Genomic DNA, 134768 nt, shown 5'->3' with positions numbered 1-134768 from the left:
ACCGCTTTGTAAATAGCACCTCGGTACTTCGTATATAGTAGATCACTATGTAGGATGTATGGAGACATGGGTATATAAAGATATAAAGGTACAGTTTATAAGTAGATAAACAGCTTCTCCAGATTCAGAGCTCCAGACTCCAGAGATATCAAGCTCTTTAACAAAAAATAATAAAAAAAGGGGGCCTTGTCATCCCCACTTGCCTCGGAGCCAGTACCTGAATCAAGTATTAAGGCACACACCGATGTACTACAAAGTATGAACAAATATGCATCATGTTGGAGAAAAATGGTAAAAAATAGTAATAAATGTACTAAATGTACTGAGGTGCACGTAAGTGTATTCTATATTCTACATGATTTGCTTAATATCATTTCAGCGCATCACGGATGACGCGGACTAGTCGCAGTAATACACCCAGAAGCTTGGCACCGGAAGCAAAATCCCTCCTCCCGCGCAGTCTAGAAACACTCGATCGTCCTTATGACATATATTTTATGCTAACATATTATTCAAGGCTTACTTTTCCCTTTGAGCTATGATCTGAGAGGCGTCCTCAACCGTTATACCTCGCACTCGATGCTCCACTCTTTCCTCACCTAATATGGTATCTTCCGCAATGATCCGATAGATCTCAGCAATCCCTCCATAAACACCGGCCCCGACCCCATTCCAACCGCCCTCCGCATCAAACGCCTCCCCGATCCCGCGCATTTCATCCTCCCACCGGTATGCCTTGGGACTCATAGCAATCACCCCATTTGTCGCGAGTGCCGCAGTGCGTGGGGAATATTCCTCCAACAGCGCTAACAACTCTGGCAACATCTCCTCCTTCTGCGCAGTGGAGAACGACAAAATAGACAGCGCGGTAAGACCTTTTGTCAGCGCAGAGAATGATAATTTGAGCGTGGATGCGGCGCCAATCCGAGTTGAGACAAGCCTTATATTCAGGACGCTGGCTAGTGTCGCAAACCTCGGAGCCAGATCCACCAACCCGGACAGCACTACACTAGGTTTCTTCCAGGTGCCGTCTTGCGTGCTTTGTAACGGCGGCGCCCCAATGATTCCGCCATCGAGGAAGTGGCACCCTCGGCCCTCTTCCGTGGTTGTGGTTGGCTCGTCGAATAGCGCCGCCATCTCCGACACCAGTCGAGCGGGTACCGCGTTCAGCTCGAGGTAGTATAGCTTTGACCTCTTCGGCTTGCTTTCTACATCCTCTATTGCCTCTCGGAGACTGCCGGTCAGTGACTGGGCGTGTGCGTCTGCTATTCGTCGTGCCGTCGCCACTGCGTTCCGCGGAGGTACGATCGAAAGTACGTAGTCCGCTTGGGTTACTAGCGCTTGGTCTGAGGGAAGAATTTCGATGTCTGCGGAATGAATTCGTGCCTGTGTGTGTTCACTGGCGCTCGTTAGTTCTCGGCTGTGCTTTTCGCCTCGGGCGCCCTACCTCCTTCCTTCTGCGACCGTGACAACTCGGTAGTCATGAGACTTTAGGAGTCGGGCCATACCTAGGCCCATGTCTCCGATCGACACGATTCCAATTGTAACGGGTCTCATGATGGGTGAGGTGATTGTCTCCTGAGGTCTTACCTGGAAAGGATGAATAGTAGTCATTTTTAAGTAAATCAGCAAAACACCAAGTACTTGTATCAACTTCTACTGCGGGGGTACATTTGTTCCATTTGTCAGCGAGATCTGACTTCCAACCTGGTTGGTTGTAGGTCTGTATATTTAACATCGTTATCGTCGGGTTATCGCGACTCCCAAATGTGGTATAGAGACCCGTGGACTAGGCCGGGGATTTAAGCTTATCTTCACCTCTTTGTCTGTGTCCCTCTAAAAAGGGGCTTTAAATACTATGTCTATTATTAACCTGAGACAATTATTCATTTCAAGGTTAGTTCTTACTCCGTACATAGAGATCAGACAATATCTTGAGATACCCGTGACTACACACAATATATGCAATCCACTTGCATATATATTTGGAGATTGCCTGTTCTTTCGGCGATACTTGGTACATCCAGGTACCTGTCAACCCGCATACACATGTACCTTTCTAGAATCAGCTGGGGGCGTCACCTGGGCATTCATGGTTGCATCGTTGATTAATCTAGCACCCCACCCGAGACCTGCCTTCCAAGGGTTAGAAATTAGGTAGGTAGTAACATCATTACTACTAACTACATACATAGTAGTTACCTATATTTTCCTAAGGCTCCTAGGCTCCTAGGCAGTCAGGCTCTTATCTGGTATGACTGCCTGAGGGGTAAAATCATACTCCTTTCTCTATCTTGAACAATAGATAAAAGTATAAGAGAATACCTCAGAATACCTTAGAATACCTTAGAATACCGTTTTATATAGAATACTGTATTCTAAAAACTACTGTAGGAAATGAGAAGTTTTGGAAATACGGTAGTTCCACCGCCTTCTCAGACCATGGAACTCCTCCATGGAAACTACTATGTACCACCAAGCCTATTTCGATAAAGTACTAATGATATGGGTCTAGAAGCATCCATCTTGCCCTTCAAACAATCTGAAATTTCCATCTAGCATCGCTTCCCCTTAGTTCACCGACCTTTGATGAACTAGCGCTCCGCAAAAGATGGTGCCTTTTATACCTTCAGCTCGAAAGTCGCTACCGTGACTTAGAGGAGATTCGTAAATCCCTTTGCAACTTGGACGGCGAAGTTCTCACTTATGAGATGGTTGAGAATCTAAGTATCAATTTTCATCACTTGGATATTGATACCGGTGTGATCTCCGATTTAGTGACTCCTTGCTTCCTTCCACGATCATCATTTCCTAGTTGTCGTGATATGAGTGGGGATCTCATGGACTGGATGTTCGACGCGGGACAGGACCGGGCCAGATACGGGGGAAGCTGGAACCCACCTATCCTATCGAGATTCTTTCCAGCGGCCCTACAATTAACACATGATGCTTACGCATGTGGGATGAGTGGCGATTTACACGACCTTATCCTCGATTCGAAGTAAGTTGATCACTATACTATGCCCTACACCGCTCTAGGGCTATCTACTAACAACTAACAACTAATCCATTGCTTACATCAATGCTTATATAGCAATTTCGTGAATAAATAAATGACACCTGGCCAGGTGGACAGGTACGTAGGGGAGGACCATGTCCCCCCTACAATGGTGCCTTCACTCCCTAGTTCCTCCATCTACAACTTACCATGAGGTATTTGTACCACAGCCCACACTTCGGTATCGTTTCTAAGTCGCTATCTTACATCCAGGAGAGAGAAAATGACAATGTCCTCACATTTTCATCAATCCGTGCTGGAATGGCTACAAATATCCGCTCCGCCGTGACAACCTCTTGCTTTCAGTATCCCGTTGGATCTCCGCAGGCTAGCATCAAAGTCTGAAGGAGAAACCTCCTGGGTGAATCATGCCCAGGTTCAAACTTGAGTCGATACCCTGCGAAGCCTTTACCGCTTCTGAACCCCGTCAGGCGACCAAGTGCAAGGGCAAGACATCATTATCCTTGCGCTGTATCGTGCGCAGCGGAATCTAGTAAAGGGTGTCCTGGACAAAGAGCAGCTTGCCCACCAAGATTTCCTCGCCGTCGACGCCACACAAGGCCGAGAAGCCCCTGTTGTGTTTCTTTTGTTGACAAGGCAGAGTGAGAATCCCAAGAGTCTCGGCTTTAATGCTAACACTAACCGGCTAAATCTTGCTAGACTCAAAAGGATTTTGTCATCATTCGCAACCTCCAATTATGGGACAAGGAGATTACGAAGTGGATAACGAACATGCGAAAAGCAAGCTTCCTCGGAAAGCTGATATTCGACGTTGTGACCAAGGGAAGCGTGTTGACCTAGGTCAACAGTAACACTGTCGAGGCAACACTACGAAACCCCCATGAGATCCCCTCAACTTTCCCCTCGGCCTGCTAGGGTTCGCTCTCCGTTGCTTCCATATACCCCAGAGCGACAGCCTGCCTCTACTTCCAGACTGCCGGCACCTTCAACCGCAACAGCAAGGTTCGAACGGCAGGAGGTGCATCCCGCCCCGCCCCCCAGCACCTTTGCCACACCGCAGCCAAATCCAGCGTGGTCAACCACCCGCACCAGCGGATCCCAAGGAGGAGGGAATGCTCCTGTAATGGCGGGATTGCAGGTAAATATACATGCCCAAGATAATCAAGCGGCGATTGCATTACGCGACAGAAGCCAAGCCGAGTTGGAAGCTGCACAGCTTCGGTTGGATAGCTAGCGTCGGGAACGAGAGAGGAGGGATGATCGGGAATGGTCATGGAGTCCGCGTAAGAACGGCTAAGTTGGCCACTTGCAGTTTGTCAGGACTTCCCTTGGCCTCTTTTGTGGCTTCCAGGTTTTTCACGATGAAGTTCTCTAAATAGCTTCATAGCAGTAGGTATATTGTCGTCATTGATTTCTTTTGATCATTTTCTTGCTTCCTCCTTCATATAGACAGACGTAGATCACATCACGTCAATCAGTCTTCAACCTCAAAAAGGCTAACTCCGCTATGCTAACGGTTGCCCCAATCCGGTATGCGACGCCTCGGGCTCCATGACGAAATCGGCTATTTGCGTAGTTTGACCCGGTCCACGGGCAAAGACAGCAAGCAGTAAAGGGTCAAATGGGGCCGAGCAGCCTCCTATTGTACAGCCTGCCGGGCCATCGCCAGCAGAACGGGCCCGAAGATTGCCTTCATCCTATTGGACGGTGTGCCGGTCCTTTACGGGCGATCCGGGCCCTAACTGCAATCCGGGCCGGTGATTGGCTAACTGACAGACGCAATAAGAATGTTCTACAAGTATATAACCATTGAGGTCAGTCCAGCAGCACAACATTAAGAAATCAAGCTCTCAATCTCAATCTATCTTATACCGATCCCAATATGAGCAATAAGAGGTCAAGCGCCTCCGACGAGGACTTCGCTGAGACGAAAGACCTCGAAGCAGCCAAACCCCCAACCCTAACTAGGTCCTCTCTCCCAACCGAGTCCTCTCTCGATGCCGACGCCAATGCCAACATAGACCCGGATATCATCACATGGAATGGACCAGATGATCCAGAGAACCCCAAAAACTGGCCTAAGGGTCTAAAGTGGAAGAACACCTGTGTTATCTCCCTTTTCGTCTTCATCTCGCCAGTCTCGTCATCCATGATTGCCCCCGCCATGCAAGATCTTGGTAAGGCTCTAGGGATGCACTCCAATATTGAGATATACCTGTCCATGGCTATCTTTATCCTCGCCTACTCCATCGGCCCCATCTTCTTTGGACCAAGCTCGGAACTCTACGGCCGTGTGTGTCTGCTTCAAATTAGCAACGTGTGGTACCTAGCCTGGAATTTGGGCTGCGGCTTCGCGAAAACAAAGTCCCAACTCTTTGCCTTCCGCTTTCTTGCGGGAATTGGTGGCAGTGCGCCGCTCGCAATTGGAGGAGGTGCAATTGGGTTAGCAAATGATCGAATCCCCGAGAAATCTTACGTGTACTGACCAGTCTTGCAGCGACATGTGGAGCGCCGAAGAACGTGGCAAAGCCATGGGCATTTACACTCTTGGTCCGCTTCTCGGGCCTGTTGTTGGTCCCATTGCAGGCGGCTTTATTGCCCAGTACTCGACTTGGCGCTGGGTCTTCTGGTCAACCTCTGCCGCTGCCGTCGCGGTCCAGCTTGCAGGATTCATTTGGCTGCGTGAATGTCACCCCGGTACGATCCTACGTAAGCGACGCGATGCTCTTGTCCAGAAGACGGGCAACAGTAATCTGCATACCGACGAGAAGGTAGAGAAGCTTGTCTATAAGCTTTTACATGCCTTCGAGCGGCCGTTGCTTTTGTTTATGACGCAGCCTATTGTCTTCTGCATGGCCATCTACATGGCTTACCTCTTCGGCGTAACATACCTCTTACTTGCGACGTTCCCGAACATCTGGACAGAAGTCTATCACGAGAGTCCCAGCATTAGCGGACTGAACTACCTATCCATTGCCATTGGGTCGTTCGCCGGTCTCTTCTTCAACCTTAAGCTGGTCGACCGAATCTATAGGACCCTCAAAGCGCGGAACAACAACGTTGGCAAGCCCGAGTACCGCATGCCGTCGTTAGCCGTGGGCTCTGTCGTAAGCACCATTGGTCTCTTCTGGTACGGCTGGAGTATCGGGAATACCCACTGGATCATGCCCAACATTGGGGCGCTGATCTTCACAGCAGGAACGATCTCATGTCTGCAGGGTATGCAGACATATATCGTCGACAGCTACGAAACCTACGCGGCTAGTGCCATGGCGGCTTGTGCCATCCTGCGCAGTCTGTGTGGCTTCGGGTTCCCGCTCTTTGCTCCGTATATGTATGCATCTCTCGGCTATGGCTGGGGCACGAGCGTTCTGGCTTTCATTACCATGGCTATTGGATGGTCGGCACCTTTTGCGTTCTATTTCTTTGGGCCTAAGCTCCGTGCCGCTTCTAGATTTGCTGCCGGTTAAGTCAGAGGTGGATTGCGATGTGTGAGGTTTGTGTTGGACGCAGTGGGCTGTCTAGATGTTATTTTGGTTTGAAAGGTTAGAAACCATGAGTAATGTAACCTTTTGCAGGGAAGAGGTCCTGTCCAGTTGTGGACGTAATTAAGGGTATTATGATCAGGGGGGCCGTAGAACAGTTGTGGGTGATGATTTTCAAGTAATACTGAAAGATCTCCGTGCTCGGGTTGAAAAGAATCACAGTTAAAATAGCCGCGTTTGCGGGCAGAACGGCCAAAGGTCAAATCCCTGATTTTTTAGGGTTGATACCTATGCCTGGGGCCCAAGAAAGGGCGCGGATCGCTATATAAATACAACATACAACATAGCTATAAACTCATTGTTATATAAAGTCTACGCAGACTTTGAGCAGATTTCTGGCCCTAAACTCCCCAACCCCCGATGCCGGAGGCTAAATCAAAGCCTAGGCTAGTTTTTCAACATGGCTGATCCCAGAAGACCCAATCTGAAGGGTCAAAGCCGCCATTTAAATTCAGGCCTGTCCCATCAATGTTGCCAAAGACTTCATCAAAATCATATGCGCCGTCCGAAAGCGTTGTGGTCCCCACGCTTTCATCCATGCTCTCCTGTTGCCTGCTCACTTTGGCTTCGTGTTGGGCACACAGCGCGGTTATGAAAACCGGCTCTGGGGATGACTGACTTGGGGGATTTGCAAGCCAGGCCTTAAGAGTGAGCTTACCGATTGTGACATATAGGTTTCTTCTGCCCTTGACAAGTTCTTCGTGATTTGAATAGACATCTGCAACCTTGTTCCAAGAAGTATCAAGTTCCGAGGTTGAGTAGAATCCGACATCTGCCACACTACGTAGAATGCAGAGAAGTGCGTCCCACAGGTAGAAAGCTTTTATTTGCCATCGATACTTCTGCATGCTGGGGTTGCCGTAGATGGCGCTAGTTGTATCGAGAATTCTTGCAGCGAGCGCACAAATATCCCTCCTTTGCGCGTCTGTGATGGTTTGCGTTATCAGGAGCGGCATTCGAGCCCGCAGTCGAACAGCGTCGATCGCAGATCGGGTGATCCCAGTGGTGAGAAAGTGCAAGGGGTTCAAGATATCGCAGTATCGAAGGAATTTAGTCTCGATGAGGTCTTCGACCTCACTAATAAGTCTCTCAATGTCCTCTGCATCCCTAAACTGAATTGTCGCACCAATCTCTTTCAATTTGACGCCAGTTCGGGTATAGAAATTGGACAGTTCCATCCGAGATAAGCAAAAAATCATTTCTGTGGCGCTTCTCTGTTCGAGGGGCGGCTCCGTCATACCAGGGAAAATCTGATCATCGTTTATATTCAAAGGTTGTTTAGTATCCCAGCTATTGGGTGATATAAGGATACCAGTGCCGCAAACCTGGCCTGCATAGCTATCAAGCGGAAGCAGTTGCCAAAACAGTCTCCGTCGCATCTGAACCTCAAATGGTGGCAACCCGAGGGTGTCACCATCACGGTGAAGCCCCATACGCTGTGCAAGGCGAATGGCAATACCTGTCAAAATCCAAAACGTGTCGGAATCAATTTGAGTGCGCATGGCAATGAGGAATAGTGTGTAAGCCTGTAGTACCGGCATTGATGTTGTGTTCAGCCACGATACATTGATAAGTGTCTGGTACACAACGGTCCGATATTTTGAAATCAAATCATTCCTCGATTGATTAAATTCTCGCAAACAGTCAGCGTCCGACATGGAGAATACGGCGAAATGGTATATGGCGAAAAGCAGGCATTCGTCGCTCTTTGAGGCCATGGAGGGTTCTTTTGAAACGGTTTTGACCATTTTTGCGACAGTCGGAATATGAAGAACCTTGCACAAAGGCTCCACGTTTTGCACGTACGCATTCCATAGCTTATTTGCCTCCTCATAGCCGGGGTGTTGTCCGGTGATGCTTTGCGTGCTTCCAAGTATGGCCCCAGAGATGGCGTGCGCTGCAAGAATGCCCAGGAGACCTGGCGGGGTGCTCTCATCAGCTCTGATGTCCTCGTGATGGCTGTCATCCTGGTCGGAATTGGATACTTCACACAGGTCGCCCTGTCCACCATCAAGTAGCACACTGTCAATATAGCGAGACTTGCCATCGGCAGATAGAAGTTTACCCGAGGTGGCAGGTTGCGGGTCCGGCATTGAGGTTAGGTTCCGTGTGCAAACCGCTGATGCCTCCGTCTTCTTCCCGTGTGGGGTCGACGCAGAGGATGCATGGAGAAGATTGTTGTCGTGTAAAATGCGCTCGTACCACGCTAATCGCTCCTGTACATCTTCGAACTGGCTTCGCTCTCTCTTTCTCTTTCGTGGCGGGGGAGTCTGGTAGATGCACTGGAGCTTTGCTTTGCTGCAGCCCGAACATACTGGCACCGTCTTGTCGCATTTTATTTTCTTACGCACGCAAGTTTGGCAATTGAAGCGCATTGTGGCCACCCTGGGGCTAGGACTATTTTGGACAGTGACGGGAGGTGTCCGAACCGGCGCGGGAGCAATTGGAACCAGGTGCGAGGGGGCAATATTGACATCCATGATTTGGTACCGATAACCTTGGCGCTTCACTTTCAAGATGCAAGGTGAATATGTATGAATACACAACGCTGTCTAGGTCTTGTGGTCCATCTCATGGAACTTTTGTCTACCACTCAGAAGAATGAAGAAGGTTGATTGAAGGTTGACTGTTAGCTAACTTAGGACCAGATGTAGTGATGTGATGACTGGCAAGTTAGTGCTTCGGCCTACGGCAGCCCGAATACTCCGGCCCCACATTGGCCAAAGACGTGGAGGGTCCACCCGTGGACCTGGGTAGGTCCCAACCTTGGAACCTTGGAAGTGACTACAACCTTACTATCCCTGGCACTTCTATAGCTAATAATTACCTAGGTATCCTTATAGTTGTAACAGTGAGGAATATCTAATATAAGAGAAATATAAGAGGAATATAAGAGAAGCCCCCCAAAACGACCCCGGAGAGTTATCTATCACTAACTAGCAAACAAATAGTTCTGGGTATATACATCTCTTCCCTTTCGTTCTTACAGAATCGACCCTTCTTCGTACCTACATCGACTACTGCTCTGCCACCACCCCCGAGGTGCTTGATATTACGACAGACACCTCGCATCAGTCAGCTGGGCCACAATTTCGACAATCGCCCTCCATCCAGGTGGTTAGCTCTGGGCATGCTCAGAGCTCAGCAATCAGCATTGATTCTGGATCTACTAGCCTACCGACGATTCTGAGAGCTACAGCGGATATAGAATGAACCATACTCTGCAGAACAACCGACGAACAAGTAATTAGTAGGTTTCCGATAATCCTCCTATAACTTTTACAATCTACGTCCCGGCTGTAGGCTGTCGACGAATTTCCGGCTGCAGACTATTCGGTACTATCTGTCTTTAGGCCATAACCAAATGACTGCGTATACCGATGGATATCTCGGACTTATCCGCAAAATCTTCGACATTCTAGGGGTGAAGGCGGCGCACCAAGATCAGAAACCCCCGAGAATCTCCGACAAAAAGCTGCACATATGGTTGCATGTCATGAATGATGCGAAGTCCCGGCAGTGTCCTCTTGACCAGTAAGTTAGTAATAATATCCCATTGAATGTTCTCATATTGATAAGCAGTTGTAGAAATCTAACAATTTCACAAGACAAGGATGAGATCTATCTACCACTCGCTAGCCATCCCCGAAAAAACCTCGAATACATGCAAGGAAACCTTGATCATTCGTGGAGAGGCGCTACACAGCCGTTTCTCACCATGAGAGAGTGTGGACCGTGGAGCATTAAGAATGAAATCAATCGCTTGTTATACATGGAAAAATCCTCTACGATGTATGCTTTATACCATCTTCGTATACCGTATATCGTAGAGTGATAAGCCTCGTATGCTTCCTCCGTCCTACGTGCTTCGTATTCGTTATCTTTTAATTCCAACACCGAGAAGAAGAAATACCTAAATATATCAAAAGTGACCACCTTCAAAAGAGATCGGAGTGTTATCTTACATTCACGTCCTTAATATCTCTTGAACTACCTGGGTAGATAAATCAGGATTGAAGGATGCCCTACGTCATTGAGGATGGAGGCCGCATGTGCGGCAGTCCACTCTTGTGTCATTTGATATTGATTGTGAGAATCTACCTTTCATGAGATCAACCTTGAAAGGTGAAATTCAGGGTTTGTATGGAGCAAAAGCCGGTGAGCGATGAACAGAAACCCCGCCGGCCCACTGAAGCACCCGGAGAAAAGCACAGAATAACGGAATTCGGGAGTCCCGACATCCGTTGACCATCCGTGGACTTTGATTATTCATCTGATTTTATTTTCACTTTCTCTGCAGATTCTGAACATTCTACTTATAGATAGACATCGAAAATAGAGATCCAAATAAGGAATAAAGATCTCCCGCTAGTCCTCGCCATTTCCGCTGGGGCGACTTTTCTGCAAAGTCTTGGCATGAACATTCATGACTCCCACGCAATCCACAACCGTCGGCCATCAAGGCAATGAACCAGTCATCTTCCCAGAACTCATTGTCCATGGATTCTGCGCTATGGAAAGGACAACAACTGAGGGTGGGTTTTACTTGTCGTCCCGAGTTCCACTATTCCGGGCGACTCCGGTTCGGGAATCTAGCGTTGCTGACGGCCGTATGACATCTTTCTAGGCTTGTGAGATGTGCCATCGGAAAAAGACCAAGTGTGAGGTTGAAAGGTCTAATTCCATTTGCGTGCAATGCATGCGCCGTAATACGCCGTGTGTCTTTCCGGCCCAGCATGAGAAGCGGGATGATCGCCAAAGGTACGGCGATATCGGTGTTCATTGCCATTCTCGATCTCATTTTTTGTCAATCGTGACTAATTCTATCACAGTAATGACGAGTATGTCAGGTCTTTGAAAGACCGCCTCGTAAGGGTTGAGTCGTTGTTGAGGACGGCAGGCATCTTGCAGGAGAGCGATTTGAGCCAAGACGACTTTTCCGACGGAGATGATGACGGACCAGCTAGTCAAGGCTTCTCATCTACTTCTAGTCCAAAATCAAATTTCGGGTCGTCTGTTTGCTCAAAGGGTGGCTTCATTGAGGGTACACCCATATTCCCGGCGGACCAAAGAGATGATTCTCGATATTACGGTGGGTACGACCGATATGATACAAGGCCGCCGAGACTAACTCAACGAACAGGGACATCGTCCTCATTGTCAATTCTATCGCGGACAGGTATAGAATGGATTAAGAGCAAAACAGGTGATGTCAGCTTCTTGCGAATTATATCTCCTGAATCCCTTCATGAAAATCCCTGGAATCAGTGGCGACCAGACGTGTTCCATGATCTGTTTGCCTCGAAAGTTTTTAAGCCTTTACCCTCAAGGTCGGAGGTATTCTCTCTTATGAAAGATTTCTTCCGGACGGTCAACCGTCTGTTTCCTATCTATCATGAGCCATCATTCATGAAAATGGTTGAATGGCAATATACACAGCAAACCTGTGATGACGCTGCGCGTTGGGCCAACATCAACATGGTAATCTGCCTGGCATACGAATACCGATCCTCGAATAGCTCCATGTCGGAAAAGGACAAGGAGAAATCCGAGTTATACTTTAAAAACGCCATGTCGGTCTTCACGGAATTAGCCTTAAAACGCACCGATCTACTGAGTATACAGGCTTTGATTAGCATGGTGCGTCTCCTTCTCCCTTGGTTCTATGGAAGCATTTAACAATTTGCAAAGGCGTTCTTCCTTCGGGGGAATTCCGGAACTCAATCAGCTCTACCACTCATCACTGCGGCTATGCGGTCCAGTCACCGAATGGGGCTTCATCGAGATATTGCAAGACCGGAACTTAGTCCGGCCGAGCAAGAGGAGAGACGGCGCGTTTTTTGGGTTGCATTTGTCATTGATCAAAGGTAAGAAAAGTCCATTTAGATGTCGTTTCAAGTACTAAAGACGATGTTCCAGTACATGCCTAAGAATTGGAAACACCCCATCACAACATCATGATGATTTCGATGTCCCTCTTCCTCAAGAACTGGACGGCGATAAGCATGGTGAAACCGCAAGCAAAATTCCATTCTTCCGCGAGCTCTGTCAGATGTCGCTCATCAAGAGCCACATTTACAGCCGACTATACTCCGTTACGGCATTAGAAAAACCTCCTGCTGAAATTTACAAGACTGTTAAAGAACTACATGAAGAGCTTGAAGAATGGAAACGGGGATCCCCAACGCTCAATGAACCGCAAATGAAACCTACTGAACGCGACTTTCTGTTTGGCTTTGCCGCCATTGGTCTCCATTTCGTCTATCACAATGCTTTGATGATGATTCACCGAATACCTATCTTTCTTAACTACATGGTAACAGCCAGAAAGGAATCAGAGAAGGTTCAGTCAATCAGCAAAGCACATGCCTCAAGATCAGCAGCCATCGCTGCACAGGCTGCCAGAGATACCTTGAAGGTTGTCAATAACATGCCATGGGGAGACATCGCATGGACCTGGTAAGTGAAACAGTCTCCTCATCTATATCAGTCGTATTTCTCACAATCAAACCCCAGGTCATTATTATACTACGTCTTCCTAGCAGCATCAACATTATTCTCACATATTCTGCGGGATACTCGCCATTCGAGAGTGCGAGCAGACCTTCAATCCATCGGCATGGTTTCATCGTTCTTTGCAACTCTCGCCCCAGGTGAGGGGTCAAATAATTACGCCGGTTTCATGGCCCGGATGAGCGCATCCCTCGAACGCATCGCCAAAGCAGTCATTGAGAAAGACGAGAAAAGAGCCCGCGCCCCAGACGAAGAAGACCAAGAATATAAACCACCACCAGCCAAGAGGCACACCTCTCGAACACAACCAGCACCACAACACCAAAGGCAACACCGCCGACCCACAACTCTCCGCACAACAATGACCCCCGCCACAGCACCCGGGTATCCAACATCAAGCACCGCCGAGCTCAACAGGATGGACATCAGTATCCCCGACACCCTAGAAGGCCTTCCGCCAGTCAATTCCTCCGGCTACGTCGTCCCCGTGAGCCCATTGCCAGGCCCAGGGGATAGCCGCCAAATTCCAACCCCATATCTCACCAATCCATACTCACCTTCCACCACATTCCTCCACGAAGCAGGCGACAACCCCTTCCAGCCACCACAAATCCCATCTTGGCAATTATCTCATGACTTTTCCACGACTGCAGCTCAAGCCCAAGCCCAAGCCCCAGGGTCATCAGGCATGACCCCCAACCCCATCAACTCCATCAACTCCCCAGACTCCTTCACCAGCGCCGCCAACTCAATCCCCGATTTCTTCCAGTACCCAATGTCGGGTGACTGGAGCCACGGCAGAAATCTATTCGGCGGACTCTTCCCAACAGAGTACACCTTTCCGCCCCCGATTCCAACGGGCACTCAGTCTGCTGATGCATACCCTTCCGTGCCGATCCTATCGGCTGAGTCGTTTATCCATGGTGCGCCACCTATTGACAGCCAGACGGCTCAGGCTGGTGGGTTCGATCCTCAGAGTCTGGGGTATGGTTATGTGCCGCAGGGTCAGGAGGATCCGAATCAGGCCGCTGATCCGGTCTGGCCTAATGGGTTTTTAGGGTTGTTTTAGGATCAGATTAATCGGGGGCGTCTTTGTTTTTCCGGGTTTGTTGTTCTTGTTAGCGTTGTCGTTAATACTTTCCTAAACGCAACCTCTCTACTCTCTTATTAGTATATGCATTAGCCAAGATTCATGAATGTTGATATAGCCACTATTAGTGTGGTATAATAGAAATAAATTCCAGCTTTGGGGGATCTCGTGTAGACAGATTGTCAGCAAGAGCTTGTTCCACTTGAGTGTCACATGGAGAGAGAATGACCCTGTGAGAAGTGCGATTCTGACTTGTAAAGAAAAGAAATCAAGAATAGAAAACAAATGATTCAATCAATGTATATGACAATAGACTAGGTATAAAAGAAACGCCCAGCCAGATCCCGAAGTCAAAATATCCCATTGTTCCGCCCCATTGAACCCAAGAAGGGTATGAAAAAGATTCACCCTGCGCCTTCCCAAATGCAAACCTAACCCATCTTATAACCGAATCATAACAAAGCAAATATTCGAAAACTAAAACACAGATCCTGTGAGCGTGCGCACTGCCTTGCACCACACACCGTTTCCTAGCTGGACATCACCGTCTTTATCCTGACCAAGGCCTTTGCCGAGAATGCTCTGCAACTCCTTGTCTGGAATACCGGACTTGCTACCTGTTCCGAAACCATAGACCTTCGTCGCCAGAACGTCAATATCAAAGTCCAAGACACCGATGGTGTTCTCTGCATTAGTTTTATCAATGCGGGTACGAACAGTAAAGTCAACATCGATTCTCTTGGCACTGTTGTTCTTCAAAGCAGTGCCTTTACGGCCAGGTGTAGAGCCGGCGACGTTGCCGAGCAGAGTGCAGCGTGTACGTAGAGATAGGGAGCCCTCATCGGGCTTGGATAGGGTGAGACGGGTGACACCACAGAATTCCAGCATGCGTGCTTCGTTCTCCAGCCCAACCGTGCGGTCCCATGCGCTAGAGATGAAGCGCAAGAGCTGCTTAGGTGGGACAGTGGATTGCTGGATGGTAGCCAGGTGGTGCTGTAGCGAGTGAAGGACCAAGGATGCAATGGGAGAAATGGTGGCATTCTTTTGGGGGGTCAGTTCCATCGGGTAGTTCTTTCCCTCGTCTTGGCCGCTGTTTTTGGAGGCAAAAGCTCCAGGATAGAACTCTAATTCGAGCTGGTCCCGGTAAGCCATCTTCAATAAAGGTCCCCCCGATACATCCGAAGAAGTGGAGGCCGAAACGATTGACCACCCGGTTTGTTGCTGAATTCGCTGGACGGAGGCTAGTTTTCCCAGTAGTCAGNGGGGGGGGGGGGGGGGGGGGGGGGGGGGGGGGGGGGGGGGGGGGGGGGGGGGGGGGGAAGCTCACCCTTCAATTCGTTGATATCCCGGGCACTCCAGCCACGGCACTCTTCCTTCACGCGCTCTGCCTCCTGGATTTGAGCCAGGAATTCATCCCGCATTTCGGCTCCAGCCTCGATGAATCTAGTCTTCTCCTGGACTTCCGCCTGCAACCGTTCAAGTTCGCGTTTCTTGGCTGCAATCTCGGAGTCCACCTCAGACAGTTTGCTGCGCGTACTACGCAGCTCATCTTGATCACAGTTCTCCATCTCTTCCACCAACTGCTGTAGGTTGGTTGCCTCTTGCTCGAGAGAGGCGTGCTTCTCCACAAGTAGCGGCACGTTCCTGTTGAGCAACTCTTCTCGTTCAGATAGCAAATCGTCGTCCGCTTTCATTTCCTCCACGTGGCGAATGAGCCCTTCCTTCAGCCCCTCAAGCAACTTCATCCGCCATTCGTACCATGTAGCCTTACTCAGCAGACGGGCATGGGTCTTGACGTTTCGGAATTGATTGTCCATGATCACTCGGATATCTGGCGGAGCGGTGACATACTCCTTGAAAAGAGCTGGATTCTCGGCATATGTTTCTGCCTCAATGGAGCGGATCACTTGCCGTCCTTCGGAAATATAGGATTTCAACTCCCGACACGACTAGAGACAGTGTGAGCAAAAACAAGTGTATCCGTGTATAATAAAACTTACATGCTGGTACAGTTCAAGCATTGGAACTGTACAAAACCCAGCTGCCACACAATCGTCAAATGTGATGGAGCCTGGTTTAGGTATGTTCTCGCCAGAGGGGCGTGTCAGCTTCTTGATAGCACTGCCAGGGGCAGTTGTTTGTCGTCTTTTTGTCGTAGTAAGTTCCATGAAATGAATGTTGGTCATTTTCAAGAAGTCCTGTAACTGAATAGACTCAATTTCCGCAGGGGATTCTTCGGTAGGAGTATTCTCTTCTTCTGGCTGTTGAGGATCAGAAGCAATATGAAGAGCATCAATGCCATGCTTGAGAGGAGTTGTCGAGGTCTGGGAAGCACTCTGTGGTTGCTGGGAAGGCGTGGTGCTGCCCTTTGGAGGCGATGAGCTGGCAGCTCTACGGACGGGTGAAGGCATTGATCGACGGGTATTGCCTTCCCTGAACATCGGTGTTGGCAACTTAACGCCTTTGACGGGGCTGACATTGTGGCCACGCAGTCGCTTGGGCGGCGTCTCCACTTCATCTTCATCCAAGTCCAGCTCGACAGGGCGCTTGCCCAAAACCCCGCGAGCAGCCCCTACATGAAGACTCTTACGGCTGCCAATCCTAGTCTTCTTCGGGCTCATATTTGATATCATATCCTTCAAGCTTGGGGTTACGTCCCGATCTGACTGCGAACCCGTGATCTGGCCATCCTCTCGGAGTTCCTCTTCTTCTCGTTCACGTTCTTCCTCCGCCTGCAGCTGCAAAGGATCCTCGAATCGTACGCCGGATCGAAGCTGTTCTTGCGGAACGAACAGAGGTGTACTATCGCCAAGCGATTGGCGCTTGTCAAGTAAGGCCGCCACGCGAGGAGATCCAAGACCTTCTTTGTCAATACCTAGACCAGAAGAGCGACGGGCCCCGCGTGGTTGCAATTTGAAGAGTGGGGTCGACTCTCCCGTTGCTTTGTTATGCTCGAACAGACTTTGGCGTAGAGACTTGCGCTTATCTGCTGATTGGTGGAGCTCTGGCTGGAAGAGCTTCCTTGGTGAAGCACTTCTAAAAGTAACATTGCTGGAGGGAGGTGTCTTGCTTGGGGTGGTAGGTTTCGCTTGGGGGGTAGACTGTTTGGGCGGAGTCAATGGCTTCGTGTGTGGTGATCGTTGCCGGCTGGCAGACCTTGGCGTGCCCGACGATGGGGTGGAGCTACGCCGGGAAGGCCTAGCCCGCACAGTTGCCAAACTGGGGCTCCCATTTTCGGATGCAACAGCAGCAATTTGATAACGCAGAGGTGATTTAGCAGGGGATTTGGCAGGAGACTGCCGAACATTATCTTGGAAAGGCGAGCTAGCCAGCTGACCAGAGTCAGTTTCGAGCTCCATGACCATTTTCGCGTGCACTTTGTCGTTGGCTTCGATCCCTGACTGTAGGATACCACCAATCGCACCAGTCATCTCCATGTCCATACCATCCTCAGACTCATTTTCTTGATCGGAATTCATCTGATCAGAGTTGGAGGCGTAAGTAGGCTGGTTGCCCAAGATTTTGCCAACGGCCGAAGTGAATTCCATTGTCATGCCTTCATCTTCGTTGTCAATCTCAGAGAACTTTGATGGCGAATCATCCTGCGCGATGCCACCGACAACATTGGTCATCTCCATAGTTTGATCTCCGTAGTTAGATTCTTCTGCCACGGACTGGCGACGAGCCGTGCTCTGGCGACGGCCGGGAGACTTGCCGAGAATGCGTCCTACGGCATTCGTCACGTCCATGCTGAGATCTTCGTCCTCGTCGATATCATCTGATCCTGGTAAACCTTGAATAGTCGCATCCTTGGATGGATCAATGTTCTCCTCGTCATGTCGTGCGCTAATATCTCCCCAGTCAAAGCTTTGTCTTTGGCCTTTTTTGATCCACGGCTGGAAAGCACCGGTTATTTCTTGATCCGCAATTTCCATTGACATCTCTCCGTCCTCATCAAGTTCGGTTCCCGCTTCGTGTGCGGCCTGGCGCAATGCTTCGTTGAGTCTGGCACTAGAGCTTGAGCTAGAAGTTGCGTCTGATTGAACACTCATTCCTGAGCGCGCGGTCATATCATCCATGCTCATCGCAGTACTCTCGGCATCAAACCCATCGTCGGAGTCTGAAGAATCGCCATCGTCCTCTTCTCCGGCCAGGCTTTGGGCGCCGGTGTCGTCGCTTCCTACCGAGCTACCGCTGAACGGACTAGAAGATAAATCCTGGCCATCGTCGCCACCCCCAGATGATGGACGGTCTCTTATCTGGTCTAGATCTTGTGTGCGAACAGGGGAAAATCCGAATTCCGACTCTGCTGGCGAAGATGGAGCATCTTTGGTGGGCGAGATAGGGGCAGGTTGATTCTGGGAGTTTGCGGCAGCAGATGCGCGTCTTGTTGAGTTGGCGGCAGAGGAGGAGGTTGAGTCGTCCGGAATTTCCACCACGTTCCAGGTGTGTAGAGTTGCCTCGGGGGCAAAGGATACTCGGCGATTTGCTGCATAAATGTGTCAGTTTTCACTTCTATGATAAAGTTGGACACACGAACCCATTGACTTCCTCCGCGCCGCTCGTTTCTCTAGGATACTCTGTCGCTCGCGATCTTTGCGCTCCTGCTCGTCGCGCTCCTTGGTAGCAGCCATCTCCTCGCGAATGGCGGAAGTCGCATTAAATGTATCAAACGGGTTCGCCGTATCATCATTGTCATTTTCTCGCGTGGGAGGTCCTGGTGTTGTTGCAAAGTCAATCAAAAGACCTTCTTTTCCTTGGTCCTTTTGGCCCTGTCCGTCCATCGTGCCGTCATGGGTCTGCTGTTTACTGCGAGCTGGTGTACGTCGGCGTGTTTCCTCAAATGACGGGATGGTTCGCACTGGAGAGACAGGGACTGTAGGTTTAAGGATGGATTTTAGTGGGAAAGAAGCCGTAGACTATGAATATTTGAGTCAGAATTGTTCTTCGTATGCGCGCGTGTTCCGTTGGTAGCTACCTGGCGGCGATTGCCGTTAGAAGTCTGGAGGGCATCAAGCCCACCGGGCCCCAAACTCTTGCTCCGAGACTTCTTGTCTCTCACAGCAGGCTTTGTATTATTCGAAAATGGCTGAGCTGCGCCAATCTCAGTTGTCGCATTCTCCTTGTCCAAACCAGACGTCATCCTAGACCGCGGGACATGAGCGATAGACCGGCGAGATCGTGGCGGTCGCAAAGCCGCGGAGTCGGGTCGAGTTGACATTGTCGGCGGTCAAATCGGCGCATTTACAGATCGATTCAAGATTGCATATTCCGTAAATCTGAACGTTAAGATCTCCAGATCAACAAACCTGAGCCTGTAATCTGCTCCTATCGCACCTGCCCAAAGCGCGTTGCCTCCGCAGTCACGTGATGTAAACAAAAGCGCAGAGCCCTAACCCCAATTAGCCTAGTCCCGATTGGGACTAGTTTCGCACACTACGAATTACCAAAGATTCCGACGGGCAACGAATCTTCCTCATCTTCGACAGCCGCCAACCCGACCTTTCTTCGACACCGCTTCCTCGTCGAACAACACCGCAAAAATGGCCACCGAGTTGACCGTCCAGTCGGAGCGCGCTTTCCAGAAGCAGCCTCACATCTTCCTTAACACCAAGGCCAAGGCTTCGTCCAAGAAGACTGCCCAGGGCCGCCGCTGGTACAAGGATGTCGGTCTCGGTTTCCGTACCCCCAAGACCGCCATTGAGGGAACCTACATCGGTATGCACGACCTCCGCTGAGTTTTTATTCGAAATATGGTGCCAGAATCTATGGGTGGGTGGTCTTTTCAAGGAAACAAAGGGCGAATGGAGGATCGCATGGAGCAATTGAGGGGCCTGGAATCTCTGTCGTTTCCCTCTCTCGCCAATATTCGCATTCAATACACGAACTTTCGAACCTCGAAAAGACCACTCATGCCAAAAAAATACCCGCAATCACCAATTTCTTCATGTGTCAAATTACTCATTTTTGAACTTTTACAGACAAGAAGTGCCCCTTCACTTCCCAGGTCTCTATCCGCGGCCGTGTCCTCGTCGGCAAAGTCGGTAAGTTGGATAAAATCTGTCTTTTTACAAGACAAGGGGATTTTCTAACGAAATTATCTACAGTCTCCACCAAGATGCACCGTACCCTCGTCATCCGCCGCGAATACCTGCACTACGTCCCCAAGTACAACCGTTACGAGCGTCGCCACAAGAACCTCTCTGCCCACGTCTCCCCCGCTTTCCGTGTTGAGGAGGGTGACCTTGTTACCGTCGGCCAGTGCCGTCCTCTCAGCAAGACTGTACGTTCATCCATGTCAATTTTCGCCACTGTTGGAAGTCTGCAAAATTACACTCTCTTGCACTACTACAACACTTCGAATTTGGCAGTGCACATTGTTTTTCTCCGAACTTGATAACTGACTCGAAATTTCTATATAGGTTCGCTTCAACGTTCTGAAGGTTCACGCCAAGACCTCGCGCGCTGTCAAGTCTTTCTCCAAGTTCTAGGTTAATAAACCGGGTGTTTTGAAGGCGAAGGAAGCGGTATGGACTGGATATACGGGAAGTTCTTGGATGGGGGTCGGGATAGTTTATGAGTTTCCATGTCCCAGATACCTCGCTGATGAATGTGTATCCACGCAAAAATCAAAATGATTTGTTCGGCCCTCCTGCGATGGAAACTGTACAACAACTCTGGTACAACGCAAGATTGACCATGCATGGCAATCTGGACAGAGCCTCTCAATGCGCATCTCGAGTTATATGCTTGCTCTTCTAAGTCTAACATTGATACAGTAGGATCTCAGTATGTGTTCTCTGTGGTAATGACAAACCACACACTTAAGGAAAGGGCTGTCATTTGGCTATCTGTAGGCCTGGTTTTGATCTCATTTCGGGCATTTATTGGCTATCTTCCTAGTTGGGTTGCATAAAACCTACTTGCCTGGTTGTCTAGTAAGGTGGAATCTTCAATATGCCCATTTCATTTGCTTTATTCATGGATGTACATGATAGGTACCTCCAGGTGTTGTAGATGCTTCTTACAGGCAATACATTACATACGTTCGAGCAGACAGCATCATCAGGAGATTTTCATTCAACTAATATCACAAAGGCATATTGACATATTGACTAGGGCTTCCTCATCTTCACATGGCTGCGCCAAACCAAGATCGCTCAATGTTCTCTTGCACGCCAAGCATGGGTTCTCTCTTCGTGGCATTTCAAATATCCTTATGTTGGTTTTCGTGGTAAGCCCAGTTTCGGACTTTCTCAAAAACGTCCATATCCAGATGACCATTTAGCAGAAGCTTGTGGTTGGTCCTATTTCCCGATTGCAGCGGGATCCTTCTCCCAATCTTTGTAGGCGTATCAGGGTACATATATTCATCATCGTCGGATGGCCAGTCCCGTTGCAATGCCCGCTGAGAACTAGTATCCTCGTTATCCGAGGTAAGGTCGATTACCTCTTGATGATGTACCGGCCCCGAGGAGGGTTCGGGGTGATCGTTCTCAGAGAAAATCCCACTGGACAGCGTCTCATGTGTTGAGAACTTTTCGTCATCTGATGTCTCGCTCATATCGCAGATCGTCATGGATCGAGACTCGTCCACGCCTTCCGGCTCAGATATCCCTCCCGAGTCTTCGTCGGTCTCAGGTGGCTCGTAGTCTACATCGGAAACGTAGTCAGATGAGAACTGCATATTCTGGGAGGTCTTTCCAGGTGTCTTTTGAGGTGTGGGCCATGGAACCTCACATTCAGAATCTGACAATTCCTCAAGCATGTATGGTGGTCCACTTCGAATTCCGCTCTGAAACACAGCAGCCTCTTTCTTATGTCTCCAACCCCATGCCTTGGCAAACTCAGAGGCCAGGTTTTCCCAGTGGATCGCTGGAACTTGGAGAAGAGTTAACAATTTCCCAAGAGTTCGACCAGATTGGAAAGGCGACTTCCTTTTCAAAGCCAGCATATCACGCAGCTTGTCATCGCAGCGTTTGCTGCTGCGGATGACTGGGATTTGCATCAGGCGATTTAAATCGCGGCGGGATTGTGTGATGTGTTCAACACTAGTGATCCCCACGCTGAAAGCAATTGCCTCAGCTGGGACACGGCCCCAGATGAGGTACTCCCCAAAGCCCTGCCAGCCCCTGTATACTAAAGTCCGAGTCCGAATCGCAAGCGGATGGGCATAAAAGACTTTCGTTTGCAGCTTCGACGTGTCGATAATAGTCAGCAAGGCGCCATTTTGACCAGCAATTGCACGGTGAAAAGGTGCCAAAGGAGATCGAGCAGTCGAAATGAATGGTGTCCTGACCTTCTCCTTGGTGACATGGCTTCGAAAGAAGCTCTCGAACTGGTCTTCAGAGAAGTCTTCCGGGTTAGAGCATTCCCCATTGCAGAAAAGGCCCGCTAGGAGAACGGTCTTTGAGTTGACTCCTTGAGAGTCACGGTTTGACCAACGAAACAGCAACGGTGGCATATCCTCAGGGGGAACTCCGTGCATTGCTTTCTCAAGGTCTCGGTGATGGCCTTGTCCATGGCGGTGAGGTTGGTCTTGCTCATTATAGCCCCAACACTGGAGTTCTTGATATTGACATTGAAGCTGTTGGTCCTGGTCAGGGCTATTGATTTCCTCGGGATCATTCTGCTGGCTGTGGTCATTGGGACCAGCCATCTCGTCAATTGGCAATCCATGCTTGCACCAGAGACATATCTTTCCATGGCTAGTAACGACCGACTCATCGTTTCCCATGTGCTCTGTCTGCTCCAGGTGGTCGGCTTGTTCAAGGTGGTCGGTCTGTTCTTGATTGTGGCCGACAGTCATTGTGTTACTCTCACTGCTTTGATGATCACTTTCGACGAAATATTGACTTCTTTCCTCTTCGCTTCGCTGGCGCAGTGAGAATGTTATGCTGCGAGGAGTTTGCGGGGGGGAATCGGTTCTCGGTCCCAAGGTCATTGCCAGTCGTGTCCCCCATTGAGCAGTGTCGATATCATCCTCTGTCTTCTCGACGAGAGGAAGACGCAGAGTCAGTGCAGTGGACTTAATTCGTTGGATAACGTTCCTCCATTCTCCGTCCGTGTTGAACTCGGTGTCCCGATGGACACGACACCAGACGAGATCGCCTGTGTTTCTCATCCAGTGCCACTGTGCGTGGAGCGTTTTGCCTGGAACAAAGTGATGAATTCCACGACTTTTCAGATAGTCACGGAATATTGAGAAGAAGATCTCCTCTTTTTGTATCTTGTCGCATCGGAAAAACCGGTACATACAACAAAGAGCTTGTCGCATTGGGACATCCCACCGTAACTTGGGTCTTTTGGGTGGGGGTTGGTTCTCCATTTTCAACGGAAGAGAAAGGCGGAGGACAAGGTCTCAAGGGAGTCACAAGACTGTAAGAGGTAAAATATGAGAGGGATAGTGGTTTGTTAAAGATGACCGAGGCCTTGACCAGAGGCGAGGATTGGGGATGATTGAAAAAGAATGAAAGTCACAAGGGTGGGAAGAAGAGAAGAAAGAAAAGAAAAGCAAGAGAAGGATATAACAAATGATAAAAGCGTGCAGGTGACCTTGGGGCTCAGACTTGGAGGAGAAAAGAGAGAGATCTCCAGCTCATCCCTCGAACATTTTGGGAATAGAGATATTTTCAGTCCCATGTACGCAACTATGCTTTGTTCTAAAAAAAGCAAGGAGTGAAGCAAACCTTCTATCTTTAGCCTCGAAAGACATCTGGTCATATTCTCTCTTTTCAGACCCTCCTCTCATATTAGGATGAGGTAGAAGTTGGAGATCTCACTGTTCTTGGTACACACATTTTGCCCGTCTTAGACGGATGAGGCAGATATGTACAAGTCGACTATTTTTTTGCTGGCTACATAAATGATTTTGTGTATAATTGATTAGCCTGGGGATCAGGATAGTATAGATCTTAGTTCTAGCTTAAGACTGCTAGTTATAACGGAATCATAAGCGGAGCATTTAGTTAGGACTTGGGACTTTATATATAGTTCGGCTATGCGCCCTAGATTTACACCTCAATACCACAGAGTACTCTTCTACTTGCCCAGTTGACTATATTCTGGGAAGAATATATTACTCTTTCCTCTTTGTATCCAATCCAAATATTGGTAAAAATTGAGAAGGAAATGTTGCTTTGTCGTGTTTTCCTTAATTGTGCAAAGCAGGTTCCCTGTGAGCACTCCCCGGCTTACTTCTGGCCACTAGCTATCTACATTATATTTATTGGCAAATATTGTCAAAATAGTACATAATTAAGACTGCAATCTTTATATAAATAAGCCGCAATCAAAATAGAGGAAGTCTTGCTGGTGTATAATGATATAATACATAAATGTATAAAAATGAGGTCACAAGGTTTAGATAATATCGCTAGTCACTGATATATTCAAAACATTGCCATTCAGTTATGGAGTTATCGTCCATATTTCTCACAAACTATAATCTTTCATATATGATCCGATATCTAGTGTATATGTATGTTGTAGAATTGTAGTATTGTAGTACTCATATACTACCTCGTGCACACTCGGAACTCCCAACATGCGCTAGTCCCAATTTGGATTGCCTCTAGGAACATGCACTCCGCCCCAGGAACTCCCTTTGCCCTCACCCTTGAGATTATCCTACTTGGTATCCTTATCCCTCAATTTGCTTCTCAGCCCCTATTCGTTCTGTGATTTTTATTGATCGCCAATTCCTAACCCGGTCGTTCCGATCGGACTTTGACCCCTCTCCCCTAGAAATCCACCCACTTTCCCCAGGCTTACAGCATGGCTCAATGAGCCACGTCATGAACGATACGGATGATTGAAGATTTTCTCGGACACTATAAGGGCATTGATTCTTGGAGCAGGCTCTCCAGTCTTTTCCCACTGTCTTTTGACAGACTTGCATTCTCCTGAGCCGTCAAGAAGTTGGGCACCGATTCGCGACTTTCAAACACAACATGCCCGGAGGATTTGAGAAGTCAGTAAAAGGGGCCACGAAGCTCAAGGTCAGTCTGAATGTTAAGCTTATTCTTTTCCTTATGCGACAATTATTAACTATTTGGCGCGAACAGCTTGCGGCCCCTAAATCCAAATACATAGAGAATATCCTTGTGGCAACTCATACTGGCGAGGCAGGAGTCGCAGAGGTATTCCGAACCCTCCAAATACGGCTCCGAGACTCGGCATGGACCATTGTTTTTAAGGCGCTTATCGTCCTCCATCTCATGATTCGAGAGGGGCAACTGGATGCTGCGCTGGGATACTTGTCCGATAACCCAAAGAAGATCGCGCCCAGCAATTTCTCCGAAGGTTAGATCAGTAGTTCCTTTAAAGGGACGTGAGCGCATCTTGCTAACTATTTTTACAGCCCAATCGCAGGGACATAATATTCGACGATATGCCGAATACCTAATCACGCGTGCCAAGGCGTTCGAAGCCTGCAAGACGGATCATGTACGCAGTGGACCAGGGCGGTTGAAGAGGATAGGTGTGGATAAAGGCCTATTGAGGGAGACGGAAATTGTACAGAAGCAAATTCGTGCCTTGCTGCGGTGTGATGTGGGTGAATTCCGAATTTGGGCCTTCTTCTTGGTGACTGACAGTGTATAGCTATTGACGGATGAGCCCGAGAACGAGATCAGTCTGACCGCATTCCGTCTCCTCACACTCGATCTATTGACTCTATATTCGGTCATGAATGAGGGCACAATCAATGTTTTGGGTAAGTCAGCAGCCCCTCCACAGATCGGCATTGGTCTAACCTTGAACCCCGATAGAACACTATTTTGAGATGTCGCGGCCGGATAGTATACGCGCCCTGGCAATCTACAAGACGTTCACAAAACAAACGGAAGAAGTGGTCCAGTTCTTGGGAGTGGCCAGACATTTCCAATCTGCCACTCGCCTGGAAATCCCGAAGCTCAAGCATGCCTCCACCGACCTGGCGCGCCTTCTCGAAGATGATCTTAATGATCCTGATTTCGATCTTCGCCGACGGGAGTACCTAGCTAAGAAAGGTGTACGCGTTCCACCAAGCATGGAAACCAGTGCGACCGCAGATGTGTCAAAGCAAATGCCAAACACACCGATGTCGAACCCGCCGGCGTCCAACCCAACGAAGCAGGCCGAACAACCGAAGCCACCACCTGTGGATCTGATCGACTTTTTTGATTCAATCGAGCAGAACCAGCAGCCAATGGGGCAACCGACCACAATGCAGTACCAACAAACAGGGTTCCAACAGCAGCCGCAGCAACCATTCTACCCCCAGCAGACTGGTTTCCAGCAGCAGCCTCAGGCGATTCAGCAGCAACCACAGGCAATCCAACAGCAGCCATTGGCAACTGGATATGGCCAGCCGACCCAATATGCAGCGCCATATCAAGCACAGGGCCCAAACAATCCATTTGGGCAGCCGCAGCAGCAACAGCCGCCGCCGCCACAACCACTTCAAGCCATGCCAACTGGCGCTGGATTTGGAGGGTACTCCCCTCAGCCGCAGTCGTATAGCTTCCAGTCGCAATTGGCTCCTATTCCGCAGGAAGGAATTGCCGCTTTCCCTCAACAACAACAGCAAGCACCTCAACCCTTGCAGCCCCAGCACACCAATCCGTTCCGCCAGTCAACAATGCTCAACACTCCCACGGGCGCTCAGCCACCCGCCGCTCCTCTATCGCGACAGAACACGAACCCATTCGCGAGACGACTATCCGCAGCAAACACGCAATATAATCCCTCCAACGAGCCATTTCAGCCTGCGCAACCCCCGCAAGTGCCCCTCCCTCAGCCACCACAAGCGCAGCCGATCCAGCCTCAGCGGACGGGAACCAACCCTTTTGCGCGGGCTTCTCCTGCACCGCAGCAAGGTCTGCAACCCCCAGCAGCTGCCCCCTTGCGGCCTAACCCAACTGGTAGCACCAATCCTTTCCGACAGAGCCAGTTTATTAATCAGCAGACTGGACAAGGTTGGCAAAACAGCGGGCAGAGTGGTACGATGGGTGGATTAGAACAGCTGGAAACGATGCCAGTCTTCCCGCGTCCTGGCATGACCTAAATTTAGGGGCCCAACACCATTTGCATGGCCTCGGAATGAAACCGACGTCTGTTATTAGATTATCTTGCCTCGACTATCTCATTCGTTGTCTCTCACTTGCTCCCCACATCGCCTCCACATCGAGTAGACTACGGGTGTTTCCGTAGCCTCTGATAGTAACAACATCGTATGTTGTGTATTGTAGATCTCAGATCACGTACGTAATTACCTTCCTTATTCAAAGATCGAAGGTAATTTGTACTCCAATAACAATTTTGTAACAAAAAGGTCATTAACATGATCATCCACGTAGTATTTTGAAACTTTTTAGTTGCACAGTCCCGGGCTTACGATGCCCGCTCTAACAGATTCAAGGCTAGTGCTGACAGGGGCGCAAAATCTTGACCTAACGTCTATGTTGTAGTGATTTGTAGCCGTTGGAAATATTTCGTAATGACCTCTCAGGGGGCCAGAATGCAGATCATCTGTGTATAGACTTATTCCCGTACAGAGGATATTTGGGGTGTTTCATAGTTATTAAGGTGTTTGAGATGATCATAATAGATGACGATGTCGAGTTCTCCCCTACACACATGTGTTGTCACTCTTTTTCAATACCACATGACCTTAAGAAAGAACAAGCTCGGTGAATAACATGTCTTCAAGCTCAAGTGGATATTGGAAACTACCGTTGTAGGAAAAGGCATGATTAATTGTGATTCCGAAAAGATGAACAAAATAAAGGAATAAACCCCCTAAAACATCCTAAAATAAACCTGTCGAATTCCACTAACGCTCTTAGCGGGGCCGATGATTCGATGATTCGTTCTGCAATGTGAAGAATCCAGATTCCTTGTGATTTCTACCCCGCCGGTCCGGAAAGGAAGTTCGTCCTCTTCTAAACCTCCAGGTCTCCCTCATCCTAATGCCTCGAACGTCCAGATAAGCTCGATGAATGCCAAGGACCTCTTACCGGGTTACGAGCAGACCTTGCCCGTGCTGTCTCGGCCACCGGCTGCGGCTTGGGCGGGCGATCCGATCCACTCCCCTTATGCAGCGCCCATCCACTTCGATTCCAACACTGTACAGACCGTGACCTCAACACATCAAAATCCTCCACCACCACCACCTCCTCCTCCCCCTCCACCCACAGCTCCCAGTCGAAAAACGACCACTAGGGTACGCAAACCCCGCAAAAACAACAATGCATCTACGGGGAAATCGACGTTATTCTGGGTCAACAGCGATCAGCAAACCGCAGCGGCAGGTACAACGGACGAGACCCTAAAGCGGATTCGGTCCCATGTTATGTCCGAGCATAATCGCAAGAAGCGAATGGAGAGCACAGAACAGTACAATAAGAGCAAATGGAAGCACTCGCCTTATCAGCCCCCGACGACGAACCCTGGGGCACTCGTACCCGCTGCGCCTGTCCGTCCGCGTGCCAGCTTGTCCACCAGCTTATCCAGCAGTCAAATCTCAGATGAACAAGAGCTAGAACAGATCGACGAGCTTGTCACATCAACATCTGTGGGATACCCTGCGACGCAAGCTGCCTCATGGGATGACTCTAGCTTTGGTGGGACGATGGCCTACCCCGCTGGACCTACCGCATGGTCTTACGTGGGACAAGGAGCTAATGATCCCTTTAATACTGGGCATACACAGCTTACAGATAGAATGATGCGACACTTGCGAGTCTGTGAGTGTTTTCTTACTGAACCCCATAATGCTATGTTAGAGCTTGCATACTAACGCGGGTAAAGTCCTCTGGGATCTGACACAAGAAGCGCACCCATTGCAGACGCGGTATAAGCCCAAACTGCAGGCGCATTGGGCGTCCTTGATCCAGCGCGACCCGGCCATTCTGCACGCGACAATTTGTATGGCGTCTTCCAATGACGCTATGCGTGCAGGCGAGCTACCCATCCGAGATCCGAAGCAAAAGCGGAGTCAGTTGGTGATCGACACGTTCCACCACCGTGGCGAGACCATTCGACTGGTCAACGAGGGCCTGTCAGACCCAGTCAAGGCTTCCAGTGATGTTTTGATTGCTGCAGTTTCTACCTTATTGACAATTGAAGTGAGTACACCCTGCGAAATCAAGCCTGTGATCCCCGAAGCTAATACATGATTGTAGATCGCGTCAGGGAATCCCGACTATCTCAAAATCCATCTAGCAGGTTTGCGACAGATGATCGCATTGCGAAAGAACTTTGACGATGTTCCTTCAGACGTGCGGTTCCAGATCTCATGGTCGGTATACCCTGTCATGGTTAAATAAAAAGCTTGCTAACCTCGCAATTAGGACTGATATCCGAGTTGCTTGTATGGCCCACGCCAAGCCTATATTCCCCTTTGTCCGCTACAGCCGCCCAGCGCGATTCTCTCTCATCCCACCCAACGACGATGTAGCATTACTTTCTACCCGCCTCTTCCCTCTACTCAAAATCCCCGGCATCTTCGGCGAAGCCATGCCGCAAATCGTATATGACCTCCTCGAACTATCCTGGTATGCAGAATGGATCAAAGGCAACACCGGGTACAAAGAGTTCAACGAGGAGACCGAGGACTACTTCAACACCGAAGTGCTGCACGTAGAATACCAACTGCATACGGATCGATATACAGAAACAGGCCAGGTAAAGGGCGACAACTCCATCGAGGGCTGCACCCGTCTCGCTTTACTGCTGTTCCACAACAGCGCCATCTGGAATTTCTATCCAATGATCGGCCAGTTGCTGCCTAAGCCGATCCAGGCTCTGCGCACCGCGCTCGAGGCGACCATCCACACGGGCTTATTCGCGCTCTGTCGCGACCTGCTCCTCTGGCAGCTTTTCATGGGCGCTGCGTGCAGTCTAACCCTGCCGTCAGAGCGGACCTTCTTTGTATCTGAACTGGCCAATGCTGCGCGGCTGCAGGGAATCTACTCGTGGCAGGAGGCCCGTTCTATCATGTTGGGATTTTTCTATGTCGATCGTATTCACCTGCCTATGCTTCGTCAGGTCTGGGATGAGTGTCATTTGCAGGTAGAACAACCGGCAGTATGAACTTGGCTACTTGGCTCTGCCGTAATAGATCGAAATTGGTCAAAGTTGGTTATATACAACCGCTTCTTTTTGGTATATTCTCAGGCTTTGGACTTGCCATCTTGCTATCTAGCCCAGGGGTAAAGATATAAAGTACATAGCTCTATTTCTAATGATTGACGATTACATTACTCCTCTCTAAAATATCTACAGCTCCAACCTATCTACTCTGTACTTCCCAACCTCTAACAGCCAAGATACCAAGCCCCCCTGACAAGAACAACCAACTACCGAAGCCAAGCACACCATCCCGATCAAACCCGACATTCTTCATCATTTCTCGGCATCCAACGCCCATCAACCCACAAAAGATAAGCACGGCATCCCGATATCCGAACAATCTCCGGCCGTCTTTGCATAGGACGAAGCTGATACGCTGTCGAAGCCCCCGCCGAGCGAGCACCGAGCTTCAGCCGGGTAGTTCTCGGTATTGGCTCGGTGTTTGTCGGTGATGCGCGTTTTTTGATAGATGCTGCAGCTCTGTTTCTTAGCTTGTTTGACCTTTCTGGGTTATTCTGTTGTCTTTTTTTTTTTTTATTGCAGTTCAGTTAACTCTTTTCTCGTCCATTGAACCAGATATACACATATTTCCTATGAAAAGAAGTATGTTGCAGAATGTTATGAGCATCCAACTATAACATACAATATGAAGGTCTTCGGAATTCACATTCTTGAATTATCACCCTTTCCTGCAGGTCTTAGCTTAGACCGAGAAAATACCGACATGAGATCAAACACCAATCTCCACTCTCGGGTGACTTGATCCAGTGGAAGGCCAGTCTAGGGTCTAGGTGTAATAGCCTGCTGGAAAAAGACTCATTTCGGGGGATATATACGTACTTCCCTGCCCCCATTTCCTTGCTCTTTCTTTCCCGCCGACTGAAACCAAGTCTTTTTTTTATTCTTGCGAATAAAACATTCAGACTGTCTTCAACTTTTCGTCATCACTGAGCATCATTTCATGAATCACATACCAGGCTATCTATGACTTGTCAACCTCCAGGCCTCCCTAGGTCTGAGGGCTTGACTAGGGGTATGCTTGGAGAATTGATGACCGAAGTTGCCAGTGCGGATATTGCTTACTATGTGATGGACGCATTGCATCTTTGGCTCGACGGCTGTTTCTCAGCTCGCAACAAAGACCCGATTGACTCGCATGCATGGCTACACATGACTGGGTTGGGTTTACAATGGCATAGGGCCAACAACAGCAGCCTCCGAACAACAGCAAAACAATGAGAATTCGACCCGATATCAAGACACCATGGACAACAGTCTACAATATGAAACAAGAGGGTTGAAAGAACACATTATGAAGAGTGTTTCATGAATTAATTACTGAGTCATAGAAACTCGCAGGTAAAGGAGACTAAATACAGCAAGGAAAAAAAGCCCAGAGAGCACAAGAAATCAGCCAAGTGCTCCCCGAAATTACAACCAGCATCATCAATCGACTTTCCAAAAATGATAATGACTGGCGGATATTTTTGCAACTGCAACCGGGCATGATGTTCCGTATTGATCATCCATGCACAGCAGCAACAGTCACCGACGAACAGACAGACCTCCCTCGAAACCGCAACACAACCGACGACGAGCGAACGTGTCGATTCGCACAAAACGGCGAAACAGGATCTCAGTCTATCTGCCGCCTATACATACAACACTGGGTATCGAAAACATTACAAGCACCAAGCGGATACTCCGCATCCGCGTCTCTTTTCCAATAAAAAAGTGAAAAATCGCTTATGCGAGCTCACGGTCAGTCTTATCACGGCGAACACGGCCAGTGGGGGACCAGGGGAAGTGAGCGACAGGGATGATGAAGAAGCTGTTGCTAGTATCGGCGATACCAGCGAGGGCATTATACCATGCAGAGAAAGCAGCCAGGAAACCGAAGAAACCACCGGCCTTCTGGACGTTGGCGTTGGGGTGGCCGTCAGGACCGCGCTGCAGGTAGGAAACACCGAGCAGGAGGAAGGTCAGGTCCAGGGTGAAGAACAGCAAGAAGAAGGCGACGGTGGACTTGAGGGTGCAGAACAACATGATGGTAGTGAAGATGAACCAGCCCTGTTATGACATTGTCAGCGGGGAATGATCTCTTTGCACTTTTGTGTGACGAGAGGTGAGAGGTAACTTACCATCAGGAAAAGACCCATGGAGTCATAGAATTTGGAAGGATCACTGCTTGTCTCGCCGAGAGCCTCACCAATCTGGAACCCACCAGGGGTCAAGACGATAGCGAAAGCGAGCCAGAAACCACCGTAGGAGGAGAGAGCAGTAGCACCGAAAGTGTTACCGACAGCCATTTCCCTAAAAAAAAATAAAAAAATCGCGTATTAGCCGCAGAACATAGCTATGAAATCCCAATTGGGCTACGGAAGTTACTGTTACATACCACATGCCGGCAAGCAGTTGAACAAGACCACCGTAACCGAAAGCAAGACCGACAACGATGTTGGGGCTGGCGATATCCAGGGTTCCCATGTTGATAGCGCTGAGGACGAAAGTGGTGAGGGCGAAAGCGCACAGGCCGAGAGGAGCAGGATTGGCAAACTTGCGGCCCTCGACGGACTTGTACAGACCGGGCTGGAACTCACCACCGAAGGGAGGCAGGGATGCTTCTGTGGCGTTGACGTGGGCGAGAGGTCCGTAGCCGAAGCGCGCGGCAGCGCGAGCTACCTGGTGCTCTTCGGCGGACATCTGGGGCTGCATTGGAGCACCGCTGTTGCCCAGGCCGATCTGGGGAGAGGGAGGGGAGGGATTCACGTCCTTCTCCAGCGCGGCGTGGTCGTTGTGATTGATTGCTTCAGTTCCAGACATGATGCAGAGTATCTGATTTGTTCGTTAAAAAATTGGAAGGTAAGAAAGTAAAAGAAAAAAAGTATGTAAAAGGTAATGCCGTATAACACAGTTATAGGTAAAGGAATCAGATCATGCACCTGTGCTGGAGTGATGGAGAACTGGGGAAGGGAAGAAGGAAATATTATACTCTTTGGCACAAGGGAAAATTGGATTTGGGGTGGAACCAAACTTACCTTTTCGTATTTGGTTTTCGGTACTCGGTATTATATATTACAATGATGTGCAGCCGCCAGGACCCGTTCCCACTAATAGAGAAGTTTAATAGAATCTGGTCGAGTAATATAAAGTGGAGAGAAAAAAGAAAGAGAAAGAGCAAAAAGAGTGTCGGGGGAATCCTCTCAATTATATGAAAATATATATACCCTTGAGCCAGTTTAGACCTATTACTTTTCAAAAAATCATTGTTTCACAGGGATTAGCAACTCTGCCGTCTAGAACAATGCCAAATTAGCCATGCAGGGACGGCACGGAGGAATGGGGAGGGGACCGTTCACAGGTCATTGGTAGAAGCAAGGATGAAGGGAAAGGACTAGACTGGGGAAGAAAGTGGAGAGACTGAAAGGATCCGGGGAACAATATGATTGGTAGAGCGTTGGGGAATAATCATCATTCAAGCTTAATACTTAACTTTACTGCATAATTAGGTGGAAGTTCTACTACGTTGTATGTACTATGTACTCCGTACTCCGTACAACATATGATGTATAACCATATAGTGAACTTATAAGAGAGTGCTTGAATCCTTTCATCCACGGATCGATCTTCTCGGGTCCCATGGACAGTAGTTCTATAGGCCATACGGAAATTCACTGGACTCTGGATTTCTATGTTGTATGATCATCCAGTAGAGTCCACTTTATTCCGTACAGAGTATTGACCTGCCATGCACGATGTACGGAGTAGTACGGAGTACATTGTGCATATATACAGTACTTTGATACCATGCGCTGGACACCAGACTTGAAGCAGATGTTTTATGTACTTTCAGGTAGAGGATACTTGTTGGGACCGGCTTTTTCGGTGGTAAATCCCGGTGCTGAGTACGCCGACCCGAGACTGCGTCACGACCTCGGTCTAATTGTGGAATGGACTTTTTGCCTGAACATACCAATTATTACCTATGTAACGGATTATGAAATGATTCAGTCATTATTCTACACTCGATTCACGTTATGAGAGGGAAAAAGTACCGTATATAAGATTATAGACTCTTAAAGTTTAGGCTGATATCTCCGGATAGGATTACGCACCAATGAATTCATGCTGAGATCAAATACCCATTTCCAACATGTGTGCATGGATTACAGAATATTTTATGTATTATAATTGTTTTTATTGTTATTGTTATTTTCTTTTTCTCTGTGATATTCATTTCCCCCCCACTTAGCGTCAGTCTCGCCCCCTTTGCCCCTTTTTTCAGACCGGACACGAAGCACGGATACACCACTAACAATGCACCTATAACGCATATTACCCACTAGCCCCGGATATACGGTGTACGGAGTACTAGACGCCGCCTGGAGACCGTTGTTCAGGTCCCAGTTTACGCATTGTACGGAATACGAAGTACCCGTGGATGTTTCAAGTCTCGGGGAAACGGGACGAAATACCCATTCCAGCTTGACGTGCAAAAAAAAAAGAGGTAATATCGACAGTGCACAGCCGCGAACCAGCTTGACTAGTCTTGCCGTGTTCTCTCTCAAATGGGCCATCAGTCCGGGGGGGAACCTAGATCGGCATACGAGGCTCGGACCTGTTTTACTCTCTTTCTTTTTTTTTTCTCTCGTAAGCCCCGTGATGAGATGCAAACTTGTCAAGCTTCATCTCCACATGTGGCTCTGCGATAGGATCTACATCTAACGCTAATGACTGACACGGTGGAACCTGTGGACGTCTCTGGACGTCCCTGTTCCAGTCATTTGTCCCTACTCCGTACGGAGGTTCCGTACTGGCTTGAGATTCGGCTCGGAACAGAGATTTCCCCGTTCAAGTTTAGACCAAGGTATACAATTTAGCCAGGGTTGTTCCAGTCATTTTGCGTTGATTTTGGTGTCGTGGCAACAAGGTAGTATTGCAGCAGAAACGGCGACAAGGTTCTTTATGTCGGAAATAATATGCAAGATCCCTTCAAGGACGGTATGTACTCCGTACATCTTATACGGTTCCACTCATGCAGTGCGACAATCGTCCCGAGGCCTTGCTAAGCTCTCGGTGTAAGAAGAAGGACTTTTCTCCAGTTTGTAAGCATCCACTGAAAATATCTGGGCAATAGCTTGGATTTGTGGCGTTCGCCAAGTAGCAATAATAAACAACACATACGCCACAGATTATACCTCCAGGGTCTTGACCTCGGGAGTGAAAGTTGTGTAAATCTTCTTGGCCCTTGGAAGTGGCCCTTTAACTTCCCCTTGAGAGTTTATAGTCTATATTCATGTTGGATGTCAATTTAGCCTGTGTTTATAAGACATGCGGAGTACATAGGAGAGCCATTAAAAAAAAAGCAATGTACCCTGAAACCACATGGGATCATTTATAATCCAATTTTGTGATCCAGACCTGATCCGAGCGCAAACTCTGCTCCAAGGTGGCACCACACATACATCCATGGATATATGTATTGACAGCAATGTGTTCATAATTCATGCACATCTTATATTCTTCTTAACCAATCATAATGATCTCGTCTGACCTTTCCCCCGCGCCATGCACAGATCAATAATGGCTGACCACATACGGAGTAGAGGTACGGAGCACTCCATATCAATTACCAATTACCAGATCACCTCCCTTCCCCCGAATTCCAGCCCCAACAAATACCCTGGAAACTTGGCGTTGCTCCCTGCTCAATACGGCAACGCGATGCGGGGATAGATTTCTCAGCCCTGGGCGATCGTACACCCAAGGAGCATCATGCATCGTCATGCGAGCTTACAATATAGCGCGGGATACAAACCTTGTCTTGGAACATATGATTTTAGTAATTATTATACTTGGCAAATTGGCATTTGCATTTTCCCCCACATTTTGCTCATCTGATCCCCCACAAAACTAATACATACCCCAATACATGTAGAATCCACGGTTACTGTCTACCAGAATGTTGGTTATACCCTCGGCTGTGTAGATTTCCGGCTCGGCGGAGCGGAACACTTTCTCGGCTCCAAAATTCTTTATTTCCGTGCCAAGTCGGAGGAAAGCCACGTTTTGGTAAAACCGGATGTCTGCGGTATTGTGGGGGAATCACTTCTTTGACCCAACTACCGAGTTCTGCTTACAAGATGCATATGCACCTCCGGATATATCGGATTTCCCCCGCTTTTTTATTAAGCTGCCTCTTTTAGACTCTCAGGCTAGTACATATCATACTCAGTCTCCAATGTGGAGTGACTGATGCTCCTTTCAACCTTGGAAGGTTGGATACTGATTACTCACCTGGGCAGTGCCCCCGGGCCATCCAATCAGGGAGCAACTCCAACTCTCACGCTATACCTAAAATGGATTAACCCAAGGTCATTTATAATGTGATAGTCATGCAGTTTGTTGACAGCATTGCTCCTATCCTCATGTTCTAGAGAACTCATCTCATAATGATTATGAGGCACAGGAGAGGGCAAGTACAACACATCACCTGTTTTTGCGAGTCGTCTTGGTAGCCCTGGAGCCCTGGAGCCCTGGAGGAAAAACCACAACATACATCAGGTCAGTCCTTTGAAATATTTCCACACCGGCACAGCGTGAAGCGAATTTATGAAAATGATTGAAGCACCAGATTATCTATATATGCCAGGATCTATTCTAAATCTAGCTCTATATACATCCAAAGATCTATACAAACATCACTAAGCAATTATGACAGCAAAACCAACCCCAACTCATGCCGCAGCCTCAATAGAGTTCTGGAACTCCGCACTGAATGCATAATCAGTGTATCCCTTGGGGTCCTGGATATAGAAAGTGCTAACATCATAAGGCGCAAACGGAATACCCTTCTGAATACGGAACGGCAAGTCGGGGTTCGAAATCCACGGACGTCCAATGCCAACAATAGCATCGTAATCCACATACTTCTCATCAACAGCCTGAACCGCCGAATCAGCCTCATACCCACCAGCAACAATGACCGGCGAAGCCTTCCCGTAAGCCTTTAGGAAGAAATCCAAATTATCCCCCGCCTCAACAGTCGCATTCCCCTCAGTGGTCGGCTCAACCAAATGCGTGTACGCAAGTCCCAACTTCGCCAGCTCCGCCGCCAAATACCCAAACTGCGGCTTCGGATTCTCCATCCTCGTCACCTGGAACTCGCCCCAAGGACTTAACCGAATACCCGTCCGATCAGCCCCAACAGCCTCAACAACAGCGCGCGAGACCTCAACCGCGAACTTCGCCCGCCCCTCTACACTCCCACCCCACGCATCCTCACGCTTATTGCACGTATCCTGAAGAAACTGATCAATCAGATACCCATTGGCAGCATGGATCTCGACACCATCAAAGCCCGCCGCAATGGCATTCCGCGCCGCCTGCGCATAGTCCGCGATCCATTCATGGATCTCAGACTCGGTCAACGCGCGCGGCGTAGGCGAGTCTGCGTTCACGGCCGTGGCGCTACTCGAGATGAGATCGAAGCCGCCTTCTGCTTTCAGAAGCTCGCGGCTTGCGACTCGCCCGAGAGCCCACAGCTGCAGGTAGATGTAGCTGCCTTTCGCGTGCACGGCGTCGGTCACTTCCTTCCACGCGGCGATCTGCGCGTCGTTGTAGATGCCCGGTGCGTGGGGGTACCCGCCCGCGCGGGCGGCGATGCTGGTTGCTTCGCTGATGAGGAGCGTGCCTGGTACGGAGGCGCGCTGGGCGTAGTATTCTTTCACGATGGGGAGTGGGGTGTGGTTGTCGTCGGTGCGGAAGCGGGTCATTGGCGCCATGGCGAGGCGGTTGGAGAGCTCGACGCGGCCGACGCGGAGGGGGGTGAAGAGTTTCGTCATTTTGGGTTTATTTTGATCTTGATCTTGGGTCTGTTTTATTTATATCGTAATTGGAAGTACGTTGTTCGATTGGTTTTTGGGATACATTTCGAGTGAATGGCCATGCTATGGGTTTATATCTTGTATTTGATCGTAGTGTCTGCTTGCTTCGTAGAACTTCCAAGATGCTCCACTTGGATTAACAAGCAATGGAGTTAAGCGGGTTTCCAAAATTATAGCCCCCTTGCACCATGAGACATCTTTATTTCCCGCAAATCGCTAGTCATCAAGAAGAACGAGTGGCGATTCTGATTTGCTGCCAGTTGACCCACTCTAGCCCTCGCTCGGGGTGAATTAATAATACAAAATAGAGTTGTGCAGGGAAGCGTTATCTGCCTATGTGTATAATGTAGAATAGCAGCTCGTCATAAATTGGAGATTGACGTTTCTTTGACATTCAATGGTAGCCGAAAGTAACATGTAGAAGCTACCTATGTACTTGAGCACATCGGGACTTGTACAGATGCAAATATCACCAGACGCCATCCTCTGGCCCAGCCATGGACTATAATCATTGCACAAACACGATTTCCTGGTATCATAACGGATTGTAGAAGAACGCAGAACAGAAAGAAAGAAAATAGACATCATCGCTCCAGGCGACCAACGGTAGCTTCGAGCTGTGCGTTGAACGCTCGGATTTGGTTTAAGAGACCGCCTTGTGCTCCAGGGGCTCGGGAACTTACGTCGGCGACAGTGCGAAGCATAAATTCAAGATCCGGAGAAGAATCCGCAGCAGAAGCAGAACGTTGCTTGTTGCGGTCGAGGGCCAGTTCAAGGCTATGGAGGGAATTGCTGATCGTGGATCGTGACTAGAAACTGTTGTTAGTAATGTTTGCATCAGGCAGGGCTATTAGGGAAAGGTCTCACCAATTTTGCCTTCTCCTCTTCAATATGTCTGCTGCGCACTGCATCCATCTGCAAAGCTATGTTCTCGCGTTCTCGACGGACACGGTATAGATGATTCCGTAGATCCATCATCTCCCGCTTAGTCTTCTTCAATTGCACGCCAAGCACGAAATTGCTATCGAGTACCCCGCTAAGTTCCATGAGACGGCTCTCAAGCTCCGAGCCAAATATTTCAACAGCTTTTCTCTTGCGTGACCACTCTGCACGGCGCGTAGCATTCGCCTCGTTCGCAATCCCATCCTTGAGTGTATTGAGGGTCTTTTCCAGAGTCTCGCGGCAGATCTGGCTCAATACATCAGCCGGGTTGACACCGCCGCGGTTGGGTATCTTGGCCCTCTGGTGCGTAGTGAGTTCATCGGCGGACTCTTCTTCATCTCCAGACCCGTTGGCCGTAGATGCCGCGCCACCTAGAGAATTCACATTCGCGAGACGGTAAACGGTGACCGCGACTGTTTCTCCACGAGGCTCTCGAGTCTTGCGACGAGGCTGTTCTTGGGTAGCCTCGGGCTCGGGTTGGTATTCTGTCTCGGGTTCAGGATCGGGTTCCACTGCACGCTTCGCTTTCTTTCCAGCTCTGCCGCGCTGTGACTTGGGTGCTGCAGATTCCGCTTCGGGCTCCGGCTGATCTTCTGGGACAGGCTCGGGCTCGGGCTCAGGTTCCATTGCGCGATTGAGTTTCTTCCCGGGCCTACCACGTTGAGTCTTAGGTACTGTAGAATCCGCTTCGGGCTCCGGCTGGTCTTCTGCGGCAGGTTCAGCCTCCGGCTCCATTGCACGATTGGCCTTCTTTCCAGGCCTGCCACGTTGGGGCTTGGATACCGCGGGTACTACTTCGGGTTCTGGTTGATCTTCTGTCTCGGGCTCAGGCTCGGTTTCGACTGCGTGTTTAGTCTTTTTCCCGGGTCTGCCACGAGACTTAGGTACCGCAAATTCTGCCTCTAGTTCTGGCTGGTCTGCTGTCGCAGGTTCGGGTTCGGGATCAGTTTCGGCTGCGCGTTTCGCATTCTTCGCAGGCCTACCACGAGACTTGGGTGCTGCAGATTCTGGTTCTGGTTCTGCCTGGTCTGCTGGTACAGGCTCAGGCTCGGCTTCAGGCTCCACTGCTTGCTTCGCTTTCTTCCCTGGTCTGCCACGTTGTGGCTTGGACACTGCAGATTCCACCACAGTTTCCGGCTGGTCATCCTTTTGTGATGTTGGCTTACGACCCCGACGTGGCCCCGAAGAGGACTCCGCAGCATCTGGTATAGGTTCGGGTGAAATATTCTCAGTCTCGGTGGCTTCAATGGTCTTCTTGTCAAGCGAGGGTCTCCCACGAGGCCGTTTGGTCTTTGGAGCTTTCTCAACTTGGGCTGCCGCAGGCTCATCCTGCGCCTCGGTTGTAGGATCTTGTACAGCGGCTGCAACGTGCAGGTCCGGTGTGTTGTTCTCGGTGGATTGCTGCCGCGGCCGACCCCGAGGCTTTTTCGTCTTCGTAGAAGGCCCCTGGGACGGCTGGTTGTCTTGCTCTGGTGCATCTTCTTTGGATGATGGAGCATCCTCAGTCATGTCGACATCATCGGTAGTTGGTGCATGGCTAGCTTTAAGAGCCTCGGCGGAGCTACCACGTGGTGATACGGCTTCTGTGGCAGATTTATCTGTCTGAACAACTGGTAGAACGGTTTCTGTAATATCCCGCTGATTTTTCTTGGTTCTTTGGATTTGTTCCTCGGGCCTTGGTGGTGACAGAGTGTTATGTCGTTTCTCGGGTAGTTGCTCTGTGTTTTCAGGCTGTTCGACCCCGGTCTCAGCTTCAGGCGATGAAATCGGCGCCTGTGCTTCTTCCGCTACTGCAGGCACTGTGGGGCTAGACACTGGAGATGTGACTTGGGGCAATGGCTCGTCGGCGGCTGATGTTGTTGGTTCCACGCCATTAGTCCCCTCTTCTGTTAGGTGTTGATCTTCGACTGAGGTCTCCGGAATGGGTGAGATGTGAGGCGGTGGGGGTTTATTGTTGGTTATTTCTGATGGAGGAGGTACATCTGTATTCGGAAGTTCCTGGGTGTGACTTGTTTGAGACTCTGTGCTACCTGCACTTTTATCAACGGGGTGTGTGTCGCCATTCCGAGGTCGCCCGCCATTCCGACGAGAAGGAGTACCTTCTGTTGCTTTAGTAGGACCTAGAGAAACATTAGTACACATTTCTAGCATAGCACACCAGCCTAGTCCACATACTAATCTTTCTCCTCTTGTTGCTTCGCGTTTGTTCAGATCTATCGTCTGAGGAGGGTACTTCATATGTCGAGGGCCTTTCTGGGAGCTTGTTACGCGCGCTTCCCGGTGTGCGCTCAACCCCCCGAGGTTGCGATCCTGGTTGCGATGCCTTCAACGGTGTTGTGTTCGGCGCGGTCTGTGTTCGCGGTGGATTCTGAGCTTCAGGGACAGTCGCAATCGGCGCGGGCGCTGATAACCCAAGCGCTGGGCTACCAAATGAGAACCCAAAATTGACTTCTTTTGCTTTGCGCGTCCTGTACCAGCAAGTCAGCATCTATGTTATAGTTTCGCGGGGTATAGGCAAGGCGCGTACCCAGCTCCACGCTGCCGCATAAGCTGCCGCTCCTCTCGCGCTGTCAATTGTTAGCAATTCCACACATAGATAAACACAACACCACAAGACATACAGGCTTCCATTTTGGAGGAACGGCGTCGAAAAAGACGCGTCGTGTTGATGGTTGAGGAGTAAAGACGAGCGATCGGAGCCAAGGCGATCGGAGCCGATCCATTTTTGTGCCGATTTCTCCGCGCTCTCAACCTTCAACACTGCAGTTGTTGCACATTCTTGGTTATTTTCGAATTAGTATTTCCAAATGGGTTGGTTCTGGGGTGACAAAATTGATACGGTCCAAAAGCTCGATCCGGGGCTTCGTGACTTTCTCGAGCAGGAGAAGCCCGACAAATACGTGCCTGGACCCAATGTGAAGCCGCCCTCGACACCTACGCCATCGCCCGAACCGTCTGATACCTCGAACCCGAAAGTTCCTGCAGCATCCCTCTACCAAGATGGCCGTTATGCCGATCTATGGAAAACCTACAAGCCGCCGATGGAGCTCGACGAACAATCCGGAGTCCGCGGAGCGTCCCGAGTGATTGAAAAGTACAAGGAGCGTGGTGATACAGTGCAGCGAGCAGCAATGGAGAACTGTGCATTGGAGCATGAAGCCTTGACACACTGCTTCAAGACCGGCAATTGGCGCAAGCAAATTGAAGCCCGGCTGACCATGTGCTCGGCGGAGAATGGCACCTTTTCGCGATGCTTTACGACTCAGACTGTGAGTTGGTGTTACAACTTAAAGCTTCCACGATTATGTTGATTCTAATATGTTTCCGTTATATAGAAATTCCTCCAAGCTCTCGGTTACGCAGCCGGCTTCGACTATGACGCCGAAAAAGAGGAGCGCATTCAGATGCATGCCGACAAACTCTACCATCAGATGTTAGACTACGAAAAGCGAATCGAAGATGCAAAGGCTGCTGGAATTGAGCCACCACCTCTCACATCGCTTTTCAACCCAGAGAAGCCAACCAAAACCCCAGAAGTCGGCCTTGAGATTCCTGGAGGAGAGGCAATCCCAGAAGAGCTCAGACCGTCGAAGCCCCTACAGAAGCTCACGCCCCATGAACGAGAGTTGGAGATTCGGGCACACTATGCGCAGCGGGAACAGCACAAGATGTATGCGCAGGAGGCTGCGCCGTTTATGAAGACCCAAGACGATGCTCGGCAGCAGCGACAGGAAAAGGCTGTAAGCTGGTTTGGAGAGACTCTCGGAAAGTGGATGTCGTAGTAGAATCCAGCTTCTTGTATGTACTATTTTGCTTTTAAAAATGGCGACTGGAGAGGCGTTGGGGTTTCTTTGAATTCACATTGTATAGCTCTTTTCCTATAGTACTCTGTAGAGAGTAATAGTTTCACTTAAATCTAGTCTTTTGAGGTCTTTGATGTTATATCTATTTATTCCTAGGTGTCTCACTCTGTTATTTCTTAACTCCCTTTTTAATATCTACTTCTCTAGTGCTTACCTCTAGGGGTGCTATGTAGGTGTTTGAGGACCTCGGGTAAGAAACTGGAATCATAACACGGGCATTTCTAGTATCAACAGTCAGTTTGATATAATCTAATAGATATAGATGCTATATAACAATCATATATAACATACTAACATACTAACATACTCCCCATAGATATAATAAAGAAAAATGCGGCGTCTGTCGCCTATCTAATCGTCGGTCGCGTTCTCCCGCGCAAACAACTCGAAGCATCATCGTAGAATCACGACTCTCTTCCTTAAACCTTCGCAACTCTCCAACTCTTTCTCTTGTCCAACTCCTTGTCGCATCTTTTTATTTTCCATTCCTATTTGGAATTACACTTTCTCCCTGTCTTCTTACCTGACAGTAACGGAATCCTCTCCAATTCCAAAATTACCCCAGATATCACCTGGCAAAAAAAGATACCTTGATCATTAGACTCGGAAATTCTCTATTCTCTCTTTAGGCCATATTTCCCTATTCACAACCGGTGGTGCTCAACAAGCTGAGCTGCGGCGCTCGCCATGAAGGCCACCCCGTTGCTCATCTCATGGCATAATGACAATGCCCCTATCTACTCAGTGCATTTCGATCCCAATGGCAGGGGCCGGTTAGCTACTGCTGGAAAGTAGGTTGTCTCTGTCCACTCAGGGTGTTGAACGGTTTTACTGACTGCTTTCTCTTTAGTGACAACAATGTTCGGGTATGAACCCGCCCTCCGTCGCCCTTCGCACACCTTGATCTGACATGTTCTACAGCTCTGGAAAGTCGAATCCACCGGGGAGGAAAGAAGAGTCTCTTATCTGAGCACTCTGATAAAGCACACACAGGCTGTCAATGTGGTCCGTTTCAGCCCAAAAGGTATGTTCTTACACAGGATAGCGTATAACCGCAAGTCTGACAGATGTAGGTGAGATGCTGGCATCTGCTGGAGATGATGGAAATGTCCTACTCTGGGTACCGTCGGAGATACAAACACAAGCTGGGCTGGGTGAAGATCGTTCGGACGATAAAGAGACCTGGCGAGTGAAGCACATGTGTCGCTCGTCCGGCGCCGAGATCTACGACCTGGCCTGGTCTCCCGATGGTGTGTTTATCATTACAGGCAGCATGGATAACATTGCACGGATTTACAATGCCCAAACTGGTTAGTTGCCCTCTAGTAATCCTCATACAGCTTGATAAGCTGACCGAATTCTACAGGGCAAATGGTACGACAGATTGCCGAGCATTCTCACTACGTTCAAGGTGTAGCATGGGACCCGCTTAATGAGTTTGTCGCGACTCAATCGTCCGACCGGTCTGTTCATATTTATACATTGAAGACCAAAGATGGACAATTCACATTGACACCACACGGAAAGGTCCTCAAGATGGATCTCCCTGCCAAACGTATCGCATCCAGCAGTCCTGCACCTCCAGATGTGACTAGCCGGCCTCAACAAAGCACTGGAAATTCTATTGCCATTGCCTCGCCTGCTCCCTCGACTCCGGGAACTCCAATGGCTTCCAACCTACCCATGGATCCTCCTCCAGTCTCACACAGTCGGCGTTCTTCATTCGGCTCGTCTCCTTCGATCCGGCGATCTGCATCTCCAGCCCCGTCTCTCCCATTACCCGCCGTTAAACCATTGGAGGTATCCTCCCCGAGTTTTGGTGGCCTGGGAGTCAAGAACGCTAGCATCTATGCCAACGAGACGTTTACTTCTTTCTTCAGGCGACTGACTTTTGCTCCTGACGGAAGCCTGCTGTTCACGCCTGCTGGTCAGTTCAAAACCAGTCACGTATCAGCTACGGACTCTACAAAGACGACAGACGAGATCATTAACACCGTTTACGTCTACACACGGGCTGGTTTCAACAAACCTCCGATCTCTCATCTTCCAGGACACAAGAAGCCATCTGTAGCCGTCAAATGCTCACCGGTCTTTTACACGTTGAAGCAGGGTACCCAGCCTGCGAAAAACATCACCCTTGATACGTCTTCGGGTGAGGAGATGTTCTCTTCTCTTCCAGAACCCGTGGTATCGGGAACCCCATCTTTCACCAGCCAACCCCACACGGGCCCTCCATCCTCAACGACGGCCGAGTCATCAAATCTTCAGCCATCCCAAAAGGCTGCCGAGGACGGCGGCAATGAAGCAGGCCAGAGCTCGGCGCCAGTCTTTGCACTTCCCTATCGCATTGTATATGCTGTTGCTACTCAAGATGCTGTTTTGGTATATGACACACAACAACAAACCCCGCTATGTATTGTGAGCAATTTGCATTTTGCTACTTTCACTGACTTGACCTGGTAAGTACTGTTTCTATACTTGATACCCACGTATTGCTTTCTAACGCACAACAGGTCCGCCGATGGATTGACATTGATCATGAGTTCCTCTGACGGCTTTTGCTCAACACTCTCATTCGCACCTGGGGAGTTGGGCCAGACGTACACAGGACCAACCTCAGTGACTCACAACAATGCAACCCCAAGCACCCCTGCGGCGAATGTCACACCTCTGCTGACACCAACGCATTCGGCATCTCCACATGTGCCATCTCCAATCAAGACAAGTCATATATCCTCAAACAGCACCGGCCCCGCACCGCCAGCTAGTCCCGCACGGTCCAACTCTACCTGCTCAGTCGCGACACAGCCTTCCACACAGCCAACCCCCGCGGGAGTCGTGAACAATCCTACCCCGACACTCGGGACTGTTCCATCGGTGACAGCAACACACTCCGCGCAGCCGCCGACACTTCCACTGACAACCCCACCACAAACGCCCATCTCAGGCGGTCCACAGAACGGGCCTAGTACAACCGGTAGTAGTGTTCTGGGCAAGCGTGACACAAGACCTGCAAGCGAGTCTGAAAAAGAACAGGGCAAGGAAGAAGAAAATAACGCATTGCAGCAGCCGCCGAAGAGGCGTCGTGTGGCGCCCACACTTATCTCGTCGGGTACTGATGGAGCTTCATCCTCGAAGGACAACAAGTCCTAAGTTGCGATTATGTTGAGTTTCCGGCCTCTTGACGCCTTTTTCGGCCTCGGTATCTAAGGCATGAAATGACCGATTTGCTTTGATAGCTGTCGCTTTTTATGATTCATGGTTTTTCTTTTGTTTATCATTGCCCATGCTATATCCTCCTCGTATTCTATCTTCTGTATTTGCACTATCTTTGTTTTTGAAATTTTTTCAACAATCGGGTCTATGGTGGATGGAGTTGTGAGAGCTGATCTACCTTCTCGCTCATGTTTGCTGATCCCCTTGATCTATGCATGGATTGTGGCATGAGAATAAAGAATGAAAATGTATTATCTTTATCTTTTAGGTAGACGATTATGGAGATCCTCGAAAACGACGCTCTCGAAATATAAAAGCCATTCTAAAGAATCCAGGGCAATACTAAAAATCAGAAATTATAAGATATATCAATAATTTCGCCATTGAAAGCTATACTGCATGTCTGTGTGTGCCTCGCTCCTTGAACATCAAACAAAACCACAAAACCTTAGAACTATACCATAAATCATATCGCTTCGTGATGCTTGTTCCATCATACATGAGTGACAAGAGTCCACATGATAATAACAATAGTAGCCAATCACAACAAACGCTTAGTGTGAGTAAGTCATTTAGTCTCCTCTCCATTGGACGTGAAACTCGACAGTTCATCCAAAACATCCAAAAGCGAGCACTCAGGCGGCAACACCAACCTCGCCTCAGTAGCATGAGTGCTAGTCGTTACGGTGGTGACATGGAGGGTTTTCTCAAGCTCAGACTCCTCAAACCGAGAAGCCACGGGGGCAACAGCCAACTCATTTGCCCATCGAAACAGCGTCTCGCTGCTACGGGAACCGCCAGCTGCGAATAGAAACTCGGGATATCTGGTATTGGGGAGATGGTCTAAAATATAGGTGGCGGCTCTTCCATTTCCAAGAGCAGCGTGCAGCGGTCCAAACTTCACAGATGTTGCCTCGCGGATGACATGGAAATCCGCACGCCCGCAGGCACCGTTGATTTGATCGGCTAGCTCGGAGGCCTGGCGAGCGGCTAATTCGCGGTCGACCGCATCATTGTATTGAAATGTTAGGGAGCAGCGGCGCTCCTCGATTTGACTGCCTTCTGTTCGCTCGTGGAAATACTCCATCATCTTTTTGATGCCGGGACGCCATTTCATGGCGCTTTCGGGCACAAATGGAATCCATGGCTCTGATTCGGGCTCTCGTAGGAAACATCCATTCTCGACAATAAAACCGAGCTCGCAGGGGAGCTTCTCGAGTACTTCTTGAAGCTGCTCGATGCTCCGGTTGCTGACTATGTATAAGATGTTCTTGGGGTCATTTATAAGTGTTTGTAGAGTGGTGCAGGCTTTGTCTGAGGGGATAGACTCTTCTATGCCGAAAGCTGGACCGAATATTGCGCCATCTTCTAAAAAGAACATCCGTGCTCTGGCGAAGAGGTATGACTTTTTCAAGCTATTGGGTGAAAGCGGAGAGAGATGGCTTGGCTGGCGGATTTGTTGTATTTTGTGGGCTTTGATGAGAGCGTCTTGTAGCCCCGTATGCCATTTGAGAGCAGTGTAGGGAGATTTGCAATCGAGCAGGAAATTCCAGTTGAGTTTCCGCTCCGCCGGTGACATCTCGAGTGCCGATTTGATCGCATCAGCACATTGTTTGTAGTCCCACGGATTGACGAGAAGCTTATGGCCACGAAAGATGGAGGCACTACCCACAAACTCGCTGAGAATTAGGGATCCATGTTTCTGGGGGGTAAGCTGTCCATCTTGGCAGTGGATGAAATCATGGCTAGTCAAGTTCATTCCCTCGCGCAGATTGGTGGCCATGAAGACATGTGCAACACTTAAGAGGGCGATGAATTGAAAGTGACTGATGTCTTGCCGGACCAGGACTAAGGGCTGGTGAGTGATGGTTGAATATGTTGCATTGATCCTCATTGCGATTTTTGAGATCTGTACCTCCAGCTCTGGAATCTCAGATGCAGATGACATTACTTGGACTAGAACCACCTACACAAAACAGATCAGTAGTAGTCACACGGAATAAGATAAGTTAGGCAACTTACTCGCTCTCTCCATTCTGGATAGGTCTTAAGAAACAGCTCATATGCCAGAAGCTTCTGCTTAATCCCTCCTGGTGCATCCAATCGGTCCCGCGCTACTATGAGATTTTGCCCTTGGTATTTATGGCTGATGCTGTGTATCCAACCCTTGACCTCGGTGGATTGGCGTAATAGATAAAGTGATATGGGGTCAATCCCCAATGGAGAATTCACAACACTGACGTATCGATCATTGAGGTGAACTTGATTGGCAGAGACCTCTAGCCTCCTCAACCGGCTGCAAGAGTGAAGAAAGTGGTTACAGTATTCCTCTGTCTGGAATCCAATCAAATCAGCGCCCAGAAGTCCATCCAACAGTTCTTTGCGTGAAGTCAAACAACGGAATATCTCGGAGGAAGGAAACGGGGTGTGTAAGAAAAACCCTATCTCGGCCTGGGGTAATCTTTCCCTCAGAAGGCCAGGAAGAACCAGAAGATGATAGTCATGAACCCAGATTCTATCACCCGGCTTCCAGTGTTTGATAATTGTTTCTGCAAATGCCTTGTTGAGCTTGAGGTATTGGACCCAAGAGTAACCGTCGTACTCAGTATGCCGAGGGCTTTCTTGCATCTGATAATGAAGGGCTGGCCAAAGTACCGCGCGACAGAAATGGGTGTAATGACCCTCAAACTCGTTGTCACTCACAAACACAGTCAACGAATCATACACATCCTGGAGGGTCTCGGCGATGTCTGTCCTGGTAGTATTTGCCAATGAGTCGGTAGGCATGCCCAGAGTGCCCACCCAGATCTTGTCCTTGAGCAAGCTCAACTTTTCAGCGGCGTGGATGGCATTTTGTAGACCTCCATGGCCTTGTTCGGCGGCCTTGACGACCCAGTCAGCATTGGAGAGCGAGACTCCTGTGCTACTGTGGTAGGTCATGCCCCATCGATCCTGTGATCCATCCAAAGATAACTCCCTTCTTGGTCCCTGGATTGGGCCTCGACTGCTCGAAATGGACGGTGTTGGAGGATCTGCCGCCCTGGACTTGGGCTGATTAAACCTCCGGCTGTGTCCCCAGTGAATAGTACGGGGCTCACTGGGGCCGTGCCACAATCGATCATTGGCAATCGGAATCTCATCTGCTACTCGCAAAGTATATCCTTTGAAGACCGTCTCGTCTTCTGTCGTGGCTCCGGGGGTTAGTGGGAGAAAGTCTATGGGACGATGTTGATGATAGGTATCTGGCAGGCACCCAACGATAGATCCAGGACCATCGACATTTGCATGGCTAGGCATGGACCCGTGCTGTCCATCCTTGGGTTCCTTCACTTGAAAATCGATGGTATATGGGAGGAACCTGGTATATATCATGTCAGATCTGTGAAGCTTTGTAGGTTGAGGAACTCACAAAGATGCAATGAAAACCGTCATTGCTGAATTGCAACCCCAATGTAGTTATGTAGTTGGTGAATCAAGAATAGTTGAACGCTGAGGATGAAAGGGCTCGGACTTTTGAAGCGGAAGGAACAACCCATTGCCACTGCCCTATGTATCTCGATCTGCTATCTGTTGTGCTTACAGGCTTCACGGTGGGGTCTCTTTATACTTCTTTTGATGACTTTGGTTAAATAAAATGAAAAGGATATGCATATAACCTTAATGAAATAATGAAAACTTTAGCTGTATATGCAAGATATATCTAGTAGAAATGTTGCTGTAAATTCTTTTATCAAATTCCCACCGTGAGGTCTTTCTAATATTATTAAACTGTAACCATTAGTATTTATCACGGTTTAACTTTTTAAACCGACTACAGAATTGAATTTGCTAACGAGAGCGGATATTAGATGTTGTGTGAGGTTGATGCTTGACTATGTACGTCGGACTGCATATCTCCGTTCAGTGGCCGAAACATTTGACATACTATTATCGAAGGCAGCCTTTTAGTGACTTTAAGTAAGTTGAGATTTTGGTATCTATTCAACTCTCTGGAATAAATCTGGCTATCATAAAAAAAGCCCTATCTCATCTAGGCTACTCGCAATCATGACCATTAACTACATTACGGAGTAAAATAGCAACAATCAGCCAACCACGCAAAGATAAATGGTGCAGGCAAAGTAAAAAGCAACCTTCCCCATTATAGATAAGAAATATGCCAAAGATAAAACAATGAACACATCGACTATTACTAGTAGTGCTAGTTGTTGGCGAGAACACGTGACTACCCTCTCCTCTGTATGTAGTTACACGGATTTTTCAGAGTGCCTCCTAGTAGTTTGTTTCTCTAGGTCTTCTGTTCCTCATGAATTCAATAGTATATGGCAAGGAGCGCATAGTTGAGCACGGTCCGACGAAAGTTTGCCGACCTGAGTCATCATATTCGACGGGTCAGCCGATAAGGCGCGAAAAGAATCAACAGCTTGCGACAACGACAGAGCTAGAGTGGATTAGCGTATGACGTTTTGGCCCACACTAGCTAACGCTATGATCCCGTATATTCGTCAGAGTAACTCTATCAAATTAAACAAAATACCTGCATGGAGTAAAATGTCGAACTATGTCAACGTAAGGCTAAACTCAAGAAGTCAGCTGCACGGCGAGCCACCTATGCCGCGTGCGTGTTCTCTCTTCTTGGCTGGGGACAAGCCCCCCCACCACGTCAGTTGGAGGATACCGTAATCGTCGCAGTGTCACAGGATTGATAGATATTGGAGAGGTACGGAAGGATGCGGGTGCGGAAGGATGCGCAGGTATTGAATGGGTGTCGACGCGCGGAAATCAGAAGCGCTGCGCTCATACTCCGTATATCCACGGGAATGGAGCATCGATGGTGCATATAGCCTTGGCACCTGAAAAGAAAGAGCCAAGCTCATGGGATACGACAGCAGTCTTGCAGGACAGGTTGTGTCTTAGTTTAATAAATCATTCAAGCAATAAAGTCAAGAGACTCAGGAGAAACATGAGGTCTTGGCGCTTGGCGTCCGGGGTTAATTGGCTTGCTCGGCTCGTTAAGCCCAAATTGCTTTGAAATTCGGCATTTCTCCCTTCGCTTGTAGCATTGGCGTACCAATCCCATGGCAATAATCAGTGCCAATATGAGTGCCTTGCGTGTCGCGTACGAATCGGCTTTTGCTTCCAAGGTTGTTTCTAGGCAATACTACCTAACTGTTATTAGCTTTACCGTCAATACCGCTGATGAGAAGAGAAAATAACATACATTGATAAAAAACAAAATCAAATCAAATCAAATCAAATCAGAGTGATCACCGCAAAATTACCAATTGTAACTTCCTGTAAATGACCCAGTCTTTTTTGTGTAATTGATGCTCGCGCCATCCGAGCTAAGCATCGAGGCACTATTTCTCGGCATCGGAACTATAGGGAACGATATGTTAGCAAAAAAAAAAGGCTCGAAACTTTTGATACATATGACGGGTTATTCAACTACTTATGGGATGCTAACAATAATAAACCATTCAATTGCACAGCCACCTAGCATAGCCTCGGAATATTACTAGGCTCAAACGCGGCTCAGAAGATGAAACGACGGCGGTGGCGGATCTGTTTCCCCAGATAGAACGCCTGGTCAGTAATTTCCCGAATCATGCGATGTAATATATTTCAAGGCTGAATCTCGAATCTTGTAAATCTAAAACAATAGGATGATGAGTATGCAGTATTGCCTGTATCATTGATATACCACAGTCAAGGTAACCCTAACTATAATCTAATATTGTACCCCGTATAACTAGTCGCACCCGAACATGTCTGATTATTAATGCCATTGAGCCTGGTACCCTATGTAAACCAGACATATTTGGAGAGCCGATTTAGGTAAAGAGCCTTTTTCAACTCTGATTATTCATATGTAGGTCCGCTCATTGGGTACGATCCATGGATGTATACAGAGCCGGGGTTTCGAAGACAGGCGAGTTGTACTCCGTACATACGAGGTAGATCGACACGACCTAATCCTTTACCTAACTGAAAAAGGAAAAAGATACTTCCATAATTGGAACACTGTTTTTCAGGGTCTTCTTGTGGGTGATTCAAACGCGTTGTTGTGATTGGCGATGGAGTTCGAGTTCCTGCGGGTTATAGCGTTGTACGGAGTACGGACTAGCCCTAATGATCCGCACTATGTTGTATAATGTACGGAGTATTTTGACACGAGATCGAAGTATGAATCTCACATTCACATTCCCATCGGACGATTGAACGATTAAGTACGGAATATCCTAAGAATTACGATCTCACGTTGCATGGGACATTCATACCAAAGAAGAAGTTGCTTTGGAAGCCCCCCCCTTCATTGGGCTCCATTGGGATTTGACGCTAAACCATATTAGGCAATAAGCACCGCCTCAAAGCGGCTTAGTAGGCCCCGATCGTGCGAAATGCCAAGACGGACGCTTGCGCGTCTCCAGCCTTTGAGTGGAAAAGCGGACGGAAGAGTTGAGCTTTCGTACCTTGGCCGCGCGTTGGCCTTACAACGTATCCTCCTTAATATTTCTTTTCTTTTTTTTCTTTTCATTTTTTTTTTCCTTTTCTTTTTTGACATTTAGTTTAATGTTGATTTGGTACTCCATACAGAGTTCAATGTACTCTTACAGAATATACCAAACAGACCATGAGCTTTAATCATCGCCTTATGAACCCTCAAGGGTGTGCCCAACCGTGACTATTGTATATTGACGACAACCTTGGAAGGCTTTATTGCGTCACGGGCCAAGTTAGGGTATAAGGTAGTTATATTCTGACTCATGTGTAGTATCCATTACATAGTATGTACCTTGAATATACCCAAATCAAATATTAAGGTAATGAGTACTCCGTACCTACTCTGTATATATCAAGAACCAAAAAGGATGTATAGAAGCCTTCAAGCCATCAAAGTATAGACAACGCCAAGCAAACTAATAACGACCCATGAAAATCTGGGTGTGGACGTTACGTGTTCATGGATTCCAAAAATACAGAAATTACGGAAATTACGGGGAAACAGGGTCTTTCTCTTGGCCTTTTTTTTCGTTTTCGCACACGCGGCTTGGCCGCGGGGCCCGTGATTGGGGCCAGATGCTGACGACGCTCGTAATACTGCGTACGCTACTCCGTACTCTTGCCCTCTCCCTCCCTCTCTCCCTCTATCCCAAGGGCCTGCCTTTCTTTCTTTCCCTTCTTGACTCTCCAATAAGAGAGTGTGATCTTCAAGTGCTACGTCAACTCGAGCGAGGTAGTCCCTTCTTTACTACTCGTCTCTGACATCCCTTTCTTATCCTCCTTCCCTCTCCCAACCTTGGGTCAAATTGGACCTCTTTCGCCCAAACTCGATTGTTCACCCATTTCGAGTCATTCTGGATCTCAACATTCATCGTCTTGGAAGTCTGCCGTGACTTCCTCATCGACTATGGCGGACGGCAGACATCGGGCTACCCAGCCTGCCCCAAGTGGCTACGACGCCTCCTCTCTCACCCACGAATTCGAGCAGCTGATGCGCACCAAACGACTCAACCGACTTCATGAACCTTCTCGTTCGCATAATCACTCGCCATCGCCATCACCGTCTCCGATGTCCAGTTCAGCAATCCCTCCGCCGCCGACACGAGCTCCGCCACCACCACCTACGGCGGGCACCCCTGCCGCCGCTCCCTCCCCAAAGCCATCCACGACCTCATCAGCACTACGCGGTCTTCCTATCATGCCATCGCCCCCCCAGGATGCAGCTTCACTCAAATTTTACAATTTATTAAAGGGTTTATCAGTCACACCAACCAAGTACGAAAATCCGGGTCTATTGGATGAGGCGTTGTGCGTCATTCCGCTCGATCGCCTGTATTCCGAGGCCGAGGAGGAATCCCAAATTATGCACGCCCAGGCTGCCAGCGTCGCAGGGAAGCCGGAATGGGGCTACCAAGATTGTGTGATCCGAGCATTGTTAAGGTATGTTGGAATCCCTTGATGGTCTAGACTCTTTGCGCCCTTGCTAACATATCTATCTTTATCCAGATGGTTCAAGGGGTCATTTTTCCAATTTGTCAACAATCCTCCCTGCTCGAAATGCCACATGCCCACGATCGCCCAAGGCATGACGCCTCCAACCCCCGACGAGACCGCCCGAGGCGCAACCCGAGTCGAACTGTACCGTTGTTCCGATACTAGTTGTACCGCCCACGAGCGATTCCCGCGGTATTCCGATGTGTGGCAATTGCTGCAATCTCGACGAGGCAGAGTTGGCGAATGGGCCAACTGCTTTAGTATGTTCTGCCGTGCAGTCGGAGCCCGAGTCCGTTGGGTCTGGAACTCCGAGGATTATGTCTGGACCGAAGTGTACTCGGAACACCAGCGGCGATGGGTCCACGTCGATGCCTGTGAGGGCGCCTGGGATCAGCCTCGTCTATACACCGAAGGATGGCAACGCAAGATCTCTTACTGTGTAGCCTTCTCCATCGATGGTGCGACCGATGTCACCCGCCGCTACGTTCGCAACTTCTCTCGACACGGAAGCCCTCGCAATCGCGCCCCCGAGGAAGTTGTTCTGTGGTCGATTCACGAAATCCGACGCAAGCGTCGTGAAAACATGTCCAAGACCGACCAACGCCGCCTGATCAAGGAGGATGAGCGTGAGGAGAAGGAACTCCGGTGCTACACGGCATCTGCTCTGGCAGCAGAGATTACCAACATGCTCCCACAGGGCCTAACCGGTCGCCCCGAGGACCAGAAACACCCAGGTGCTCGCCAGGAGGCCTCGACCGAGTGGCTCGCCGCGCGAGGCCATGGTCACGCAGGACCCGACCGCTCCCGCGAAGGACGGTAAAATCACTGCTGGTAAACTGGCATCACATCAACCCCTTGGCTTCTGAAATTTCATATCAGCCACACCACTCATCGAACGATTGTGCGACCTGGATATTCAATAATCCACAGCCTCCTTTCTCGCATCGGAGGACTGACCGGGCGCAGCGACGTTCGAGAACCCCTTAGGTAACATTGGTTTCGATCATTGCCGAAAGCCGCTGCGGTCGCGCTGGGCGAATTCGTCCGCGCCGCTGACGTCCCCATTGGCGTCAGCATCAAAAGGACGACTATGCTATCTTGACAAAGATTTAAGCATTTGCGACCGCAGACTTAGACGAGCGGGCTCCCGGGCCTGCCTGTCCACAATGGCTGGCGAGGTTGACCAATTGTTTCCCTGATCATCGATCACACAATTCCTCTCCCATGCCCGAATCACCACAATATCTTTTCCTTCCCTTTTCTCTGAGATACGACATCCGGAGCCTGATTCTTTCCCGACTATCTTCCACTTAATATGGGTTACAACCGGGGTTTTCGCTTCGCGGGCTTTGCATGGCGCCCATGGTGACAACGATATCTTCTACTTTTCTCTTTTCTCAATCTTTATCTCTAATATGTTTGTGAACTGCCGACGACACATGTACGAGTCATGGATGCAGCCACCTTTTTTCTTCTATGTTCACTTTTGCATGTTCTGGCAGGATCGCCAGTTCGATCTTTTTCCTCATATACCTGACCACCTTTTTCAAGGGTCGATTTCATTTTCTACGAGTGTGCTTGCACCATTCATTACCACCATTCAATAACAATATCTCACTATTCTCCAAAGTACTTCGTATCCCATGAATAAAATACAAGACTAGTTTGATTATGATGTGCAATCTTCCCCGCGCTCTCCCTAGCGCCTCCGGTGGAGCCGAGTTCAGAGTTTTTGCCCCTGGCGACATCACACATCATCATCCTGTTAACCCTAGGAGATATCAGTCTATGTAGATATGTACATCATACTTCGTACTTGGAATGAGAAATCTAACCGGATATCATCTTGATTCTACACCATCCCTACCTCGTATAAGTTGAAACACGTGTTATATTTATAGGATGTATTTTTAGCCTCCTCTAGGTGGGTCCAGGGTCTCACATGAAGAAGTGGAGAGTATTCGTTAACAACATAGGGGGAGATAAGAAAAAGCCGAGGATTTTAATTGTGCGTACGGAGTATAGAAACTTAGTACGGAGTAGAATTTGCTGTATATTAAGTCGGACTATAGGAAATACATACGAACGTACTTGGTACGAGGTGTCGACGATACTCCGATACTCCGATCCTAATATGTAGATCTGCAACGGTGTCCTTGAACATACTCCGAAGTGATACCGAAACATGCAACCCCCAAAAAAAACAAGAACAAGAAAGTAATGACCCAATGTTGTATGTTGTACAAAATACATCGTCTATCGACTCGACGATCATTGCAACATACACAAAATAGTAATTAATCACGCCATTGCGGACCTTGAATGAGCATACCTCCATATACCTTCCTCACACCGCTGATATCCAGCAGTCTATACCCCTCCGCCGAAGATCCACTCCTATACGATCCAGTTCATGTAAATAGTACGACTGACCCTGAAGCCTGAGCTCCCAACTCCCCCGAGAAACCGTAGCGGTAGTCGTAGGATTCGAATAACCCCCAACAGAAGAAAACGACCCAGAATCCGATCCCAAACTCTTACAAGAGTCCTCATCCGAACTGAACCCACCACCCCCCTCCCCATCAAGCTCCACATCCAGATCCACATCCACATCATCCTTCTTACCACAGCAATCCCAATAATCGCGACTTCGATCCCGATCCGAACCCCAACCCCAACCCCGTCTCGAAACAGGCCTCACAACCAGCCCCCTCAAAGGCTCCAAAAACCCAGCCAATTTCTCAACTGGCTCGCTGAACCAATTACTCTCCAGCACGAGCACGAATGACCGCAGCGATCCCAGCTGCGACACTGCTCGACACGTCTCGCTCCACTGCATCCGTCCGGCGGACACGTACACCGCGCGCACGGAGTCTTTGCTCGGTAGCCAGTGGCCTGGGAAGGACCAGCGTAGCTCGATGGCGCGGATGCGGTCGCGGTGTTCGGGTGGGATCGTTGGGAGGAGGTATGGGAGGGTCCAGGGGTTACTGAATTCTAGGGTTGGGAGGGTGTAGAGGAGGGGGATTGATTCGTGGTATCTGGGGTTTTTTTTATTAGTATTGGGAGTGGGGGAGGATGGTAGTTCTTTCTGTGGGGTGAGGAGAGATAGAAGTAGAAGTAGAAGTAGGTTGTGGGTTGTGGGTTGTGGATGTACATTGTACATCGTATAGAGGTGGAGGGTAAGGAAAGGAAAGGATAAATCATTCAACCGTACATCTGCCGACAAGTCAACGCCAGACCCAGTAGCTTAACCTTATTCCAGCGGAGGAGATCGGCTTGTTTGGCCGGCTGGGAGATGCCCGTGCCATGGCAGATCTCGCAGAATAAATTGCTTTTCTGGCGTGTGTGGCGTGTTGGTGATGGCGAAGACTTTGTTGTAGGCTCGAGCGCACATGGACACACCACGTGTCCGAGTCGCTGCTTGCTGCATTGGATTATGTGGATTCGTTGGTCTGCCAGGACGAATTCCCAGATCATTAACCGAAGCTCCGGTGATAACCGGGTGAGGAGTCGACTTTGGAGTTGGGGTGAGGGGATCGCTATTGTTTGGCGGCGGGGAAGTGGAGAGGGTTTGTTGCCTATTGTTTTTTTTAGGTCTGTTAGAGATGTATATCCAACAAGTATTCAACAAGTAAAATGAAGTAAAAGTAAATAAGAATAGACAGTTATTTACTTACTCTGATACCGCTGAAGCAGCACATCCTCCCATGAAAAGACTCCCTGTTTCATACGGGCCATTGTTGATGACTCTGTTCGTCCCCGCCAAAATCAAAAATGAAGAGACATTGGCAGTGACATTGACAGCGAGATAGGTTCATTAATAGTGCCACAAGACCTGCAACCTGCAGCTGCTCACGCTATCGGGCACGACACGTTCCCGTCAATCCGAGCGGACAGCGCCAAGTGGTCCGGTTAAGGACTTAGGTCAAAGAGTCGGTGAGGGTAAAGATAAAGGGGGTATAGGATTGAGGTATTTATGTGGCTACATAGTCTAGTCTCTGATATAACTATCTATCTGAGACCAAAAGAAAAGATAAGGAAATCCGGAAGATAATTACTCGGGCTATCTGTAGATCCTTTTTACTTTAAGTGTCTTGTTCTATACTCCGTAGTTTTGCCCCATCTTCTTTAAATTCGATTTCATGATTTCATTCAACAGTAGCAACTGGCTTATAAACATTCATGGATATAATTTCTGATTCAAGTTCTAACCCGTATTGCTTAGGTACCCCTATGTAGTGGATTTCCTCTATTGGGCGAGGCTTTCCCATCTAAGCTACCGTTTAATAAGACCGTTCAGCCTCAGCCTCATAATACACTATGAAAACACGCGAGAAAGCCAAAAGCGCAAGATCTACTTCACGCAAGCTGCAGCAAGACGATCGGCGAGGGACAAGATGGGACTTGAGTGGTCTGCTTCGCTATAGCGAGGAAGGGACGCGCTCTCGTCGGAGCCCACGTCGGAAAGTTCCTCTTGGAGAATCCTTATATCAGACTTAGAATGGTCAGGCTTAGAAGGCGATAATTCCTGCGATGGAGCCACATTTGACCGTCGCGGTGTACCCTTTTTTGGAGTCGGGGTCGGAGACTTGAAATCCATTGCAGGAGGAGGTAACGCGACGGTCCTGGACTTGAAGCGACCATCCTTATCGTAAGGTGCCTTGTCGGCTTCGGCGAATTTAACCCATTTGTTGAAACTCCTTAGCAACTTGTCTTTGCTGACTTGCAGCCATTCCTTATGACTCTCATCGCATCGTTTGCACTTTTCTTTGAGCCTGTAATGCTCCAGGGAGAATTCGGCGATGATAAGTTGCTCAATGCGATAGGCATAGCGTATGTTCTGTTTCCTCAACACGCTGAACTCTTCATAGCACCGTTTGTGGCTGTCAAAACGCGTCTCGGGGTCTGTGGTGTATCCGACTTTGAACATTTTTGGTTCTCGAGGGTGACAGAGGAGATAGATGTATCCGCTTTTTTTGTCCCTGTTTGTGAGGGTCTCCAGCAATTGGCAAGTCACTTTTAGTTGCACGTCGTATTTGTTGATAGGTGATGTGCTGGTCTTATAGGGCTCGAACTCTGTTGCTGGCGGTGGAGTAGAAATAATCGACACTTCCTCCACGCCCCCGTAAATATGGGTTTGCAGCTTGTAACGTAGTTGGTGTCTCTTTTCATCGTTGTACAGCTCCTTTAACCATTGGCTCTTTGCGTCGTCGGAATTTTGACGGTGCCGACGCAGGCAAAGGCATCTGTCGATCAATTCCGCGAGGATCTCATCAAATACACCATCTTTGTCGTGGAACTTGCGGTCAGGCTCATCGAGGATGGCAAATAATTGCTCAAAATATTCTTTCACAGGCTTGAGGTTGGCTCCTGCGATTTTATTGCTGCAGGGCTCCGTGCCATCTTTGAGCTGGGCACATCCGAGCATAGATCCATATGCTATCTCCAGTAAACTTGAGAGATAAATGAACACGTTGGCCGGGGTCTCCATAGCAGACTGTATATTTCTAACGGTACACAATATGTGGGAGTGAATAGTAACGAGGAAGTACTCTGGAAGTTCAGTGTGAAACAAAACCACAGGGCCAATTTGGGGTGGGGGGTTTAACCCCGAGGTCAAGGGCCCTGAGAGTTCCTATGCCCCCCTTGTTTAGCCCATCTAATCGAGCTAGTTTACAATCCAGGCATATGCTCCATAATGCATCGGATAATAGACAAATTGGCGTAGGCGGCGTTGGGCTGATAGTTACCTTCCTATTTTTGCCATCACCGACAGGGGTTTATTCGGTCGTTCCTGAGATAGTCTCGGCCAGACGGAGATTATAGGAGGATATTGCGCGAGATTAGGGACTTATGGGCTTTGGAGGAGTGTGACGGAGAATCGCGTGCATTAGTGTTGACAGGGATACTCAGCCATCCCATCGAACCTCCGTTCCCCGAGGCCAAGATCAAGTAAACATGTAAGGCTGACCCAAGCCACACCCCGATGGCGCAGTACTCCGTACTCCATATGGAGTGACTCCCAAAGATATAAGGGGTTGGTGCCTACAAGGCTGACGGAAGCCAGGGGCTGTGTGTGTCAGGCACCGATATTAGAGGAGAACGATGTTAGGGGCCAAAAGTTCAAGCCACGCGCTCGGGGGGAAATGAGTGGGAATTCAAATAGAGTGCAAACACGCATCCGAAAGATTTGTCAATTCATGGAGGGAAGAAATTGCCCCTGTATCTAGCAGCAATTTCCGCATCTTCAAATAATATTCCGTACTTTTCCACGCCGGAGCTGGTATCCGGTACTCCGGACTAAAGTAGATGATGAGCAACGAGATAATAATAATTAAAGAGGAAGGACGGTATATTGCTTATGATAGCGTGTGGTATCTCATCGCTGTTCTATAGGTAGCTCTCACTCTTCTCATGTGAGCAAACCAGGGCATTCATCTGTACATAGGCCCCAGACCCAGACCTCAAGCAATGTGCAACCCAACCCAGAACCAGGGAGCAGTCACTGGTACTCGTACTATATCCCACCCAAGTCTATTGACCCAGAGTGTTAATCCGGGGCGTCACTCGCAACCCATCCGTCAACATAGTCAACCCAGCCGGCTGCAACTGGTCAATAGTTTCCTCCGCCGGCAGAGTGCCCACATAAGCATTGAAGTTGTAGATGCCGCAAACGCACGTGTCAAGAACATCCTTCAAGCTCGTCCCCGACAAAATCGTCCGGAAGCCGCGGGTGACCTTGAAACTCTGCTTGCCCACACCCATCGGCACCGCGTGTGACCAGACTCCTGGAGGTGCGATGTAGGTCTCAGTATTATCACCAGATTGCACCCGTACCAGCGCGGGCATCTTCAGCATCGTGACGACGAAAACCTCGTCATTCATTGTGTGTGCGCCGTCGGGCCGGCCGCGGAAGAAGTTGCCGGTGTCGTTATTGGCGCTGCCTTGCATTGTTGTGTCGGTTGCGTCGCAATCGGCGCTCTTCATGGTTGGCCGGTACCAGTAAACTAGTTTCTCTTCCTCTAAGAATCTGATGGGTAGTCTCGAGCCTGCTTTGTAGGCGGCGATGAAGGGCTTTGCCATATCGAGCCAGCCGTTGTGGGGCCTGTTTCCTTGTTAGTTGATGTTTCTGTTAATTTGCTAGGGTGAGTTGTCTCTACTTACATATCCATTGCCCACTTCGAGGCACCGTCATCTGTGTGTGGTGACGCCAGCGGGCCGATATAGTGTGACTCGCCATAGTCATTCCAGGTGATGATCTCCACAAAGCGAGGGCTGAGACGTAGGATTTCCCTCCACCGGTCATACCAGAGGAGGTCGGAAGGGAACACCCAGTTCTTGCTGTAAGAGACCTCAGGGCCGTAATGGGTCGAGAACCAAGGCGAGACGGCTATTTATCGATTAGCAAATATACACAGAAGAACCAATATACTCCAGCTACTCACGCGCAATGTATGCTTTTCCCTGAAGAGCATCAGTATAAACCTCATCGCTATCTGAAACGGTAACCTTCTGCTCAGCAGTCGGAGCCTTGTTATTTCCATCGTTGTCCCAACCCATCCAGTTAAAAGCGCCATCGATCTTATCGAAATCACTTTGACCGGGTCGGAAATTCGGCGCAAAGAAGATCTCGCTGCCAGCAGTGGATCTGATTGCATCGACATCGACGCCGTCGCCCGAAAATGATGAGACAAAGACCTTTCCATCGACCATGAGCTGCGCGGGGTGATTTGCATACTGCGCGATCTTAAGGCCGACTTCACTGCCTTGACTGGTTTGCCACCAGTTGAAGTCGAAGGAGAGGAACACTTTCATGCTGTTGTTGGCAGCGGATTCATAGGCATAGTTCAGTTGAGTGTCGCCGTAAGAGTCGGTGCCGATGTTTAGTGCAAAGGCGTCGATGCCCGCCTCTTTGGCACGTTTCATATCATCGTCATAATCGCAGGCGCCTTCGCGGTTGCTGACGATGCCCATCTAGATATTGTTAGTGTATGGTGCGGGGTAAGACAGTACAAGAAATAAGTCACTTGCCATAAAATGACAGAACACCAATTTGTTTCCGACGTTTTCATCGGTAGAGGTCATATTGGTATTGTAATCGACTGGAGTCGGGAAAGCGAAGGTGAAAGAAAATAGGCCAACCAGGGCCACGAAGAAGAAGAACATGACTTTTTAAGCGGTGAAGAATTCCAAGAACCAGCCAAGGAATATCTCTCCACTATGTGAAGCTGGATTATGAAGATAAAAGGAATGAATGATCCAGCTTAATGAGCGACTAGAAGTGAGAAATGAAAGGCATAAAGATAGGACAGAGGACTTGAGTTAAAGAAGGCTTAAATGCATTGGGGGCTTTGTTTTATTATACCACACTCTCTACAATCAGATCCACTCTTTATATGTAAGGTGGACAATACTCCGTACATCAATCAGACAATGAAGCCCTGAAGTGGGGTGCTGCCTTTCAAAGAAACCCAAAGAAACCCCGATTCCCCTGCCATAGTGCCCTATCATACGAGGGTCCTCAGCGCTTGGGTTCCGACTGGACCAGGAAGCCGAAAGAAGCCTTTCTGCGATATGGTTAGTTGAAACGAAATGAGCCCAGGGGTTAGAGGCTGACAGGGAGAGATATCTAATAATCCATAGGGCTGTGGGATTGGCTGAAGAACGCCTCCATCAGCCCAGCGGCTAATTTACGGAGGTGTTCCACGTTTGACAATTTATAAGGAACAGGAATATACTTTGATTAGGGAAAAAGGGGTATTCCAACCAATCTCATCTTAAAACATGAAACATCTTATACATCCAAGAGATCGGGGTCCGCTCACAAAGGTGCACGGTTTATCCCTAACCTTGCATGTACAACATACAACCATCGACTGTGCGGCGTCTCGGCGTCAATATTTTTTTTTTTAAAACACACTCAAAACTTGAAGAGTCCATCTCGGACATTTACTATCAATCTAAGATCTTCTTCTTTGTTATTGGTGAGTAACAAAGAGGAAAAACTCCGAGTTCCCGGCTCTAAAGACCCCACTCTAGATCCTCGTCTCTCAACACGATCTCCTATCTCCACATGCCTGTATGGGAGTAGCGGTGTAACAATATTTTAAATGAAGCCTTGGGGCGGATATGTGCTATTTGAGATCCCTGGTATCGGCGTAGACCTATCATATGCCCCTGTCCGGACACCGGGAGACCAGGGACGGATATCGAGTGTCGGCCGATGGCAATTCGGGGAAGGTGGTCCCGAGGGGGTATAAACACGATTGATGGGTGTCCGCTGTAAGATAAGGTATCCTGCCATGCGTCTAGCCTGGTGATTTAAGTGAGTGCTACTCCGTACAGTCCATCACATTCACGGCTCCGGATAGACACGCGATCAGAAATCGTATATTAAACAAGTCAAATCTAGGTAATTTGCGGTTCAGATACCCTGTACTCCGTACTCATAACTCATTTGTTCCAGCCTGACTTTAGCGATCTCGCTAGAGCTAATGCCTATCGTCCAATCTAAAAGCAAGGAGAAAAGCTCTGCCATCAAGCCCATTTGATGGACTATCTTAAAGCACGGCAAAGGCAGACACATAGCTCACCGAGCTGTCAGAAACCTCCTCTACATCTGAGCTACGCTCATACCGCAGGAAGTAAAAGCGTCCTTCCTGGTCGGCTGCTTGATCTGCCGTGACGACTTCCAGGGCTGCCATGATCACCCCGATCGGATGACGCCCGCATACTGTGTTACCCGTGCGGTCAATAACGTCGAGGAAAGACTTTGCAGATCCTGTGGTGATGGCGGCCATGGTAGCAATGTCAAATGCTGAGATACTCTCATGAATTGCAGGTTCACGGCTGGAGATACGATCGCGTTGCCGCAACGAGTGACCAGCCGAGACCATCTCGACGGCCTGATGGACGCTGCTTGCATCCATTCCAGGCTGTGGAAGTATCTCACCAGACAATGGGAGTTGTGGCCCTGGTCTGGGGGCTTGAGGGACATAGTATGTGTAGCGGAATCGAAGACCCCAGTGGCAGAAATCCGAACTTATCACAAAGGCATTTTCTGGGTCTGCCAGGTAGGGGGCTAGGAGGGCCCCAAATGCTTGCTCTGTCGAGGCCGAGGTATTTCCGACCATGATTGGGACTAGAGGTGGGTATTTAGAGGCTGGAGAATCCGGATATTGGAGCTGGAGCAAGCGGTGGATGTAGGGCAGGTGCATCTCGATACTGTGCTCATCTTCATCAACCGAGCGCGACATGGTTGTGAAGCTCATTTTTGCCCCATTTGGTTTAGTTGCCTGGGTTGCGAGAAGCTGGGTAATCAGCTCGGTGTCTAGTGGGAGGGGTTCATCGGATAGAGGGGTACGGTAGGAAGTTAGCGTTGGAAGAGCCAGCGTTGAGAGCGAGACATGGTGCGATGGTCCCAGAATAAAGATTCGCTTTCTATGTGTGAGGTGAGAGGAGTTTCATAAGAGAAGCGGGAGATAAGCTCACGCTTTGGAGAGATCCAACGCCTTGTATGCGTAGGCTGCGCAAGGCCCCGAGTATGAATAACCCGCATGTCTAGTTGATTAGTATGCTCGGCTCTGGATAATATAATATGTACGAGAATGGTCTCAGACATACGGTGCGATGATCACTCTGGCTCCGGGAGTTGGCAGCGAGCCGACCTTCTCCATCGTGTCCGGCACCTGCGCCAGCCAGCCATCCAGCTGACGGGCCAGGGTGCGGGCACTATCTGAGTACCATGACCCAGAGTGAGAGGCCTGTCGAGATGGCATGGTAGGGTTTGAGTTAGTAGTCTAACGTCAAGGTCGAATGTGAGAAATTGTTTCAGGTGCCCAGCTACAAGCTGAAGCTCTCCAATTGAGGAGAAGTGGGGGAGCGGGGGATCCCGAGCGCTCTAGCCGGCGGATTGAAAGATATTGGAAGATATTGGAATGAATTGGATTTTATCTACTTGAGAGATACTACGAAAGATCTGAAATAAATGTATATCTCCTATAGGGGTTTCTGGTCAACATCGTACTGTGGATTTCTATATCACAGGGTATACATAGAAAAGTCGCTTACACAAACTATGCCTTTTTACCACCTTCACATACATCTAAAAAAACCAGCCAAAAATACATTCAAAGACTAGCTAGAAAGGCCTACTAAAAAGATATCACAATGCCGCAAACGCGGCCGACGATTCTTGTCTGGATGTCATTTGATACCTTAGGTGTACCTGTGCATAATGTACACAAGATATAGCATTGGCAAAGAAAGTAAACGGATCAAATAGTTGCATAGAAATAAATGGTTGTTTGTCACGTCAAACAAAAATCTTATTAATATTTCGTTGTACATCCCTGTATATCATGTTTGAAGAGGTGTAGTCCTGGATACAGAAAGAATGGTCGTAATTAGGGGCAGTTGCCTGATTGAAGCAACGACATTAATATCTATAGGTCAAGTATATCCATTGAAAGTAGAAATAGTCTGCTTCTCCTAGAAATCCAAAGACACAGAGTCTATGATGTGGAACGTTGTTATGAGCATGCAAATTTGTACCTATATTACCCGTTTTGGCTTAGCCTCACGGAATGCGACGCGGAAATGGCGCGCCCAGCCAATTGTGTTCGCATCGTCCAGTTCTTATCTCAATTCATCACACCTCTTCCCTTGCCATTACCACCTAAGAATTTTTCTTATACGCGATTACCGCTACCCCCTACCTATACACCTTACTATATACACCAATACATCAAACTCTCAAAATGTCACTCAAGCGGAAAGCTTCGTTCACAGCTCTCCCGACCAGTCCGTCAGTTCCGGCCCCCAGTGAATGGGGTATGGTGATCGATGGGAACACACACCTCCACAGTCGGACACGAAAGCGCTTCAGAGACGATCGTCCCAGTGACCAAGTGATTTACCGTAAGTGCCTCGCCTCGCCCTCGTGGCACTCCCTTGATCATGTCAATGTCCAACCTTGCTGACAGCTGGCAGAAAACACACTACGATGGATCTTCTCCGCCCAAAAGCAGCAAGAGTCTACCCAGGCCATCGATATGGATACCATGGACTCAGAGCCAACTCTTGAAACAACAGAAACCGTTGACCCCCGACAACAAACATTACACCGATTTTTCCAACAAAAACCCCAGCAATCATCGTCTTTCCGACCATCCCGTCAAGCACTTGCACCTCGAGCCAATGAGACTGCGCTGGCCCAGGAAGATCTCCTGCGTCGCCAGGCGTTTAATCAGATGAGCTCCGGGGACAGCTCGAGCGAGAGCAACAGTCCCGGATCCAATCAGATGGGTGCTGACGTGGACATGGATATGGACATGAATTGCAGAGGTGGTAACGATGTGTTGGATCAGGCACCCAAGGCCTGGGTAGGAGGCGTGGCCTGGATGTAATTTGGCTGCACGGTATCTTTTTCATCGTGCGCTGGTGTTTATGCCAGGAGAGATTATCATTTCCTTTCCATCTATTTCGTGATACCTATTGGGTTATTTGGGCAAGGCGTTACTGGCTAATTATATTGTTGCCTTGCTTTTCTTCCTTTCTCGAAAGGAACCGAGAGATTTTTCGGTTTTTGACGATTATGGAAGCCTGGGAATACTCAAAAGAGTAAGGGCTTTGACCTGGAATTAACATATATAGTGAGATATCTGGCTTAATTCAATGTTTCAGGGACTTCTGACTTCATTTGTAGCCTTGGGTAAGGGTGTATCATTATTTGATACAGCCCTATGTGCTGTGCTATATTGGAGGTATCGTGATCGCTTGCCTAGAATAGTAACCAGTTCGATATAACCACTTTTGTATACATAAATATACGCTTAGAGTCAGGCTAGTAGCTGATAATGTATTTTAAGCATATTGACTCTTCATTATTTAGACACTCTATAGCTCTTTGTAAGTTGTAACTTTTAATGTGAGGGCTGTTATGCCGTCATTAGCCTATATGGCCTCAGGCACCAAGAAAGTTGTTTGTCCACCCGACGTTCATCCCTCCTTCAATTGAACCACAAGCCCAGGGGAATCCCAAACCGCAAGATAAATTACTTAACTTTGCCAACCCCCCGAATAATCCGACTCTGTCCTTCCTGCGTCAGAATCCTTTTCAGCTCGGTTACCCTCAGACTTCAACTCCCCCGCACATTGGAGGCCTTTCGACTGCTGACACGAACAACGCACCAACCACAATGGATCACGATCAGTCTGTTCAATACTTGGAAGGCCTGTTGGGTCGCACACTGCGGATCCATACCACAGATACTCGGATGTTCGTCGGGCTATTCAAGTGTACCGATGCGGTAAGCATTCACCTATGAACTTCTTGCTATAGAATAGAATACAGTCAGTGATACTAATCGACAATTCCTCGATAGGACCGGAACGTCATCCTCGCCAACTCTTTTGAATATCGTATGCCCACCACATCTGCCGTACAAGCCGCCGCAGAGGAGAAGCAGTGGGGAGAAGGGTCGGAAGCAAAGAGCACAACTGTCAAAGTGAACATGACACACCGGTTGATAGGCCTCATTGTGATTCCAGGACGACACATTACGAAAATCGAGCTGGAGTAAGCCTTAAACTGGTTCCAACTCGGGCTCGTGTCCACGAGACCTTCATTTTCCTACCTGGGGACCGTTCTTTATCCTATTCTCGAATGATATACCTGGCTCTATTGCCCCACAACACCAAGCAGCATGCCAACCACCTATTGCGCCCACCCACGCGATATGCCGCAGGAGGCGCCCGGTTTCTGCCCTGCGCCCACATTTACCCTAGTCCCTGCTTTTCCGCCACGAGAGTTGGGCGTGGGGCTGCCAAGATGAGGCTTGCTTGCAGAGGCGCTCGCTGCTCATCAACGTGGCACCGGGATCACAGCAGCTGCATCGCAGTGTCGCAGCATCCAAGGTGGCTTGGCCGGCAGGTCTGCAGTCAAGTTATCGGACAGGAAGATTGTTTGTGGCAGGCGTTTTCGTCTTACAAGGGGTGAATGGAGGGGCAAAAAGGCGGTGTCTCCGCCACAGAGATCCCTTAGCGTGCAGCGTAGTTGCTTTCGTGCAGAACCAAGACTATCTGTGGCTCGTGTCCGCTTCTGCGATCTGATCATGGGGCAGGGTATATCTTGTTGTTTCCGAACGGACAGTACTATTCTCTAGCCGCCTTCCACTGTCGGAAGTATATGCAGGAGGCTTACGCTCTACCACGCAGTAACATATAAATTTGTGATGTATCATTTTGCTTCTGAACGTGGTCTCGAATCCTTGAGTTAGTGGGTGCTGCGCTTTTTATCTCTATCACTTCTGATAGGAGACGTGATCCAGGTGGCGGGGTCCAAGCTCCGGATAGACTCTCTTGCGAATGCTCGGGTAGGTTCGGGAAAAGTTTCTTAGTGTCTGACTGGCTCGACAAATTCCTTTGGGATGGTCTCTTCAGGTGGCCCAAATTTAAATTTAAATGTAAATGTAAATGCATGTACATTGTAGGGACAAAAGCGTCGCTTATCGAGCGCTAACAGTTGGGGGGGGGGGTTAAGAAAGATATCGTAAAAGACAGGTGGAAAAAGACCAAAGGATTTACCTATGTAAAATGGAAAGGAAATTGTTCAGATATTAGGGATAATGTCAGGCTCCACATGATTAAAGAGAGAAAAGAAAGATATTACCAAAAATTTGTGCGGTGTGAGGCTGTAAAGATTAGGCGGGATATATACACCCTTACAAGGGACATCGAATTTATGTGTACTAGTTTGGTTGGTTTAAGAAGAAAAAAGAAATCAGCTCATAATACTCATGAATCTTCAATATATAAGAGTCTAGACTCTCTCTTTATCTTCTCCTCTATCAGGCAACTGTCTTAGCCTCTCTCAAGGTTCTTTGTATAGCTCGGACCGTGAGATAATCCGGCTGACCTAATCCACCCAGCCCGATCGAGACCGGGCCCAAGAAACGGAAACCACAAAAGCAGCGACTTTGTACCCGTCAAGTACCATTTTGCTGTACTGGCGGTGGCGGAGTACTTTTGCCTACCTTGACCTTTTTGGCCTTGACTCTCTTGATTCTCTTGACCTTCCAACTTTCCTCTTCCCCTCTCTTTTCTTATTTTCATCGCAGGGAGCTTCCACCCTCTTCTCTGCTATATCTACCATTTTTTATTATTGAGGTAAATTGTACCCCCCGGGGCGTCTGCCTGCGACCTATTATGTGGAATACCCGTTCAAACCCCGTACGGAGTACATAATGACGCATTCCTTTACCCGCAAACCCACCATTCCCAGTCCTTCGACATTCAAGGACCTCCCTTGCTTCTTTTCTCTCGCTTCCTTTTCTCACCAATACCTCCACATGCCACCTGGGTTTCTGTGGAGTCAGCCCTGCAATCCCGCACCTGCATTGTCTCGTGCAAGTGGCTAACTTTCTGTAGAGCTTGCTCAGCCTCTCACGGAGCTTCCGCCTGTTATCTTTAGCTTCTTACCATTCGAAAACACCTCCACCTGCATCAATCACAAAACGTCTGGTCTGCCACCTAGATCCTCACTTTGACCTCCCCACCTCGCCCTTCCTCGTAACTGTGCTCAACGTCTCGCACTTGTCTCCGCCCGTGTGTTCCTCAGGGTCCCGACCAGGTGGATTAGTGGTAATCAGTCATCGCACAAACCACTACGCATTCTTTGCACAGCCTCTCCAAGCTTTTCGTAATATTACAGAAGCTCGGGCCAAGACATTCCAGCAACACAACAGGGGTTTCTCGGCATAATAGTTCGAACTCCCATCGTTCGTGCGATCTTCTCAACTCAAGCTTGGCAGTTACCCGAGCCTTGTAGTGATGGGTCAGTCGCATTCCAAGGGCAACGCCTCGGGCGACCCTTTGCAGTCCTATCCTTCGTTTTCCAAGTCCGACACCAAAGAGTCTCTCCGCTCCTTCCGCGGCTCGATCCGATCGAAAATCCCTGGTGCTCGCAGCTCCGATAGCCCTCGGGGCTCCACCACTGCTCTCTCCCGGACTGAGAGCCAAACCGATAAATCCGATGCTGGATCCCTCAAGTCTGTTGGAAGCCGCCCTGGCTCCAATGCCGGCCTCCCGCAGTCGCCTGGTTCCGAGAGCGCTTCGCGACCCGGCTCCCCCCAACCCCCGCCGTCCCCCTCGCTTTCCACCAGCCTCCAACGAGGCCACAAGGATGTGAACGCGATGAAGCAGAGCGGCGAAGTTGACCATGTGTCAGATGGTCCTCCCTCTGGTGGTCCCCCAACTGGGGCTGCCGCGGTCGCTGGTGAATCAATTCTGATGAAGCGAGAGAACCAACTGAATCCCATTTTGGATTTCATCCTGAACGCTCCCCTGGAGACTTCGGGATCTCCCGGTATGGGTATGGGTGCTTTGAAATCTATTGATTTGGACGACATGATTTCGCGACTCCTAGACGCTGGTTACTCTAGCAAGGTCACCAAAACAGTCTGCTTGAAGAACGCGGAGATTACCGCCATCTGCACCGCCGCTCGTGAGCTTTTCCTGTCGCAACCTGCTCTCCTGGAGCTTTCGGCTCCCGTGAAGATTGTCGGCGACGTTCACGGCCAATATACTGACCTCATTCGACTCTTCGAGATGTGTGGATTCCCTCCCGCTTCTAACTACCTTTTCCTGGGTGACTACGTCGACCGAGGCAAGCAGAGTCTGGAGACGATTCTTCTGCTGATGTGCTATAAGCTCAAGTACCCCGAAAATTTCTTCCTGCTTCGAGGTAACCACGAGTGTGCCAACGTTACCCGTGTTTATGGGTTCTATGATGAGTGCAAGCGTCGTTGTAACATCAAGGTCTGGAAGACCTTCATCGATACCTTCAATTGTCTCCCGATTGCTGCCATTGTGGCCGGTAAAATCTTCTGTGTCCACGGTGGTCTCTCTCCTAGTCTTTCGCACATGGACGACATTCGTGGCATTGCTCGCCCCACGGACGTGCCGGACTATGGTCTGTTGAACGACCTCCTGTGGAGTGACCCGGCAGACATGGAGGAAGATTGGGAACCTAACGAGCGTGGTGTCAGCTACTGCTTCGGAAAGAAGGTGATCATGGACTTTTTGCAGCGTCATGACTTCGACCTGGTTTGCCGTGCTCACATGGTGGTTGAGGATGGATATGAGTTCTACCAGGATCGTATTTTGGTGACCGTGTTTTCTGCACCCAATGTAAGTTGCCCTTCGTTGTGTGTTTCACTACGACTCATACTGACCTGAACTTTCACAGTATTGCGGCGAGTTCGATAACTGGGGCGCTATCATGTCAGTCTCTGGCGAACTTCTTTGCAGTTTCGAACTTCTTAAACCCTTGGACTCGACCGCCCTGAAGAACCACATTAAGAAGGGCCGAAACAAGCGTAACAGCATGCTGAACAGCCCTGTAAGGAACCCCACTTTGGATTTCCCCCCATGTGATCGTTGCTGCATCGTGCAACAGTGCCGATCTTCTCCTTCTGCATCCCGTATCTTCTTGAACGAATCGCTAACCAATTCCAGCCTGCGGCGGTATCGGCGCAAAGTTATTAGACCCCACCGATCGATCTACATTTAAAATTGATATCATCTCTTGCGATCCGTCATTGCTGTCATAGTCTCGATTACTATAACAGTCATTGACCGACAATGAACACGACTTTCACCCACCTAGCAGCGCGGTAGCCTATCCCTTGTTTGATAATGGCTGATCACTGAAAACGCTCTGCCACCACGGCTCGCACCAACTTCCGGACCCAATCCCCCCGGTATGGATGCCCAAAATGAGGCTTGGCGCAGAACTGAACCGGATTCCTCTGACCGGTCCGCGCATCGGAGCCCTCCAGGCACCGTAGCATGCGTAGACCTGCAGATCCCAAATTTGCAGACTCAATAGAAAGATATGCTTAAGCCAAGGCACGTGGAATCTCTATGGGCCACTTTATTGTCGCCTATCTCGGTTCCAGCTCACAACGCAGACGCGTCCAGACCCACAGCATTTTTCTTCGGCCCTAAAAATCACAGCTATGTATCTCTACATGGCTTGGGTTATCAGGCCTCTCGTTTCTGGTGTGGCATTCTCTTGCATGCATGTACTTACAATATCTCTACTCTTTTATCCCAAACAAATGGTATTTCTTGGGCATCATTCAGCTTTCTCCCTTTCTTCCATATATCTAGGACTATGGACCGTCCTAGCATATTTGAAAGATGAGTAGGAAATTGACTAGTAGTTTCTTAGTGTCATTTTTCAGATATCCTTCCAATATTCCCAATTGATCGTCTTGCGGAGTTGCGTATTTGGCTAGACTCTTCCGTGGGTAAACCGAACCCACACCGCTACATACTAAATGCCCTCGCAACTTGACCAGAAGCCAGTCAAACAGACCGAAATGGTTTGTTAATTCCCAGAAAGAACTCTGTACAACCAACGTTGACCAGTTGCATGTCTAGGTCTCGCTCGGGACCACCTCCCGACAAGCCTCGGCAGCTCACCCGTATCTTGTCAAACACTTTTATGCACATGCAGTACATGGGTATCAACTCCTATTCGAAAATTGCCCAGGTAGGCTTGGTTCACACCTGTGTAGATAAAAAAAGCATTACTAAGGATATCTAGCAACTCACGTAAGTGTATTGACACGCTTAACGTCCAATGAATACGGTAGAGTTCCAGTACTTGCTTTTTCAAAAAAGAAAAACAATCTCATCATAGACCAGTGACGAAGGTCAAGCAAACAAACCCAGACGGATGACCATTCTCGGAATCAAGAATAGCTTTCGAGTATGTGATCACAGTTTCTTCTTCTGGATACCCCACAAAGCGATGGCAGATCTGAGGCGAGATGAGGTATGCGAGGGAGAATCCGCTGAAGTATACTCACTGCGCGCCCAGGACCATGAATCGAATTGTTGGGCTCGGCTCGACGAGCTTGAAGAAGGTAGGAGGTGCATTCGTTCGTTATAGGCTTCTTCAATGAGGGTTTCTATCCTTTATTTTGTGAGGTGTTATATACCATTTCCATGTACGTACACTTGTGGAAAGAGGGATAGTTATGGCTGGTATCACTCACCATCCGTTGTCTCTCCTCATTCGCCGGGTGCTTTTCAGATTTCGCAGCAACCCTGCTATCATCCCTGAAACGCCGGCTACGCTTTTGAGGGAGATAAATCTTGTCATCCGTTTTCCATCGGTCATTAAGTAGGACTTGGAGAGGTTGTTTGTGCTTGTTGGTCGGATGTGGTACCCGGGGACAAGATCAATACACTCCAGCGCAAGAGGCGAACTGTGCTGAGAGCTGTTCTATTTTGCCAGGAGTGTGCTTTGCGGTGGTCGGTTTGGACGGAGAGGATCTGTTATTTGGTGTATCTAGTATTAAGGTGATATATGTCAAATATAAACCTGTATGTTCTAAGGGATAATTAAGAAAAGGTTTCAGCCAATGGAGCACCTTAATCGAATATATACTGGATGGGTCTATGATGAATTTTGGCCAATTTGTGTGCTTGTGTGATCTTGCTTGGTTGACATCAAGGTAGGCAGGCGGATATATCTCTTTGACTGGGTATATAATACAGTGCCTGTCATGAGCATTGAGTTGCGCTCAGGACGAGTGGGCACAAGGGAAAGACGAGCAATTCTTGCTTGGAGCTTCATAACCAACAAAAGGAAAGGTAGAAGAACAAGATATATATACAAGCAAGCTGCAATGTTTTGGTTCTGGAACTGAGTAGTCAAAATCCAATAGAAATGTCTGTCTTTTATGTTATGGATGTTCTGTTTCCTCCAATGCAAAACGCAGATTATGACTCAATTATTCCTTAGAATCTTGTGTTCTACAATATATAATGTATGCTGGATATCAGCTTCACCAACCCCTCGAGGTTAAATTAAGGATAGCTACTTCAAGGAAAAGATCGCGCTTTGTTGAACCCTAATCTCCCGATTTCATCCGTTATAGAGAAGACCTCTGGCGAAGAAGTTCTAGATGGCCTCAAAATGATTCATTTGAAGTTACATGCCCACAGGAGTCGCTTCTACAGCAAAGATATCATAAGTACAAAAAGGAGTTGTGGACTAGTGGTCCCAAAGTGCTGTCTTGTGCACCGTGCGTAGGCTGCAATCTGAATTGAAAGCCAGAGGATAGTGAAGTAAGGAATAATAATTACACATTTATATATGTTGGAAATGAAGATTATTTCTGATAAGTGCAATAATTGGACACTGCCTACTTGGTGATAGTTGACTAGGGGTGATGGGAGTGGACATCTTCTTCCTTTGTCTTTTGCCATATAACACTCAAATTAGAAGAAATAGGCTGTATAATATGATTAATTCATAGGTACAAGGTCAATTGGTGATACATGTACTCTATACATTATGAATTATTCGGTCTTAAATTCTTAGCATGTCCCCTTTCGGGTGATTTCACTAGAGATAATTTTTCATCCTGAACGCTTTTACTTATTCAACGGACGGAGAAAATCGCTATTTCTAGTGTAATTATCAATGTAGTTATTATGATGTAATTTGACTGGAAATGAGGTTTAAGAAATGCCCGAAGACCGCCAGTCACGACCACTAGTCACCTGAATTGCTGTGGTTTGTTAAAGCGAGAAAATATTGCAATTTAGTGATACTCTAGGCTCTGTTATACATTCTTTCATCTTTTATCTCTTGTGTGGAAGCGATAGTCTATCTTTCCGGAATATATAGCGTATTCTCCCAGTTGTACATAAATGTTTCTGTCACGCCTGAAGGATATCAATAACCCACGCAGCAACATGATATTATCTATTGACAATGACAACGCACAATTCAGTCTATCTTTGTCACACTTGATAAAAACCAAATCGGCGCTGTCGGTAGCCATACCGTTGATAAGATGGACAAACAACCCCGCCACCGGCGAGTCTCCCGTGCAGACATTCCACGAACGAATTATCTGGATCACCAATAGGATCAGTCCCTTGAATAGGCTCTCCGGGTTGTATTACTGTTTGTGGAGAGGCTGACCAGCACGAACGATAATCACCCCGCATGGTGGGCTGTATCAGTTATCAAAGGCACCGGGCGCCTGCCCGAGATGCTATCTGGCTCTATACGAGGGGAACAACGTTGAAGGATAAAGAAGCTGGTCCCTTCGCCTAATCCGACATGAGTAGAAGGATCAAGTCATAATATTATTCCAAAGAAATGGCTACCATACTTCCCGGAAAGCCTCTAACGGCTCTTGCACGATGCACTCGGCCAACGAGCAATGTGAATACCTCGATGACGCTGCGCTTTAACTCAACATTGCAAGCACACGCACAAGCACACGCACAAGTCAAGACTGCTCCGAGCTCCACACTACCACCCCTCTCTGCTTTACCGACACGTGTCTTGCTCAGGTCTTTGCTGGTCTCCACGATATCGTCCAAGAGATTCCTTCTCATCCCCGCGCTTTCGTTGATGTCCTTCCTCTCTAAGCCTAACAGAATCTGGCTATTCGACGTGGATCGGAATCCGCTCTTGCATGGAGTATTAAAGAAAACATTCTACAACCAATTCTGCGCTGGAGAGAATGGAGCAGAATGCAGAACCACTATCAAGGAAATGAAAGACATGGGCTTCCGCGGTATGATCTTGACATATGCCGCCGAGACTGTGTTCGATCATAGTACCCAGGCACAGCATGGACAGGGTGTTGCTTCTTTGAAAAGCGAGCATGGGGCTGCTTCCATCGATCCTAGCATCGAAGCTTGGCGGGAAGGGACGGTTGAGACCATCTACATGACAGAGGCAGAAGATTACCTCGCAGTCAAGTAAGTTACTCGGCGCACACCCTTTCATAGAATGACGACTGATCATTTAAAAGATTGACAGGCGCTGGCGTCAAAGTCACCAAGGCTTTCGCCGCTGGAGAGCTGCCCCCGCAGCAAATGATGGATGCACTGCATGAGGTCTGCACCAAGGCCAAAGATCGAAAGGTTCGCATCCTCGTCGATGCCGAGTCTCAGCATTTCCAAAAAGGCATTGCACGAGTTGCTGTCGAACTCATGCGCACATACAATCGTGACGGTTATTCCACCATCTACAATACCTACCAGGCCTACCTCAAAAGCACACCGGCGACACTAGCCAACCATCTCGCTGTGGCAAAGGAAGATGGATTCACTCTCGGTCTCAAGCTCGTGAGGGGCGCCTACATGGCCACGGATGAACGGTCCCTGATCCACGACACGAAGGAAGACACCGATAACGCATATAATATGATTGCCCAGGGGGCGCTGAGGAAGAATATTGGAGAATTTGGAGATAAGGGCACCCGTGAATTCCCCTCGGTGAATCTCTTCCTGGCAAGTCATAACAAGGAGAGCGTGGTGGCTGCCCACGAGCTTCACAAGTACCGCGTCATGTCTGGCCTGCCTACCGTGCCTGTGCGCTTCGCCCAGCTCCATGGTATGTCCGATGAAGTTAGCTTTTCGCTGCTTCAGATGAATGATGGCGATGGAACACCGGAAGTTTATAAATGCTCCACTTGGGGAGGTATGGGTGAATGCCTGGCTTATCTTCTTCGTCGGGCAATTGAGAATCGTGACGCTGTTCTGCGGACGGATAATGAGTATCGGGCTTTGAAGACGGAGGTTTTCCGCAGAGTGAAATCGGTATTCTCTCTTGCGCCATCTTCATAGTGTAGCCAATGAGATATGAACTTATGATCAATGTGTTACAATGATTCAAATCCTCAAATTCCTAATATATTAGGCCCCCAGGGATAGTTAGACCTGCATAGTATAGAGAGATTACATTATATCTCACAAGGCCACCGGCCGGCAGTAGAAGCCGCAAGGGGCCGATTGGTCTTCATCTTCAACAAGAAAACCTACCTAGGTATGACCCGAGGGGTCATCACTTCTAATTTTGGCAATTACAACCCATTTTCAGAAGGAACTCTCATGCATTATCTGGTTGTGCATACCTCGGGGAGTAATGACAGCATTGATGTTTGTCGGTTTAGGTGAAGATCTGCATCTTGTCGGTAATCTCGGGGACATATCGAAAGTCAATTTGAAACCGGGCCGGCATCGGGAATAGAAGTAGTGAGACAGTAGGAAATTTGATCTGGTGACCATTAATTTCTCTTATCATTGCAGGTAACATATCGCGATCTCACCGCAATGATGACGTGTTACGAGGGAGGGTGAGCTGGAAAAGAATTTTCAGCTTGTTTCACAGAGCCACAATCAAGGACATCAAAAATCGAAGCAATGCGAAGCTTGCGTCATATAGACCATAAAAAACAGCCAGGGGGGTGTGGGGAGGGAGAAGGGGGATGTAATATTCCACGAGTTGAAAAGAGTTATGCTGGACACCGCTATACTTGCCGCCTAAACTTCGCCCCAGCCTCCACACGAACATACCCCAGCTAAGAAGGGGAAGTGGAGTTGTGAGGTATTAATACAGAGTAAAAGATGGTCATGTGGCCAATTCAACAAGGATATCGACACGTGTAGCCAATAAACAGATTGGAAAGTAATCCCGGAGTAATTGCCGAGTATCCCGGGTATGTACCATCCATGAATATTGCGCACGGGCCCTGGAGGCTGTTACTAGCGCCGCAGCGTACCAGAGTTCCAGACTGCCGAAGCTCCACTCAAAATCGAATCTGAGGAGCTGGTTGGCTCATTCGGTGAACCTCCGAAGCTTGGTAAGCTTGTCTTTGTCCGGGGGATACCTAGCCCTAGCCCTAGGTACTCTGTACTCTCCTTCAATCTGGGGCCCCTCGCTTTAGGAGTAGTAAGTGGGGGTGTCACACCGGGGTAACTCTGGAGGGATTTTAACATGTTCTTCCCCTTGGAAGCGTGCGAGCTGAAGTTTTTTGAACTCCCACAAAAAACCATTCAACACCCGTAGTAGAAGCCTATAGAGTGAACGCTATGGCCCCCGCTAAACTCAGAGGCAAGCCATTGAGCCTTGTCATCGGTCTCATTGGCGCTGTCGGATTCATATTACAGGGTTACGATCAGGCAGTTGCCAATGGGCTGTTGACACTGGGTTCTTTCATCGCCGTCTTCCCTCAAATCGATACTGTGAATACCACCGGTAGTGAGAAATCTCACAACTCTACAATTCAAGGTATTTACTCCAATAACTCAGTTGCTAGAAGTTGACGAGAAATGTTGACCATTACAAGGCACAACGGTCGCTATCTATGAAGTCGGATGTGCAATAGGTGCAGGTTCTTGCGCCTTTTTGGGTGACAGACTTGGTCGTCGCAAGACCATCTTTCTTGCCGGTTGCATAGCCATAGTTGGTATAGCTATCCAAGCAAGTCCCTTCTCACTCGGTCAGCTTATCGCTGGCAGAGTCATTACTGGTAAAGCCCCAACCTATCATCGAACAAGTTACATTAAGCTAACCAGTAATTCGTTATTGAATAGGTCTCGGTGTCGGTGGCTTCACCGCTACAATCCCAATGTACGTCTCCGAGTCATCTGGAGCAGAAGCCCGAGGACGAATGGTGCTGCTGGAGGGATGGTTTGCAATCGGCGGTGTTGCTTTCGCAACATGGTTAGAATTCGGACTCTACTATGTCAGCGACAACTCTGTCAGTTGGCGTTTCCCTATTGCATTCCAGGGCCTCTTTGCCATCATTGTTGTGGGATGCATCATGCTCCTACCCGAGTCACCTCGCTGGCTTGCACGCGTCGGCCGCCTCGAGGAGGCAGCTGAAGTGCTGGCCCGCTTGGAAGATGTGTCTGTCAACTCCGAGCATGTCCTACAAGAGCTGGAAATTATCCGACAGTCACTTGTGATTGATGACAACACCGAATCGGCTGGTTCTTCTTCGCCATTTGCTCTCACAAAGAATCGTCACCTGCAACGTACAGTTATCGCTGTTGGTGTGAATATTCTGGCGCAGATGACCGGTGTCAACATCATCACTTTCTATTCTGATACTATCTTCGAGTCCGACCTGGGTTACTCAGGTACAATGTCACGAATCATCACCGGATGTCTGCAAATCTGGCAATTTTTGGCTGCAGGCGTGGCTGTTCTACTCATTGATCGTATCGGACGTCGTCCATTGCTCATTGCTGCCGCTGTCGGTATGACCGTTGCCCAGGCCTGTCTGGCTGGACTGTCAAGCGACCTTGGAAACAAATCCGCAGCTGGCGCATCACTCTTGTTCTACTTTGTAGCGCTTTTCTGCTTCCCCGTTGGACTTTTCATTGTCCCATTTATGTACGCCGCGGAGATCGCACCGCTGCGCACTCGTGCGAAGGTTACTGCCATGTCGGCTGCAGCAAACTGGCTCTTCAACTTCGTGTTGGCAGAGGTGAGCCCGGTCGGGTTCGCTACTATCAAATGGCGGTATTACATTGTTTATACATGCATTAGTGCATTTGCCTGTGTCTGCTTTTACTTGTTCTGCCCTGAGACAAAGGGCCGTACATTGGAGGAGATTGATGATATCTTTGTTCAGTCGAAGTCTGTCTTCGATACTGTTCGAATCGCACAGGAGATGCCTTACCAGACGGAGATTCTAGCGCACGTTACTGATACCGAGAAGGGTGGGCTGGAGGACACACAAGTGGAGAATGCTTGAAAATTATGTGAAGAAGCTTGAAATTATGTGATGTTTATCAGTCTTGTTAGATGGAAGCTTATGATATATGATAGATTTATGTCTTTACCTAGTTACGTCGACAGCCATTTTTACGCGTATGAATAAATAGTTAGACAAGAAATTGATTTATTTAACTCGAGACTTTGGCATGAAAAGCAGATCGCAACTCCATATTCGTCAAGCACCCAATTCCAAACGCAGGGATAATACGGACACAACGCAAAAAGGTCGACGAGGGAAGATATTGCTGCGAATACTTCACCCTTTCCAGGAAAGGCATAGTATATTGTCGTGTATACATATCCAACGCCAACAAATGCAGCGGAGTAGCAACCAGCTGAGTCAGGACGGGCACGGTCAACTGTGTGATGATCGGCTTTGCATGAGGATGATCCGCCAAGCCATCGGGGATGACACCCGACAACCACGGGGCCAACGTAAATGATCCAAAGATAGTGACACCGTCTCGCACGAGGAAGATAGCAGCTGCAGTTCGTGCCAATGACTTATTTTGGAGGGGTAAAGAGATTGGACTGTTTTTCAATGTCTTGGCATCGGGACCCTTGCCGGTACCGTATTCCTGCGCAAATCGGATGTCCTTCCATAGCGCTAGCGGCACGTTAGCCATCATAGTCGTGGCAAATGTGATCGTCCCCGCGGCTGTTATCTCAAGCTTGCGACTGATTGTGTCGGTCATATTTGCCACGGAATAGGTTGCCGCGTAGAGGGCCCAGACGATACCAAACGGTCGCTGGAAGACAAACAGACCCGGCTGGCGGAGCGCCCCGAGCGCATGCCGACGAAGTCCGCGGAGAATGGGTTGCTTGAAGGCGGCTTGCTCGACAAGCGCTCTAAAAGCCTGTTAGCGCGGAATAATCGCGCTTGGAAGCGTCGAGACGAACCTATCAATAATTGCTACCGCGGGTGTCACTAGGGACGCTGAGGCCGCGGCCGCGGCGAGATCGCCGGCCAGCTGTCCTAGTTCAGGGTTGCCCCAGCGAGCTTCAGTTGATTGCACTTCTTGTTGCATAATGATAATCTGAAGTACATAGTTCCGAGTCTCATGCTTATCTACTTTGAAAAGATGGATAGGAGTACACTACCTAATCTAGTCCTGATACGAGTACCGGATGGCCTCCCGATGGTGCAGATTTCGAGTGGTAGCTACGCGTTTAGTTTAATTTTGCCCGTCAGAGCTCAAGCTCGCCGCAATCATCATGTGGGGTAAACGGGGAAGCCTCCGATACCTCTAGGAGGGGTCGTTGATCGTTGACGTTTAAAGCAGTGTGTTCGTCGTCTCAAACTGATTTCTCAAGTTCACATTGCCATCAACTTGACTCAGACTTACTATTCATAATGTCTACTACACTCATGAGACTTCGCTCGGCACGGCCTACTGGCTCTCGCCTGCGCCCCGTTCCTGCAGGCCTTTCTATTCAGACTCGTGCTAAGACTACATTGCCATTCCGCCTCCCCGATGCCCGGAACGAACCAAACGTGAGTGTTACAGAAATATTCAAGCCAACTAGATGCTAATTATACTATAGCCTCTATACAAGAAAGGCTCCCCGGAGCGCGCCAAGCTCGAAGAAGCATTGGCTAAGCTCCGCTCTCAGCTGCCCGTGCGCAGTGAGCTCTTCTTTGATGGAAAATTACAGGCGAGCTCCAAGTCTTGGGATCAACCATTGCCCGCCGAACATGCCACTACCTTCACAAACTACCCCCTTGCCACCGATGAGCAGACCCGATCAGCCATTGACCTAGCCCTGGAGGCAAAGCAAAGCTGGCAAGATACCCCATTTGTTGACCGAGCTTCGATCTTCCTCAAGGCTGCTGAGCTGCTGTGCACCAAGTACCGATATGAAATTATTGCTGCTACCATGCTTGGACAAGGAAAGAACATCTGGCAGGGAGAGATTGATGCTGCGGCTGAATTGGCGGATTTCTTCCGCCTGAACTGCAACTGGGCGGCTGAAATTTTGGAGAAGCAGCCCACTCGTGGCAGTGATGGCATGTGGAGGTTAGTCTATATTGAAGTGCTGAGCTATTACGGAATCACTTGCTAACTACTCACAGTCGTATTGACTACCGTCCCCTCGAGGGCTTCGTTTACGCTGTCTCCCCATTTAACTTCACAGCCATCGGTGGAAACTTGATCTGCGGACCTGCACTGATGGGCAACGTCGTTCTGTGGAAGCCTTCAGCCTCTAACGTCTACGCCAGCTCTTTGCTCTACAAGATTCTTTTGGAAGCCGGTCTTCCTCCCAATGTGATCCAATTTGTGACCGGTGACCCCGAGGCCATTACCGAGACTGTTCTCTCACATCGCGACTTTGCCGGCTTGAACTTTATCGGCTCTTCCGATGTCTTCCGCTCTCTGTATGGCAAGATTGGCCAGGGTGTTGCCGCCAAAAAATACCGCGAGTTCCCTCGCTTCGTTGCCGAGACCAGCGGAAAGAACTTCCACCTCGTTCATCCCTCGGCCGATATCACCAGTGCAGTCAACCACACCATTCGCGGCTCATTCGAGTACCAGGGTCAGAAATGCTCCGCCACATCCCGTCTCTACCTGCCTGAGTCTCGTGCCGAGGAGTTCCTTACCAAGTTGAAGGCTGGAATTAAGGAGATCACCATTGGAAACCCCGACAAGGATCTGGAGGCTTTCATGGGCCCCGTCATCCACCGTGGATCATTCGAGAAGATCAAGTCCGTCATCGATGCTAGCAATAAGGACCCCTCGCTCAAACTGATTGCCGGTGGTACTTATGATGAATCTGTTGGATACTACGTGCACCCTACTGTGTACCAGGCCGAATCACCAGACCACCGTCTCTTCAACGAGGAGATCTTCGGTCCCGTGCTTGCCGTGCACGTCTACAAGGATGCTGACTGGGCTTCTACTTTGAAGTCTGTTGATCAGAATGGAGGTGGATTTGCCTTGACTGGTGCTGTCTTTGCCAAGGATCGCGTTGCTATCCGCCAGGCTGAAGATGCGCTCCGGTACTCTGCCGGTAACTTCTACATCAGTAAGTCTCACAGTGTCTATGTGTATTTTTGCTATATCTAACCGGTTTTCTTTCTACAGACTGCAAGACAACCGCTGCCCTTATCGGCCAGCAGTCTTTCGGTGGTGCTCGTGCTAGCGGAACCAATGACAAGGCTGGTAGCTCCGACCCCCTTCGCCGTTTTGTTAGCCCCCGATTGATTAAGGAGGAGTTCTTCGATCAGGAGGCTGGGTTCACTTACCCCAGCAACCACTAATGTTGGAACATAAAATGATTGTTTTATAGATTTTACGCTAGCATATATGTACTTTCGCAATTCAAGCATACTGTCATCTATTTCAATTGAGTGCACTTCAAAGATTATTAGCAACACGGGTAGTTGATCTCGTATGCGGCCTCTGTTCTTAACGACGTGAGATTCCAATAATCTCATGTATCTGGCTAAAGATGATATTATGGATGTTATGAGATAACACTCCAATGTCTTTTTAGGTGAATATCTCCTTTCTAGATATCTTTTCTTCTCGGTGTTATAGCTAAGATGATAATGAACAATGGTACGGTGTAGACATGCTACCCTTATAACTCTACAATAATATTTAGACCTTACTATACATATAACTAAGGATCCTACGTATATTTTGTTCTACTAATAAAATTACTCGTAAAATGCCACTATTCTCAAGGAGTCAATCATTCGACTACCCCTCACTGTATCATATGACATTTCAGCTATCATGTCCACTTATGACCTCTTACGTAGCTCCATTCCCTTATCAAGAATATCCAAGATATCAAAAATATCAAAAAAGCCGATTTGGGCACATCGGGAACCCTCCCGATGGTCGATGGTCCACTTCTCCGCAGCCCCCGCACTAGTCCTCGAAATCGGAATTGACGCCGTTAACTCATGGTGCTATAGTGAGCTGTGTAACTATAGATATAGAACTATTAGTCCATCTGGTAGAAGTCTCTCATCGCATCTCATCTAAGATGGGTATCTCCAAGTCTGACCCGATCATCATTGTCGGCGGCGGAGCCTTCGGGCTCTCCAGCGCTCTTCATCTGACTCGCTCGGGCTTTACGAACATTTCTGTCTTCGAGAGAGATGAACACATTCCTCCACGTTATTCGGCCGCAAATGACTTGAATAAGATTGTGCGCGCGGAATACGAGGATCCATTCTACACCGATTTGACAATTGTAAGTCAACCTCTTCAATGCAAGTATAGTAATTGAGTTCATTACTGACCGGTGTCTTTTTATTATTATTTAGAAAGCCATCGCCGCATGGAAGACACCTCTATTCGCACCCTATTTCCACCAGACTGGATTCCTCCACTGTGTGTCTGGCGAAGCACCCCAGAAAGCCGTCGATACCCTCAACAGATTCCGGGCTTCGGCAAATGCAAGCGATCAAATCAAGCCACATGTTATCCCCCTCAATGGTGTAGACGACATTAGGCAAGCCTGCTGGCAGCTCGATGGCCCATTACCCGGGTGGAATGGATACTTCAACCGCTTCGACGGGTATGCCCACTCCGGGAATGCTCTGGCAGGAGTATACCGCGCCGCGCAGGCAGCCGGCGTGCGCTTCTACCTCGGAGCACACGGTGCAGTCGACGAAATTGTCTACGTCAGCACACTGCACGGCAAGAAGAGCTCCGGGATCCGAACAAAGGATGGGAAATTCCATCCATCTTCGTTGGTGATCGTCGCAGCGGGCGGTGCGGTTGGCCGTCTTGTCCCGGAACTCGGGAAGAAGGTCGTGGCCAAGTCGTGGTCTGTGGCGCATGTTCTTCTTACCGATGAAGAGACTTCTGCGCTGCGTGGTATTCCTGTCACTTATGCTCGTGATCTGGGATTCCTCTTTGAGCCTGATCCCAAGACTAATCTGTTGAAGATTTGTCCTATGGGAGGAGGTTATATCAATACGGATCCTAAGACTGGGGTTTCTCATGCGCCGGGGACTTTGGAGGAAAGTGCGTTTGTGCCGGAGCATGATGAGAGGCAGATGAGGAAGTTGCTGGCGCAGACGCTTCCGGCGTTGGCGAATCGTCCGTTGGTCAAGAAGTCGCTGTGTTGGTTTGCCGATACTGATGACTCGGATTTCATTATTGATTTTGTTCCTGAGACGTCGTCGTCGGTTGTCTTGTTGTCTGGTGATTCTGGGCATGGGTTCAAGATGTTCCCTATCTTTGGATCGTGGGTTTCGGATTTCCTCCAGGCTGGTCAACAGAGTGAGGCACGGTGGAAATGGAAGCACACAGACCCCAATGAGGGGAAGGGAAATTGGGGCGGTGATGTGAGCTGGCGTCTTGGAGAGTCGAAGGAGCTCTCTGAGATTCGGCCTGCGGTATTGTCTAAGCTTTAGATTATTTGAATATTAGAAGAGTACATGTGTTCATTTTGGCATTTTCAGATTCACAACAAACGTATAATTAACCATTCAAGTCATATACTAGTTTATATCTACTTTAGAACGGACACGGATATCGGTGGAAACAATTTTGCAATTCGTCAATTCATCACACATTCAATTTACCATATACTATGTTCAATCATTGCATTTGACACCCACTCAGTATCATAACTCTCAATCGAGTCGGCAACAGCCATAATCTCAGCCGAAGTCAGCATCGCACTAAAATCACACTCCACATCAAAATCAGGATCCGGCCTCAGAAGCGCATCATCATATCGAACAGACTGAGGTATAGCACCAGGGGCCGGTGTTTCAGAAGGAGAAGTTGAGTCAGGAAGAACATCAGTCTGCGGGAAGAAATCAGACACTGGTAAGCGTCGAGGTCGATCACCAGAAATACATCCTATTAATGTTTCATGTAGCTGCTGGAGCTCGGATCGCCGGAATTTAGCAACTTGGTTTCCGTCTCTGATCATTTCGTCGAAGACGGCATAGGCTTTTTCCAGCCAGTTGGGGTGGCTTTCTAGCACACGTGGGTCGATGACTGGGCCCATCAGGAGGATGATTGTGGATACGAAGACTGATTCTAGATCAAAGGGGAGGAAGGTTTCTAGATTTTGAATGTTAGTTGAGGCGGCCTATTTGAAATGAAAGTTTGTTTTACCTAAGAGGCCTTGACTCTGTAAACTGGAGAGAATGCTGATGATGTGCTGGGCGGATTCAAGACACATTTGCATCAGGCTTCGGACGTTTCGGGAGGCATTGAGGGATTCCACGCAGCTTTCTGGGGATTCGAAGCGGATTTTGAGAAAGCAGAATAGGAGAGGTCGGGTAGCCAGGATGATACACTGAATATCGTGTAAGTGGTCAGCGGGTGCCTCTCTTTTCACAACGAATAAGACACGTACCTGGTGATATTGAAGATGTAAATAGGCTGATATTCGAGAAACTCCGCTGCCTGGATCCAAATGTAGCGGGAATGACTCGCGAAGCTCATCGGCAAGCCCTGCGATGTTGGCCAATGCTGATTTGGTGCTAACCAGAAATGTCCGGTTGATGCGCCCATTGGCAACGTATATTGCTGTTTATTTTGTTAGAGGTGACCACCAACGGGGACTCAGGGAATCTTACTGCTGTTCACTTCGGCAATGATCTGAGACAACTTGATGTGCATACCTAATGACATCGTTTCCGATGGATCTGCAAAGGTGGGGAGCTGCGTTTTCACATATCGATCATTGATCGACTGAGGCAGACCCATCAACGATGTCATTTCTCGGTCCAGAATATAAATCGTCCACCAGATTTTGCCGCATCTTTGGACCATGTCATGTCCTAAATCTTCAGCTGGCATACTAGTGTGCATTCCTTGTGCCATGGCTATGCGCATGGCTTGGCCAATCTAGAATATTGGTCAGTCGGGGTTTCAAATGAGATAGCTCTTTAGAAATCTTACATAGTTATGTGCCGATGTTCGAAAGTCAACACACTGGTAGTATAAGGCGATACAACAAAGGATTTCTGTTCCGAGCATAGGATCCCGGTATAGCGCAGTCGGGTCAGGTAAAAGCTTCAAAGCTTTGACAAAATAGCACACCCCTGGTGGCCTTTTACCTTGAGCCTTGGGCTGAACGAATCCTTTCCCAAAAGCCAGGATGAGAAGAAAATGGATGTACCACAAGCTATTTGTCATGGATTTCCCATCTCCCGAGTAAAACTGCTGCAAGGAGCTCATGAACTCATCTTCATCGAAAAGATGATACAACTGCCCGCATCGGAATTGCACGGCGTTGATTAGGTACATCGTGTGGTCACGAGTCGGAACAACTGGAACATCTGGGCCCGGAGTTGTTCGTAACCCGTCCCATCCCAGTTCATAGGTCGATTCATCAAATAACAAAGTTTCTGTGGGTAATGGATTCTGATAGAGTTGCTGATGTGCTAAGCTGAGAACTCGCCGAGTGAAGGACCAGTTGGATGACGTTCCAAGATAAACTGTAGGCGTTAGAGTTGTGCATTCTAAGGAACCAGCGTAACCTACATGTGCGGCCATTCGGTGCAGACATAAAAGCAGGAGGACCGGATGATAATGGGTTGGCTAGCCCAGAGTCTAGATCCTCGAGGTCCTGGGGTTCATCATGATCATCCGGAGTAATAGTCCTCTCCAAAGGAGGTACATCTTCGCGATATTTAGGATCTGCAATAGGTTGGTACGTAATCACCTAAGCAGAAAGCTAGACACACCGATTTGAGGATCAAAATTCGAGCTGAAAGGGCTCACTTGGCCCTTCTCGCTCTGCTCTATACGCGCAATCTTCTGCTGCAGTTCCAGAATGTAGCTGTGATGAATGTGAGTTATCGATTCCTCTCAAGACTCCAATTGACTTTACCCTCTTGTTACCAGGATCTTCTGATCACGATCGTTGAATATGCAGCTAAGTTTCCGCTTGCTGCACCCGTCGCATGGTTGCGACCCGGAACATTTGATCTTTTGTCTTCGGCATCGCACACAACTAAATTGTTAGTGTACATCTCCATCTGGATACTAATTTAAGACCTCACTCACGCATTTGACGACCGTTTTGTGACTCTTCCATTGCCCGCCATCTGTGTTGAGATATGTTGGAAATCTGTCAGGCCCAAAATGCGGGGGGGAAGTTCCCCATGAGGCCCGTGAGGGCCGTGAGGGGGATCTCTCGTTATCAGAAGGCGAGAGACGAATCAGACAGTTTTGTAGAGATGTGGATACAAAATCTTATCTCCAGGGCTGTTCTAAGAAGATAGAGGAGAGAAGAGAGATAAGTGTGTCGTCGGGTTCCCTCCCGATGATTCAAATAATTGGAGGACAAAAAAAGAAACTGTAGCTCTGCGTACAACATAGTTCTAGAGGAGTTTGAGAAATTCAGTCGCTATGCGGTTATACTTTAGAATACTACTTATTTTATTTATCATATAGAGATGAATATAACCAAGTGAATTTAAAAACTATTTGGGTATATTAAAAATGTACAGACTCTAACCGAGTTATGCAACCGATTATGACTATTTCTTTCAATATTATGCATTGTGAGCCTTAATCCTCGAAACCAGACAGGCTGTTATTCAGACCCCTTCTCCACTCACTTAAATTATTGAGGACTTTTGTAGTAATGGTATTCTATCTCTTATGCAATCTCTCTTATGCAATCTCCCGGTAACAATGTATGAGTGCTTCACGGCGTTAAGTAGCGGCTAGGAACGATGTGCTTAGGTACTTCTATTACTATGTAGCCCCCTAGCAAAATGAAGTCACTAATGTTTTCCACTAATCTCACCAGTCTACTCAGTGAGTAAAAAGCGGAAAAGCCATCTCGGGCGGCCTGAAATCCGGTGTATAGGTAGATTTCAACGCTGCCCAAGCAGATTTCGATTCGTCTCCCAAAATTGCCTGCATGCTGTGTGGCCCCAATGCTCAGTCCACCACTCGCCGAAGCTATCTTGAACACTTTGTTCGTCCACTCGCAACACCCGCTCATCTCTCTTAAGCGAACAGAGTGCGCATGGATGGGAGGCCTTTAGCGCGCCCTGGTCCGCCCGTGCCGTAATAACCTTGAGTGCACTAGGATCTTGGACCGTAGGGATCGGCCGCTGGCCTGCAGCTTGTAGAATAGCATTGAAAATCACCGCCCGTTCACGCCAAGTAGTAAGCACATCAACGGCGTCTTGTTCTTCTTTGATGGTCTCTTGCTTGTTCACGCTATTAAGTTTCATACCACCGGCTTTGCCGGAACGGGCAGGGCCGATTCGCATGCTTTGACTAAGAATTGTATCACGTTTCCACCGGAGACTTCGCCCTGCAATTACGCGAGCGGCCGATTGAAGTACATTGTGAATATTTAAGGCTGTTGTAGAAACGATGTTTGGGGATGATGACTGTGGGGCCGAGGATCGTAGCTGGGATTTTGCGAGCGTAGCCTCCTTCTGAAGAATCTCAAACACATCTAAAAACAACTCAAGAAGGACTGATGGCGGTGGGATATTTGTCGGGCGGACGGTGGCTGTGGGGGCTGTCGTCCCAGAAACAGAGCTACTAGGAGCTGGGCTAGGGACCGTCGGGGGCGAGGTGGGTTTAGATTTGGGCACAGGCTTCACACTGGGCCCATCTGAAAAGTCACCCCAGTCGTCGAAGGCATCGTCGTCCCAGGCTGATGCAGGCGGCCTATTGGATTTGACAGGACGTTTTGTAGGAGGTTTTGTTTTCTTCTCGGAGACCTTGGGGGGAGGTTGGCTAGCAGGTGCATCAGCGAAATCGCCCCAGTCACCAAACGAATCATCATCCCATGTCGTCTGGTCTTGGTTATTACTAGGTTCGAGGTGTTGGTTCTTTTTAGCAATCTCCGATGGATGTTTCACAACTGGTGCGGAGTCTTGCATTGAGAGTGAATCTAGCAAGTCAATTGTCCTAGAAACCCCTGGAGCATCTTGGGGAGGCTCTGGTTTTGACAACGTAGCTGTCATTGATGGCCGAAGAGATGTTGACTGTGCAAGTTGAGTGTTTGAATCAGGGCCCTCGAATTCACCCCAGTCATCATCGTCTTCATCACTTGCTGGTGCGTCAAATGCTGCATCGAAAAATAAATCGCCATGTGGATTCAAGGGAATATCAAATTCCTGATGACTAGGGCCTTGCCACGGAGCTCCCGGAGTTGGATTGGGATGTGTGTTGTGCTGTACATTTCCTGATGACCCGAAGAAATCGATGTTCTCGTCGACATCGAAGAATGAATTTTTCTGGTATTGCGATGGCTGCTGTCCGGACTTATTGTCTGGAGTAGGCGCCTGACCAAACTCTGCTAGCAGATCTGCGGACATTTTGAATGTCCACGGGTGTCATGAAGCTGTGAGAGGTGACATAAAGTGTAGCGATACAGCGATAAAGCAAGTTTCTGCAGGGGCATCGACACAAGATCGAATATGCCGATCCCAGCCGCAATATCGTTTTAAATGCGCAAACTTCCCAATCCGAACTCAACCGGAGTATGCGGTGGGATGTCGCAATGGCCGAGTAGTGCGAGATAAGGCACGGGCGGTCTACTATCGACCCGCATCCCCCTCATCTTCCTAGGCTCCCTCCGTCATCCCCCAGCAATGAGAACCATTGAGGAGACTAGGTACTTCCCCCAAATTATCCGCAAATTTTTATTTGTACTGACTGTTACAGAAAGAGATGGGACATCCTGTTCTCCGACAACGACACACCTTCCGACCTCCGAGCGGCGTTACAATCCGAGCAAGGAGGAAACCTGTGCAATGACGGACTGAGGTCCGTTTGCTGGAAGGTTCTGTAGGCTTGACAACGTAGTATGGAGATATATGCTCATTCTTCATACAGTCATTTCTACTCTTCGACGGCTTGGATAAATCTGAATGGGCGCCTAAGCTTGACGAATCACGGGATGCTTATCGTGCGCTGCGAGATCATTTCTTGAAATACATTGAACATCCGGATGATTTAGAGTCGACTGTTGATCCGCTGGCGGATGATGAGCAGGTATGTGAATCACCCTCTCGCTGTCCTTCACCCAACCTGAAGAATCCTCCTATCTAACTGATTCCTGTTGGAATAACCAGTCCCCTTGGCAAACACTCCGACACGACGAGACGCTGCGTACTGAAATCCTCCAAGATGTCGATCGATGCTTGCAGGAAAATTACTTTTTCCAAGAGCCCGACACGAAATCCAAGTTGACTGATATTCTGTTCGTCTACTCGAAGCTCAATCCAGATGTCGGTTATAGACAAGGAATGCATGAATTACTCGCGCCTATTCTCTGGGCAGTAGATCGAGACTCGGTGAAGGTACACCCCGGAGGACTTGATGCGAACAAGGACAAAAGTGAGGGTTTGATGCTAAAGCTTCTTGATGCACAATTTGTGGAACATGATTCATTTACGCTGTTTCTCTCTGTCATGCAGACGGCCCGGATATACTATGAACACGGCGAGACACGGTCGGCAAATGGCCAGATGGATGTCATTCCGATAGTTGATCGGTGTCATTATCTCCATAAGGAAGCTTTGGCAGTTATTGATCATGAGCTTGCTGAGCACCTGGAAGCTGTGGATGTATTGCCGCAAATTTTCCTAACGTAAGCTGCACATGTGCTTTTTGACACCCATCCATCTTATTCTGTACTAACCCACTGAAAAGCCGCTGGATGCGCCTTCTGTTTGGGCGAGAATTTCCATTTGACGATGTCCTGATGATGTGGGATCTACTGTTTGCTCATGGACTACGGTCTGAACTTGTTGATTTCACGTGCATTGCAATGCTGCTTAGAATCCGTTGGCAATGTTAGTCGACCTGTTCAATTCCACATTATATCTTATCTTACTGACATGCATCATCTAGTGCTCACGGCCGACTATACAACCGCCTTAACATTATTACTTCGCTACCCTTCGCCCCAACCACATACACCTCAGGCTTTTGTGCATGATGCACTCTATTTGGAACAAAACCCTACTGCTGATCGAGGCAGTTTCATCATATCGAAATATTCAGGGAGACCGCCTGACTCCAAACTCCGCAGCCATCCTGGTACACGGCCCACGAGGAGGGCCTTCCTTTGGGAGGACTTCAGGAAACGCAGTGAAAGCAACTCCCCCGTTGGATTACCAAACCGAAATAGTCCCAAAAGTCTCGAATCTCTTTTCCAGGATGTGTCCCAGGGAATACAACGCCGGACAGAGACCTGGGGTGTGGCCAAAGCTGTTCGAGGCGCCGTGACAGAAGCCAGAAAAAATATGCAGACAATGCATTTTGAACCAAATATGCGTCCTGGCTTTTCGAGGCCTGTTTCCGCAGCATCGGCCCCGGACATACAATCCAAAGCGCCCATGGCGGCTACAACGGCCTCGGTCAGACTGGAAACGAAGATCCATTTACTCGAGGAGAGGAATCAGGCTTTATCAAAAATTTTGCGCGAGGCACTGAAGGATCTTGGTTCGCAGCTGGCAAATATCAAGGACCTCGGTTCTGATACGAGCAACGCAGTCAAGCAGGCTCTGGTCAAAGTTGAGAGTGTCCAGGTCTGCCTCGAAAACTCTTCCATACCAGTAGATCCCCCTCTTGAACCCCGTGTAGACAGTGAGTTGAACCAACCGGACAAGTTACAAGAGACAGTCACCTCGACCGTGGGCAAAGCAGAAGGCAACATTGTGGCGAACGAGGATCAATCCCGAACAATAAATCCCGCCAAAGCGGATACGACCGGGCCGAAAGCCGCGAGTGGAACCAATTCTATCAGCTTAGACACGGCAAGTCGGATGAACAGCGTCAGGAAGACGGAGAGTGCACGAGCGATACCTTCCCGATCAACTGTGCGACCTTCTATGACGGATTCGGGATTCTCATGGATGCTTGGCGGTGGCCGGAACCTGTCGGGCTTTGTTAGCTCGACATCGCCGCCGCCCGAACAGACTCGACATCTAGACCAAAGTCGAGGGAAGCCCAAACCCAATGTCTTGTTTGGATTGAGCGGAGATGACAATCTAGGGACGGATTCTGAGCATGGTGAATTAGCGCTGGACAGTCTTCGGGGCTCTCGGGACCCTCTATCAGGGACCGGCCCACCATGATATCTCCCGATTTGGTCAATGTCACTGCTTGCGTATGCACTGGAGATTCTTCCTCCGGGTCGAAGCTAGTCCCACTTCTTATCTCCTGGTAGGCTGCATTATTATCATTTCCTGTACAAGAATTGGCTGCAGACACCCACGCGTAAAAAAGGACACATCTATTTGACTAATTTTCCATTCCATTTTCTGCCTTAATTTACCATGTGAACCAGGCTTCCAACTTTTCAGAAAGTAAGCAACTCAATGGAGTCAAATCCCACATGAGGCGCTCGGATCTATTTGAGAAGCCACTTTACATCATTTCGAGATTTTTGGGACATAACTTGGCCCTGACTTGCTGCATTGGCGGAGCGGGGTAATAATCTTCAAGTATTCGAGTGGTAGCTTGATATTTGGTTCTCTTTAGGATATCATATCTTTGTGTATCTTGTATAGATCTGATTCTACGAGTCTTCAACGGTAAGTTTCTCCGCCACATGGGATAGAAACATGTCGATCAGCCGAGCTAAACAAAACAAATCATCTGTTCAAGGGAGGATGGTTATTTTGTTTTGTTTTTTTGAAGAAAATCCGACTGTTCGGATATTTGCCAACATATATAAATAATACACACATAGGATTATATAAAGTAAACAGATATAAAATACAAAACCTAAAGCAATTACATCACGGAGGGGACCCAGTTCCCTTTTTCCTCGCAGGCATTTTCCTCTCCCCACTCCCTCTCTTCCCCGCTGCTGTTTTTCTTTTTCTCCCCCCTTGAATCCCTTTACCTCGAATTCACCTGCTTGTTCTTCACTTTCTGCGTGCCCGGCCGCGACGCCACATATGCCGCCTGAGACCCTACGAGGCAGCTGCCCGCCCAACCACCGTCCCAGTTGCGAATGACCGTACCCATACATGTCGCATACCTTGCATACATTCACGAGTGCTCGCCTCGATTGAGCCTCGTACTTTTCTTTGTTTACCATCTGACCATCTGAATTCGAAATAACAACAAAAACTCCAAAAAGAGGGACAAGAGAAAGAGAAGAGAGACCTCGGGGATGGGGTCGGCTTACAACCATGGTGGTAAGTCATGCGCACATGCTTTTTTATGTTGATCATTTAGTCTTGGGTTCACATTTCATGGGCCTTGGTGAAGTAGTGGAGGTGAGGTGAAAAAAAAAGAACAGGTTATCGTGCTACTCAAATTGAGCTTACGACTCATTGAGCATCCGGAAGAGAAAGGAGCAACCAGGGCGCGAATTGATTTTCTTCTAAGTGATCAAGTGGCCACGGTCATCGGCTAGCACATGTTCAGAGATGCATCTGACCGCGGAGATCAACCGTCTGATCATTCGAAAGCGTCACATTTTCTTGGAAGGCCCATGGAATGGAAACTTCGAGACGCGCCGATTAAGTTGATAATAAGCTAGGGGAATCGCGCTGATCAAAACTTAGGCGAGCCGAGTCCTCTTTCGTCGCCGTTAGGATCCCTCTCTGAGTCGCCCGAATCCGAGTCCGGACTACACAACCTTTCTTTACAGACAGATCAGTTCCGGGGCTCGGCGGGCAGTGTTTCTTCGGGATATGACCCTCTTTCCAGGTCGGCGACAATACTATTTTGGCTTTTTAGCGCAAAGCTAACACTTCTTGTGTTTCAACAGATCTCCGTTGTTCGAGAACGACCATGGAATCGGTCCATCTGGGCTGGATCGAATACGCCAAAACCAACCCTCGCGAGTACTGACCCTTCCAAACATGTCTTCCTCGTCGCTCTCGCTAGCTCCCATGAATGGCCAGCGCCCAGCTCCCTCTCCCCGCTCCCGCTCTTCTTCTCGAGCTCTCACCAGTCACTTGTCGAGCCGAAGTTTCACAGATCTAGAAGACCTACACCGGTTTCCACTGGAGTCGCTACACTCCTTTTCTTTTGCCCAACAGTCCGAGGAATTTCTCCACAGCCGTCAAAACATTCTCAAGAGGTCTATTGATTTCATGCGCGACCGGATGGGATGGGCCGCAAGCAATGCCGCGATCGCCAACGCACAAGCAAACGCCAGTGGGGACACGGAGATGCAAGGTATGATGGACCTTTTGGCCCGAGCAAATATGCTCGATCCCCATGAAAACCAAATTCACGGCCGTGGACCCATGACAGGACCCGCAGAGATTAATAGCGACAATATCTTTGAGAAGGCCTTCTCGGAAAGGGATTTCTCTCCGGCCAGCACCCGAGACGGAGTCCAGGATTCTATCCCGTCGGGGTCACATCCCTCTGAAGGCTCCCAATTGTTGAGCCCGGTGCCCAGCGATCGGATCTCCAACCAAAGGAGGGACCTGGTCTCTGCACCTACATCCAGGCGCGTAAGCTTAAAACGTACATACACGGACCTACGCTCTGTCTCTGTCAGGAGCAAGCTGATGGAAACTCTAGCACAACCATACACCTCTTCCGCGGATCCTTTCGCCTCGGTTAGCTCGACTGCTGGATTGGGATTCCAGATCCCCGCCCTCCACGCCCATAGCAGCAAATGGACCCCAGCTTCCCAGGCCGTGTTCAGGACCGAAGCCCAGGAACCATGGACCATTCTGGCCGCTAATGATCTGTCATGTCTCATCTTTGGTGTTCTTCAGTCCGAAGTTCGCCGTCTGAGCATTCTAGAGGTCGTACAGAAGGAGCACCAGGAGTGGCTCAAGGTCAAGCTTCGAGATCCCAGCACCGATGCCGCTGCCCGCATGCCACTTCAACCCGAAAGGGCTAACATCTCCGCCGTCAATCCCAAGTTCCGAGGCCTCGGGAATGGAGTAACAGCGCAACTTCTCAGCAAACCATCCTCACGAGAAAAATCTCGGAGAGCGCAGACTGATGACGGATATGGCTCTAGCACAAGAAACGCCCGAAACAACAACCACCCGGCGAATAAGTCACGCGGAGTCTTGCTTTGCGGCGATGTGGTCCCGATTCAGAAGCGCAACGGGTCACGGGGCTCCGCTAGCGTCTGGGTAATGGAAAAGCGTGGTGGCCTGATATGGGTTGTGGAGGAGATAACAGAGAATATTGCTTCCATCCAGTGCGACGACTCATGGAACGTTGTGGGCTCCAAAGGTGACGTTGAAAAGATCTGGGGCCCGTCGGTCGTTCAGAACGGCCAGTCGATCACCGACCTTTTACCCTGTCTCCCATCGGAATCTCTTGAGACATCCCTCGAGAAGGGATTAGCTAAAATCGTGGAGCTGAAGCACTTTGCCGCCCGCACCGCTGCTGGTGTTTGTATTCCTGTCGCTGTTGGCAAGGGAGAAGGAGATCGCACTCTCCAAGTCTCCAGCTTTCCTCATGTCGCAGGCATGATGGTGCTCTCGTCCTTGACATTGAACGTGATCAGCTCCAACTCTGTGTTCTCTTCGGTCCTATTCGGCCAAGAAAGACCAGAGGGACTCCACATCACTGAGCTTGTACCCGATTTCGATGAAATTCTAGATGTTTTGACCGAGGAGGACAATGTGCCACTGGTTGATGGCATTGTCATACCCGAACACAGCTTCCGACGGGCACGGACACTTTCTATTCTCCGCGACGGAAAAGCAAATGCCGCCTCTGTGTTTACAGAGCCAAGTGGCTTGCTTGCCAAGCATCGAGATGGCTCGACCATTGTCGTGGACATTCAACTGCGTGTGGTTAAGAGCGGTACCTTCTTCTCCAAAGAGAAGACAGAGAAAAGCAGCGACCGGAGTAGCGACTCTGATGACAGTGACGATACCATTGCAGTCACAGAGTTGGTCTATGCCTTGTGGATAACCTACTCCAGACAGCTCCACGCTACTGGACATGCTGCTGGCCTCTCGCCATCATCTGTACCAAGTTCTAAACCTACCTCGCCCACACACGACCCTGGCCCGTCAGACGCCGGTGCTGATACCCAGACTGCGGAAAATCGCAAGACTTCTGTGGAGATCAAAACCCCGACATCAACCCTCAGTCAACAACTCAGTGAGGCTGCATCTGAGCCTCTTACCGCCCGTCCTGCGCAGCCCGTTCCTCAGGTTTCGGCTGCCAATGCGAAGAACGACCCTCCGGCGAAACGAACAATCAACGACTACGTGATTCTCGAGGAGATGGGACAAGGAGCCTACGGTCAAGTCAAACTGGCACGTTCAAAGAAGCCGCCTCTCAAGAAGATGGTGCTGAAATTTGTCACGAAGAAGCGGATCCTGGTGGATACGTGGACTCGTGATCGGCGCCTCGGTACTGTCCCACTGGAGATCCATGTCCTGGACTTCCTGCGGCGGGATGGACTCAAGCACCCTAACATTGTGGAGATGGAAGGCTTCTTCGAAGATGATATCAATTACTACATTGAAATGACTCCTCACGGACTCCCGGGAATGGACCTGTTCGATTATATCGAACTCAAGGCCAACATGGATGAGTCGGAGTGCCGAAACATTTTCAAACAGGTTGCGAGCGCCATCAATCATTTACACACCAAAGCACTGGTTGTACATCGTGACATCAAAGATGAGAATGTGGTTCTTGATGGAGAGGGACGGATCAAGTTGATCGACTTTGGGAGTGCGGCCTACATCAAAAACGGGCCCTTTGATGTCTTTGTGGGAACGATTGGTAAGTTTCCATTGTCTCTTTGATTGATTGGGGGTTAAGATGCTGATTACATGTACTAGATTATGCCGCGCCCGAAGTCTTACAGGGCAGGTCGTATCGAGGCAAGGAGCAGGACATCTGGGCTCTGGGGATTCTCCTTTATACAATTGTCTACAAAGAGAACCCGTTCTACAACGTCGATGAGATCCTCGATCACCCACTCCGAATTCCCTTCCTTCCTTTCTCGGAAGATTGCATTGACCTCATCCGCACGATGCTCGATCGTGACGTTGATAACCGACTCACAGTTACTGAAGTGCTTGAACACCCTTGGATGGTGGGGGCTTAATTCAAATCCTTTCTAATACCACTCTTCCTTCTCCCTCCGCCTTTTACTTATTGAAAAAACAAAAATAACGCGATACCCCACAAAGTTGATTACGTTTTGATGATGGATGCAAAATTTTCCGGGGAACTGGGTATCATTTCGGGGCCGGTGTGGAGCGAGTGTCTGTTTCTTCTAACTTCCCTAGGACCACGTTGATGGGTGATGATTATGAACATCAACGTATGATTTGTCTTATTTTTTTATCTGGGGTTTATTTTATCAAGCTTTTTTTCGTCCCCTTTTACATGGCATTTGATTTTGCGATACCTTTGCATATCTCTTTATGTGACCTAGAGACCCGTGACCTAGAGACCCAAGAGGGCAGACATTATATACATACAACGTACTCCGTATCCGTACGGAGTACGGCTTTGAGTGAATTGCGGGGGAATATTTAGCGTACATATGTATGTGGTCTTTGTACTCCGTAGTCCTTGGCAAACCCAGTCTAGTCTCGTGGCTTAGCTTGGGTTATCATCGCCATGGAATCTCCACTTCGTATGCCAACCTTACGAACCTTGGAAGCTGGACATTTCCAATTTGATGAAAATGGGGATTTTATTGTGACATTGAAATAAATCGAGGGTCCTGACCTCGTAAAAAGAGAGCCAAGGTGAGATAAGAATCAAAATATAAAAATATAAAATAGAAGACATGGATATGGCATGCTCCATTCCATGGTTCTTTTGCCATCGTACCACGGGTTGGCCTATCCCCCCGCACATTGCCCCACCAGCGAAAATAGCCCAAAAGAGGCGGGAATGAATCTAACGGCTTGCCTCTCAGGAACAACTTGCCTCGGGGATGTCCCTGGATCGGAGACCTTAAAGTGGGTTTGAGTCTGAGGGGCGTCGAATCCATCGACTTCATTTTGTCCTTCTGTTCCAGGCGTCGTCAGCCGAGGGTGGGCTTTGGTCTCACATCAGATGGGTCTGTGCCATGACACTGTATCGTACATAGAAACTAGTACAATATACACAATATACTCCAGAGTTACCCAAGAAGAAGATATAGAATAATAAGAAAGCGGCATTTGAAAGTAGATGCATGTATATACCGGTGCCTAGTACTGATAGGTGGGGACCGATAAGCAGATAACGTAGAGGAGGGGAGTACGGAGTACTTGCGTAGTACAACGTCTGCTATGAGATGGTTGGGTCAATACCAGGTTTAGTAGATGTATTGCATTCCCTTCCGCTCTGCATTCCGCCATTTCTTGTTTCTCTTTGCATATCCTCTCTCCCTTTCTCAACTTCCCCCTCCCATTCTCTGTATCTTCTCTTTGGTCCTCTTGGTTCTCTCGGTTCTCTCGGTTTTCTGTACGGCATCTTTGCCGAAAAGCTGTTCCACGGTTCTTTGGCCGTGGGCCCCGAGAAGAACAATAACGGTCAACGTGATTTCCCCACCCACCGATATTCCGATCACTTCCTCCCTCTGCTCTTCTATTCTAAGTGCTGATCCATATCCAAAAAGACCGGTTATCGCTGAGATTTAGCACTATGCTCATCTAAGAGCTTCCGGTGACTGCGCGCCCGTCGCTCTATCCGTTTCCACTATCCTCCGTCGTTATTATTTCTCGCGTGACACTCCGTACCGTGCCGACACCCTCCGGAAGGCGTGACAAAATAGTACTGGGCTAGAGAATAGGTGCTGCAGACTGAACTAAGTCGCCAAGATGGCCTCCCAACTATCCGACGAGATCCTTCCTTCTCCGGGGAGTATCTCTCCGAACAGCCCGACCAATGCGGCAGGCCAGATCCCATTAGAGCAGCCGCCGAAACTCAAGGGTCGTCAGAAGTTACTGCAGAGCCTCCAACGCATGTCCTCCAGCCCGACGCTCACCCGACGCGGACGCTCCTCGTCAACCAATAGCTACCGTCGGGACCATAAGGCTTCTCTCTCTTGTGTCTCGCTATCGTCGCCTTCCTACTCGCCCTGTCTAGGCAATGGAAGTTCCTCGCAGCTCTATGGCGGCCTCAATCCCCGTCCCGCTACTCCCGGTTGCTCCAGTTCTCCCGGCGAGCCCCAAGGAACCAACGCTCGCATCCGTTTGATGGACACCGATGGCCCTGGGTTCACTACGCCTCGCACTGTTCCTTTGCCCTTTGATGTGAGGCCAGCGTCGCGTGGATCTCCACGCACCGCGACGCCGGTGGGAGTGAAGTTTGAGGAGGTCATCCGTCAAGAATCCCAGCCGGTCAGAGCTCTTGATTTTTGGGGCGATATGCCACAAGAGCTTAAGACGCGCATCTTCCAATACCTCACCCCGCAAGAAATTGTTCGCTGCTCCGCTGTGTCCAAGACGTGGAATGAAATGTGCTACGACGGACAATTATGGTCCGAGGTTGATACGACCGAGTACTACTCTAAGATTCCAAGCGATGTTTTGGTCAAGCTTATCACTTCTGGTGGTCCATTTGTCCGAGACCTCAATCTCAGAGGCTGTGTTCAGATGCGTGAGAAATGGTCCTCGGACGGAGAACGTATCTCGGATCTGTGTCGCAATGTCGTCAAATTCTCGCTTGAGGGTTGTCGCATCGATAAGGCATCCATCTACTCTTTCCTCCTTCGTAATCCCCGTTTGGAATACATCAATCTTTCTGGTCTGTCGAGTGTCACGAACTCGGCCATGAAGGTCATTGCACGGTCTTGTCCGCAACTTGAGACATTGAATGTTTCTTGGTGCAGTAATGTTGATACCACCGGTCTTCTTCGGATTGTCCATTCCTGTGAGCGGTTGAGAGATCTTCGGGCCAGCGAAATTCGTGGATTTAAAGACGAGAAATTCACTTCGGCCCTGTTCGAGCGCAATACATTGGATCGTTTGGTTATGAGTCGTACCGACCTGACTGATCAGAGTCTGAAGATCCTGATTCATGGCGAGAACCCCAATATGGATATTTTGACCGATCGGCCTATCGTTCCACCTCGAAAATTCCGTCATTTGGACTTGCACCATTGCTCTGAAGTGAGCGATGATGGACTGAAAAGCCTGGCCCATAACGTTCCAGATTTGGAGGGCCTGCAAGTTTCCCAGTGCTCCGAGCTAACCGATGCATCTGTCACAGACGTCATTCGCACGACGCCAAAACTGTCGCATTTGGAACTGGAGGATTTGGAGAACTTGACAAACAGCACCCTGGTGCGGCTGGCTGAATCTCCATGTGCCCAAAACTTAGAACACTTGAACATCAGCTACTGCGAGAGTCTCAGCGACACAGGAATGCTCCGAGTGATGAAGAACTGCCCGAAACTCAAATCCGTCGAAATGGACAACACCAGAGTGTCAGATCTGACCCTGATGGAAGCCAGCTTCCGCGTCCGCCGCCGCGGGTACAGCGACGAGGTCCCTCAAGTCGGATTACGACTCATGATATTCGACTGCGCCAATGTCACCTGGGCAGGGGTCAGGGAAGTCCTTTCCAGCAACGCATACATCCCGCGCGCCTCCCGCAAACCCGTTTCAACGGTGGTGACCGTGACACAAACATCAGATGCCGGCTCCTCCCCGGCGACAAGTACCTTCGTCACTCCAGCCTCCTCCCCTTCGCCGTCGCCAGCGCCAACTTATCCCAACGAAATCATCCAGCTGAAATGTTTCTACGGCTGGCAGATGACCGTCGACGAACACACGAAACGTGTTCTGCGCGGCGATCTCGCTGCGGCATCCCGGCTGGACCGGAAATGGACCGAATACATGGTCGCCACTGAAGAGGCTGGCGCTGCTGGTGCTGGTGCTCGCCGGCGTCGACGTCGTGCCCGTGAAGCCGAGCGTCTGTACAATGAAGACGAAGACGAGAACGATGCTTATGGCGTAGGCGCTATCTCTGCTCTTGGCGGGAGACGCAGAAGAGCTCAGAGCGGTGGTGGCTGTATTGTCATGTGAGGTGAATATCTCTTGAAATGTCAGTACCATGGCTTTCTCTTCCATTCGGTGTGTTCTGGAACACCCGACGTTCGAGCTAGACGTAAGACGCTGCTCGACTCTGCTGGCGCAGGATCGCTGGCATTTCAAATGGACGATGTCTGTTTGAAAATTGACGATCATATCCTATGATCATTTTCAACTTGCTATGAATTACGCACGATACGAATTTCCTTTCTGGGACAACACATCCCCAATACAACTCGCTTTCTTTCGCTTTTAGCTTGTCTTTTTTGGCCTTCTCTCTCTCCCTCCCTCTCTTTTCATATTTATCTACCACCTATCGTCACATCTACCCACATCCACCACTCTCCTCGGTTTTAGCTATAGCGCCAATGTCCAAGAATGGGCTTTCTTTCCTGCATGTTCAATGAGCTTTTTATGTGTTCACATCTTTTACCAGATCGAGATGTTAGCTCTAGCATACGGATCTAGAGGGGTTACTGGCGAGATGATTGGCGTTTTTAGTTCTTTGCTATCAATTTATCTTGGGCGTTTCAGTTTGAAATTTATGCTGCCTGTCGAGCTACTTTTATGACACTTTAATTTCAATTCATATCCAGGTAGAATATTCAGCCCAAAAAGTATATGGCTATATAATTTCGTGAGTTGGTCCTCTATATTATCATTAGTATGGATCAGGGACTTCTGACTTACTTTCCGAGATAGTGTTTGTTCTCGAGTTACCTGATTGCACCCTTTGAACCCAATTCTCTTGCATCTTGTAACAGCCTGAATATCAAGATTTTCAAAGCAAGCAAGTAGACCTTAGATGAGGATAATCCCCTTTGAGAATGGTAGAAACACTAGTGTTAAGAATATTGTAAGAACAATTACAAAGCACAGTGACTGACCGCGTGTCACTGGAAATAAAGAAAAGCAAGAAAAAAGAAAGCACATCGTGGAAGGACGACATAAGAATAGTATCGTAATCCCCCAATGCCATAACCGAGATAAAAAATAAGTAACCCTTGGGATATATCACCTCCCCTCTGGTATCCCATAAAGGTACAGTCGATCTCATTTCTGACACCATTTTCACCTTTTTTTCCTCTTTTCGGTTTGAAGGTAAGTCACAAGCTGCTGTGTGATCCAACTACCCAGTACAGGGTTGGCCGGGTGCGATTTGCTCCACCTCGAGCAGGTCAACGGTCTGAATGTTGCCAGCAGATGTATTGGTCACTGCCTGTCCGATTTCAGAATCCTCAGTCATCAGTTCCACGTCGGAAGGCTCAGCAGTCGTAGCAGCCTGGATCGCAGTCTCTGCAAAGGGGATAGTAGTAGTGCTAGTCTGCTCTTTGGACTTATCAGTGGATTCTTCAATCGGATCGTCGATATTCATGTCCACATCGAGCTCGGCGTTCACCACGCTACTGGAAGTGGCGGGTTGTTTTTCCTCAAGGCCAGGGGGGGTAATTTCGGGGTCTTTTGAGACCTCTTTCTTGGCCTCTTTCTTCACCTCTTCCATGACCTTCTCAATGGCCTCTTTTTGGATCTCCTCTGCGACCTGCACTGGACCTTGCGCTGGGACCTGCGCTGGCACCTCAACTGGGCTGTCAATCTCCATATTTACATCCAATTGGGGTACAGGCTGAGTCGTGGTGGGCTGATTGCTACTGCTAGCCACTTCACCACTCTTTCCAGCGAGTTCCTCAACTTCCATGTCGTCATCTGAGTCCGTCTCCTCATCTAGCTCATCATCCTCATCCAACAGATGGTTGCCGTATGGCCTGGCGAGATATTTGTAGTCGACATCTTTAATACCCTGGCTGGTGAAGAACTCCTTCGGGATGGTAGTTGGCTTCACACCACGCTTCACAGGTCCACAACAAACGTTATAACCCAAGGCTCTCCACAGTCTGCAGACTTCAATCTCGTCGGTACCCAGGTTCGGAAGAACTGCGCAGAGATGATGCTCCGCAGCCACAACATCACGATTCCAGGCCTTGCACCTGTACTTCGATTCATTCTCAGAACCACGAGGCTGATGCTGCGTCATCTGGCGAGTGATAGTGTGGGGAATCATCACGGCAGAATCAGGCGCTATGACAGCTCCAACAGACAAGATCGGGTTGGCTTGCATGATCTCTTTGTTCTTTTCATGGAGCAACCAGCCGATACAATCAGCGTGTGCGCGTCCACAAAGGATATAATACCCCTTGTATACCGGGAAGAAAGGGAGTCCATGGGCCCAGATGATGGGAGCAGGTCCTGAAGATACGCGTTCAGGCTTAATGTGGCCCATGGCATCAAAATCATAGGAATATTGTCGGGCCCGATCGCGGGCGGTCATGAACTTCACCGCTAGATAAACTAGCTCGTCTGAAAGTCGGTTGTTGGCTGGAGGGAATTCCCATTCACTGGTTTTTTCGTTGTATTCGACATCCAGGACCAGTTTGAGCTGAGCTTCTTCTTGCTTTGTGGTAGGGTACCTTCCGAAGCTGTCTTCGGGTGTCCACACAACATCAGGACCCAATTTGAGATGGCATGCGAGGATACTTGAGCACTGATCTCGCAGAGTTTTCTGCTGCTTGATGAAGGATGCTTCATCTGCAGGGCTGCAAGCCATTCGGGCTTCTTTGGCTGGGCTTGGAGGCATCTTTCTTGGCTTTGTTTGAAAGATTTTTGACTGGACGATATGTGTTCGGTTAGTCAAAAGCTCATATGATTAGATGTATATCTGGTTGATCAAAGTGATAGGAGGGAAGGTTAACAGTTTCAATTGATCGACGAGAGCTTAGATGAGTGAATGTGTGGCTTACGGTGAGAAGATAGTTGAATCGTGAAAGTCTGAATTGTTTCTGAAGTTCGAGGTATGAAGGAGGCTATGTTATAGATAAAGGAGTCAATGAGTGTCAAGCCGCCGTTTGTGGGAAGATAGATTGTCAGGTGAACATGAACACAACATAAGAATAGAGATCAAACGATGAAAGGGATCATTCAACAAGATATCTTACCTGTAGTGAGCAGTGAGGTCACAATGAAATGGTGAAAAGTATGAAAGTTGAGGTACAACGCAAAGTAGATGGTAGATGATAGAGAAGTTATGAAACAATGCAGAAAATCTGGATGCGCAGAGAGCTGCAACTGCGATGGTAGGTAGAGATAGGAGTGAAGTCTAATATAGGTAGCAAAGAAGTTGTACGAGTTTATCTGATGCTCGCAGCTCGTGGAATCAGATCAGATGATAAATGTGAAAGACTGATATGGTTAGCCCTATACTACTTTGAAGCATTGACTCTGATGGGAGACCAGTCCGGCGGGTGTTCAGATAGTGGAGAATGGCAGAAGTAGCAATGTGAAGATCTGGAATGTAGATTCATTTGTAGAGAAGACGGTCAGTGAGGTTGATCCTGAAGCTAGATCAATGCTATGGATGTTTGGATGGTGTAGATTGGCAGAAGTGTGTATGAAATAATGTCAAGGTCTGAAAAGTAGAGCCAATGAGGTAGATTGGTACGCAGTGAAGTGAAGATGAGCGATGTATGCAAGTTATACCTAATTATTTACCTACCATGCTCACTGGGGGGTTGCCGAGGATATTATAGTGACTTCCATGGAGCCATTACAACATGATTGAACAGCCACTGATGCATATAATAGTCAAGAGTAGTTGGCTGCGTATGCGGCATCTATCATTAACGACTTAGGCCTTTAATAATACAATTTACCTCTTTGACTAAAGATGATATTAGGGACATTATATGTAAGATATAACTCAAAGGGCTTCTTGAGTATTATTTTCAGATATCTTTCTATGTATTTATTTAGGTATCACTCCTTAATATATACTTTTATCGGTATTATAATTTCTATAAGGATAATGAAGTATGACAGAATGGATTTCATAATATGTACAATATACGAGGGCTGTAAAAATCATAAACTTATGTATAACCTTTGATGGTGTTTTTTATATAACAAAAATGATTGATTTCCGCTTAACAATCTAGATGAGCCCATCAGTCCACCACCTAGGGATATACAACACAGGCATTGAGGCATCAGATGGAGAACACAGTACAGCATTTTGGACAGATATGGATTCATTGGTTTGCAATATAATGTATAAAATGCTAGTGTGGATATCAAGACAAATAAGACATAAACCAATCCTGCATCAAACTTGTGAATTGTTTACTCAAAGAAACCACCATCGCTATCATCTTGGTCCTCTGTATTGGCTGGTTGTGGTGCCTCGTGTTTCTTGGAGGCCCGCTCGCTGCGTGCAGGTTTCTCCTTTTTGCTGCTCTTCTTGTCATCTTTGGAAGCATGCTTCTCCTTTTGGGTAGGAGCCTTGGTCTCTTTAGTCTTGCTCTTCTCCTTGTGGGCATCTGTAACTGTAGTTGTGCTAGACGACGAAGTTTGGATCTTCTCTCCATTGGCGTTGATGTGCAACTTTCCTTCACGAAGAAGATCCAGGGTCTTTTCTTCCATGCACTTCTCAATAACAGACCACAACGGGGGCTTGGCATCGTCGGATTTGGTTTCCTGCTTTTGCAATTCTGATCCTGGGTCCGTTGCATCGGGTTTTCCATTGGGGTAGATTGAAATGTATTTTTCGGTGAGAGGATAGTAGATCGCGTAGTTGATGTTCACTTGGCATGTGTGGATTTTTGCCGCGAGACGAGCCTTTTGTTTCGAATCCAGATCTTCCTCCTTCTCGCGGCGAGTAAGTCGGTTGAGTTCCTTGATAGCAGTTTTGCGGTCTATTCAGGAAAAAAAAAGTGTGTTAGCGAGAACTTATGACAATTCAGACTTATCGGCCACATACCAAGGAATCGGACAAAGTGATATTTCTTGATCAATGATGACCGTTCTCTGCGTGTAGTTTCGTCCGCAAGATCTTGCTCATATCCAGCAAGCGCGCGTTCCTGCAAGATGCGAGCATCGGCAGACAGGTCCATTTTGTTGAGTAGTCGCTTCACATCGCGAATTCGCTTTTTGAGATCATTGATTGATGGGTATTCCTTTTCGGGTTTGGGAGCAAATTTGTCCTTGTATTTCCGGGTCACTTTGGGCTTCGATGCATCGCCTTTGCGGCTGTAGTCTTCGAATTGGACTTGGTCGTCTGCTTTGTCTGCCTTGCGGTGCACCTTTTTGCGGGCCGGGGGAACATCCTCTGACCCATCACGGGTCTTCCTCTTTGAGGGAGCTTCCCGATCGCGGTGGCTTCGAGTGTCTGTAGACATGTTTGTTGGTCTAAAAGAAAAGGAAAGAAAAAAAAGAGGTCGAAGCTACAGCAAAAACGATAAGAAAAAAAGATATCGGCGGATTTATCGGCCCGTCCCCCCAGATTGGCGCCCAACCAATGAGCGTCTTCGTGGATCACCATCGCCGCGGCCCTCTCTCGTCGCATTGATTTGATTTACTCCAATTGTCCGCTTCAATTTGTCTATCTGACAGTTTAGATCTACTCATGATACTGAGTAAATTACTGAACCAAATTTAGTAAAAGGGCCAGCATGGAGTCTGCCATTCGCTGGTCCCCGACCTCGTCGGCCACTGAACAACGCTTCCTGTCAGTCGACGTCACGGGGAAATCATTTCGTCTGTGTAGGGTGACTGGTTTTGATGGCAAGTATCTGCGCCATGAAGTGCTCTCTACCCTGACCAATGTGCCTGGATTCCGCGCATTCGACTGGTCTAGTTCAAATGAGAACCTGATCGCTGTGGGCCAGTCCTCTGGCGAGGCCACCATCCTACGCCTCGATGGGGATGCCAAGGAGTCTCTTTCATTCCCAGTTCGCAACCAAAGGTACTGCAATGCAGTTGCGTTTAGTACACACGGTCTTGTGGCATCGGGCCTAGATCGCGTTCGGAACGACTTTTGCCTGAACATTTGGGATGTCAACCAACGACTTAGTCCTGCTGGTGGAAGTAGGGGATTTACCGAGCCCTTGCGGAAGCTCGCCAGCTCAGAGCCTATTACCAGTATCAAGTTTTTCCGAGACCAGCCTGATACGATTGTAACTGGCGTCAAAGGCCAGTTTGTTCGGATCTATGATCTAAGAGGTTTGTCTTTCTTGGCTATATCTATGAAATCATAGCTAATTTTGTAACAGAGGGACTTGGCAACCCATCATTACAATTTCCCACTCGATGTGTCCACAATCTGGCCATTGATTGGCTGGATGAGAACTATATCGCATCTTGCATTCCATCAAACGAAAGCACCATCTGCGTGTGGGACCGTCGCGTTGGATCTCGACTGACATCTCCCTCAATGGGCTCTTCTGCTAGCGCCCAAGAATCAGGTTACGCGACGCCTGCTTTGGAACTTAAAAATGTTTTCCACCCGAAGTCCTCCATCTGGAGCTTGCGCTTTTCAAGGACGAACCGAGGCAGTCTCTCTGCGCTGTCTAGCAGCGGTCATTTCAAGAATTACGATATTGCCAAAGACTACTTGCCGGAGGAGTATCGCTCTTCGATAGACGAGACTCTTGGTCAGGGATCTTCCAGAAATTACCCGGAATCGGTATACACTAAGCACGTGCGGGACGTATGCGTACCATTTGATAATCCGACTCGTGGCTGCAAAGAAAAAGACCGGGTTGTTTCATTCGATTCCCTGAGTCTTAGCTTGTCTCCTCAACCAAGTGCCATCGCACTCGACGGTAATGGACGGCCCCAAATTATCACCGCGCGACCGCCGTGCGCACCAATTGATCTATCTTCACGGAGTGTATTGGCCTGTGGCATCTCATCGAATGAGTCAGATGTGCGATCGATTCACCCACTGTCTGAGCACATTTCGCCCATCTCGGACCTGATCGGGACCATTAGATCACGCGTCTGCTCGACCTCGCAAGAACATGGGACAAACTCAAATGGTGAACTGTTCGTGTCAAAAGGTCTTGATTCCGAGCCTGTCCCAAGTCATGAGAACCGAGAACGCGCAATGGCTCTCGGGGTGATGGGTGTCCCCCTCACTGCGAAAGAAGCGCTCACTCTATGCACAATCAACCAGTCCCGGTGCAAAGAGGGTTATTTGTTCGATGAGGCTCAAAATAGAAAGGTAGCATCTGATGATCAAGCTCTACAAGATTTCTGGAACTGGATTGAACGTAAGTTCTTCATTCTTCCTTAGGGGTCACAGCCACATATCTAATACAATTTACAGGTGCGCGAACCGAGTCTTCTGGGACGTCAATGGTTGTCAATGGCTTGGACCTGAATTATCTAGGTGTGAGCAATATTTGGAATAATGACATATGTTTGTTTCTTCACTTTGGTTTTAATTATTTTTCAAAGCTGACTTGAGAACAGGCAATGGTTTCGAAAAACGTTGTATCAACGCTAAGAAGGCTGATGCTAAAGCGGTTGCGGATGCAGTGGAAACGTTGGCAATTCAATTGAACCTCCCCGAGACAACAGGCTGCGACACGGATTTCCCCGATCATCGCCGACTCTGCCTTCGTCTCTGTGGTGCAACGCAATCTTACAGTGAGCTGGAGGAGACTGTGAAAACTTTATCAGGCGAAGACCAGCATACCAAAGCTGCTGCACTGGCTGTCTTCCAAGATGAGCCTAAGCTGGCCTACCTTGGGCTTCGAAGCAACAACCCCACCCAAGCTCATAAATTGCTGGCCATGGCGATCGCCGGTGCCTCCAAGGGGGACAATGACACAGACTGGGAGGAGACATGTGCGGAAATCGCGAAGGAGCTCACAGATCCGTACGCTCGGGCGATCCTAGCCCTTGTGAGCAAAGGCGACTGGAATGCAGTTATCAAGGAAACCACACTACCTCTGAAGTATCGCGTAGAGGTCGCGCTACGCTGGCTTCCAGATGACGAACTAACCGAGTATCTGAAGGAAGCCACAAGCCAAGCAATTAGTCAAGGCGATATTGAAGGAGTGGTGCTCACGGGCTTGGGCCATTTGGCCATGGGTTTATTCCAATCGTATATTGGGAAATTCAACGATGTCCAAACTCCCGTGCTAGCAATGAGCCATACCGTGCCGCGGCTTGTCAGCAATCAAAAACACGTTGTTCAGTTCGAGGCCTGGCGTGAGACCTACCGGCGACAAATGAACTCCTGGAAACTCCAACTCGAGCGAGCCCGATTCGACGTCGGCTCTCGTCGCTTCGCTGTAACTGCGGACGGTCGCAAACTCATGCCGCCACCGCCGCAGCAAGTCAGCCTCACCTGTAACTACTGCACGAGTCCGCTCACCCAGCACGACGCTTCCTCCCATGTCTCCCCATCTAGCAAGAGTGCCGAAAATGTTCATCCCACCGCCGGGAACCCACTGGCACCCACTGTCATGTCTGGGACTGTGTGTCCGCGGTGTGGTCGACATATGCCGCGCTGCGGTGTCTGCACGTTGTGGCTGGGTTCGCCAGACCCAATGTCACGCGCTAGTATTGCTGCTGACGCCGAGGCGGGTTCTCGCAAGCCTACTGAGACTGAGGTGATGCGGCGGTTTGTGGTGTTTTGTATCCATTGCAACCATGGATTCCATGCAAATCATGCGAGTGACTGGTTCAAGCGGCATAAGATTTGTCCCGTGGCAGAGTGTAACTGCATCTGTGATCGATGATGGATGGTCTTGTTGATCTGCATTGCCCCTTTCGTGCCATGGACTAGATGACCTGTCTTTCTGCGATATTCTATACCCAATTAAGTCGATTTATACAAACCAAGAATAATCGGCCGCTTATGCGGCCTTGTGATGTCTTTTTAGCTGGTCTTTTTAGATTTCTTTTTAGATGTATGCAAAGTCAGTGAAAAAGAATACTTTGTGCAAGAAACTTCTCTACGTATAATATGTAAGGAAATGAATTCTTCGAGGCTTCAAACTTTAGAGCCTGGGCTTAATTAGGAAAGATCATGACAGCCTAAAAGAGCCTAGGACAAAAAAATATAAGATCTATAAGAGACCGACTTTGAAATTGAAATCATACCACGACTATTTTCCCGTATGGTACACACATACATGTACTTATGTATAACCATATGTTATACTATGTTATACTATGTAAGGTAAGGAAAGTAAGGTATGGTTCTTTGTAGAGCCGCATCTTATAATATTTGGAGTTGCCCCACCAAAATGTTATTCCCAGTCAACTCCCCTCAACTCCCCTCAAATTTCTTCAATAAAGATGGATCACCCAAAAAACAACAAAGATAAGCGCGGAAGGGGCCATGGTCAAGGCCAAAGTCGCGATGTTCAAGTCTCCAAAGCATTAAGCTTGCTTCTGCGACATGCAGCGGAGAAGGAAGGGCTGAAGATGAACGCACAGGGTTATGCGAGCGTGCCAGACGTGGTATGCAGCTTTGTTCCAAGATCGTTCTAATAACCTGCGATATACTGACTATGTCTATCTCCAGTTAAATTGGAGGAAACTCAAATCGCTAAAAGTCACCTTCCCCGAGATTCTCCACGCCGTCGACTCCTCCGATAAAAAGCGCTTCGCCCTCCTCCACATTCCCTCCGCACAGCCCACCAAATCCACAACCCAAGCAACAACAACACCAGTAACATCCCCCAATGCAGAGCACGATGCCGCTACCATCGTGGGCGAAGACCAGCCCGCGACATCCGTCCTGGACTCTGCACCCGCCACGAGCGAGGCCCAACAAACAGCCACCGATCAAGCATTATCCGTGAAAGATACCGACCCGTCGAACTTTTTGATTCGCGCGACTCAAGGCCACAGCATCAAGACCGTAGATGCTGCCTCTTTCCTTGAGCCACTTTCTTTGTCCGATGAATCGAAACTACCCGATACCGTCGTCCACGGCACGTTCCACGCGACCTGGCCTGCGATTCTACAATCCGGAGGACTACGCTGCATGGGACGGAATCACATTCACTTCGCTACTGGCCCATCATTAGAATCGGTGCTTGCTGTCCACACTGATGATGCCGCGCAGGGTAAATCGAAGCCCGACGACTCACGCGTCATCTCGGGTATGCGGCGCGATGCACAGGTTTTGATTTATATCGATGTGCGCAAAGCGCTGCAAGCTGGGGTACCGTTCTGGCGCAGTGAGAACGGGGTCATTCTTAGTGAGGGCATACCTGTCGAGAAGAGTGAGCAAACTGAAAAAGGCGAGGTGCAGAAGTTTGTCGCGCTGGACTTTTTCAAAGTGGTTGTGGAGCGCAAGGCTGGGCTGGGTAAGCTCTGGGAGAACGGGGAGGTTCTGCAGGAACTTCCGGAGACTCTCACGAAGAAAGGGAACCCCAAGGCCCGGCGATGAGTGGTGGTGATATGGCACTTAGTAGAGATTATCATATCCAGCCGGGCTTTTTGTTGTTCGGTCCGACCAGACGACCAGGAGAATACAAATGATTTTCCTTCCGGTGATCTACAAGTTCATTATGGAATCTATGCTATCTTAAGTTACCCCCACTTTGGACTTAGCCCTAGGTAACCCCGGAGTCTCCAACACTAGAGAGCTGATTATAGGGCTGAGGTGATACGGTCCTACTGAGCTGAAGGGCCCTGGAGTATACCAAACATGCCTCTTACTATAGTACTACATATGCAATCGCGAAGGAAAAAGTAATATAAAAGGTAACTTTTACATCGTATTGAAGGCGAGACTTCGGAAGCTGTTTAAAGCTTGCCCTTGGGGTATAAAACACTACAGCTCATCTACTATAGAAAGCTCTGTCTGTCTTGTATACGAGACTTATATTGAGAGTCCCAGAGACTTAAAATTCATCTAATTTCATTTAGTTATAGTATTAAATATCGAAAATCCCAACCCCTCAATAATTCACCAAGTTCCCCAGGCTCTACCCGACTGCGGGGAAATCGGAAGCGCAACCTCTTCCGAATTCCCCAGCCGACTTGTGAACCTTCTGTACATCCGATGCCACCAACCCCAATCATGCCATTGGCATAGATTTGCGGGGTCATCCTCGAATAACCGTCATGTTTTCGGTCAGATCTAATTGGATCACGGACTTAATGTCCCGTCGGATCACCGTGTGTGGTATATAACAGTCTCGAAGATTTTCAATAATCGCATACTCTTCTCTTATTGAAGTTCTCTCTCCTCCATTCTATATTGTCGAGTCACTCGTACATCTCGCATCGCAATAAACTGACTTACGCGCAACAATGACCACGCACCGCTTCGATCCAGCCTTCACGGACAATGTCATCAACGCGATGGGTCCCAAGACTACCCCACGCCTGCGGAAGCTCATGGCCGGCCTAATCAGACACATGCACGACTTTGCACGCGAGGAGGAGCTAACCGTCGACGAGTGGATGGCCGGCGTGCAGATGCTCAATTGGGCAGGACGCATGAGCGACGACAAGCGGAACGAGGGACAGCTGGTGTGTGATGTACTAGGACTGGAATCGTAAGTTGGAGTCTTGTTCGCGGGGAAGTCAAAAGTCACTAGCTAATATATGATCGTTTTACAACAGTCTCGTCGATGAAATCACCTTCACTCTCGCTGAAGAAGCACAGGATGCGCCCACGGCCACAGCCATCCTCGGCCCGTTCTTCCGCGCTGATACACCATACCGCGAGAACGGAGAGGATATCGTCAAGACGAAACCGGCAGATGCTGAGATGACCTTCATGCACGGTCGCGTTGTGGACTTCCAGACTAAGCAGCCTCTTGTCGGCGCGACGGTCGAGGTGTGGCAGGCTTCTACAAACGGGCTGTATGAGCAGCAGGACCCCGAGCAGGTTGAGTTCAATCTGCGCGGCAAGTTCAAGACGGATGAGGATGGAAAGTACTCGTTTTACTGTCTGCGTCCGACGCCGTATCCAGTCCCTAATGATGGTCCTGCTGGCAAGCTTCTTGAGCTGATGGATCGGCACCCTTTCCGCCCTGCTCATATTCACATTATTGTAAGTTTTGGGGCTTTATCGATATCGGGCTATTGAGATAGAAGCTAATATCTCGTCAAGGCTACCTATGATAACTACCGTCCCTTGACAACACAAATCTTCGACCGCAAGGATAAGTACCTCGACAATGACTCTGTGTTTGCTGTCAAGGACTCGCTCGTTGTGGACTTCGTGCCACGCGAAAATGATCCTCAAGCTGCTATTGAGCTCAAGTACGATGTTAAGTTAGTGAAGTTTGGGGCTAGCACCAATGGCGCAAGAGCGAGCAGCGGCATTAAAGTAGCAAATTTGTGATTTCTGATGTATTATTTAACGATAGCGGCACTGCACATATTGAACATAACCAAAATAACCGTTTATTGTTTTAATGACATATTCATTGTTTCTCTATCTCTCTACGTGGAAGCTCTCTCAAGCATTCACAACATTCGCGAACTTAGCAATTAACTCACCCACCTCATCAGCAGCCTCAATACAATGCCAATGTCCAACCCCCTTCAATACCTCGAGAGACTTCTGCTTACTCGAGACATGCTCAAAGATATGCTGGCAACCCTCCATAGAAGCAGACTTATCCTCCTCGCCCGCAATAAGCAAGAAAGGCGCCTTGACAGCAGCATAGTCCGCCGGCTTCGCAGTAGCAATAGCGCGACACAGCGCAGCATATCCCTTAGGATCCTGACCCAGAATCAACTCCCGGATGAAAGCCTTTTGGAGCGGAGTACTGCGCGAGCCGACAGCTCCAAAGGGAATGGTATTTGCCATTGGCTCGATTCCGGCTGCAGACGTTTAGCGCATGCTTATAGAAACCCGAAAAAGACATGAATAAAATAAAGCCACAGAGTCAGATAGACTCGAATAAGGTAAAACTTACACTCAAGAACAGTCTCCGATCTCTTATTCATGACCGTCACTAATGTATCTGACGGGTGCGTCGGTCCAATCGCTACAACGCCCTGTACTCGGTCGGGATACCGCGCGCCCAGCTCTGTTACTACGAGCCCGCCCATTGAATGGCCGACTACGACGGCCTTGGGGACGTGCAGCGAGTCCAGCACGCCGATGACATCCTCTGCGATGCTGGGGATCGTAACGGTGTCATTGGTGTATGGGGAGCGGGCGGCGCCGTATGTGTCGATTGTGATGCAGCGGTGAAGTTTTGTAAGATGCGGGATTACTGGGTAGTAGTAGTTTTGTGAGGAGCCCAGGCCGTGGATGAAGATGAAGGTTAGGCCGGTTGGGGTCGGAGGACCGGCGGGGTGGGAGTCGGCATAATTGAGACGGTGGCTGTTTGCTTGGACGAACGGCATTGTGGGTTGGGAGTCGGGTGATAATGGGATCAATTCGAGACGACAAAGTATCAAGGAATGGAGTAATGAAGGAATAAAGAAGCGGGCAGGCTTGGAGATCTATACAAATGATAAGTGTAACGTCATTCCCGATAAGATTCTAGCTACAATAGTAATATACAAACAAATACGCACAGTGTTATGAACCCTCCATACCGTTTCTAGTCATTCCGTCGGAACAATTCAGCTGTCAGCTGCTACTCCAAAATATTTGAGACTCCCGAACCGAAAGCTTTCTGTTATATCCGAACTGGGCGGATATCACCCGACTGTCGGACCGGACCCGATAATGCCAAGACTTCCCTGGACAATGTACAGAGTATAGTGTACTTCAAAGCTGCAAGCGACAAACTGCTGCTGAAGCGATTTACCAATATCAAAATAATCATTGAGAGGGTTTTTTATTGAATTCGTCAAAAGGGTCGCCGCTTCCGTGTGCAAATGCTTCTTCAATCCAATCCGCCGTCTCATCTCGAAAGGAATCTCCAAAAGAAGACGCCAATGTGGGTCTACTGCACGGTCGATCAGACAAAGGAGGGTGTAAAAGGGTGGTGTCCTTGGGTAGAGAATGGTCTTTCGTTCCAGGACTATTTATTTGTGTGAGAATAGCTGCTTCGGCTTCAAGGAAATCGGCGGGGTCGTATTGGAAAGATTCCCCAAAAGATGATTCTAGCGTGAGCACAGCCGGGAGAGGTCGTAGATAGGGTGATTCCTTGGGTATAGAGGGGCTCTTCGTTTCTTCGTCAGTCGTTCGCGTGGTAGCAACCGTCTCGGCTTTTTTCATGACCTCTTCATCGTCAAACACCGAGCAGTCCGAGAACTCGTCCTCATCCTCGAATGAAGCCCGGGTCGCGGTGCTAATATCATGGGCTTCGCCCTCTTCCAGAATTCCTATGTCTTGAAGCTCAGATAGGTCATTTTCCAATTCCTCATCCAAGTCGTCAAAGGCATCCGATTCAGCTTCCGTATCTCCACTCGCGCTCCCCAAATCGTTATCATGTGATTCAACCTCCGTAATTATAGGCGCAGGCTCCGCTACAGTAGGTGACTGTCGCTTCCCAGCTCCTAGGAACATTGACAGCAGCGGCTGACTTGACGGGACGCGCGCTGCATTGGGATCCGGGATGCCGCGACGCTTCCGCTCCTCACGGGCCTGCGCCTCCTGCTCAGCTTTCCGTTTCTTGTTGGCAATTCGTTTCTTTTCCTTCTCGCGTAGCTTCTTCGCTTTCTTTTCTCGCTCCTCCTCGCGATCTAGCCGCGCGATCTGGGATGCGGTGAACTGGAATCGTTGGTTGCTGCGCTGGTACCGGCGTTTAACGGTCTTGGATTTCTCCAAGATGATGCGACGCGGCTCATCCGGCATAGTGGGGGCAACCGTGGCAGCGACTGCCTGCTGCTTGTACGATCATGGGGATGGAGAGCTGTGGTGAGTGGTGCCAGAAAGGATTGGAAGTGATGATGTTGCTTTTTGGGTTGGCGGTGATACGTTGTGCCGACCGCGGAAGTCAACAAATTACTAAATTGGGCTGAACCCTTCCAATGTCTATTCCAAGGTTATTGATCTATGTTCAGTGTGTTATTGGATGTTTGGAATTTGATTCCTTAATTGTATTTATACGCTAGGCTTTTGATTTGGCGACGTCATTTAGATCTTGCAGTCACGGACAGGATCCCAGCAGACGGGCTCGTACGCGTTGAGCTTCAGGCTAGCCATGTCCTCATCAGACAGTGTGAAGTCAAAGACCTCCGAGTTTTCCAGAATGCGAGACTCGGTCACCGACTTAGGCAGGGGCACATATCCCTTCTGCAAACTCCAGCGGATCAAAATCTGAGCCTCAGTCTTACCGTGCTTCTTAGCCAGGTTCTGCAGAACCGGCTCCTTCATGCGAGTCGCTTGCACGAGGGGAGAGTATGCTTCGACAACGATGTTGCGCTTCTGCAGCCACTCCGCAATATCATCGCGCGGGCACCACGGGTGGATCTCGTACTGGCCGACAGTGATTTGTCCGCCTGCTCCGCTCTTGATGTACTCTTCCAACTCCTCGAGGTGCTGGATACCAAAGTTGGACACACCCAGCGAACGGACGTGGCCTGCCTTTTGGGCCTCCACGAGTGCACGCCATGTACCGAGGCGGTCCTCCTTACCACCGTAGGGTGCGTGAATCAACATACTAATAGCCACTGTGTTAGTTTGTTTATTCGCTTTGTTTTCCGGAGAACGAGTAAGTCCATACAGGTCAATATAGCCAAGGTTTGCCGCAGCGATGCTTTCCTCGATGGCCTTCTTCGCCTTCTCGTATCCCATGGATTTCGAGGGCACCTTGCTAGTATAGAAGATCTTGGAGCGATCAAGTCCAGACGCGCGGATGGCGGCGGCACTTTCCAATTCGTTTCCGTAGACTTTGGCGCTGTCAACCTATAAAAGGATGGTCAAATCTGGGAACACTTGCTGACTGGGTTCCACGGTTGCTTACATGGCGGTATCCAAGCTCAATGGCCTTGCGGGTCACTTTCTCAGTGACATCGGAGGGACTGGTCAAGAATGAGTCAGTATAATCTGTTGCGGAGTTTTATGCATCGATAGTCTTACGTTTGGTATACCTAATTCCCAAGACAAGTGTTAGTTATATCACAGAACCTTGAGGATCAATGTACTCACTCCGAACCCAACAACGGGGATCTCGTAACCCGAGACCAACTTATAAGTAGACTGTAGCGAAACGGGAGCCATGATGTGCGAATATTTTGATGGTTGAAGAGTAGAAGATGGCAAGTGAGGGGGCTACGTTAAAAGATAAATGTTTCCACATCCACAGACCACCTCGGTCCAATACCTTCCGCCCGTTTCTTGGAGCTTGACGCCATCTAAGTGGGGAGATACGATTGTAGGGGACTAGATGCGGCTATATCAATGGCTGATCAATGCTACGTGGGGCTTGTATGAGTAATTTGGACGGACATAACCTTGGAAGGGACTTAGAACCCGGGGATAAGAATTGTCATTTTGAGTACTCTCCTGATAGGTCAATGAAGATCGGATTGTACTTGCCAATAAGAAAGTCATCGGAGCTCCAAGCTTTGAAATCAACTTTGCCCCAATCTGATCTGATTAGGGGTTGGTCTTATCGATAAGGCACAACTTGTGAATATGCCGGCGTAAAGTGATGTTCATACTGGGTATGATATATCTTGAATGGTTACAATATCAGCAATTATCTATTCATTCCTTGATGACCCACCAAAATCCAAAATTGATCCCCCAGAATAAACGTATCAGCAGAGCAAGTGATATTCTAGCAGGATAGTCGGGCGGTGATGAACGGCAGTACCCTATAGTGGGGGTTGAGTTTGGCAAGTCTAACATCGTCAATGTCCTCATATTAGGTTGATTGGCTCGAATATCCCTTGTTATATGAGCATAACAAAGATCTGGACCCTTTGATCTGGTCTCACACAACCTATCACGCCTCTAATCTGCGCATTTTTGAGGCAACATATGACGGCATCGCAATAACAACACCCAACCCGCCTTCGTCGCATTTGATCTTCCCAAACCCTCGGTCTGTAACCGGGAAATACCACCGCAAGAATGCGTTGTATCAAGAACAAAATTGAGCACAATGGCTCTGGAGCGGTGACATTGTGCCCAGACGAGCCAGAAGACATGGTATTGAAGCCCTAACTTTCTGTCTCAGCACCCCGCACTCATCTAATATACAATTCGATGAATCTAGTGGCATGCATACAACCTGATCCGACCCGGTGATATTCTTCGAGCCAGCGCAATCCGTCGAGTTACCACAGTCCAGGATACCGGGTCCACGAGCTCGGCGCGCGTTCATCTGAACCTCATAATTCGCGTGAAGAATCTCGACTTTGACCCGCAAAGCTCTCAGCTTCATGTATCAGGACAAATTATGAACGAAACACCACACACAAAAATCGGGCAATTCCATACACTCGATTTAGAGTTGAATCGCAATTTCACATTAGAAAAAGAGGTTGGGTCAGATGGAGAAGGAGTCGGATGGGACAGTATTGCCATTGAGTCACTCAAGGATGCCGTGGATGAGGGCGGGAAACGCCGTGCAGAGGCTGTTGCAGTAGTGATGCAGGAAGGACTGGCTCATATCTGCTTCATCGGCCAATTCCAGACAATATTGAAGCAGAAGGTCGAGATGTCTGTGCCACGGAAACGGCAGGGAGGAGGGGATCATGATAAAGTGAGTTTCTGTTGTTATGTCATGTGTATATTGACATAGTTGAAAACTGACACCGCATACTCCCAGGGAATGAACAAGTTTTTCAAAGTCACACTCGAGACCCTCCTTCGACAAATGGAGTTCAATACCAGTCTTACTTCAGGCGCCAACAACGAAGCTGTACGACCTGTGCTTCTCGCCTCACCAGGGTTTGTCGCCTCTGGCTTCCAAAAATATATCCAATCCGAGGCATCAACGACGACTCCTGGGCTCAAGCGACTTCTTCCCAGTCTGGTGGTTGTGCACTCCGCATCGGGGTACACAAATTCCCTATCAGAGGTTTTGCAGTCGCCCGCAGTCAAGACTATCCTAGCTGATACGAAGTATGCCCGAGAGACCAAATTGATGGACGACTTCTTAGAACAACTGCGCAAGGAGACCAACAAAGCAACCTATGGTCCCCGCGAGGTTGAGTACGCGGTTGAACAAGGTGCTGTCGGCCGAGGTGGCGGCGTGCTCATTGTTTCGAATCGCTTGTTTCGATCACAGAATATCGCTGAGCGTAAACGCTGGGTGTCGCTTGTCGACCGCGTTCGCGATGTCGAGGGTGGTGATGTGCGGATTCTCAGCTCTGATCATGAAAGTGGAAAGCGTTTGGAGGGGCTGGGTGGCATCGCTGCGCTTTTGACATTCCCTCTTGTTGAGCCAGACCTTGACTCTGATGTAGAATAGACTGGTGATTCAACGATGAATCGAAAAATACAAAGATTTATCATAACATAAGGTATAATCAAAGCATGCAATAATCAGATGACAAGCCAGGTCGCAATTCGTCAGATTGTAGATGAATAACAAACCGTTAACATCTGCTCATACCTCCACCAAACACTTGTGGTTTTGAGACTATTACATCTTCGAAACATACCTTGACGTCGTTATGTACGTGCTGCTTTTTCAATCCCACGACTAGAACCATTGTGGTTAGAACAATAGATGTTGTATCACAGGGGCGCTTTTTTGCTTGGGTGATAGCCTTTTTCGATTCATGTTCCCTGCCTATGTAGACAATCCATCAGAAGAATTGATTCAAAGTCTCCGAGATGTCCACCGGTCCTCTCTCTTTCATGACTGCTCGCTTGGCAGGACGATCTCCTCTTTCAGGTGGCTCGCTCCGCTTCTTCTCCCTTGCACGTTGCTGCTTCTCGATATCGAGCTTTTGCTTCGCAGGATCTCGAGTAAACAATACAATTGACTTTGCATTATAGCGGGAGCGGACAACAACCCGGTCTCTTCTGCTGTGGTCGACAGTGGGTAGTTTAAACTCCAAAATCGGAAGATTCGTTGGTAGGGACGATGGTCTTCTTAAATCCCCGTTCTCGGGTGTCTGAAGACTAGACTTGTACACATGAAGCAAAGCCAAGAGATTATCATCGATTGTCTTTGACGTTCCGTGGGTGTCCCAAAACCAATCGAGTCTGCAGGCTGACCATCCCTTTATGGGAATAATGCCATTCGCGGGCTTATCGTATCGTTGAATAGTCTCTGTAATGTTCTTACACTCGTACGCCACAACGAGCTGGAGCTCCGGCAGCTCACGTAGAGCTTCCAGTGCTGCGATGGTCATTTCGCATTGGTGGTAAAACCTGAGAATGCGGAGGTGCTGTAGTGCTTCAGATTCAATCCAACCACGCACAAATCCATCTTGCAAGGGGAGACCGTCGTTGCTAACGCCCACAGGATCCAGAGGGGCAATAATCGACGAGTATGGCTCACTGTAAATGTCTAGAGCAACCAAATTCTTGATATTTGGTATAGTAGTCAGGTCTGTGGCCGTACAGTAGGTAGTTGCAATCGTTAAGATTGCACGCCAGCGAAGATCGTCGCTATTAAGAACACCCATATAGTCTCTTAGTGGCTTTTTGGGAGAGCCAGCATTGAGGCAGTAGTAAGGACTGACCTCGCAGAATTGTACAGGATAAACGCTGGCCATTATTTTCCACATGTGCATAGTCTGCTTGTTGCTAGGTAGACGGTCAGATTTGAACAAACAGACTTGAGAGCGTGCTAAGGGAGTTTCAAACCCCTCCAATCATATCTTACCACTTTTTCAGGGCATCCCAAAGGTATTGTGCCAAATACCAAGGGACGTATTCAAACAGTTCAGGCTTCAGCGCCGACTGGTCCTGAAGTAGTGCTTTCATTGCTGCATGCTTGAGTGATCCAGATCCTCGATCATTTGTTGTCTCCCATCCATAGGGTAAAAAGGGAATTTCATGATACCATGTGGGACCGAGGCGTAGGAACCCGGGGGGCTGGTTGTCTTCAAGGATGATGGACATCACGGAACGGAACCATAGCCAGAAGGAGCAGGGTTTTAGTCAAAGGTTGGAGTATAATTTTCTACCAGTGCCCATAGATTATATTATAGGGCATTATGGTGTCTTCCCAAAAACAGACATCAAATATTAAAGCTGAACGCGTGTTTGGAGTCGAAGCGCGACTGATTTGATACATGCACGTGACCCTGTCTTATATCATTGTAGATCCACGGGTTTTTAGTAGCAAGCATTTCGGTTTACCCCATCAAATTCTTGCAACCTTCAAAGGAACTTGCCATGGTTTCGTCGACTCCTATTCCAGTTTTATTACACTTTGGTCATGGCACCTCCTACCTTTCTAACTAAGCACCCTGCTTATCTCCGTTACGTTCATGAAGTTACTTCTGGGGAACTTGTGATGCCGGAATACGAAAGGGTAGGTGAACTCATTCAAGTGGCCCTTAATGAGTGGGGGGGCTGACCAAGATCATATACAATATAGGATGAGAAGGGCCGTGTGATTGTCCACGTTGGCGAGCAATATTGTCGGTATCCAGGGTGCACTTCCAGCGATGTGAGAGGACCAGACCCTAAACTCATGCCCAATGCACATTAATCTATTATAGATATATGAAGGATTGTTTGGCTTACTGTTCTTAGCATCCTTACCTGACTGGAAACTTGAAGAAGCATGTAACCTGTCACAGTGAAGATCTGCAAGTTGCCGATGGTATCACAGGTCGAATCAGTTATGTTGAACAGGAGAAGGCTCGAGGTACGTTGAATAGACTGTTTTATCTTTGAGATACGAAAATAATCAACAGAATGTTTAGCTTGGTACAATTCTCTTTTTACTTCGGCTCCCGATCCGGCCGCATCCTGTACCTCCCCGGTCACGATTTCCAAGCGCAATTCCAGTAATGCCAACCGAAATGTCAAATACAATGCTTGAAGAGTACGGGGTACATTGTTTACAATGTATAAACTGGATGATGTGGGGCTGGGCGGAAGAAAGGGCTGCGGGAAAGTGGAATCGATTTCGATTCACAAACGCTTTATGAGCGCATTCTATTCGTCAACTCTTAACGATCTCCCGAAGTTTCATCCACCTTAAATTCAAGTCGTACTGATTGTTTTTTAACATACAGTAAGCTGCAATTAGAGAAAATTCTATAGAATGTATAGATGGAGAGGATTGATATGTTAATAAAATAGTATGAACATTTTAACATTTTAACAACATGTTATCGATAGTTGTGTAGGGTTAGTTCGCTTTACATTTCTCTTTTTTTCATTTCCAATATCTAGCGGGCGAGGCCGATGTCATGACTCTAGGCGAGGAGCTCATTCTCTAGTAATTGGCTCGGGTCTATAGCATAGAGGATCTCTACCTGAAAGATCAAGCGGACAAGGGACGAGATCTTTGTCTTAGGATTGGTCAAAACATAGAGTTTAGCTATGGAAACCCTAGGGACATATCAAGATCAACAGAACAGCACTAGCTACCATATCGACATTCACCACCATGCTTTTGAAACCAAGTCTATGTTCATGTATTCATACATGGGCTGGGGTCATTCATTCCTGCGTGCATAACGACTGCGTGAACGGATCTTATGCCCCTTCCAATAGAGCAAGTAAGGCACAGGCAAAAAGATTAATGAAATCCCACCCAATAGAGTCAACGTCCATGAAACACCAAGCTTCTTGTACATAGTTTCAGCGATGATCCTCATAATACCGGCAGCAACAAGCCGCGACATCTGAAGACAGGAAAGCGCGCTTGCGGCATGTGACTCGTACGCATCGGCGACGTACTGGTACCCCGAGACGAAAAGACACAACGTCCCAAAGCCATAGAATACTGAAGCGACAAGCGGGCTCCAAAAAGAAATTTGGAGTTTAGCCGTCCAGCCCATCCAGAATAGAGAGATGGGGACAGCAGGCGCACCGAACATACTCATATACAGACTGATCTCCGGGTCTGGGCGATTCTGGCCCCTCTCACGGCTGCGGTAGATCTCTCTACGGAGGAGCCACATTGAAAGTGGGACAGTCAGTGCAGAAAGAACGACTCCAACCTCAATTCCCAAGAACGCGAGGGCGGTGGAGGTCTGGGTGAAGTGGTTTGCCACCTCATAGATGGAGACATAGCCCGCGATGAAGGTGTACAGGATCATGAATAGCAGGGAGAGGGAGACCGAGTGGATCATGATAATGGGTTCCGTCAAAAAAAGCGAAAGTGGTCGATATAGTGAGGAACGCATGCGTTTGGTGAACGTGGCTTTTCTAAACTCTAGCGGGGACCGGTACCGGTCGTCGCCTGTAAGGCGGCGGAGCTCTTTCGCTTTCCAGTACAGCAGGATCGGGCTGTATGTCTCCGGTAGGAAGAGCACAACCGGGATCAGGATGAGTCCTGATAGGATTATGGTCATCCAGTCCACCCACCGCCAGCTTACCGAGTGAGCATGGACGGCGAATGATCCTGGTATTGGGCCCACCAATGCACCCGTGAAGATGATTATCGAAAAGGCAGGGAAGGTGTAGACTCGTTCAATGCGTGACCAGATGTCCACGAGGGATGCTGCTGATAAAACCCCCGGGGCAGATCCGAAGAGTCCAGCTAGGCCGCGGCAAACTATTCGCTGTACCACTGTTTGACTTAACCCTGCGCCCATGTTGAACAACATGAACCCGATCATGGTGGGGATGTACACGGGGTTGCGTCCGAAGACTTCTGATATAGGTCCTGTTATCAATGCGCCTATTCCAGTACCAATCAAAAACATGGCTGGATACTCTCGGTTAGTCTTGTTGAATTGATTCGAAGTCTTAACCACGTACCAGTCGGCAAACTCTGAACCTCAGAGCTGGTATGAAAGAATTTTTTAGTAGATGTGAAAGCAGTGGCATCGATTGTGGATGACCAGAAGATCACAAATCCAGTAAGGGAAGTGAGAATAGTCGTCAATATTCGACGTCTGAGTGACCAGTTGTGAGGGTCCATCTTATCACAGTCACCTTCAAATGTGACGATAATGATTTTGTTCCTTTTCACTGACTCAACATCAGTTTCACTATCCGTCGCATGATCAGGTGGCCAGGGTCTTTCAACACCAGTCACCATGATATCAGCTGTGTTTCCCAGTGTCTCTTCTGCATTGATGGTATGCGGATCGGTTGAGATTTCCGGGTCGACCTCGGCACCCTCGATATCTCCCTCCCGCTCCAGATGTGATCGAGCGGTATGGCGAGGATGAAGGGCCGGCCCAGATATAAAAGTGCGATGACCGTGCTCCCTCCTTCGTCCGGCAGCCAAGTCATCACCTTCCTCGCGAGGCTGGGTGTGAATTTCTCCTTCATGATAATCGTAGCGGCCCTCGTGGGTCCAGACATCCCTGGGCTTCTCATGCTTTGTAACAAATTGTTGCTCGATCTTCTGGCGGATCCTGCGGTGCTGGAGAATTGACTGCATTGTGCTTGATTTGGGGCTATGTGTTCCGGGATCGTATCCGCCTTATTACTCGAGGGTTCAGATCAGTTGAGGAAGGAGCTTCTATCTCCTCGGAGGCTCCTTGGGGGCAAAAGATGACATATGACAGTCCCCCTGAGGATGTGAAATCCGTACAGCGCCATACCCATATCACTCGGTCAGCTCTCCCGCCAATGACGGATGCCACCATATCGAGTTTAACAGTTGAACTCGTTGAGTTAATGGAGAGCTTGTAGCCTGCTAATCTTGACCATGACCAATAACGAAGCTACCTGGATTTTCCCATGAAACATCGCTACACCAAAAATATGTATTGTGCAAATGCCCAGGTTGTCTACGATGATGTCAGAAAGGCTGATGATTATCGTCATTGAGCTAATCTGCACTCCATTTTCGAAGGATAAACAATGATAGATCACAGATTCATAAGGATTAATCACAAATAGTGCACCAACCACACACAGGCCAAATATTCACTGGAACACCGAGGGTGGAATCACATACAAGGCAATTCATTAAAACACAAAAGCATGCTTCATTGAAAGCCAGACAAGCATCGTTCCTTGTCTCCATTTCCAAGTGCAATTACATCACATAAAGGATGTCGGTATCTATAGGATTTGTCAGAATTTGATTGCGGTTAAGTAACCCGAGAATCTTACCTAAGGGGTGGCTGCAGCTCAGCTGTGGCTTCTGGGTATATTTGGTTGAAAGCTCGTCACGAATGCTGTTCAAAAGCTGGACATAACTCTGCTGAGGGTTTTTCCGAAGCGCGGCGATGAAAGCCCATGACATGGCACCAGTGGCCTGGCCGGCAATCTGAGCATCCTGACTGGTCTGATCATCCTTACTGCCAGACCACATGATGACATCCGCCGGGCTTGTCTTGGTCTGCTTGTTGCGTTCATACACTTCGTCGCCCTTGGTGGCCTTCTTGATGAAGCCCATTGCGGTTGACATCATGCTGCCCATGTCACCACGCGCGTATGCCGAAACCACACCAAGCAGGCCTTGTCCAGCCTCCTTGGCCAGGTTGGGCTCCTTGAGCACACCGGAGGTGGAGTAGACGTAGGGAAGATCCAGAGCGGAGCCAGAGTGGCAGGAGTCGAAAATTGCTGTAAGACGGACACCTGGTTGTAGAGTCTGCACCATGATACGGTGCATCTCATCATCAACGATGTGCCCTGCAACCCGGAAGTCCACCGGGTAGATAACTTCATCATATCCATCCTCTTCGTCACCATCCAAGTCGGGGGTCTGACCGCCGTGGCCTGCATTCTTGTTAGTTCCCCGCGATAGAAGCGATTGAGGCGTGGTTACTCACCAGAGTAGTGGAAGAACAACGAGTCATTGGGACGCGCATCCTTGATCAGCCAGTGCATAGCCCGAAGAATGTTTGCCTTGGTCGGCTGGCTCATCGGGTTTTGCTGGTCATCGGTCAAGAGGACCATGTCCTCGCGAGCGTAGCCGAAGTTTTGGTTCAAGTAGGTCGACATGTTCTTCACATCGTTGATACATCCGCGCAGCTGACCTTTCTGTCCGAAGTAATTGATACCAATCAACAAGGCCTTTCTCTTACCCGTACAGCGGGAGTATTGGAAGCTGTAGCCTTGGGGAGCGCCGTGACCGAAGGAGACGGGATTGCTGGGAGGGGGGGCTGGACCGCCGCTTTGGCCGTAGGCTGAATTTGCGCATCATTAGCTTTCATTGCTGAAAATATGGCTCGTTGGAAAATGGTAGGCAAACCTGGTCTTCCTTGAATTTGTTGCCCAGAGGGCGGGCGCTGATTGTATCCAGACGGCGGAGCCTAGAAAGGATTGATACATGTCAATCTCGTGTATATTCAACACAAGTCTCATCATGACATACATTGTAACCCTGCTGAGGAGCATGTCCGCCGTAGGGCTGTTGAGATGGCTGGGGCGAATGGCTGTAACCGTACGGGTTGGATTGCTGCTGCGGCGGCTGCTGCTGCTGGTGCGGCTGCTGGTGGTAGGACTGGCCGGGATAGCCGCCATAAGATGGCTGCTGCTGGTGATTCATTTGTCTGCCATCATATATTTGTCAGATTCTCAAGTACTTTCTCAATAGAGCCAAGGGATAAGCAAGCATACGGGTACTGCTGTTGCGGGGGATATGACGGCTGCTGCGGGGGATATCCCGGAGCGCCCGAGTAGGGTGGATAGTAAGACATCAGAGAAATTCTCCAAGTCCACCCAGGAAATCAAGCAAAATGCAAAGATTGACGGAGTAGAGGACAGAACGCGATGTTGAATGTGGAGAAGGGGAGATTCAAGGCAAAACAGATCGGAAGTACGGCTGGCGCCAAGCCTTGAAGAGTGCGACAAGGTAAATTGACAGCAAATGTCCAAAGAATAAAAGATCAAATGCAAGAGCTTAGGTGATTCGGGGAATTAAAACAATGAAGAGAGATATTTGGAGGGGATCGTCAGACTAGAAACTCGCCACTTACACTATAAGAGGTTCGCGTCCACTATTTCCTTATAAGGCTATCTCGGATTGGCACTAGACACTAGACAATCAAAGATATAGATAAAAATAAGAAGAAGAGGGAAAAAAGGCCAAAAACTAATGTAATCTGGACTGAGTTTTATATATCTGACATGGGTTCATCGGCAGCCCCGATCAACCCCTGGAAGCCCAAGACCCAACTTCGTCATTGGGCTTCGCTAATATTGTCCTTGTAGATTTTTACTCATTTTTATAGGGTTTTGTACTCCGTACAAGGAGAAATAAAGTACGGAGTACAGAGTACATAGATCATACATACGAGATACAAAGTAGATTGCCCTTCTGCACGTCATACAGCCCAAGGAGATTCGATACCATTGTCTTGGCGTCGAAAATGAGCCAATGAGATACGAAAATGGGTGAAAGGTCTGAAGTAGACATTGATTCCAAATAAAACAATAAAACAAGAGAAAAGCAAATAGTACGGAGTACTCCGTGTGTCCTTAGTATATTCTCGGATCAGCTTGGCCTCGGAAGGAAATCTGATATATCACATGCATGCAATTAATGAAGTTCAAGGAATAAGAAATACTTTCATGAGGACTATGTTTATATTGTATGTACTTGGAAAGACTGTGTTGTTAAGTCGGGTTATCTCTAGCAACTCGTCTTCTATTCTCCCTGTACTTCATATTCAATATTCATCTCACAAACACCGGCCTTGAAGCCACTAAGGGCAGAGCAGACTTGGCTTCAACTGCTTCGCGGCCTTCAATCATGCAGGTGTCCTTCTTTTTTTGGGGGGAATATCATCGAGCATTATCCAGTTCAGGTCAAACTCGTTTATCCTCGTCGGGGCATGCCACGGCCACGGCCCCGGAGGGCGCGCTGGGCAGCACCTGGCGGCATACCGCGCTGTTGACCAGGTTGAGCCGACTCCTCATTCTCTGTTGATGAGAAAGTATGGGTTAGTCATGATGTGGAGGATGGAAAGGAGAAAAAAATGGTTAATAGGTCACTTACTTATCGTTTCGTCCACACTCAGGATCAAGCAAGAGGCTTCCACTGCGGCCTGAATAGCATTGACCTTGACCAGGCTGGGCTCCCAAACAAAGGCAAGCATGTTGTCACGGACGCCCTCGTTGTCGAAGTCGACACCAGCCCAGGTGTTACCCTTGCGGTGCTCCACACGCAAGCGGTTCAGGATATCTGTAGCGTCGAACCCAGCGTTATCACACAGCTGGCGGGGAATAACCTCCAGGGCCTTGGCGAATGCCTTGACAACGGCCTGCTGCTTGTGCGGGACGTTACGGTCGGCAAACCCGTGCATGTAGCTCGACAACTCCATTTCAGTAGCACCACCACCAGCAACGATGGTTGTGTTGCGCAGAGCACGCTTAACAATCATGATAGCATCGTGCAGACTACGCTCCACCTCCGCAATGAATTGCTCAGCGCCACCACGCAGCACAAGAGTGCAAGTCTTAGCGCGAGGGCAGTCGGAGAACAAGTTGAAACGCTCTCCACCAATCTGGCGCTCCTCGAACGCACCACAGGTACCCAGGTGACGCTCTTGAATGTCAGTGCAGGTCGATTGAGTTGCAGCTCCAGTAGCCTGGCAAACACGGTCCATGTCGTCGGAGGCCACACGGCCAGCACAGAAGATGTCTCGGTCCGCGAAGTACCTACAAACCAAATCATTAGTATCTAGACACATACCCCATAGCAGATAGCAAGCACGTACTGTGTAGCAAGATCGCCAATAGGCAGCTTGCTAAGCACGACCTTCGCTCCTGTCTTGTAGACAGCCTCAAGCTTGTTGAAAATAATCTGCCACTCAGCATCGACGATGGCCTGGTATTCCGAGACCTGCTCGACACGGACTTCCGCATTGTCCTTCTCACTCTTAAGCTCCAGCTCGACGTTCAAGCACACGATATTGGGGTTCTCAAAGTGTTTGGGCTGCTGCTCGAAACCGGCGTAGGAGAATGTTTTCTTGAAGGCGACACCGTCGACGAAGAGCGAATCCTGGAGACCACCACCGGTAACCTTCTTGACACCGATCAACCTCTCATTGAGGTCATCCTGGTCCAGCGAAAGTACCGCATCCACAACCACTATGATACCATCTCGTCAGACTTGGGGCAAAATTGGAACCACTGGGTAGGGGATCCTCACTCTTTGTGAAGAAGTCCGAATTGCGCTTGATAAGCTTGCTGTTCATGGCTGTTGCGGCTAACCGTCTTAGTGTCTCGACCTTCTTCTCATGGGTGACTGAAGCATCCATCGTGTCCACTGCAATCTCCTTAACCTTGTTGACTGCCATGGCGCTCGCCCTCCGCAGACCCTTGATGATGGTCTGCGAGCTGACACCCTGCTCAACGAGGTCTCGCACCTCCTTCAGAATCTCACCGGCCAGGACAACTACGGAGGTTGTTCCATCACCGACTTCGGCATCTTGGGACCGAGCGATATCAGTGAGAATGCGGGCGGCGGGGTGCACGATATCCAAAAGCTATCAAATACACGAATGTCAGAATCATCAACTCCCTCCGGTCACTCCGGTAATATGCTGGTATCAATAGCAAGACGCACCTTCATCACTGTGGCTCCATCGTTTGTAATGGTCTGTCTGCCATTGGCATCCACAAGCAGGAGATCACCACCGTAAGGACCGAGAGTGCTTTTGACTGTTCCTTGCACTGCGACACAGGCGTTGATGTTGGAGATAATCTGTCCCTTTCCCTGAGAAGCATCGGTGCCTATAGATTGCAAAGCAGCAGTAGTTAGCATAAGTTACAGAATCCCACCAACAAAACTGCCCGCGCTGGAGACAACACATACCCTCCTTCAACACGACAATCGTCGGGGTTTGGCCGTTGAAGGCCATTAGATCGGTATTCGGAGACGAAACCGTTCAATAAAAAAAATAAAGAAATAAGAAAAGGGGTATGTTGAGTCGAAAGGTCGGAGGGGTTGATCTGCCAAAATTTCCCAGAGCTCCTGTTCCCCAAAAACCCCCCAGTCGCGCAAGGCGGTGACCAATCAGGGCTCCTCAACCCTACGCAGTTAAAGAGGTGTACATATTTTACATTGAATGTAGAGTTTCTATGATATATATTGAGATATCTCATTCGAATAATATACCTAAAAAGAAGCGTAGTGTATGTAGCCTAACCCGTCGTTTCGCTGTCCACGGCACAATAGTGGTGGAGTATCAGCAGTATCTCAGACCGATGCCTCGACGCCAATAGAACCATAGAAAGAAAAGAAAGAAAAAAAGTAAGGTTAAGACAGAAAAATCCCGAAATAAAAGAACGCCCCGAAATGAGAAACCGAGATGAAAAGTTGAGGCTTGTTCACGTAAAGTCATAATTCCCGTCCGAGGGACTTCCATACTCGAACTTAGAGAGTAACTCAGCATCATGCTGTAACTCGTGTGGGGGTGGGTTCACAAGTCCAAGCACGTCTTGTCGAAAGGGATCCGAGCCGTCATCTACCATCATTTGATAGGCATTGCTGGCTGTGTGGTAGCGCATTGCATCGTCAAAGCTTGACATGCCGAGATTGTGCGGCCCCGGGGCGAACTGGCCCGCCATAGGGTTCTGTTGTTGGTAGCGTCGTAGCTGTTGGTGTAGTTGCATAATCTGAGGATCGAGGGGCATGGGTGCGAACCCAGCCATGGGGTGGACTGTGCCGGGCATAGCTGCAGGAATGGGTTGGTGCATAAGAGGGTTGTAACTGGAAGGCTCGTCGGGGGATTCGTCCATCGCCTGCGGGACATTGACCGGTTCCTTCTGGGGTTGCTCCATTGTGCTATCCATATCCATGCCAGACACTGTTTCCGAGGGTGATTTATCTTCTTCTTTGCTGCCTGGTATGGGTGGCGCCTTGAGAGTCTCTTTGCATTGTGGACAGTCTCGAATCACCCGATTGACAGTCTCTTTGATTCGTACCCAATGGTATTTGATCGCAATAGCTGCCGTGGTTTTGTTGATTCCGGCATGTTGCTTGAGATGAACTTCTTGGGCGATATCGTACTGCTGCTGCGGGTCTGACACCACCTCCTTATCCTTCAGCATCAGCCTCTCGGGCTCCCCATCCTCGCCGCCAAGAAGTTTATAATGAGTTGCCGCACTGCGAAGTCGACTCTTTTCCGCCCGATCAGCACCACGGGGGTACTTCCCGTGCTTCAAATAATACCGGATTTTCTCAAAGCGATCCTGGGACACAGAGTCCTCGCCATCTAAACTGAGGCCTCTACCGTAGATGATTGCATCGACAAACTCTCCAGGTTGGGATTTGATACTACCTCCACCTGGGACTCGGCCAATCCGTTTGAAGCCAAGGGAATCCCACAGGCGACATGAAGCAACGTTGGACTCATATACCAAGTTAAAGACCGCATATGTATATCCCTAGTAAACATTAATACAGAGTCCGTTCGAAGCGATTGCGGTGAAAAACTCACGAGGCGAGGTGCCCACTCGAGATAGGATTCGCCCATCAATCTACCCACACCCTTATTTCGAGCAGCATCGGTGACAATGAAAGTGCCATTGCAGACATGACTACTACGACCAGGATAATTGGGCCGAATGTGAAAGCCACCTAGACAGATCTTGGTCCAGTTGGCTCCAGCACGGTCCATCGTATGTGTCTGCTCTGCACTTTCGATGTCCCCAGTAAGCATGACCACACCAAAATTCGAAAACCAATATCGTCCGAACTGAGCTAGTGGAATGGGCTCTGTCATGGCATATGTATCTCCCTTTTCGATCTCTTTGTTGAATTGATCAGAGAGATACTTCATCAGAGCCCGGGGTACTTCCTCTGCTGAGGCAAAAGGGACCAGGGTCGCGACCGTAACCCGATCTCGCAAAGTTACTTGTCGCGGAGCCAGAGCAAGGGGATAATCTAGATCAGGGCCCGATGAAACGAGCTCTGAATCTCCATGAACCTCAGACATGGTAAGGTGGCCCTCTGGAGGGGATTGCCAATCACACGACTATTTGACATGTTAGTTGGATACATTCTATTCCAGAGTATTGCATCACAAAACCTCATAAGTGAATACAAGAATAACAAAAAGGTAATGGCTACAAGGAACTGGATTCAACAGGGGGTCTGTTCACTGACATTCTGGACTGCTTCTAGAAGGAAGCCCTTAATCGCACTTCGAGGACCGCGTGAGTATTCTCGAGTCCGGAATGGCTGCAACGCAAGTCGAGAAGTCGTGGTCCTTGCTGACTCATGGTGTGTGATTAGATAAGCTAATTTCTGGGCACTAGCACGCCTGAGGCATCAACCAGGATTTAACTATGTGTGCCTTATTCTTTACACCTTACGCAACTACACCCGCAAACACATTCAATTTTCAATACATCCAACTACCCTAGGCCTAACGAGCCACGCTCATCCTAGCCTTGTAGTATGTGTGCAAAGATACAGTCTATAGACCGTGGCCTTAAAGATAGGATTAACTACATATCCAGTGAATACAGATTGCCATCAAGAATATCAGCCCGCCCTCAACCCCATCTTACGGCCCATATGCCAAGTCACTTACAGCTACCCGATCCTGTGGGGAAATGTTGCCTGCGGCTATAATCTCCTATTCTTGAAAGGCTAAACTCCGGCTGATTTTCGGCAAGAATGTAAAGTCGTGCGGGGTTGATAAAGAGGTCCAATATGGATTATTGGATTATTGGGGCTATACTCTACATTGTTGAATGAATAGTATGAAGAAGGTTATGCAGCATGTAAAAGTCTTTTGCAAATTAATTGGAACTATAAGATAGCCCCAGGAATGAAATTGTAAAACTGTCTGATCTCTTCATGTCTAGAATTAAAGCCATATTTATGGACTTCTCTTCCACCCTTGTAGATTCATAATCCCTCATTCATTTGTAAAAGAAACAGAAAGAAAGCCTTATCGCTTAATTCTACCAGATTACGTTGACTGAAAGCAGCCTAGATTGAAATGCCATCCTATGATACGGTATACTGCAAGTTGTATGCAGAGATTGGTGACGAAGGTGTCGAACTGCATCAAAGGCGCTGATCTCAATCATTATATGGCGTAAGCATATAATCAAATTATGGTTAGCGTTGAAAGAACCCCAATTCCATGTTTATTATTAGATAGGAATTAACTGGAATTCTCAACATACACATTATTTATATTACCCGATCTTAGCCACAGGATTTCTCCAATTTCCTTAAATCACCCTCGCAAGCAAGGCTCCATCCTAATTTCCTAAATCCGCTGTCAATCTGATCCGAACTCACAGTTAACACTGAATCATGACTGCAGTTGAGATTCCTAAACTACAGCGTGCAGCTATCCGCCAGGGTCATGGGGATTCTGCAACTGTATCAGTCCAACAGATCGAAGTTCCTAAACCTGGTCCCGACCAAATCCTTGTCAAAATTACATGGACAGGTCTATGTGCCTCCGACAAGTCCCTTCTGTATGACGAGTGGGAAGATTCTGGGATCACCATGATGCCTCAAGCACATGGTATCGCAGGCCATGAAGGGGCCGGCATTGTTGTTGCTATTGGTGATGATATGCATGACTTCTGGAAGCTCGGTGACCGAGCAGGAATCAAGTGGATTGCTAGTACGTGTGCGGCATGCGAGTTTTGCCTGAACGGTGTCGACGAAGTCCACTGTGTAAATCAAATCAATAGTGGATTTTCAGCCCCCGGAACATTCCAAGAGTACTGTCTAGCTGATGGGAGATACTCGTCGAAGCTACCAGACGGGGTGAAGGATGAAGAAGCCGGGCCGATTATGTGTGGCGGCGTGACGGCCTACACGGCGTGCAAACGGTAAGGAAATTTCAATATTGCTGCGATGATCATGATAATTACTAAGTCTGTCATAGATCTGGGGTTAAGCCAGGCCAATGGATTGTCCTACCTGGGGCAGGTGGTGGTTTGGGCCACTTCGCGGTACAGTATGCTCGGGCCATGGCTATGAGGGTCATCGCTATCGATGGCGGTGACCAGAAACGCGACCTTTGTCTAAAGCTCGGCGCTGAAGAATTCATCGATTTCCAAACTACAAAAGATATTGCGGCAGAGATCAAGAGGATCACAACTCATGGTGCCCATGGTGTCATCGTGACTGCGGCGACAAGAGAAGCTTATGCGTTGGCTCCCTCATTCCTCCGACCAATGGGGACTATGGTTGTGGTGGGTATGCCCAAGGATCCAACCATCATTGCAGGTGCCGCACCTATTGCTATGGTGATGAATAGGCTTAACGTGGTTGGAAGCCTTGTGGGAAGTCTGAACGATGTTAAGGAAGCCTTGGAATTTACCGTGCGAGACCTCGTACATGTAAGGGCGCCCCCC

At 48.7% G+C, this 134768-nt stretch overlaps 46 protein-coding genes across 46 annotated transcripts; 20 read left to right on the top strand and 26 right to left on the bottom strand.

The window, feature by feature from the left end:
* Positions 1-519: 519 nt before the first annotated feature.
* Positions 520-1557, bottom strand: PEX2_056290 (NADP oxidoreductase, coenzyme F420-dependent; the record flags this gene model as incomplete). The annotated part of the gene is made up of 2 exons (XM_016742903.1): positions 520-1399; positions 1448-1557. 2 exons carry the CDS (start codon positions 1555-1557, stop codon positions 520-522), a joined length of 990 nt encoding a protein of 329 aa, XP_016593432.1.
* A 3344-nt stretch (positions 1558-4901) lies between these two features.
* Positions 4902-6489, top strand: PEX2_056280 (MFS transporter; the record flags this gene model as incomplete). The annotated part of the gene is made up of 2 exons (XM_016742902.1): positions 4902-5461; positions 5517-6489. 2 exons carry the CDS (start codon positions 4902-4904, stop codon positions 6487-6489), a joined length of 1533 nt encoding a protein of 510 aa, XP_016593431.1.
* Positions 6490-6959: 470 nt separating this feature from the next.
* PEX2_056270 (putative C6 transcription factor) lies at positions 6960-9044 on the bottom strand (the record flags this gene model as incomplete). Its single annotated transcript, XM_016742901.1, has 1 exon — positions 6960-9044. The coding sequence occupies one exon, from the start codon at positions 9042-9044 to the stop codon at positions 6960-6962; it is 2085 nt and encodes a 694-aa protein (XP_016593430.1).
* A 2219-nt stretch (positions 9045-11263) lies between these two features.
* PEX2_056260 (transcription factor domain-containing protein) lies at positions 11264-14146 on the top strand (the record flags this gene model as incomplete). Its single annotated transcript, XM_016742900.1, has 7 exons — positions 11264-11325; positions 11397-11660; positions 11708-11743; positions 11895-12204; positions 12256-12431; positions 12484-13023; positions 13081-14146. The coding sequence occupies 7 exons, from the start codon at positions 11264-11266 to the stop codon at positions 14144-14146; spliced, it is 2454 nt and encodes an 817-aa protein (XP_016593429.1).
* A 498-nt stretch (positions 14147-14644) lies between these two features.
* On the bottom strand, positions 14645-19388 carry PEX2_056250 (kinetochore-microtubule binding complex subunit SPC105; the record flags this gene model as incomplete). The annotated part of the gene is made up of 5 exons (XM_016742899.1): positions 14645-15408; positions 15495-16116; positions 16168-18656; positions 18708-19086; positions 19146-19388. The coding sequence occupies 5 exons, from the start codon at positions 19386-19388 to the stop codon at positions 14645-14647; spliced, it is 4497 nt and encodes a 1498-aa protein (XP_016593428.1).
* Positions 19389-19710: 322 nt separating this feature from the next.
* On the top strand, positions 19711-20658 carry PEX2_056240 (40S ribosomal protein uS17; the record flags this gene model as incomplete). Its single annotated transcript, XM_016742898.1, has 4 exons — positions 19711-19885; positions 20149-20211; positions 20275-20450; positions 20590-20658. 4 exons carry the CDS (start codon positions 19711-19713, stop codon positions 20656-20658), a joined length of 483 nt encoding a protein of 160 aa, XP_016593427.1.
* Positions 20659-21374: 716 nt separating this feature from the next.
* Positions 21375-23495, bottom strand: PEX2_056230 (uncharacterized protein; the record flags this gene model as incomplete). The annotated part of the gene is made up of 1 exon (XM_016742897.1): positions 21375-23495. The coding sequence occupies one exon, from the start codon at positions 23493-23495 to the stop codon at positions 21375-21377; it is 2121 nt and encodes a 706-aa protein (XP_016593426.1).
* A 1624-nt stretch (positions 23496-25119) lies between these two features.
* PEX2_056220 (ENTH domain protein) lies at positions 25120-27215 on the top strand (the record flags this gene model as incomplete). Its single annotated transcript, XM_016742896.1, has 5 exons — positions 25120-25167; positions 25234-25471; positions 25530-25720; positions 25772-25883; positions 25939-27215. The coding sequence occupies 5 exons, from the start codon at positions 25120-25122 to the stop codon at positions 27213-27215; spliced, it is 1866 nt and encodes a 621-aa protein (XP_016593425.1).
* Positions 27216-28145: 930 nt separating this feature from the next.
* Positions 28146-30244, top strand: PEX2_056210 (uncharacterized protein; the record flags this gene model as incomplete). Its single annotated transcript, XM_016742895.1, has 4 exons — positions 28146-28896; positions 28961-29277; positions 29335-29450; positions 29503-30244. The coding sequence occupies 4 exons, from the start codon at positions 28146-28148 to the stop codon at positions 30242-30244; spliced, it is 1926 nt and encodes a 641-aa protein (XP_016593424.1).
* A 1785-nt stretch (positions 30245-32029) lies between these two features.
* PEX2_056200 (acetate uptake transporter family protein) lies at positions 32030-33106 on the bottom strand (the record flags this gene model as incomplete). Its single annotated transcript, XM_016742894.1, has 3 exons — positions 32030-32353; positions 32425-32596; positions 32682-33106. The coding sequence occupies 3 exons, from the start codon at positions 33104-33106 to the stop codon at positions 32030-32032; spliced, it is 921 nt and encodes a 306-aa protein (XP_016593423.1).
* A 3914-nt stretch (positions 33107-37020) lies between these two features.
* PEX2_056190 (alkene reductase) lies at positions 37021-38127 on the bottom strand (the record flags this gene model as incomplete). The annotated part of the gene is made up of 1 exon (XM_016742893.1): positions 37021-38127. One exon carries the CDS (start codon positions 38125-38127, stop codon positions 37021-37023), a length of 1107 nt encoding a protein of 368 aa, XP_016593422.1.
* A 626-nt stretch (positions 38128-38753) lies between these two features.
* On the bottom strand, positions 38754-41742 carry PEX2_056180 (uncharacterized protein; the record flags this gene model as incomplete). Its single annotated transcript, XM_016742892.1, has 5 exons — positions 38754-38978; positions 39037-41231; positions 41287-41579; positions 41639-41678; positions 41733-41742. 5 exons carry the CDS (start codon positions 41740-41742, stop codon positions 38754-38756), a joined length of 2763 nt encoding a protein of 920 aa, XP_016593421.1.
* Positions 41743-41918: 176 nt separating this feature from the next.
* Positions 41919-42893, top strand: PEX2_056170 (uncharacterized protein; the record flags this gene model as incomplete). Its single annotated transcript, XM_016742891.1, has 2 exons — positions 41919-42380; positions 42447-42893. The coding sequence occupies 2 exons, from the start codon at positions 41919-41921 to the stop codon at positions 42891-42893; spliced, it is 909 nt and encodes a 302-aa protein (XP_016593420.1).
* Positions 42894-43661: 768 nt separating this feature from the next.
* Positions 43662-46127, top strand: PEX2_056160 (uncharacterized protein; the record flags this gene model as incomplete). Its single annotated transcript, XM_016742890.1, has 6 exons — positions 43662-43765; positions 43825-43840; positions 43896-43998; positions 44048-44284; positions 44341-45433; positions 45488-46127. The coding sequence occupies 6 exons, from the start codon at positions 43662-43664 to the stop codon at positions 46125-46127; spliced, it is 2193 nt and encodes a 730-aa protein (XP_016593419.1).
* Positions 46128-46758: 631 nt separating this feature from the next.
* Positions 46759-49622, bottom strand: PEX2_056150 (trehalose-6-phosphate synthase; the record flags this gene model as incomplete). Its single annotated transcript, XM_016742889.1, has 3 exons — positions 46759-48156; positions 48213-49548; positions 49600-49622. 3 exons carry the CDS (start codon positions 49620-49622, stop codon positions 46759-46761), a joined length of 2757 nt encoding a protein of 918 aa, XP_016593418.1.
* Positions 49623-53144: 3522 nt separating this feature from the next.
* PEX2_056140 (uncharacterized protein) lies at positions 53145-53596 on the bottom strand (the record flags this gene model as incomplete). The annotated part of the gene is made up of 2 exons (XM_016742888.1): positions 53145-53300; positions 53447-53596. The coding sequence occupies 2 exons, from the start codon at positions 53594-53596 to the stop codon at positions 53145-53147; spliced, it is 306 nt and encodes a 101-aa protein (XP_016593417.1).
* Positions 53597-53601: 5 nt separating this feature from the next.
* Positions 53602-55008, top strand: png1 (peptide-N4-(N-acetyl-beta-glucosaminyl)asparagine amidase; the record flags this gene model as incomplete). The annotated part of the gene is made up of 2 exons (XM_016742887.1): positions 53602-54134; positions 54201-55008. The coding sequence occupies 2 exons, from the start codon at positions 53602-53604 to the stop codon at positions 55006-55008; spliced, it is 1341 nt and encodes a 446-aa protein (XP_016593416.1).
* A 1527-nt stretch (positions 55009-56535) lies between these two features.
* PEX2_056120 (uncharacterized protein) lies at positions 56536-57351 on the bottom strand (the record flags this gene model as incomplete). The annotated part of the gene is made up of 1 exon (XM_016742886.1): positions 56536-57351. The coding sequence occupies one exon, from the start codon at positions 57349-57351 to the stop codon at positions 56536-56538; it is 816 nt and encodes a 271-aa protein (XP_016593415.1).
* Positions 57352-58542: 1191 nt separating this feature from the next.
* On the bottom strand, positions 58543-59679 carry PEX2_056110 (GIY-YIG nuclease family protein; the record flags this gene model as incomplete). Its single annotated transcript, XM_016742885.1, has 1 exon — positions 58543-59679. One exon carries the CDS (start codon positions 59677-59679, stop codon positions 58543-58545), a length of 1137 nt encoding a protein of 378 aa, XP_016593414.1.
* Positions 59680-60722: 1043 nt separating this feature from the next.
* Positions 60723-62354, bottom strand: PEX2_056100 (glycoside hydrolase family 71 protein; the record flags this gene model as incomplete). The annotated part of the gene is made up of 4 exons (XM_016742884.1): positions 60723-61293; positions 61353-61578; positions 61634-62162; positions 62238-62354. 4 exons carry the CDS (start codon positions 62352-62354, stop codon positions 60723-60725), a joined length of 1443 nt encoding a protein of 480 aa, XP_016593413.1.
* Positions 62355-63748: 1394 nt separating this feature from the next.
* On the bottom strand, positions 63749-64966 carry PEX2_056090 (protein MEMO1; the record flags this gene model as incomplete). Its single annotated transcript, XM_016742883.1, has 3 exons — positions 63749-64628; positions 64680-64748; positions 64812-64966. The coding sequence occupies 3 exons, from the start codon at positions 64964-64966 to the stop codon at positions 63749-63751; spliced, it is 1104 nt and encodes a 367-aa protein (XP_016593412.1).
* A 981-nt stretch (positions 64967-65947) lies between these two features.
* Positions 65948-67771, top strand: PEX2_056080 (uncharacterized protein; the record flags this gene model as incomplete). The annotated part of the gene is made up of 4 exons (XM_016742882.1): positions 65948-66107; positions 66180-66571; positions 67142-67498; positions 67574-67771. The coding sequence occupies 4 exons, from the start codon at positions 65948-65950 to the stop codon at positions 67769-67771; spliced, it is 1107 nt and encodes a 368-aa protein (XP_016593411.1).
* A 2248-nt stretch (positions 67772-70019) lies between these two features.
* Positions 70020-71735, top strand: phzA (putative serine/threonine protein phosphatase; the record flags this gene model as incomplete). Its single annotated transcript, XM_016742881.1, has 3 exons — positions 70020-71378; positions 71437-71589; positions 71706-71735. The coding sequence occupies 3 exons, from the start codon at positions 70020-70022 to the stop codon at positions 71733-71735; spliced, it is 1542 nt and encodes a 513-aa protein (XP_016593410.1).
* Positions 71736-75378: 3643 nt separating this feature from the next.
* PEX2_056060 (proline dehydrogenase family protein) lies at positions 75379-76859 on the top strand (the record flags this gene model as incomplete). The annotated part of the gene is made up of 2 exons (XM_016742880.1): positions 75379-75989; positions 76043-76859. The coding sequence occupies 2 exons, from the start codon at positions 75379-75381 to the stop codon at positions 76857-76859; spliced, it is 1428 nt and encodes a 475-aa protein (XP_016593409.1).
* A 1245-nt stretch (positions 76860-78104) lies between these two features.
* Positions 78105-79777, top strand: PEX2_056050 (Major facilitator superfamily domain, general substrate transporter; the record flags this gene model as incomplete). Its single annotated transcript, XM_016742879.1, has 2 exons — positions 78105-78303; positions 78609-79777. 2 exons carry the CDS (start codon positions 78105-78107, stop codon positions 79775-79777), a joined length of 1368 nt encoding a protein of 455 aa, XP_016593408.1.
* Positions 79778-79928: 151 nt separating this feature from the next.
* PEX2_056040 (uncharacterized protein) lies at positions 79929-80828 on the bottom strand (the record flags this gene model as incomplete). The annotated part of the gene is made up of 2 exons (XM_016742878.1): positions 79929-80649; positions 80701-80828. 2 exons carry the CDS (start codon positions 80826-80828, stop codon positions 79929-79931), a joined length of 849 nt encoding a protein of 282 aa, XP_016593407.1.
* Positions 80829-81154: 326 nt separating this feature from the next.
* On the top strand, positions 81155-83059 carry PEX2_056030 (Aldehyde dehydrogenase, C-terminal; the record flags this gene model as incomplete). Its single annotated transcript, XM_016742877.1, has 4 exons — positions 81155-81295; positions 81346-81818; positions 81875-82824; positions 82884-83059. 4 exons carry the CDS (start codon positions 81155-81157, stop codon positions 83057-83059), a joined length of 1740 nt encoding a protein of 579 aa, XP_016593406.1.
* Positions 83060-83796: 737 nt separating this feature from the next.
* Positions 83797-85177, top strand: PEX2_056020 (NAD(P)/FAD-dependent oxidoreductase; the record flags this gene model as incomplete). The annotated part of the gene is made up of 2 exons (XM_016742876.1): positions 83797-84006; positions 84080-85177. The coding sequence occupies 2 exons, from the start codon at positions 83797-83799 to the stop codon at positions 85175-85177; spliced, it is 1308 nt and encodes a 435-aa protein (XP_016593405.1).
* Positions 85178-85344: 167 nt separating this feature from the next.
* On the bottom strand, positions 85345-87835 carry PEX2_056010 (uncharacterized protein; the record flags this gene model as incomplete). The annotated part of the gene is made up of 9 exons (XM_016742875.1): positions 85345-85838; positions 85893-86076; positions 86137-86309; positions 86360-86630; positions 86685-87223; positions 87270-87425; positions 87473-87567; positions 87619-87741; positions 87795-87835. 9 exons carry the CDS (start codon positions 87833-87835, stop codon positions 85345-85347), a joined length of 2076 nt encoding a protein of 691 aa, XP_016593404.1.
* Positions 87836-88612: 777 nt separating this feature from the next.
* PEX2_056000 (uncharacterized protein) lies at positions 88613-90079 on the bottom strand (the record flags this gene model as incomplete). The annotated part of the gene is made up of 1 exon (XM_016742874.1): positions 88613-90079. The coding sequence occupies one exon, from the start codon at positions 90077-90079 to the stop codon at positions 88613-88615; it is 1467 nt and encodes a 488-aa protein (XP_016593403.1).
* A 276-nt stretch (positions 90080-90355) lies between these two features.
* PEX2_055990 (GTPase-activating protein GYP6) lies at positions 90356-92848 on the top strand (the record flags this gene model as incomplete). Its single annotated transcript, XM_016742873.1, has 6 exons — positions 90356-90378; positions 90429-90546; positions 90600-90758; positions 90839-91356; positions 91419-91561; positions 91620-92848. 6 exons carry the CDS (start codon positions 90356-90358, stop codon positions 92846-92848), a joined length of 2190 nt encoding a protein of 729 aa, XP_016593402.1.
* A 1743-nt stretch (positions 92849-94591) lies between these two features.
* On the top strand, positions 94592-97779 carry PEX2_055980 (serine/threonine-protein kinase; the record flags this gene model as incomplete). Its single annotated transcript, XM_016742872.1, has 2 exons — positions 94592-97451; positions 97511-97779. 2 exons carry the CDS (start codon positions 94592-94594, stop codon positions 97777-97779), a joined length of 3129 nt encoding a protein of 1042 aa, XP_016593401.1.
* A 1714-nt stretch (positions 97780-99493) lies between these two features.
* Positions 99494-101704, top strand: PEX2_055970 (F-box domain protein; the record flags this gene model as incomplete). Its single annotated transcript, XM_016742871.1, has 1 exon — positions 99494-101704. The coding sequence occupies one exon, from the start codon at positions 99494-99496 to the stop codon at positions 101702-101704; it is 2211 nt and encodes a 736-aa protein (XP_016593400.1).
* A 1135-nt stretch (positions 101705-102839) lies between these two features.
* On the bottom strand, positions 102840-104342 carry PEX2_055960 (uncharacterized protein; the record flags this gene model as incomplete). The annotated part of the gene is made up of 1 exon (XM_016742870.1): positions 102840-104342. One exon carries the CDS (start codon positions 104340-104342, stop codon positions 102840-102842), a length of 1503 nt encoding a protein of 500 aa, XP_016593399.1.
* A 1538-nt stretch (positions 104343-105880) lies between these two features.
* PEX2_055950 (Efg1 domain-containing protein) lies at positions 105881-106935 on the bottom strand (the record flags this gene model as incomplete). The annotated part of the gene is made up of 2 exons (XM_016742869.1): positions 105881-106452; positions 106518-106935. 2 exons carry the CDS (start codon positions 106933-106935, stop codon positions 105881-105883), a joined length of 990 nt encoding a protein of 329 aa, XP_016593398.1.
* Positions 106936-107208: 273 nt separating this feature from the next.
* On the top strand, positions 107209-111953 carry PEX2_055940 (Phosphotransferase KptA/Tpt1; the record flags this gene model as incomplete). Its single annotated transcript, XM_016742868.1, has 6 exons — positions 107209-107758; positions 107809-108810; positions 108867-108959; positions 109013-110266; positions 110961-111016; positions 111081-111953. The coding sequence occupies 6 exons, from the start codon at positions 107209-107211 to the stop codon at positions 111951-111953; spliced, it is 3828 nt and encodes a 1275-aa protein (XP_016593397.1).
* An 869-nt stretch (positions 111954-112822) lies between these two features.
* Positions 112823-113864, top strand: PEX2_055930 (intradiol ring-cleavage dioxygenase; the record flags this gene model as incomplete). Its single annotated transcript, XM_016742867.1, has 3 exons — positions 112823-113070; positions 113138-113570; positions 113631-113864. 3 exons carry the CDS (start codon positions 112823-112825, stop codon positions 113862-113864), a joined length of 915 nt encoding a protein of 304 aa, XP_016593396.1.
* A 117-nt stretch (positions 113865-113981) lies between these two features.
* PEX2_055920 (alpha/beta fold hydrolase) lies at positions 113982-114880 on the bottom strand (the record flags this gene model as incomplete). Its single annotated transcript, XM_016742866.1, has 2 exons — positions 113982-114349; positions 114445-114880. The coding sequence occupies 2 exons, from the start codon at positions 114878-114880 to the stop codon at positions 113982-113984; spliced, it is 804 nt and encodes a 267-aa protein (XP_016593395.1).
* Positions 114881-115304: 424 nt separating this feature from the next.
* On the bottom strand, positions 115305-116282 carry PEX2_055910 (uncharacterized protein; the record flags this gene model as incomplete). Its single annotated transcript, XM_016742865.1, has 1 exon — positions 115305-116282. One exon carries the CDS (start codon positions 116280-116282, stop codon positions 115305-115307), a length of 978 nt encoding a protein of 325 aa, XP_016593394.1.
* A 282-nt stretch (positions 116283-116564) lies between these two features.
* PEX2_055900 (aldo/keto reductase family protein) lies at positions 116565-117650 on the bottom strand (the record flags this gene model as incomplete). The annotated part of the gene is made up of 4 exons (XM_016742864.1): positions 116565-117335; positions 117394-117451; positions 117510-117520; positions 117579-117650. 4 exons carry the CDS (start codon positions 117648-117650, stop codon positions 116565-116567), a joined length of 912 nt encoding a protein of 303 aa, XP_016593393.1.
* An 858-nt stretch (positions 117651-118508) lies between these two features.
* Positions 118509-119853, top strand: PEX2_055890 (putative translation factor pelota; the record flags this gene model as incomplete). The annotated part of the gene is made up of 3 exons (XM_016742863.1): positions 118509-118586; positions 118654-119142; positions 119209-119853. The coding sequence occupies 3 exons, from the start codon at positions 118509-118511 to the stop codon at positions 119851-119853; spliced, it is 1212 nt and encodes a 403-aa protein (XP_016593392.1).
* A 340-nt stretch (positions 119854-120193) lies between these two features.
* On the bottom strand, positions 120194-121460 carry PEX2_055880 (uncharacterized protein; the record flags this gene model as incomplete). The annotated part of the gene is made up of 2 exons (XM_016742862.1): positions 120194-121142; positions 121222-121460. The coding sequence occupies 2 exons, from the start codon at positions 121458-121460 to the stop codon at positions 120194-120196; spliced, it is 1188 nt and encodes a 395-aa protein (XP_016593391.1).
* Positions 121461-123013: 1553 nt separating this feature from the next.
* PEX2_055870 (Major facilitator superfamily domain, general substrate transporter) lies at positions 123014-124914 on the bottom strand (the record flags this gene model as incomplete). The annotated part of the gene is made up of 2 exons (XM_016742861.1): positions 123014-124176; positions 124284-124914. 2 exons carry the CDS (start codon positions 124912-124914, stop codon positions 123014-123016), a joined length of 1794 nt encoding a protein of 597 aa, XP_016593390.1.
* A 603-nt stretch (positions 124915-125517) lies between these two features.
* Positions 125518-126975, bottom strand: PEX2_055860 (caspase family protein; the record flags this gene model as incomplete). The annotated part of the gene is made up of 5 exons (XM_016742860.1): positions 125518-125543; positions 125595-126203; positions 126257-126467; positions 126512-126739; positions 126802-126975. 5 exons carry the CDS (start codon positions 126973-126975, stop codon positions 125518-125520), a joined length of 1248 nt encoding a protein of 415 aa, XP_016593389.1.
* A 1272-nt stretch (positions 126976-128247) lies between these two features.
* On the bottom strand, positions 128248-130294 carry PEX2_055850 (chaperonin-containing T-complex subunit CCT7; the record flags this gene model as incomplete). The annotated part of the gene is made up of 6 exons (XM_016742859.1): positions 128248-128351; positions 128428-129089; positions 129149-129521; positions 129583-129919; positions 130000-130166; positions 130249-130294. 6 exons carry the CDS (start codon positions 130292-130294, stop codon positions 128248-128250), a joined length of 1689 nt encoding a protein of 562 aa, XP_016593388.1.
* Positions 130295-130763: 469 nt separating this feature from the next.
* Positions 130764-132373, bottom strand: PEX2_055840 (putative histone acetyltransferase Spt10; the record flags this gene model as incomplete). Its single annotated transcript, XM_016742858.1, has 2 exons — positions 130764-131822; positions 131876-132373. The coding sequence occupies 2 exons, from the start codon at positions 132371-132373 to the stop codon at positions 130764-130766; spliced, it is 1557 nt and encodes a 518-aa protein (XP_016593387.1).
* Positions 132374-134768: the final 2395 nt, after the last annotated feature.

Source organism: Penicillium expansum (assembly GCF_000769745.1).
Source record: "Penicillium expansum strain MD-8 chromosome Unknown contig187, whole genome shotgun sequence".
NCBI classification, from domain to species: domain Eukaryota; kingdom Fungi; phylum Ascomycota; class Eurotiomycetes; order Eurotiales; family Aspergillaceae; genus Penicillium; species Penicillium expansum.
The sequence above is the reverse complement of the archived record's forward strand: the minus strand, read 5'-3'. Positions and strand labels throughout refer to the sequence as shown.